The 144,179-nt window shown below is 40.4% G+C and overlaps 4 protein-coding genes across 4 annotated transcripts; all 4 read left to right on the top strand.

Moving 5' to 3' along the window:
- The first annotated feature begins 21,632 nt into the window (after window positions 1–21,632).
- On the top strand, window positions 21,633–76,790 carry foxd3 (forkhead box D3). Its single transcript, XM_080505635.1, has 2 exons — window positions 21,633–21,662; window positions 74,355–76,790. Exon 2 carries the CDS (start codon window positions 74,362–74,364, stop codon window positions 75,556–75,558), a length of 1,197 nt encoding a protein of 398 aa, XP_080361761.1. The 5' UTR covers window positions 21,633–21,662; window positions 74,355–74,361; the 3' UTR covers window positions 75,559–76,790.
- A 5,174-nt stretch (window positions 76,791–81,964) lies between these two features.
- Window positions 81,965–101,816, top strand: alg6 (ALG6 alpha-1,3-glucosyltransferase). The gene is made up of 14 exons (XM_080505852.1): window positions 81,965–82,068; window positions 82,249–82,333; window positions 83,178–83,267; window positions 83,552–83,640; window positions 83,853–83,935; window positions 84,622–84,686; window positions 85,308–85,493; window positions 88,059–88,194; window positions 91,196–91,281; window positions 92,831–92,915; window positions 93,179–93,249; window positions 95,052–95,120; window positions 96,737–96,929; window positions 100,815–101,816. The coding sequence occupies exons 1-14, from the start codon at window positions 81,987–81,989 to the stop codon at window positions 101,010–101,012; spliced, it is 1,518 nt and encodes a 505-aa protein (XP_080361978.1). The 5' UTR covers window positions 81,965–81,986; the 3' UTR covers window positions 101,013–101,816.
- Window positions 101,817–111,207: 9,391 nt separating this feature from the next.
- Window positions 111,208–121,275, top strand: efcab7 (EF-hand calcium binding domain 7; the record flags this gene model as incomplete). The annotated part of the gene is made up of 13 exons (XM_080505904.1): window positions 111,208–111,337; window positions 112,242–112,453; window positions 112,729–112,815; window positions 113,373–113,574; window positions 115,660–115,781; window positions 118,133–118,274; window positions 118,625–118,734; window positions 119,110–119,273; window positions 119,441–119,574; window positions 119,654–119,802; window positions 119,950–120,159; window positions 120,900–121,007; window positions 121,195–121,275. 13 exons carry the CDS (start codon window positions 111,208–111,210, stop codon window positions 121,273–121,275), a joined length of 1,851 nt encoding a protein of 616 aa, XP_080362030.1.
- A 3,893-nt stretch (window positions 121,276–125,168) lies between these two features.
- pgm1 (phosphoglucomutase 1) lies at window positions 125,169–132,926 on the top strand. Its single transcript, XM_080506239.1, has 11 exons — window positions 125,169–125,495; window positions 127,222–127,384; window positions 127,521–127,664; window positions 127,847–127,972; window positions 128,092–128,282; window positions 128,754–128,908; window positions 129,003–129,118; window positions 129,224–129,359; window positions 130,140–130,323; window positions 130,882–131,016; window positions 132,282–132,926. Exons 1-11 carry the CDS (start codon window positions 125,250–125,252, stop codon window positions 132,369–132,371), a joined length of 1,686 nt encoding a protein of 561 aa, XP_080362365.1. The 5' UTR covers window positions 125,169–125,249; the 3' UTR covers window positions 132,372–132,926.
- The last annotated feature ends 11,253 nt before the right edge of the window (window positions 132,927–144,179 follow it).

Raw genomic sequence — 144,179 nt, 5'->3', positions numbered from 1 at the left:
TCCATTTATTAATGCATGTGTTGGAGCAAACTCATGCACAAAAGTATGCACATTCTGAAGCTGTACCACACGAGCCATGTGTCCATGGCAACAGAGCAAGCCGGGCTCATTGAGCCTATTTACGTTGCCAAAATATTATTGGATGGCGGATGGCACATGATTACAGAGTCATCTTCTCGGCCCACTTTATGAAAGCAATGAAGATTTCAAATCATAAACAAAGATATCATCGAACTACTAATCTCAGTTAAATCATTGACACAGAAATCTGTGAACCTCATCTCAGGCTCACTGGCCCGTCTACATCTCTTCCTGGCTCATATGTAGAGGGAGAGACATTGATTAGAAGGAGTTTGAAGGAGAATTCGATTGTCAACAGTGTCCTGGCATCAACTCCCCCAGCCCATTCATCTGTAGCAGCAGAAAAAACAGTTACATGAACTGTCACACCCAACTCTACTGTTAATTTAAGGTAATTAGTGAGCGAGTGATTCCCAATACATCATGGTGCAACTGGCAGACTCCACAATATTTCACAGCCAAGCTGTTACCTTCGCCGCCCCGCCTCTTTCCCCCCCGTCTCCTGCTCTGTTTCTCTCATGAGAGACACGGTAGCTACACACACACACACACACAGACACGCACACACACACGACTATGTGAGAGAAAGCACATACACTTTGTACGGGGACTCAAAAATAATGACTGTTTAAGCTGTTTGATTGTCTTATGCAGTGTTTGAAGTGGTGGTGAGGTTCCCTGCTTCAGACTGCAGTTCGTACTCGGGGCTGCCGGGCCCCCTGCTCACAGGCCTACAGTATATGCAACATTGGACCAGAAGATGGAAAATGTATAATAGTACTGGTAGTACATCTTTATAGAACTCCTTATCTATTAATTTGTTATATAAGAGTCTTAACAGTGGATCTTCTTCCATTGCGCACATAAATATGACAAACAATGTTTTTGAATTCCAGCTCCTTGGTCTCTGGTGTCTTCTGGACTTCAACTAATCTCATCAGAATAAGTTTTCATGTACTTTTTGAACACACCCAGTTCCAATGATATCCACCAGGATGCAGATGGACTACATTAACATACTAATTATAGCAGAGTGAATGTTGTATTTTAAAAATACCCACAAGTTTTTTTTTCTGATTCACAATAATAAGGTAAGAAATAACTGGGATGTTAAGCATTTGTTCCAGGGGGGAACTTTAAATGTTATACAGAGCAGTTGTGAAGAGAGAACACTAAAAATTCAGTACTGAATAAGAAAACCCACAGTGGACTAGTGAATAAGTAAAATGGTGTCAGAATAACAGCTGAATACTCAAAAGGCGTCCAGCTCATTTCTAACAAAACAAACAGATGTAACATTTGTACTAAACATACCACTGCATGGCCACAAAGTATTTTAACTCTCTGAGATCAAAGCTCAGGCGCTGAGGCTGAGCTGCACTCGGTTTCGTTTTCATGTCTGGGAGTGTTTGTTTTGAGGGTCTGTGCAGTTGTTAATTTGTGTTTGAGTGAGTCTGAAAATGTACACCCAGTTGTGATTACTGTATTAAAAAAAAAAGTGTGCAGACAGCTCATGCCATCCGGACTGTGTTTAGTCATACAGTAACCCTCAGATGATACATAACTCACAAATTAAGTTTCCTCAGTAAATGTCCATAAATGTCATCACTCACATTTAGACAAAGAAAGTATGAATATATTTAAAATATATTATTAGTAGTTTTACCTCTACATCTTAAATCACGTGATTTATTTAATGCAATATTTTCTCCTTGACTGGATAGGGAAGACTTCACAATTTAAGCATTTCTGATTTCCAGACATTGTTCACATATTGTCAAAGAATACTAACTCATGCCTGACAACTTGTAAGTGATGTGGTTTTGAAAGTATGAGGAGGAAAATAGAATGGGTTCTTATTCCATCCACTGTTAATCTGCTTATTGCAGTTTGAAACAGTCGTTAGGCTAAATAAGATGTGTAAATGTCTAAGGAGCATGCAGTGCAGCAGTGGCACAGTTCCAGAGTCATCTCGCTAATAGTGATATTATGTCCAACACTGGTGTAAAATGGCAGCACAGTATTTTATTTCTATGCGCAACAGTTGATAAGAAAATCTACCCCAGAGCCAACAGTTCTATCGAATGAAAGCCACCGGCGACGCTTCGGGTTTTAATGTTTAGTAAAAGCCAAAGGTTGTCTGTGTTTCTGCACAGCTTCAGAAGCAGCAGGCCTCCGTCTCGAGCAGAGCAGCTGGGGAGGTGTGAGGCTACTTTAGCTCGTTGCACCACATCAATCTTTTCCTCAGGCTCAGAGACATTCACATAGTTATACGCCCACACATACATGTATCAACCTCGAACACACGCCGGCCATGTTACACAAAATGTATTACGTTACTGTAATGTAATGGATAATAGTTTACCATCACTGCGCTGGATAACACAACACCACAATGGCCAACAAACAAACAAATGCACAAGGTACTGAGACTTAATTAACAAAAATACATTTAAGATTTTCTATGCAGCTAAATTTCAATCTCTTAGATCACAAGGCTTGTTTATTAGTAATTAATGTGTTGTGAAAATTAACTGAAATTTAATAAATGCCTGTAAAATAAACACAAACAGTTCAGCCTAAATCATTCATTAGTATCAAAGCAAAAATAATGGCAAAAAAAATTGGTTGGAGGATGTGAGGTGGGTAAAGGCATGAACAATGCCCCTTGTACAGTAGAGACAACTAATCATTAGAAAGTATTTCATTACAATTCCTAAGTCTGAGAACATTTTGGTAATTACTATTGACTCAACAGCCTCCAATGATATCGTGGCGACGAACAACATAAATAAAAGATGCATGGCAACAAGTGATGAACAACTAAAGCGAAGGAAAACAGAGGTGAGAACACTGTTTTTAGCTATTTGGATCATATTCTCTTATTGTCTGTCTTGCTGTTTCCGTGAACAGTTTACATTTGGTTTGTCAGAGGCTCCGTCGTTGTGGCATGAGGCCTTTGAAAGACCCTCCTGATTGTGCTGGGTGTTGTAATCAACTCTCCCTCGTTGTGCGGCTAAAAAACACAAAGTGACAGGACACCATAAACACTCACCCTCTGTTACGTGGTTGTGGTTCATGTTTCCAGTGGGAATGGGTCTATCTTTCAAAGAAGTGGCACAAATTAACTGTGCAGTCGCCTGACTGGAATACAAGATCCCCGTCAGCCTGGTCCGTCAAGGAAAGAAAGGAGAGAAAAATTATGTTGTGTTTGTCTGTGTTTCAAATGCACACTTCATTGGTAAACATCTGTTGTCATTGTAATGGATCAGTTTATATCTTTTCAGGATGTTGTTGGCAGTTGCAAATTCAAAGTTAAGGCAAGACAAGGTCAGAATATTGATAACACAGGAAACAGGAGGAGCAGTTTTGTGCTTACGCAGCAGTGGAGGAGTCAATATGTCACAAGGCTGGTTTTCTGCTTGTCGTGTGTTGTCCAATTAAGACTGCTTAGAGCTTGCGGGGCGAGTTGCGATTGTGTGAATGAGAAAGGCTCTTTTAACTTTGTGACGACTCTGCTTTCCTTTGCCTCTAATCTCGTCACGTTATTTGCCGGAGTTTGCCTGGATGGGATGGTGGTCCGTCGGTCTGGGTTCAAATGAATACACTGCTGTAGGTGTGGATGTGTGTGGGTGATGGCATTTTCTCTGTTTTAGCCCTGTACTTTTCTAGTGACCTGTCCAGGATGTATCCCACCTTCCCCAAAATGTCAGGTGTGATTGGCTCAAGCCCTCTGTGACCCTCGTCTGGATAAAACTGTTCAAGAGGAAGGATTCCAACCACCTTTCTTTTTGACATACAATGTCAATTAAAAAGTATGTGAACACCTCAGATCTCCCTAGTTTTATGCAGGAGTCACCAAACCTGGAGTCGAATCAACAAAACAAGTATGGAGAAGAATCACGCTGACCTCATACTCCAATGTTTTCACTATGTGGTTCACAAGAAGCATCTGCTGATGTGAACCATGAGTCTCAAGATGTCTGAAGACCAAAAGACCAAAAACTGTTGAGCTGAATTGAACTGGAAGAGGTTGCAAAGTCATCTCAATTACTTTAGCTATTCACCGGGCTATAGTTAGAAATTGTTTCTGAGATTAGAAACATTTAAAAATCTCATTTACAAGCATCCTGCTTAAAGTGTGCTAAATTGGAGGCTCACGTGAAGTGAGAACCTTTATCAAAATGTTATTACCGGTGCCTGCTGCACTGTATTCTTATTCTAAATCAACTGCTGTTACCAAACTGGCAGCAAGAGAGTTGAGATGAAGCCATGCTGAGAACACAACAGAACGGCTATAAAGATCAGCAGAGCGAATCTGCCTCGTGTCCTGCGCTGTCAAACGAGCATCTTAGAGTGTTCAGGGTATTAGGTGAATGCAAGATGATTACATTCAGAGGTTTTTATCAACAACGTCTCAGCGGGAGTGAGGCAGAGGGAGCAGAGATCAGGGGTGTCGCCAGGGTCTCAAACAATCTTCACGTGATTTGTTTTTCCTCCACTACCCTCCCCATCTCCTTTATCTTCCTCAGTATAACTTTTCTGTCTGAGAGAAAATGTAAGCAGAAACAGATCATCTGGTTGCTAGGCGACATTGGCCTTGTGTCTGTACGTGACATCACGATCTGTGTCCTGTTTTGGTTGGAGTAGTGTCTTCTTGCTGTTGTTCTTTCGTCTCTTTGATCCTGTGCCTTCGCCGCTCTCCTTCACCACAATTTCTCCGAGTTGTTTTCCCTCCTCTCCCACTGTTGGACTGCACAGTGGAGATTTCTGCGCCTGGCAGATGAGCAAAGCTTCTAGCCAGCAGGAGCAGCAGCAGCCGTGAGCATTTATCAAAGCCGTGCTCCGTAATGACCACTCAGCAGTGGGGAAATTGAGCTGACCCCGAGGCCAAAGCTGTTAGAGGGGACTGGTGGGAAGGCCAGTGGGGTCAGGCCATCCTTGTCCCACCCACTTAGTGGGCTGTTAGCGCTGAACCATTAGTTTACTGTTTGGAGGCCTCACAGCTATCCCTTGCACAGTACACACACACACACACACACACACACACACACACACACACACACACACACACACACACACACACACACACACACACACACACACACACACACACACACACACACACAAAGGGGGGGGCAAACGCACAATGTGGAGAACAGCAGCTCTGCCTAATCTTCAGCACTTCAATGTTTACCTGACACAAGTTGTAAAAGGAAAAGAGTCAAAGAAACCGAAGGGGTAAACTTTGTTGCCTGCCAGTAAATGCTTAGACTTGGCACTATCAGGAAGTATTTCTCTGTTGTTGTACTGAAAGCAGGTCAAGACAATATGGGCAAAGTAAAAGTAGCTTCACTTTACATTTTATCTTAAGGATTCTGAATCAAGTTGGAGGGAAATGGGTATATTGTGAGCTGGGGCAACAACATTTGAGATGAAATCTATTAATACAGTCATTTTGCAGCTACGCATTGTGTTCATTTCGTGTTTGGCTGAAAAACTGCAATTTAACATGATCTGCGTCTATGTATAAGAAGACTACACAGAAGTCATGCCTGTTTATTCCATGGTTTTTTTTGCATCTTGCTTGGATCTCTATGAAGCACACAGATATCGAGCTCTGTTTTTCATAGATACACACCTTTTTTCACCCGAAGGTAAAGTCTCCCCAAGGAGCATGATGCAAGTTTGTGATGCGATTTTTAACCTTCTCACTGGCAGATTGAAATCTGACTCTTTACACACACCATTACCACGCCATTTACCGTCTCACATAAACACTGATTTTTTTCACGCACACTTAAACACAACAATGAAAAGGAGTGGAGTATCCAATCATTTACTCTTTGGAGAACAATCCAAAAATCTGTGGCATCAATTTCATGCCTGAACATCATTTGAAGAGAAATTGTAGTGTTCGGAAAATAAAAACACAAATCATCAAGCATTAAGTACAACGTGGTTTGCCAATACAACCACATTTGACCTTAGTTGTTTTCTTCACAGACAATGAGGAGACACAACAATTGCCAGAGCTTGTTAATCCTGTGAAGTCACACTTGGACAGATTACTAGCTTTAGTTATAATTATTTAACTCAGCTCTGTCTTCAGGCGGTTGCTGACAACAGTGCAGAGGCCGCCATGGGGCAAAAAAACCGCAGGAGAGCCGCACATACAGACAATCAATATGGACGCAGATGGGGAGAGAGGTGGGGGCAGGAGGAAAAAAAATAGCTGGAACAGTCATTTTCGCTTGAGAGGCGCTCCCTTGAAAGCCATGAAATAAAAATCTGAACTTTAAAATTGATAAGGATTGATTTCGCTGACACGGGATCATAACATACACCCCTTTGGAGACTGGCAGCATGAGGGCTTACAGATGCCTGGTGCATAAAGGAGAATGAGGAGGACGTAAATCTGACTACAGCAAAGCAATTAGCCTTTTACTGTGGAAAAGATATGGAGAATCTTTACTGTTTCATCAAATGACATTAGGTATGCTCAGGGCCTGGAGGTTTCTCCAGGAAGACAAATGCTAGAATAAACTTGTTTGGACAGATGGATTGGATGGAATTCTTCACAAAGTTCACTATTTTCCCTCACAGATCCATATAGATCACCAGTAAATGGTTAGTTCATTATGTGGCTTCTATTAAATGTCACATAGTGTTTGAGCAATAAGCACAAAGACAAGCTCAATGAAGCACTCACCCCACAAGACATTTCCAACAATGTTTTTAAAGACAAAACGTGGTGTCAGATACATTTTGAGTAACTTTATCTCAGTGTTTACTGAAACTGCTGAAAAGAAAGTGAATTCAAAAACAACCAAAAAAAAGGGATTGTTTTCATTCTTAAACAAAAGTGGATCTTCAGTTTTAGTGATTTCATCTAAAGGTGCTTTCACATCGGTTAGCGCAAACTAAAGTGCACATTTGGGGCTGACTAAAATGTAAATTAGTCGGATGCAGCTGCTTTCAAAATAACGTTTCTATCTCTGCTAAACACGGCACCACCAGGGTGGAGCCTCACTTTTCCATGTGACCACATGGTGTGTATCACGGTAATGTGGTTACTAACCAGAATTGTATTTTATCTTTTTTGCATTTATGCGACATTGCTATATATATTAAAGCCCCTTCCAATGAGGTGTTTACTGGACGACATACAAACATCCTTATTATTATGTAGTTTGTTTGTAAAGTTTCTAAGCCTTCTCAGTTCAAACTTGTGGGGGACATTTCCTCTGTAATTTACTGCAATTGCTTTCACACGGCATTCAGGCCGCACCGGAGTGAGACTGCAGTCACTCCATGACCACTCTTTGAGAGGCTGCTTTCGCTGGGCCGAGAATTTATTTTTGTTTTCACGCCGGTGCATCGGCATTGCACTCGAGCCTAAAACAATACACATCCAGTAATAAAAACACCCTTAAATCCTCCTCACCATGTGAAGAAATAACAAAAAAAAAAACAACAGTATTTACACTGCTATGCATGCTTCAAGAACAGTCAGCCCAGAGAAAGCAAATTAATTATTATTCAAATGAGGATTGCTGAGCGGAGAACATGATTAGGTTTAAGGAAAAAGAACTCAAATGAGTGATTAGGAGGAATGAACAGGGAGGTCCTGATCAAAGCTAACATTGTAAGCTAACATTGTACTGTATGCTGGTGAGCAGATGGTGAGCCATAAATCCTCACCCTGACTCTGACACATATTAGCATTTAGTTAGCAGCCCACAGCTTGCCAGCCATTTAGGTAATATCTCCATCAGATCACTTTGGAAATGGTGATGGAGTTGGTGGAGGGGTTTTAAATGCTTTCCTCAACTGTATTGTGCTTTGTTAGACGGAACTCTGGCTGTGCCACGAAGTGTTGCTGTAGGAGCCTGCATGTGTTGACAAATATGCTCATCACTGCCAGTGTAACTGCACAAAGCTTTTGTAGCTTAGCACCAGAAACTGGAGCACCAACGTCCATTTACCCCCAGTAAACACACAAAGCACCGATATAGTCAGTCCACAGTATCATGGATTGGCAATAGTATTCACATCTGTGCTTTTTGATTTTTTCGAGTTAAATTGCAAATTACACAAAAGCCATATTGAATTTGAAGAGATTCACTGAACAATTCCAAACATCTATACATTACAACTAAACAATAACATAATTAAATGAAGAGAAATAAAATGATGCAAGCATCTTTCGTTTTATTAGCCATAATTCAGTGGCAGAAAAGAAATTTGACAATTAGGTAAATATAATTATAATTCTGCAAGCTGTTTTGATCTGAGTATATACTATATTATAGACATCAACATGTACTGATGTACAGATTGATCATTTTGGGACTAAACATTTTATAATCAACAATAAATCACAAAATGTCTCTCATTTGCAATGCTATTGAGATTTTGTGCCTATTTATATAATCCAACATTTATATTTCATTTTCTAACAACTATAGGTTGATTCCTTACATAAGAAGATACATTTAAAAAAAAAAAAATCTTTCCACATCGAACAATCAAAATAGTTATGAAGTAGACATGCTGTCATGATGAGCAAAATTAACAAGAGTGAAATAATATGTAATTATTTTCTTAACCATATTTAAAGGGCGGTGGTCAAAAACATGTTTCAAGACTAGATTGTTTGGAGATAGATGTGTGATATATAAATCTATTTTTCAACAAGTCTATCAAAAACATGATTTTGTTTGCACACAAGCCTGAAACATTTTTAGTGTGTTTTTTATTTAGATGTCACATTACTTGGATGCCGCCGGTTCCCATGTCACTCCCCGTCTTTGAGTTTATGGCCAAAGACTTCAACCCGAGTTTATTCTTGGTTTATGAGTTTGCCATTTCATCACTCTCTCATTTCTCAGACGATATCAGTACTGTTAATCACAGTTTACAGCACAAGTAAAAACACTGAATCCTACACAAGAAGAAAATAGGATGCATTGCGGCAACCACAGTAGAAACGCTGTGAGCTCACTTACTGACACTTACACACTGATAGAGTGAACGAGCCTCCCGCTGCACAGATTGGGTTGCAGTCTGTGAGTGGATAGTGAAAGGGCAGCCGCAGTAAGAAAGAGCAAGAGAGAGTGCAAACTATGTGTAGATATCTGTGTGTGCATGTGTGTAAGGTTAATTGTGGTTCAACTGTGAGGAACAGCTGAGAGGGCTCATATATGGCACTGAGGAACAAGCATGGTGACAGGCAAGTTGACAACACAACCTGTTTTATGGTGACAAGTGTGTGTGTGTGTGTGTGTGTGTGTGTGTGTGTGTGTGTGTGTGTGTGTGTGTGTGTGTGTGTGTGTGTGTGTGTGTGTGTGTGTGTGTGTGTGTGTGTGTGTGTGTGTGTGTGTGTGTGGGGCTGAGAGTGTGACCGAGGCCAAAGAAAGTGTGAGAAAGAAAGAGTGAGGAGTGTGCTAAAGAAAGGCAGGTGAGCAGTGACGTGCCTGTTTGCCCACCCAACATGTTCACACGGCTACTTCAGGAATAGCCAAGAGTCTTGGTAAGCGATTTCTACAGTGGGGGCGCTGATGGAGAGGATTGTGTAACTATGTGCGATAGAGAGAGAGAGAGGGTGGGTTGGGAGAGAGAGAAAGAGAAGACAAGCTGAGGAAGACCGTTGACTATCCTTCACCTGTCACTCCAAGTACCAACAGGAAGGGATCTGAGAGAGATCACAAGCTGTTTCCTGTTACCCATGAGGCTTAGCAGGACCGACGGCTGTCAAGGTGCGGCATACGATTCAGCAGGTTGCAAAATAAGCATTTACGCGGCTTTGTGTGTGGCTCAGCTTGCGCGGCAGCTGTGTGTGTTTGTATGTGTTCCTGATGCAGAAGCACGGGGTTCAAATCATCAAAGCAGTTCTCCTCAGCTCAGTTTTCAGTAAGCAGCTAAAGGTTAGACTTATGTGTTGCTACTTACAGTAACAGACTGAGACTCCTTTACACCAGATCATTACCGCCACAGAACTCACTTGTCAATCCCACACTAACCACTTAAGTGGGTCATTTCAAAAACTCCCGCAGGAGAAACACATTGTTCGGGAAAGTTAATGGATTTAATAGAAAAAAAGTTCTGTCGAAATAAAGTCATTAAGTAGCAACAATTACCAACAAAGCTTGGACGAATAATACACAGATTTCTGTGTGTAACGATGGGACCCAGCATTTCACGATTTCATGATTTTCTAAAATGTAAAAATAATTTTAACTTCTGCTTGATCAAACGTCTGTGACGTCTGTGCATTGGGCTCTCTGAACTCTGCAAATTAAAAACTGTTGGACATTTCAAGAACAGTTTCCTTTTCTTTTTAAGTAACAATACTTTTGTCATAAATATTACTACTATTGATAGAATATGTGGTAATGCAATATCCTTCACCATTTTTGATGGTTGAAATTGTTACAATTTATTTCAGGATTCTAACTCTAAATGTATTGTGCATGGTTGAAAAAGAAACGCCTACTGCTGCTAACTGACTTTCACTGTGTTTAGTCTCATCTTTTGTCTTTGGCTCTGTCTTTTCATATGTATTCTGATTTGAAATTGAATAAACCGTTCACGTTAACACAAGAAAACACTAAGCAAAGAAAGCAACAACAATAATATCATCGGTAAAAAAAAGTTACTCAGCACCTCTCGCTCGTGAAAAAACAACTTGCAGTGTTGCTGTGTGTTCTGACCAGAAATAGGCCGGTGACCCTCTCAGAGGTCAGTAGCCATGGTTTGAGAAACGCTGACTCTCAGTGAGTTTAAGACCTTTAAACCTTTCATTCACGCAGCAGACGGCTCGGGTGTGAAAAGGACACAAGTTTAAGCTGCCTCTGAAGTACTGCTTGTTCTTAATGTAGTTGCGTCACTCTTATAAATGTATTCTTTCTAGTTTAAAATCTGGGAGCATGGAAGTTCTTTGTTGTACGTCGTAAATCAGAGAAATTTAAATCCAATACAATTTTATTGGTTTGCCGTTGATTAAAAGTGAAACGCCACACATCTAGGCATGCATTAGAGTTATACAAATCAATTTTTAAAATCACCACGTTAAATGCAACTTCAGACATTTATTACTATTTTCACAGTTTCAAAACTAAGCGGGAACGTATTATTCTTCAAATAGTTTACTCTCACTCGTCTCTGCAAAGATAAAGTTACAGTAAGACGTGCAGCAACTGCCGCGGGCCGAGTTCAAACCGACATCGTTGTGGTATGCATCTCAGCATGCTGAGCCACCAGGACGCCAGGTCCCGTCTTTGAAGCCGCTGCGGGTTCCCTGAGGCCACAGCAGCAGTAGCCGTGGGGTATCAAATGTGTAGGAGCTGCCCCACTAATAAGATAAGTGGGATAATGCTAGCACTAGAGGTTTGCCACTCATCTCAATCTGTCGTGTTTAACAGTCTCACAGGAATAGCTCTCAAATTTAAATGCTGGCCGGCTGTTGATGGAGTGGAGAGGTGCAGTGTGTGATCGGCACCGAGCAGTGTGTGTGCGTGTGTGTGTGTGTGTGTGTGTGTGTGTGTGTGTGTGTGTGTGTGTGTGTGTGTGTGTGTGTGTGTGTGTGTGTGTGTGTGTGTGTGTGTGTGTGTGTGTGTGTGTGTGTGTGTGTGTGTGTGTGTGTGTGTGTGTGTGTTATGGGGAGTGAGCGTGGGTGGAAGCAATGTAAGACGCTGGCTAAGTCTTATGGAACATCAGTTGACACTAGAAAAATACAGCTGCCGATAAATCTCCGACAACAGCCCTGGACTCAAGTTTCCCTGTATGATTTATCGGAGTTGTTCCTTTTAGACTTGCCATTTGGAAGCCCCAATCTCTGTAGGTCATTTGTACAACTTACTTTTAAACTTTGATACTAGGTGAGGCACAAATGCATGGAGAAGGTAATTTAGTCTTCCCAAACACGAAACCAGTGGGATATCATTTATCTCCCACTTTTTTTTTTTGTTGCATATGTAGCTCTTATTTATGTCGCCTCTTTAAAAGATGCCTTGAGTAATCAATGATTAATCTCGGAAGTTTATATTTAACCGCTGATTCAAGCAACAGTTGCTCTAAAAATGTCATCCGTCTACCAGAAATCTGGGCTTAATTGAAAAATGTGTGTTTTAAGGCTAGGCTATTATTCTCATTCAGTCTTTATTGATCTGCAGTTGTAGCACTGATGAGTTCCATCTAAGCTTTATTGGATTTGGGGGTGTCTGATGTTCTTTTCTTTTTTTTTCTTTGATAGACACAATCATAAGAACAAGAAGAATGTTTTTATTGTCCTAATGGGTGGGTGGCCTCACAAATACATGGCAGCTGGCACTCAAAATGCACCCAAGAAGACATTTGCAATATGCAAACTGAAAGGTCAAAAACAATCAATATGCAATATAACTGGTCAAATAAAATAAAATAAAATAAAATATATTATAATATAATATAATATAATATAATATAATATAATATAATATAATATAATATAATATAATATAATATAATATAATATAATATAATATAATATAATATAATATAATGTAATATAGCTTTATTTACATAAGAAAAAAAATTGCCTTAGAATTTGCAGTGAGGAAAAATTGTATTGTTGTTTGCAATTTTTGCACAGTCAAAAGTTTATGGCTGTGATGGCCCACGGTGTTAAAAACTGCTCTTAAGTAAGTCGGTCCTACAAGGATGTGAACCGATTTCCAGAGGGCAACAAGTTTACCCAATTAAACAAAGTCATTATGCAATTTATATCGTTAAAGCTTCCTAAAAATTTGAAAAGAAAAGGAAGCTTTGAAAGCTTAATGCATATAAATCAAAGACATGTTAACATCAATCAGTAAATCCGTGATGCAGGCATTCATCATGGCGTGCTGTTGCTTCTCACATTTTGGCATCAAACCACATGTCAATGTATCATTACTCTAATTATATTCATGCTGTTCCATGACATCACTCTCCACACAAGCATCTTCATAGGCAAACAACAGGTGTTTGCAATCAAATAGCAAGTATGACATGAACAACACACATTAAAGGCAGATCCTTCCCGTCAGACATTTGATCACAAATTTTTTAGATGATAAATTCTTTCGTTTCGTTATATTTTACAGCATGTTAACTCAAAATGATTCAGTGTAATCAATATAAATCAATACAAAGCTTGTTATTTAGTCTCAAGGAAAACCTGTAGCAGCGACATGGAGCTAAAGATATGTGAGCTCAGATAAAAAAAAAGATGTGGCAGTCATTTGAAAATGGGTCATGTTGATTAACGTGTCAACTTAAACATTAACACACTTCAACTTATATCAGGACACTGGCAGAGTTCAAATATAGAGGAATGCACACAACTGTCACAACATGTTTTTGTACAATTATTCATAAAATAGGTTTATTATTCCTTCTGCAGTTTATTCTCTCATGTATGAAAAAAAAAGTTCTTGTATAAATCTTTCAGGGGGCCTTTAAATGGCACTGAATTTGATCTTTGCTTTCCCCACCCGAGTTTGTTTGCCAATGGTAGTGTGGACACCACACACTCTTAACACATTCAAATTCCTCCCATCGCCTCTTTGACTCGTGTCTCTGCGCTGAGACAACCTGGAAACTACCGTCCAAGTCTGAGGAAGCTGGCAGTCCATAGTAAGCACCTCAATTACAAATGTTATCAATCCCAGGGAAAGAGAGAGCTTAGCACTTGTGTCTGTTTTTCTCATCAACGGCGGAGGGGTAGCAGCAAGACGATTGGAGAGAGAGAGAGAGAGAGAGAGAGAGAGAGAGAGAGAGAGAGAGAGAGAGAGAGAGAGAGAGAGAGACAGGGACAGCAGTTTGTGCTTGTGTGTGTGTGTGTGTGTGTGTGTGTGTGTGTGTGTGTGTGTGTGTGTGTGTGTGTGTGTGTGTGTGTGTGTGTGTGTGTGTGTGTGTGTGTGTGTGTGTGTGTGTGTGTGTGTCTACGTGTCTATCCTCTAAATCACGACCGGCCGCCACCCCTGAAATATCCCGTTGCCTTCGGTGTTTCTTTCTTGCTATTCCTTGGTATCTTGACTCCGTGCCCCCCGCAAAACCTTAAGAACCTAATCGTCTCAAATTCAGTGCACTGAAATAATTAAGGGGTTGCATGCCACCAAAAATAAGGGCGTGTGTATTTTTGAAGCGGGGCGGGGACATATGTTTGGAGTCTCGGGATGCCAGGGCGCCTCCAGCTTGGTTCAACTTGTTAGGAAAACTGGGTATTGCCTTACACTTCCGTTGACATGACTGCAGTATCTGTGGTGGGAGTGTGTTAGGTGTCAGCCACCCCTTGGCTGACCCCCCCCAAGGATGTGCATGTTTACAGAGGTGTTCTCACAAACATTTGCCCAGCGCAGCGCGACAGACAGGCCCCTTGGGCACGAAGAGGTGTTTACAGTTTTCTTGCTCTATGTACATCATCGTGAGCACAAATCCACATGATGTACTCTGAGGCAGTATATTAACTCTGACAGTGAGTGCTGTGCTTCTTATAATCAGTCTTGACATATTATAAGAATCGCCGAGGCCTGTTGCAAACGTGTGTGAGTAACGTAGAGACAACAGAAACCTGTCTGTTTTCCCTTACCAGCTGTCTGCACCAACGCCACAGAAGCAAGTTATTTCAACAATCGATTGTTGACTATGTTGTAGCAAAACAAAAACCATTTTCTGTCAATGTTGAATCTCTAAAACACAGCCAAAACTTGTATTCCATTAAGGTGGGAGAGAAAATTAAAGAATAAATGTTTTGAGTTTATTTAGCAATCATCAGCTTTACTTTTGTTGCTGTTAGAATAGGTTATCGCTCGCACTATAAATCCATGTTCTCTTTACTAAAGAACAGACAAAAATTACAAAAGAATAAAACAATTTATTTGTTATTCAGTAAATTACAAATAGCTGCAATGCACAGGTGAGACTAAAAAAAATGTAGGTTGCATTCATGGTTACCACCAAAATATTAAAAATATTTTTATATCATTCAAATTTATTTAGAAAAACAAAAGAATATAGTCAGACAAAAGTATATTATTACAGTTTAGAAAATTCTGTGTTGTCAGTCTTGAAATCAACTGACAAAACAATTACCTTTTCAAAGGTATTAATTAATTCTAATTATTTTTCTGAGAGGCACTCGTCCTACTTCAACGTGTCACACAACTCTGTCTATTACAAGCTGTCCTGCTGTGAGACCTTCAGTTGTCAGATTACATTACATTAGAACTAGCAAACACAAATATATAAGCCTGGTTTGAATTACAAGTTCATAACTTTCCAGACTGAAGAGTCAATTGTAATGTCATGAGATAGGATTTTAAAACAGGAGAAACCGTAGCTTGATAACTGTGAACAGCATTTTGCCTCCTCTTGTCATCATGATACAGTGTGCAGTACGATGCGGCATTAAAATTAATCCACACAGATTGTGAGCTGAAATGTAACTCGTTGGCCTATTTAATGCTCTGCAACTGTGGAAAGTGACACGGTGGCACACATAACATGACAATGCAGTCACTCATCAAAGTAAATAAAAATGCTTTACTTGCCCATTGTGTGCAGACGTCAAGTTTGAATCCCACCGCCAACAGGTTAGCAGTTTTGTACTTTTGCAGCGCAGCGGCTCCCTGAGCGCCGGACTGCAGCACACAACTGCTCCTTGTATGTGAAATAAAGTAACTATGAACAGGATGGGCTATATGCAAAGAAATTATGTCCCCAATATGATCATTAAGTATGTCATCTAAAAAAAGGACATTCAGAAATTGGATGAAGAATAGATTTCTTTTTTTTTTTTTAATTGCCATAAGATTAGACATTTTGGAAATGGCTGCTGAAGTACGGAAAAGCACAGACCGAAATAAAACTGCATTCATTTGGATTCTAAATACTATCTTTGGTGTCTGAAAACTAATTTGGTACTTATGAGCAATAACAGCACAAAATGAGACCACCTCTCTTTCACAATGTAGCAGAACAGCCCACTTAACACAGCTTTACAAACTGGCAGTCTATATGCAGAGTTAATAAAATATACTACGGAGAAAACTCATGTTCATTGCACAACCAATGATGGACAGTGAAGAGATACTAGGACATATTGTGCACGCACACACACACACACACACACACACACACACACACACACACACACACACACACACACACACACACACACACACACACACACACACACACACACACACACACACACACACACACACACACACACACACACACACACAAATTCATAAGCATGCAGACTGGGGAGCAGGCGTCCTTTTGTTGGAGGGAGAATGGGAAGTGTGAAGGACGTGACGAGGGAGATAAGTGTCCTCCAGGGCCCTGAGGTTACCCTAATGGTGTCATACATCACCACTCACAAAGCCATGCAGAGCAAAGTTGTCAATGCATGAATGCTGCACTATTACTATCAGCCATTTTAATCATGGCAGCTGTCACTGCGCTAATCAACACCATAACTTCACACTGGAAATCACTCAGAAAAACTCTCCCATGCTGCTGTGTACCAAGAACAGTACACAAAGCAGGCAGTAAGTTATGCAGTGGGGGCCGCTGGCTGGATGTCGGCCGCTATGCTGAGGGGCTGTGACTTTGTAGTGCATCATTGCCCTTGTTTAATGGAGGCTTGGCTTTTCCTAAGCAGTTGTTGTGACAATGCTAAATGCTGCTTTTATGAACGTGCTAAAAGGGTTTTTCCCTCCACTGTCAACAGCCCCCTCTGACAACACACACACACACACACACACACACACACACACACACACACACACACACACACACACACACACACACACACACACACACACACACACACACACACACACACACACACACACACACACACACACACACACACACACACACACACACACACACAGGTTAGATTGTTAGGTTTAAAGCCTGCACAGCTCCCAGTTGTCGACCTAACTACTGCAAGCACTACAGTTTCCTTCTCAAGTCTGTTGATCAGGGACCCAAAGATGGCTAACTTGGCCGAGTGCCATTCAGCATATTATCATGCGTCCTGAAAATTCCAAGAGGTGACACCACTTGCTTCTTTAAGGAGCAAGTGTGTTAAAGTGTCATGTTCAAGGACAGCCAAAGAAATCTGATGTCCAAAGCAGCACTTAAACCTGTGAATTACCCTACCCCCGGTCCAACAGACTGCTCAGTCAACCACAGAGCCCACAGGAGATTAATACTGAAGATGCATTATAGTGGGTTCACACCACTATCTGATACTGAAATATATTCACAATTGCATAATTGCATGTATGTACTGATTTTGTGGAATTAGGTTATTATCAAGCTGTCTTGTAGATTTAAGAATAAATTATTTCCCTACTCTATTGGATGATTGCCAGTAGTCATACGACCCTAATTGAGTAAACGTTGAGTAAATGGTTCAATTTAAATTACATAAAGGAAGAAATAACTAAATGCAATGTTTTGCAAGTCTCAAAAAGTTATATTATATTATTATTATATTCCTAAGAATAGCAACATATCAGATGTTAAAAATTGTACAATCTTATGGAATGTATTAGCTAATTTGAATTTGATTGTAACAACACATCATGGGAAATGTTGGCAGGCAAGAAAAGGATTTAAAAGTAATTGGCAGAAATCACCTGGAGGAGCATTTTGAGAACTTATTAGGTTGAAGGGAACAATTGCAGAAAAGAACTGTGAAGACTTTAAGGACCCCATCAAAAGATTCAGAAAATCAGGAGAACTCACCATTACAAGAGACATGGTTGAATATCAAAGACGGGATATGTTTGTGATCTTCAGCCCTTCAGGGGGCGTTGTGCTTGCAGAAACGGTTTAATCTGTTTGAAGAGTCTATCAAACATTTCAACTTGTGGTAATGACATTAAACCTGCAAAGCTCAATCTTACTATGATGGCCCACTGATAGATGTAAGCATAAAATATACAATTCAATGTAAGTCAACAGAAGTGCATGAAATCACACATCAGAAATCTTAAAAATGTCCACAAAAAAGTATAATTTCGGTGTAACTAATACCTGTTACAGACATTTAATATGGCTCATATAATGGAACAGCACTTATTACAGCTCCTCATGAACATGAAGCTTTTTCATAAGGGAAAATGTACAACCTGTGCAAGTTCATCACAATGTTAGAAAGGGACTAGATGAACATGAAAGTTTCCCATTTTTGTTTCTTCCACTATAAAGAGCAATGCAGTAAAATAACTTCCCTCTGGAATTAAGTGTTTCTATTCTATTCTTGACTTAAGTTATCTCCACATGTCTACCTTGTCACTTTCTGCGCACGATTTAACTACCTTAAAAAAAATCATTCCAATTTTTTGCAATGCTAAAGGTATAATGCTATTGCATTCCTACATTGTTCACATATAACTTCATGAGGATACAAAGCTGACTGAAGCTGGATGCACAGGATAAAATGAACATAGAATAACTTGACAGTTAATCTGTTGCTTGGAAACATAGATGTTACTCCTCAGATAACGAATAAGAAAAATAATATATAAAGTCATAACTTGGTTATTTTTGTTTACTACATGCAAACTTTTGGTGTATCTTTTATAAATGAACAGGAGGCTTGACTTCACCCATTTAAGCCAATTAAGCAAGCTGCCTGCTGACTTAATTGGTTAGGTAGCAATAAAACCATTCTAAAATAGTGACAGTCCACTCGTCCTGTTTTCTGAATATAAATATGTTGTATATACAGTAAACTTACCAATGTCGAGCTGTTCAATGTTGCTGGTCCTACTCACGGATGCAATCCATTGATGCTTGTGGTACTTCACTGAAATAAAAGTGAAAGTTATCAGAGCTTTGTCTGTCCATGGCGTTAGGACTAATTATGTAAAATCGACGTGTGAAAATCAGATGAACATATTTAAATTTTCTTTTTGTAGAACATTTTAAAGCAAGGAACTTAAAGCTATTTCAGAGAATCGAGATAAAATAAGTAAATGAGTTGCATTGACAAGCAGAGTACAATAAAAGCTTTAAATATAGACTAATAATTGAATTTAACAAATAGTATATAATGATTGATCAACTGGCCAATGTGTGGCCCCAAAATAAGTTGGATATTTTACTTGCAACCCAGAAATGCAGGAGTTATGAGGGCAGGTGTAGAACGAGCTGATAAATATGGGTGATTTCTAACTATAAAGACACTGATATCTCAATATGAGTTATGGAAACACTTGGTGTTGGTTTCAGGAACTGGCCTGTTTGGGTACCACTGAGCAGACACTGGGTCAGGTTGCAAACTGTTAGCATTCCTATCAATTCAGACTGTAAGTCGGGGCTGGCAAACAGCTGCAGGATTTTGGCCTTTTCTAAGCCTGTGCAAAGAAACCGAAGTTTAGAAGTTCATGGTGGAGAATGAACTACCAATTAGAAATTGATAGGGGAGGATGAAATAGTTTAACAAAGTAGGAGAAACACAATCTTATGATGTTTAAATCCAAGCTTGTTTTTCCCATTTGCTCCAACATATTTTGTGCAGAATTAATTCAAAACAATAAGTAAAATGTTCACTTTAACTGAATTTTATTTATATAGCACCAAAAACAACAGTCATCTCAAGGACATTTTACAGAGAAAAACCCAACGATTCCACATGAACAAGCACTGGCAACGGCAGTAAGAAAAATTCTCTTTTAACAGGAAACAACCTGTAGAACCAGACTCAGAGGTTGCGGCCTTCTGTTGTTCTGGTTGAGGTGAAGGAATAGAAAGAGAAAAAAGGCTAAATCCACTCACTTGTGACGGGACGGAGTCTCAGCCTCAGACTACAAACTTTAATTTCCACTGTCAGGGATACTGCCTGAAGGGAGATAGAGAGAGCGAGAGAGAGAGAGAGAGAGCACAGACAAAATGGAGAGACCCAATGTTAGTGACATGTAATAGTGAACCATTGCAAAGAAAAGAAAGTCCGTGCACGTCTCCCAGTATTCTACCCAATATGGCAGCTCAACTAGAAAGCGGTCTATGGTGGCCTGAACCAGCCCTAACTGTACGTTTTATTAAAGAGAAAGGTCTTCAGCCTGATCTTCAAACGAGACTGCGTTAGCCTCCCTTACAACTGACACCGATGCCCTGGTCAGCTGCCATAAGAGATTTATCTGATTTGAGAGTTTTACCCTTTGAGCCTCTTTCCAGTTCAAACCGCCATGCAATTACAACAGCTGCTCGTTTGGGGGCGCTATCGCCTGAAAGAAACACTGACCAGAGAGGAAGTAAAGAAAAAACTGGGCTCATTGACTGGTCCAGAACAAAAGCGGAAGTCCTGCCAGTGGTCGCTATGCTAATTACCTCGTGACTAATGGGTAGCTACAAACAATTGCAAGATATAGTCTTATAGTCAAATATCAATAAGCGCCTTTCTCACTACTTCTTCCTCACTAATCCACGTCTGGCCGCAAGATATTTTCCAACTTTGTCTTTCTACGTCTGCTTTTTCGGACCTGCGCGGTTATTTTTGTTTAATACCCAAAAAGCATTGCGCTCTACGTCACGTCCTCTCACCCCACCTGCTCGAAAGTCTGCTTGCATGAAAACCAAGGCTGAGGTTTTCAAGAGCACCGGAGACTGCTTGTTTGATCTGCATCAGAGCTCAGAGGAACATTCAAAGACGCTCAAATGAAACTGACTTTCCCAGAAAGTCCCTGAAGAGAACTCTGGTCTGGGTCAAACAGGGAAATGTGAATGTGCCCTAAGAAACCATTTTCAAACATGGCTGCAGAATAGAGTGAGCATCACTGTGTTAGGATGAAACCTGTGTTAACTGCTGACAAACATCATTCATCATCTTCACATTAAGAGTGACATGGTCAAGAGCGACACAGCATTGGCAGATATGCAGTGGCACTGGAGGACAATACTGTGCAGTGATGGACACAAGCATTTTTTTTCCTAATTTCAATACATTTTGTTGATTTTTTTAGTTAAAAGGTATCAAAAAATATGTTGACAAACCAAACATTTTCCACAGTTATGTAAATCTACTTTCACTTATACATTTGTATATGACTCACTGCTAAATAGCAGCTTTTGTGGTCTTTATCCTCACGTGAGAGTCACCCTACCCCAGGTTAAGGATTCAGAAACTCTGGTTAATGATGCCCAAGTATCCCCTTCTTCCCTGGGCGCCATTAGAACCTCATTTTAAAGGAGAGTGATGGGCCAGGCTCGCAGGGTTATCTGGCCTATCTTTTAATCCTAAATGAGAGCCCTCCCTCTTCCTCCTCCATGTCTTTACCTTTGTCTCCCTACCCTCCTCACTCTACCCCACTGCCCTCGCTCTCTTTTTGTGGGTTCGCGAAAGTGCTGTCTCAGCACTCTCCTCTTCCTCCACCTTCCACTTCTTCCTTCTCTGTCTTTATGCTTTTCCAGCCCATCGCTGATCGGGGGCATCAGTTCCACTGGGGTGGATCCTCCGCCGTCACTTAGAAGCTGAGTCGTCGTCTGTCTGAGAGATGGGGAGATAGAGCGAGTGGAGGCTTCAGGGTGGAGAGGTAAAAGTAGGGTCACACCAATGACGGGAGGTCTTAAAATGATTGTCAGTCCTCTCAAAATCCTCACTTTACCATGGAGGTTCTTATATTGCTGCTCGCCTTGTGAAAGTCTCCTCAAACATTATCTTTATCCAATGGCACAGCGCTATAAACACCCCAACCCAGCCCTGCTACCCTTATCTCAATAATCTATTACCTCTGCAGCATGTGCAATATTTCACAAAATCATTTTTTACACACTCTTTCTATAACCCGTGCTGTTTCTACTTTTTGTGGGCTGTTAAAGTTTATGCGTGAGAATTTGAAAAATATATTTCAGCGCTTGCAAAGTTTTTGAAAGAGTCGGTTGCGAGACACACACACACACACACACAAAAAAAAGGCCGGTGATGATGCATTCTCACCTGCAGGCCCGGGTGATGATTTCCAGCCCACATTACTATTCACACTCACCACCACCTCAGTGCCCCCTCGCCTTCAGTCATTGTCTCTCCCTGCAGTCCTGCAGGGGGTAAACGTCAAACTCTCCAAATTGGATGAAACATTATGGGAAATATTATGAGGCAGCCTGCTGGTATGATGGCTAGGGGCTTATGGTTAATTGAGTTGTTGCCCGCGCTGCATACTGAACAGCACCCATGGATGGTAGACCAGTCGGTTGAGATACAGCTTCTTTTTATTCTTTTTCTGGAAAGATTCCATCTTTACTGTTTAATATGCTCTCAAGACAGTTGTTATAGGAAAGGTAAAGGCATGTGAAGAACTTCAATATATTATCTGTACAAAATAACACAAAATTTTCCAGACACACAAATAGGGGCAAAGTAATTATGTATGTCATTTGGTCTTAAATATTTATATCAAAAGTGTCTGATTTATTGCAATTACAATTTGACGCTGTCGGTTCTGGCGTGCTTCGAAAACTTTCTCCACCAGAGTCTCTGAATAATTTTCTCTCTTTAAGCCTGACATGCAGAAATCTTTTATCCACAATATTAGTTGGAAAAGGAAGACAGAACTGAAATTTTAAAAAGGAGAGGGGGAAAAAAGCCAAGTGAAGTACTTTTGATCATCGTTGCGACAAGGCTGAGAAGTAACATTTAGTCATTAATGTCAAAGCGGATATATACCCCAGGATTTATATATTAGCATTAAGAGAAGCCTATAAGTAATGTGGCTCATCCTTAATCGGGGTCACTGCCAATGAGTAATAATCTTATGCAAATATATTCTGCAGGGGAATTTTCTGATGATTACTATATGCAGATTCAGCCTCGTCGCTTCCACTGGGCCAGAAATGAACAAAAACGGCGCTTTGCTCACATTGTTCATGATTAAACAAAGTCGAAGGGAGCTGAACTGCATATCAAGTTTTACATCATTAAGAAAACACAACCTCAGTTTTGCTCCTGGCCACTAACAGCCATTGTGTTGTGTGTGTACATAAGTTCAAACTTCCAGAGTCCCATATTTGATGTCATTGATTAAAATGTGAAGAATATAAATACAGACAAACAGGATGAAACTTATCAGTAAATAAAGTTAAAAACAAATGAAAAAAAAGTTATAATAATGACAATGAAAAAAACACTTTTTTTTACAAAAGCGAAATGTGAATTAATGTTCCACTCCTTTGGAATTACAGTTTTACAAAACATTGACAAACAAATAAAACCTATATCTCATCATGTTTTGTCATTTCCGAATCTAATTTAAAATGTAAATTAACTAACATAATCTATATTTCTTTTTATCAGACACTATTACACGAGCTTCATTGAACTACAGAAATTCACAACATTTACCTGTGAGAGGTAAAGTACTCTTGATAAGTTCCAAATGTTGACTGAAATGACCCCAGCAGTGATGATGGTGTGCGCCGGCTCCTCGCCGCCTGTGGGAAGTAGCATAAGTTTCCAGGCGGCTACTTCATCAACATTTCTCGGTGGGTCAGTGTCCTTCGCTGGCAGAGCACATCAATTCAGAGAGGACATCGATCACAGCCGCCTCTTGTCACATTGACCAGCTCATTAGCCGGACTTAATATACGCTGAGGGAGCTCTGGGGCCTGCATATCAGTCCTGCTCTCTGTATGAAGTTAGTGCAGAGACATTGCTACACATTTAGAACACAGCTCTATCGGGGATAAGCAGGAAATAGTGAAATTAATGCACTCACAAATACATGTCTTTGTTTGTTAATCAAGTTTAAGTGTTTAAAATGTGTACTATGCAAATGCTTAATCACTTGAAAGGCATGCAACATGAAGTATTTTTTAGGCATTTCCCCACTGTCACGATAACAAACAGCTTTTAAAAAGGATTTTCGGGCAAATGTTCAGTTTCCTTTTTATGAATACATATTCCCATTGATTCTATAACAAAGCCTCCAAATCTGCAGTACCTCAACCATACAGCATTTAAAAATGTTGGGTTTGATGCGTTGTTGGTCCAATCATAGCTAAATTTCACTTTGAAGTCAAGGAATAGTTAAAAATAGAGTTATTGCTTTTTATTTGGAAGCTTTAACAATCAACCACACGGTAGACAGTGAAATTCAAATCCGTGAAAATAATTGCAGCTGGAATTCATTCAACTTCTCTAAAGTATTAACATTTAGTCTAATTTGTTCAAGATGAAGGGGCTTTGAAGAAAAATGCAATGTTATTTATTAATATTAATACAGCATTCATTTGCCCTGAAAATTGTATGTACATCAGAGTCCTCTAGGTTAAATCAATGCTTCCTCCCACTGATGTAAATATCCTCTCCAGAGCAAACCAGAGCACCCAAGCTGAATGCTTGCTTTGTCTGTCCGTCCCACTCACACACGAGGACTACATTGTTCCTATTGTCTGGTGTCAGAGTGGAGAAAGGGGGGAAAGTTGTGTAAACAAGCTACAGCTTTAGCATCTCAATGTCACTGCATGGGTGTCTACTGCTAATCAATTCATTGTTCCGGCCGGCACCATGCATTCCTGCCTGGGCAAACTTTGGACACAGTTCTGCCTGGTGGACTCTCTCTGAAAGATTTATATACGGGTTGCAATGAGAATTGCCATTGGGGAATGGAACAAATTAAGAGTCATAAGAGCGGTGATGTCACATAGGACATCCTCAAGTGTTGATCATGAACAAATCTAAGCAGAAATAATCTGAAGCATATTGAACTTGGTTGACACAATAAACTACGGCAGCTTATTGTGTCAACCTCGTGAGTTGGAAGTGACCACATGGGAGGATATTGTGAATATCAGTGGGGTATTTTACTATCACCACCGTACCTCCTTTGTTTCCCATTTTTCCTATGAAGTGTGATTGTGTTTGTCAGTGTTGTCTATTGAGTTCAGCAGATACGCTGCACAGACAGCACATTGGCAGCAGTTTGATCAGATCGTTTCACTTTAGTGCCATTAGCTATTCTATTACATCTGATCACACTGAAGGGTTAAGTTGATAGACGCACAAACAGAGTGTGGTCACACTTGTGACCTTCACTTGTCCTCCGTATTTACAGTTTCACACAGTCAAATTTTAAGAGGGACGGGAGTCCTCTGTCTCTAATAATTACTAGCTAAAGACATTCCTTTATTAGTGTCTAGTTTTGTAATGCTGCCAAATAACACTTTATTGCCCTTTAATTAAATATTAATGGTAGTGTCATTACATCTCCATTCATAATTAAAGAGCCACTAACGACTGATATTGCATATTAATGTAATTAAGCACTTGTACGGTCTGTGTGTGTGTGTGTGTGTGTGTGTGTGTGTGTGTGTGTGTGTGTGTGTGTGTGTGTGTGTGTGTGTGTGTGAGTGTGTCCAAATGTTCAAATGCTCTCTGTTCTGTAGCAATGGCAGATTCACCTTTAAAAACTAAAATGGAGGGGGTTTTTTTTTTTGGCTTCAGTTGCTGAGTGGTGTTTCAAACATCTGTTTTTGTTTCTTGTTTTTTTTTTTTTTTGTTTGTTTTTTTTGGGGGGGGGGGGGGCTCCGGTTTAACTACAGTGACAGACTGAATGTGTCATCCCTATCCACACCCAAGGCAACATTATTCGGCCATAAAGAACTAACAGCATTGCCTTTCACCTCTCAACACAACACAACAACTGAATCAAAAGGGAAACTTATATGATAAAAAGCAAAAAGATGGTTCACTCCAGCTGATCTGATTTGTTTTTAATTTCCCATTGGTTTGGTTGACTGTTCACTCCACCTAACTGTGCTGTACTTTCCTGGGGAGTGGGTTATCTTTTTTATGCAAATTGGTTTGAAAGAAAAAGTCACAATTGGGCAAAGAGATGACCTGCAAAACACACAAAAACCTTCACAGCCAGCATGCTTCAGTGCTGCTTCCTCAGTTATGTAACCCCACATCGTCATGTAAACAAAGAGAGGAAAGCAGGAGAGATGCGTGAATGTTTACCACATAGTAATGACAATCAAAATCATCAGGGCTCTTGGAAGTGCAACACAGGCTGCGGCCATTAAAAGTCAATCGGAGGTTCTGCTGTCAAAACAAATATCTATGATTACTCCAACCTGCCATCCTCCGACAGCATTAAAACCTCTTCCAATTGGGCTGCCCTGCAACTTCCTCGAGCCCAAACAAAGCTTGCACCTCCCTGACGTGTACCGTTGCTCCTCCTGTGTTGCTCCTGCTCCCTCACCCTCTGCACACCTTTCACTCATCATGATGTGTCAACTGTTTGCTGGAGAGGGAGCAAAGATGGCGAGCACTTTGACCCACTCCAAGATGACACTTTTGTACGAGGCACACAGTCTCCATTGTTGGTTGGCTGGATCAATCACAAAGACACCTAAGGGTCTTTTTCTGAACTTTGGCCACACAGCTGGATGGGTAGGGATTGTTGCAGAGGGTCAAGAGTCAAGAATGTCATGAGAGAATATGAGCAACTTTGTGAGAAAACCGGACTGCGTTGCTTGTCTTTCTCACTCAAACCAGGCCAGTGGACTGCTTCTGTTGTGCCTTAATACCATAGTTCAGTGTTAGTCCAAGAAATGATATCACATGTGTTTATTCATTGAGTTGACCAAAACCAAAATAGGAGTTGAGGCCATGGTGATTAATTGTTGCTTGAGAAATATAAGGATGACTAAAACCACAGTCTTTAACTTGTTTTTTGAGACTAATATGGGAGAAATGATCAAATATTTCTGGTTATGTTGTGTGAAGGCCACACAGGTGATGGGGTGATGGTTAACACCTTTGTCTCTCAGCCACAAGCCAAGTTTCAAATTAATTTCTGAGTTTGAAGGTCGTCCTTGTCTGTGTTCCTGCACAGATTTTTTTGTCGCTGCTCAAACATCCGGGGTGTGACCGTGTGTGTAGATGTTTGTCTTTCTATTTTTTTCTTTTTCTTTAGCCCCGTGATGTGCTTTTGGTCCAAAGTGCCTTTGATTTGCCTCTCAACTACTGTCAGCTGGGATCAGCTCCGATTCAATGCAGCAGTTTGCAGTACCTCAGGTAAAGCAGGTACAATATAGATATAGGATGGAAGGATGTTGTAGTTTTTTGATGACTTCAAATGAGGACAGCATAGTGCCAAGGTGGTGAAAACTGTTACCTCATAGCAAGAGGGTCGTTGCAGTTTTGCTATCGAGTTTACATGTTCTTCTTCTGGCTTCTTCTGGTTTCCTCCAAGTTCCTCTTTCCTTATTATACAGACTTATCAAATTAGTGAGTGAATATAAATTGGCAGTAAATGATCATACAATGGTGATCATACAGTATGTCTCCTTATGATATCTCTAAGAAGAGACGGCAATTTATTCTGTGTGTATCTTGCTTTAAATCCACTGCTTCTTTAAAAAAGTAAACTTGGTAAAGCAGATTTATGATTAAAATTGTATTTCTGAAATGTGCTTGTTTATCATCTGAGTAGCTGAAGTTGTCATTGCTAAGTTTGAAGTACATATCGTCTTTTCAGGGAAGAAAGTTTTTAAGTTGTAATTAGCAGCTCCAAACCCTGAAGATAAACACGGAAAAGGCTCCAGTCATTTGATTTGTCTATAGTGCCTCCTTTCGCACTCAAAGCATACCAGCTCAGAGGTTTAAGTGTCACAACTGAGTGTTCTCTGTTTCACTTCTCAACACTAATTCAATATTGAAGTTATTTAATTATCAAAGTGGCTTCATATCATACTCAAAGGAACATGTGATGAGCTCACGAAGGATACCACTTTGAAATAAGGTCAATGTTTCTGTTTTCTCACCAGCGAACAGTAATCCAATTGGTGACAATTACGGAACCGTTCAGCCAGTGTGGTTGAATTTGATAGTTCAAAACAAATAAAATGTGATATTTTCATTAAAAAAATGTCACATTTGTTCAAAGTGAAATCATGCCTTTGAGAGGCAACGATTCAAGGAGCATTGGCAAGCTGCATCGGCTTGTACTGATATGAAGGCCAATTTTAACGTCATAGCAGCTCGTGAGCTACTTGCAGGCGCGCTGCACGATCAACATGACCAACATGACCAACAACATGACCATTTTTTTTAAACACAAGCACGCACACACAAGCTATCTCATGAAGACTGATGTGACCAGGCTTTGTTTTTAAGATCTTTGGTATAAAAGATAGATTTTTTTTTTTTTTTAACTCTTCTTAGCTCAGGGATTGAGCCCTCCTTGAATGAGCAATGCGTTTTCATACGTTCCCCCAAAAAGGAACATGAAATTCAACAAATAACTTGTTCTTCCTTTTGACGGTTGTGATAGCAACCACCGCTACAGTTTGATGATTCCAATAATAATGGAAGACACTGACATGTGTCTTGTTGTTATATTATGGGGCTTTAAAAATATTAATTCTTAACTGTTTCACATTAAGTGTCCTCATGCAACTGCATTTATGTTTTCATTATGAGATATGGTATTTTTCTTAAAACAATGGAGCGACAGGAACAGCAACATGCGTCAATACTCGAGATGTGGCCGGGATTGGACATTTCTGATCCAACCTGCGGAGATTTCCGATCCACGAGCCTTGTCTGTCCTTTACTGTTGCTGAAATGACTCGACAAGTGTTTCCCTGCCGCTGCTCTGCTCGCTGGCTGCAAAATGTAGAACGTATTTCATGAAGGGAGGCGGGTCTCAATGAGACATGAAATAATGAGTCAGGAAATCTATTCCACAGCGAGCCTGCTAATGTAGCAGCATTGCGGCTATTCAACTTTTCATGACAACGTGTCCGCTGTTTGGACGTATTTTACGCTCAAAACACCGCAACGCATCGACATGGATGTTTGCAAAGTCGTTGTACAGCGAGGCGCCACTCTGCCACCAGACGTCGCGGTTTTAAAATGCCAGCTCGCCGAGGAGAATGGCTCTGACCGCAGCATCAAAACAATGAAAAGCGTTGCCAAAGAATTTCTCCAGGAATTAATAAAGCGATTCTGAGGTTATAAAGATAGAACTAGTTTATCACGAGATGATGACATCACGCAGACGCCCACATTGTCCAAAGTGAACAAAAATAGTTTGTACTGTTTCCTTTTCTGACCTTATACTAACCTCAAGTTGCCTTTTGAGAGAATACACATCTGGTATTGGAATAGTATCGGTATTGGCAGATATACAAATTCAGGTATCGGGATCGGATCGGAAGTGGAAAAAATGTGGATCGGTGCGTCCCTAATTAGAGGAAGATTGTCCATGATGCCATTTTTTTTATCATGGTAACACTCACCAGATTTTCATCAGGCTGCCATTCTTTTTGTAACAACATTATAGACTCGTTCAGTCAAAATACGTTATTCAGTAAACTGAATCTTGAACATTAGCATCATCTAGTCACACAAATACAAGTCACAAGTGCAGTTATGTCCGTCACTCCATTAAAAATATTGTGCTGAAGGTCAGCTGAAATAGAGAGGAAAGTATTTACATACATGAAATAAAACGCCATGTGCCTCTCATCTGAAGACAATCAGAGTACAGAAATAATCATAGAATGATGTCGGTGTATATATTTTGTGAAGATTTTGCACACATCACAGTGAAAACAGAAATGAGTATAAACCTATCTATCTATCAAGACATACAGCATGTACAATGGTTCTGTACCAGACCCCACACATACACTCCTTTCACACTTGTTGCAGAACGCAATTCTATCCAGAGCGTGTTAGTCCAAATTTAAGCTCTCATTAGCTCTCATGTCTTCACAATCATCATGTTTCAAAAAGTAAAGAAGCCCAACGCAGGGTGTGTTTTTTCCAAGGGTGTGAGAGATGTGGTGGGAGGAGGACACCAATGCTGGTCAGCTGTGCTTGCACAGATAGACTTCATGTTGAGATCTTGACAGTCATTGTATCCATGGAAGACAGCTGAGCCCTTGGTTGGTAGATTAACACCACTGACTTAATGCCTTATTTAAACAGTCCTTTGGATAACAAATCACTGAGGTGCATAGGAACTATACATTAATTTGCAACTTGGGCTCTGTGCCAAAGAGGTCTGACAGAGTAACTAAACATTGCCTTGAGGATGAGAGATTCTAAATGCATTGTGACAGACGGAGCACACAAGAAAACTGAGACTCAAAATCCGGCTCCACATACTGTACACAGTGACCTGAGCTACACCTACATAGCCACACACACATGCATTCACAGGTTGGCAGTCTGACCTTTGTGAGGCCTTCTCAATGACAGAATGCATTTCCTATCGTTTTCCTCTAACCCTGACCTTCAAAACTGTCTCTGATTCAAATTCTGCTATTAAATGCAATGCAAGCCATATGTACAAATGTCTCCACAGTTGTAAAACCAAAACTTTGATATCAATATCATTTAATTGCTGTCGTGCCCTTCATTTCGAACACCCCAATGTAACGAGGGACACACAAGTGTAGTGTCTCCAGGTTTCAAGTGCCACAATAAGAGAAATACAAGACGACACACACACACACAGGCATGCATGCACAAACGCACGTAAGCAGGCATCTGCAAGTTTTTTGTGTGTGGAGAAATTATGAAGAAGACAATGAAAGATGTTAGGTGTTCAGAAGAATACAAGATTAGGCTCATCAAAGATGAGGGCAGATTGTTGCAGAACATCATGGGAAAACATCCATTATGATCACATAACAGCCGTTAATTTTGTCTGAGATGTTACTCATTGCTCTGCTTTCATTTTTCTTTGTATCTTATTTTCTTCTCATCTCTGACTTCTCTAAGCAACCCATCTCAAACTACTAAAACTGTTTTTCCCTCCACTACAATGAAAAGATTCAATCTGCATTTATTGAAAAAAACATTTCAGAGATGAAAGGCAAGAGACCATTTTACATATCTCCGTGTTTTTCGATCTTTCATTTTTTTTTATTTACATATAACTCAATGAACTTGTTTTGCGGTAAGAGGAATTTCAGGTAATTGAATAGCTAAACAGGATGCTTCAGTGCTACTGCAACAATCTCCACCCAGTCGAGGGCAAGAGGCTCATTTTGATTGGCAGTAAGGATACTCCCTGTCTATTAGTGCATTCACTATGAGCGGGAAATGAAAAGTTTGTGACCCAAATGCAATGAGTAACAACACAGACAACAGTGTTGTAAAGAAGAGCAGGAAGCTGAAAATTTGCACTGAGCTGCTCTTATGGCTCCCGTGACCTTGACCTCTTCTGAGGTCAGAAACTTCTCACATCCCAGCTGGGGAGCAAAAACTCAACATTCTGTTCAATAAAAGCATTTAGAGACGTGTTTTATGTTCCACAGGCTTGTCTATAGGACATTGAAGACCTTGTGTCCGGATGCATCGGTTTGTTTGACAGTATATGTAATTCATTTTAGAGTTTTTATCCATCGTTTGTGAAGCAATCTGAGTTATATATTACCATCGGATGGTTGTGAAATCATGAGGCAAAAACCTTTTGCTTTATTGTGAAGGTACTAAATGAATGATGTTACTTTTCACTGATCCCTCTGGAGACATTATTCATCTGTATTTGACCTCACTTATTCATAATGAAATGTAACTTTACTAACCCTAACAGTATTCAGGGAATACAACCTTGTTTAAGGGCCCACAGGGATGAAAAGGCACCAAGCTGTGACTTTCCCAACCTTACTTTCTTGCCAATCCAGGTTTCTGATCAAGTGAGCATCTCATCACGAGCTTGTTCCTTCAAGCACTCTGTGTTTGAAGACTTTGCACTGAGTCGCTTTGTGGAAAAGAGACTCACAAGTTATGCAGAGCCTCAAACTCAACTCCACTTGCAATTAACTTAAATACCGGTTTATTTCTTATATTGGGAGAAAATCTGTGGAGCTCCTGTATTTGCTTGAGTGTTGAAATTGTTCCTGGTGATATCAATGATGATCATGAGTATCTGAATTGTCAGCAGATTTCACTTTAGCGTGTCTTGAAAAAGCCATTCTTATATTGCTGGGGAGAAATTCATGGTAGAGGAAAAATCCTAATCATATATAAATGTATTTGCTCCATGTTCTGTGACGTTGAGTGAACACATGGCTTATATAAGAAAAACTGCACCGTTTGGCCTCAAAGGCAAACTGGTCATCCTGATTTATTGTCACTGTATTGCAAAGAGGAATCATTCTCACACCGCTTGCCTGTGTGTTGTATGAACAGCGCAGCGTGTCAGAAGACCGTTAAAAGGAGTCAAGGCCAGCATGTTTAAAAGGCCTTGATTAACATGTAAGTGGGCTCAACATTTACAATAACACTGCTAATCTATGCAAACCTTCCTCAGCCTTATTGCAACGTTGAACGTCTGACCGACCATGCAAAGGCGTATGATAAAATACACTCTGTAAAAATGTGACAAAGACGACTTCTCTTCCGGCCTACAAAGGATTCCAAGTTTCGCCATCCTGCCCAGCTGCCTAGAATAGACAACACAGCCTCTTTTGTCAGGGTGAGTCAATCTGTGTGGGTGTGAATGCATTAGCCCCTCACAACAGAATTATGCCCCTGGACTCCCCCGCTTTGCTTTCAAATATTCTGTGATAGGTTCCCGCGGTCATGTTTAGATCACTTCCGGCCAATGGTTTGCCATACGAGAAGATGAATGGTGACCATTGAGATGCTGAATAATTATACTTGGACCTGCAAGTTGGGGAACACATAACCCTCAGAGGGCAACATGACAAACATGTTTTTCGGGGGCCTGGTGACAAAGAGCGTGTTTTGATGTGACTGGGCATATTCCGTGAATTGAGTCATGCAGCAGGGTTATCGCTGCGGTGCGTGGGCCTTCGCGCACTCTGTTTGTCCATCTCTGCACTTTGCTTTTCACTGTCTGACAAATAGATTTATGTGTGTCCCTGGGTGTGAGCGTGTATATGTATGCGTGGGCGAGCATATGCTGGCATGCATATGCTCATTTAGTGACAATATAGAGCCTGTGTGTGCGTTTGTGCGTTTGTGCGTGCGTGTGTGTGTGTTTGAGTCACTGCAGCCCAGGGAAAGGAATGGACCACAGCGGCAGACTTCTGTGAAGCCATCCTTTCCAACAGCAAACAGGCCACTGGTCATTATCACGAACATGCAGCATCTGTGGAAATTTGAGTTCCCATGAAGCTCCATTGAGTCGCCTCTTTAACACAAGTGATTTGTTCAAAACAGAATGGTGGGTCAAATGATGTGTTCCTTCTTTCAAGGGAATCCAGAACCAAGGGAAGCATAATCATATTAAGTCAGTCTGCAGTGCACAATTACTGTTTATTTCTACAATTGCATGCAAAATTGTGGCTTTGGTCAATCTGGGAATTATCATGCCATTCTAGTGTATTAATGCACTAATAAGCACAAACATAGAGATCAGATGAAAATCCTCGACTGTGCAGAGCACTTGATTACACCAGGAACATCCTCAGCTTATATTTCTCACCACGTAGCATAAAGCCCAAAGCTAAATAGAACCCTCGTTAGGGTGTGAGTTCTTCAAGCAAAGAGTTTTTCTGTTTAAGAAAATTCAAAAGCTTTGTCCGGTTTCTCAAAGTATCATGATTACCCCCATGCTGGGATCCCTGCCTGTAAGCATTGTTTGTTGTATGTCCTGGTGGACATGGGACCAACAGCATCCCATCCAACCTCAGTAAAACAAGTTGTGGGATCCTCATGGTATTGTGGGACTCCACAGCAGCATTATACATTTTGATGATTTTAAATATGTTAAAAGAAAACACCTAGTTTTTCCATCATCTCAGCATTGTTCACAGCATGAAGGACAGTAAAATAAAATGTCTAATGTAAACGTTAAGGAAGATTGTGAGCGCAAAGGGAGCTTCAAATGTAATTTGAAAATCAGACAGATTCTGAAAAAAGAAGTGGGTTAAACCCTTGATTCATTTAAAAAAAAGATCCTTTTTTAAAAATGAATTTGCTGTGAAGTAACAGCAACTAATGATAATTATTGAATAAGCATCATGGCAGAACTGCATGTGTAACAGTTGCAAGAGTTGTAAACTAAAACCTCTCCCCAGATATTTCACATTAAAAACGTAATTAGCAAACGAGTTAAGCCTTTTAGTGCCTCTGGATTCCAAATGTTGCTCATAAAAGAAAATATAATTTCTAAAACATTAGGCTGTCCAGAATTAAAGCAAAGCTCATTATGTGGTGTGAGACAAAGCAATGGCTGAGTGAGAGTTGCAGCTTACAATGAGGTTTGTGCTCTGTGAGACAACAAAAGTCTTCCTACAGACTGGAAATGCCTGCTACAAGCTAATCCATCTTTACTTTACTAAGCTGTGTTTGTACATTGTAAGAATAACTGATAAAGAACTGTATTAGCTTCATGATTTTCTGTGATCGCATTAGAAATTGATAGGGAGTAACACATTATTGATAAATTCATTCTTTTTTTGATTCTTGATATTTATCATTAAGTTAATTTTAACTCAAACTAGCTAACTAACATTTTTAAAGAAATAGTCATATTGTCAACATATAAAAACATTTCAAGTGGCCTTTTAAATCAGTTTTCAACTATAGGTCCAGTATATAAAGCTTAGATGATGGTGTTCACATGCTCCCTTTATCTTTCGTCGTGTATTCCCTCTTATTATTTGTTGTTGGGAAAACTTAAATTCTTGACGATAAATTGCAAAAACCTGGTAACAACCTTCTCACCAGCACACACACATTCAGGCACGTAATCCCTGGCCTGTTGTATTTATGCACAAACATGCACACACACACTCCACACACATACGTTTCACACGCACAGCTTGGCCCATTAGCTGTGACATGTGACGTTTCGACGGGGCAAATGAAGCTCAACAATTGATGTCAGAGCCTTACAAATTAAACAAATGGGGGACCGCCATGGTGTATTAGGCACCCCAAATCCCCTGATGAACACAGCCGAGGCACACGCCAGCAGGACAACATTGTCTGGCTCTCCTCTCCTCCACTAAACAAGCCTCTGCGAGGGCGAACACTAACACACACACACACACACACACACACACACACACACACACACACACACACACACACACACACACACACACACACACACACACACACACTGTACAGTGTGTCAATGAGCAAGATAAAAGTGTGCATTGATTGCCAATTAACTTCTCTGACAAGGAAATAAACTGCACCAATTTCAGGGATCAATGTGATTGATATGTCATCTGGTCATTGAAGCAGCCATGGTGTATGTAGGTTGTGAAAGCGCCAAAGGTCAGAGAATAGTTGTTAACAAATGAGTATTATGATTGCAGAATGTGTTACAACATCCCATTTTGCAACTAAATCTTATTGTGAAACTTGTTAGGATTCTTACACTAACACAAACTGATGCAAAGACCTTTTGAGGGACAAAAGAATTTCAGCTTCAATTATCAACTGATTAAATAATGTAATGATTTTATTTTCATTTGTTTGTTACTGGGTGTTGCTGAAATTAAAAAAGTTGGTAGAAACCATAAAAAGCTGCTTGAGATTATTCATTTTAGCCCACAAATACCTAATAGGATATAGATTCTTAAAATCACCATGAAATAGTGCTATTGCAGTACACACCTTTTTGTTTTTATTCTAAACCTACTCTTGCACACTGAGTATAAAATTTTTTATATTTCCTGACATCCTGGCAAGTCCTGTATGACCAACATACAGTAGGTTTGGCTGCAGTGGTTTGCACTAAAAAAGATCCTGTTTTCAATCGAGGCTCAAGCTCGTTTTGTTAAAATTAGCATGTTTTACCTGTGCATTAGTAGGTTTTTTTCAAGGTACTCAGACATGCATGTGAGGGTTATTGAATGAGTCTAAATGACCTGCAGCAGAGAGTGTTTGAATGAATGTGTGTCTCTCTGTGTTAGCAATGTGATGGACGAGCAACCTGTCTGGGATCTACGCTGCTGTGTGTCTACTGTTGGATGTGATGGACTCCCTTCCAATCATAGAGGTGTTTCTGATCATTTTGGGTGTACTGTTGTAAAAATGTCTTTGCTTTTATGAAAGGAACAAAAATAAATTTAATTTAATGAACCTTCAGCTCCCAATATCTCTGATTTAAATAAGACAAGTATATATGATGGATGTGTATCTGAGTGGCGGGACGGAAAATCATTAAGTAGTCAAACACAATCATACATAAGGAATACACCTGAATTTATAAATCGCACAGTATAAATTGTGTACCAGCTTCCCTAACAGCTAAATTAAAAAAGAAAAGTGGTACTTCAAGATAAATAATGTGTCATCTTTTGTTGATGGCAAGGGTCAATAATAAACGTTAAATTCAACAAACATGAGGGTCTGAAAGTCCCCAAAAGTCATTAAGGCTTTGTATTATTATTATTTGATTATTTTACCTCCTGATCTATTTCATGGTAAAAGTCTATTAATGATGCAGATAAAGTCTTATCATCCCACAGGTTACATGGGACAGATATGACCCTCGAATTAATCTACATACATCCTATTTCTGCTTGTGTATCTTTATAGCAGAGGGATAGAAAACAATATCCCCCCTTCTAAGTTGTGATGGAAAATGACTAGTGTCCACAGAATTATTGTTCTCCATTCCTCTAGGAGAACTGAAGCCAGACAATCAGTTCCTCACCAATAGGGTGACTGAGCGGCTCAAAAACAGAAAACCCCTCTGGAACACCACACAGGAGTGGCACACGCAAAAACTGTCGATAATTTTAACATGTACAATAGACACATTCACAACTAACTGACATAAATGTCAAGCTTGATTCTTGCAGATACCTGGCTTTAAAAACAGACCTTGATAAAACCATCCATCTTCAATACCACTTTATGCTGTGCAGGGTTGCAGGGTGCAGAAGCCGATCCCAGCAACCTATGAGCAAGGGCAGGGCACACGCTAGACAGGGGGCCAGTCCATCACAGTTGATAAAACCAATGCCTCGGAAAGTATTTGTCATATCAGGTTGTGTATGCAATATTGGTATTGAACTTTTTCAATGAAATTCATATAATTTGCAGACTCTGTTCATTAAATAGAAGGGTGTTCCTCTATTTGTCCTTTAGTTAATTGATAGATAGATTGATAAATACAGACTCTTCAGCTTTTTGTTTGTGCCATAGATGAATGTGATTGCGTACTTGTGTCTGAGCATGTTAATCCATATGCAAACACATTGTCCATCGATGGACCTTCTGAGGGGTGAAACATCCTGGGAGCAGAGGAAAGGAGCTGGAATGACTCACGATTAGGAACTCCACGATTCACAGCACCTGCACACACTACATGCCACACGCAATCACATCTAATCAAAGTCCATCGGGCACATACACAGACTTACAGGCCAAAAACAAAATGCAAAGCAGCAGTATGTGTTAAAAAGAAGTGCAATAAGACCCTATGGATACACCTCTTGCAGGTACAACAGTTCAGTTGTAAACAACACAAAGCGGCTACTGAAGCACGCGCGCACACAATCCCTGCTTGCAAACACAATCACACATGTATACAGGTGTGGCAGGTCCATTTTGTTTTCACTAACCCCCATACCCTCTGCACAATCCCCAGCAAATAGGGCTGATGCTACAAGGCGGATATAGGTGTTCACTTTCTCGTTTGGCTTTGTAAAAACATGGTGTAATGGCAGTGAGAAATTGTGTTGGGAATAAATGCATCACCTCGGTTTGGGAGGGATGCCACATCATAAGCCATCAGTTTGTATCTGTTTGCGTGTGTGTGTGTGTGTGTGTGTGTGTGTGTGTGTGTGTGTGTGTGTGTGTGTGTGTGTGTGTGTGTGTGTGTGTGTGTGTGTGTGTGTGTGTGTGTGTGTGTGTGTGTGTGTGTGTGTGTGTGTGTGTGTGTGTGCGGAGAGGAGAGGAGAGGAGAGAGATGGAATATCTAAAAGGGGTTAAGTGCCAGGGTTACCCATCCAAGGAGCATTAAATGAAGGCTCTCACTTTGATGGACACCGGCACCGGGATCCCTGATGTCCCAAAATATTAGGTTTCTCTTCTAATAATGTTGGAAATATTGCCTACTGTCATGATTAATCTGGCTGGCTGCTGGGCCTGATTGCAGGTGACGCGGTCACAGCACAGTGCCTGTGTTAGTTTCCACACACCGTCAGCTTCGCTCCACACAGAGCTGCAGCCAGGAGCAGGGCTGATAGCAGCCATCGCAGCTGCCGCTAATCTAATGTGACAGCAGAGAAGGAAACCTTTATTTTAATTCAAACAACAAAAGCCAAACAGCCAAACTTATCTGCGTGCCCAACATTTTCCCTTCAACACAATGAGTGCCGTTCTCTTTCTGTCTGCCAAAGTGCTTCTGGTTTTTTCCGTTTTTATGTTTTGCTACCGCTTTTTTTAATTTTAATTGGTTGAGGTAAATCTTTCGTAAGCCAGTTGTTCCTGGAATTGCTTTTGGCAAAAGAAAAGAGACACGAGCTCAAGGGAATAAATACAAGGCGCATTAGGAGAAAAGTGGAGGTATTTGCAGATGTGGGAGAAGGCACAAAAACATTTGTCAAATCAAAGGCTTGAATTATTGCACATAGTCGGGTCAGTTTCACATGCCACTTAGAGGTCCCATTGTCCTGATGTTGAACAAGACCGCCTTTATGTGTCGGGCTTGAAAAACAACGTTAGCCCTCCTCATAATCAAATCTGTAGATCCCAACAGGCCAGCAGGCTCTGCCACTTGGAATTCTTTGCATTGGCCATGGTCAGGATGTGCCGTTTGGCCCCAACAATGGCAACATTGATTTTAGTGCCATGAGAATTTTGGTTGAGCTGTAAAAACTGGGACCAGGGGGAAACACCGATCTTTGCCTTTCCCAGGAGTGTGTGCGTGTGTGTGTGTGTGTGTGTGTGTGTGTGTGTGTGTGTGTGTGTGTGTGTGTGTGTGTGTGTGTGTGTGTGTGTGTGTGTGTGTGTGTGTGTGTGTGTGTGTGTGTGTAGCTGCAGGGGGAAGGTGAGTCACTCCTAGGCTCCAGGGCTCTGACCCACTGGACCTTTGGCTTAATTCAATCAGGCCAGCATCATTAGTCCACCATTATCAGACATAATCTCCAAGCCTGAGTGGAACAGTTATCTTGTGCGAGCATTAGAAGAAAAAAAAAAAAAAAAACACAGAGCAAGACACACACTTCCTGTCCTCACTTTGCTTCTTTTTGCACGCCTATGCACCCCAATTGGAGGCTGATTGTTTTGCCACAATCGGGTCTTGTTTACACGTATCATTTCAGCGTGCACACTGGTGTTTTGTGGAACTGATGTTACATTGATGTCTTGTTGCTATGGGGCCGGGGCTAAGGCCACAGCGCGAAGGCACGACCTTCCTGTTTGGCCGCGTCGGAACTTACTGAGTTGATACAAATTACCCCACTTTTCGATCTACCAATTTAGCTGCTATTTACTGGGCAGGGGTCAAACCGAGCCCTTTCATGTAGGGCATCTTTTGAAGTGGCTACAGACTACTGTGAGACTTTAGCACCGAGGGGAGGGAATGTGAAGAGAGGAAAGCCTTGAACAATGGGCCCTCCTTAGAAAAGCCACCAAATCTTGGTGGCTAACTTCAAAAGAGCCCCCGGTGTCAACGCCTGTGTTGTGGCTGGAGCTGAACATGCTGTTTCCCTGGATATAAATGTTTTATTAGAGGGCACACCTCCTCAGGCTCACCCCATCACTGTCAGAGGTAGGAGGAACAAGGGGACACTGTGTGCCCCTGAGAGCGACATCAAACATAATGGTCTTTGCATCTATGCACACAGCCAACAAAACGTTATTCATCATGTTGACTTTTATTTTTTACTGCTTCTCATCTGGACTGTCATTTTTTTGCCTATGAAGAGGAATTTTCATTTTAACAAATGTGATCTAAAATATACACTTTGGCTCCTATTTCAATGTTATTTGCTGAAACAAGGCTGGAACAAAATGTGTAAACAATGTGCAATTGATCATGATGGCATGGCCATGCTGATGATTTGGAGATGTCATAATGCAGCATCACAAATACCACAATTTGCTAAAAGTATACATAATTCATCACCAATCAGTCTTGCCTCCCCGTGCTGACTCCTGTGATATCCTAGTGAAGATAGATGTGGGAGCAGAGCCCTTTGAGATCCAGATGGTACATTCTCAACAATAAGGTTTGGGCTTCCACTGGAAAATAATCCTTTTCCTGTGTGTGACACTAATGTATCATCGTCAGCCGGTAATGAGAGGACGCCTTCAAATGAAAATCTCAAAAATAAATTTTATGTCTGCCTCCGGTGTTTCCTTCTTTTCCTTGATTCAAATTAAATGCAGCTCTTTGCCTTTACTGGCCTGTGATTCATGAGACAAAATGAGCATTCATCAGTGAAACGAAAGAAAATCACACAGGGATGTAAAATTGAGAGAGAAGCAAAATCTTTGTTTGCGTGTTTTTGTCACAACTATATGGATTGATTTGTGAGGAAAGTATCAGTAAATTCAACACCTCTCCAAAAATAATTTCACAGCATAAAGTAAGACAAGAGTGTGAGGATTTCTGATTGTTTTTATTGGCTTTTATTGACTCAAATGTTGTTTTGTCTGTTGACTAAATGATTGGTTAGCTGACCTTACTGTCCTTGATAATGCTAATCAGGACCTCACTTGGCCTGCTGCATGTTCCTTTTTATTAAATTATATCACATGAGGATGTTGCCTTTTTGAAAAACACTCCTAAAAATGCAACTGTAGAGAGTTACAGTGACATGAAGGAGCTCTTCTCTTCGGCTTGAGCTGTTTGCAAATTTGCTCTCTATTCCGAGGGCCTTCTTTGACCCCTATTATGTATTCTAGAGTTAACGTCAAAGAGCGAGGAAGAGATTTAATTTGTTGACTATTGCCTCCGATCTCTTTTAAACGGCTTTTAATTGATAACGGCAAGGGAGAGCGGTGAACTTTAAATAGACATTCTAATTATCGGCTTTAAGAAGCAGGGGCTTTTTGGGAAATGTTATGGCATTTGGAATGGGATTAATGGGCGAGCGAGGCGCTGGCCACCCCGCAGCTAAATGACATTAAAGAGGGAGATGAGTGGTGCCGCTGAAGGGAGCAAACCCACTAGTCACAGGAGCCAGGGCGCCCACTGCCTTGGGCACACACACCGTGGGGTAACGGGCAGGGGAGGAGGAGAAAGAAAAGGGGTATTACATTATCCAGCACTTCACGCCATACGGATACCGGCAGTCTGATACCTTTAGACCTATTCTTCACTGATGCACTGCTTGTTCCTATGTGGAGGCAGACCAGATATGATTGCAGTCTAACTTCAAGATTGTCTGAACAGTAACAGGAATTGTTTTGAGACAGAAAATAATTTTTTCTAACACAATTTTCTTTTAAATTGACCAATAATTAAATCAAATTATCCATTAGTCTTTGCTTGCAAAGGACTTTATTTCTAGTTTAACAGTGAGCCTAGTTCTGGTGTTGACAATGTTGCACACGAACAGGAGCTCCAAGTGGGTTTAAAACACACTTCCTTATGATTTATCTTGTTATGAAACAACAGAAACAAGCCTTCTCTGGAGAGCAAAGCAACCAGGTTTCAACCTTTCCCCCCAATTAAATAACACTGAATTCAAATCCTGAACACATGTGCGACACTTGGCAGACTCACACAGCTCACATTAAACTTGACTACTACCAATTAACAACTAAATACACAAGATTTCAACTGTGGTTCTCTGCCAGTCATGCACACATGGAATGCCTCATTCATATGCATATCTCATACTTTATCAAGCTCTGACACACATGATAATTAGGTACTGCTACTCAGTTATATACATTTAACTTTTCCTTGCTGAAAATTGAGCATTGCTCTCTCGCAGCAGTGCCAAAGTCATTTGAGGTCAAGGACCACATGCAGAAGACTTCAGCCTCTCATCGGCCAGAACACGGGAGTAATAATAGAATAACCTATAAATAACAGCAGCTCGGAATATGTTCCTTTGTTTTAATACAGAAGTACGAGTACATTATGAAATAAGTCTACACTTAAATAGGCTCTTTATTTCTTTTCATAAAACCGGAACAAGTTTAAAATGTTACCGAAAAATAAATGCAATTTCAACATTACACCGTTTTTTAATGATGCCTCCCAGTGCAAAATGGTGTAATGGATTTAACTTATGGGCGCTTTTCTACTGATTCAAGAGTACTCAAAGAGCTTTAAAATGTGATTCACATTTACACGCCTACACACTAATGGTGATGGCTACCATGCAAGGCTCAATCCATCCATGGGGAGCAGTTTGGGGTTCAGTGTCTTGCTCAAGGACACTTTGACATATGGAGAGGGCCTCGCAGGTTTGATCCCCCTGTCACATGGGGATCAAGCCTGTGATCCTGTGATTGAAAAGTGATCCGCTGTACCTACTGAGACACAGCCACGCAGTGACATGTCCAAAAACCCATGTCCTCCATTAGGAGCTCATAATTTGCCTTTGAAAGATGTTCGATTCATATCCAGATCCCATCTGCCTCTTTGCTTCTCCTCAGATTATTCTAGCCTTCAACATGCATGTTTGCCTTTTTTTGTTTGTTTTTTTACAAAGTCTTTAGTCATAGTATTTATTTTACCCTAGATCGACTTTGCTAGTATTGCCAATGTAGATCACTTTTTCTCCATCTGCACTGATATTACACCTCAGGTCTCAGTATTGTTACTCGCACCACTGCTTTTTGTATTGATAGATAAGTTGATTCGGAGGTTAATGTTAATCATTCTACACGTCCCGGAGCTCCTGAAAACAGCTGTGGAAGGACTATTCAAATTTTGTATTCAAGCACAAATGTTACATTGTTTCAGTTGTTCTCAATTACAATCTTAAATATGTCAAATAAAATAATCCTTTGTGGGAAAACTGCCTGAAGTAACATTGTGTCTATATATGTATTGTCAATGGCAGGTAATCTATTTAACTGACCCACATTGAATACCTACGTTCAAAACAATGCTTTTTCTTTCATACAAACGATGCTAATGTAACACATATATAACATTTATACCTGAGCAAAAGTGCTTTGGTTACCAAACACAAAAATAATGCGTTTCCCTGGCATGAACCTACAAAACTAACAATATTTCTATTGATATCATTCATAGATGTGCAGCAATCGGCAGTTGGAGCCATTTGCTGCCTCCTTGATTCCTCCTAAACTGTCCAACTCCATTCTTTTTTGAATGAATGGATAGAAGAGCTTGAGCACTTATTTAAATTGTGTCGCTATATTAAGTAGAAAGTTATGCTTTTCAAAGTGAAGTATAAAGTGATGTGAGGCAGAAAACCACACAGAGGAAGTTTCTGTGAAGAACAGGACTGTGTTATACCGAAGGATGGAATTTTTAATTGAGAAAGTTTCCTGCTTATTCCCCGCTAGGTTCCAGTCTTTAAAAAGTTTAATACTTAATCAATGTATTAAAACTAAGTCTTCCTATTTCAAGTGATGGCAAGTTTCAGAAATCTCCTGAAAGTATAAAAATGAAAGTTATTTACACATTCAAGTTGCTTTTCATTGTGAACAAACACCAAAACAAAACATACAGATTATGTGTTTGTGGGGTTTATCAATTAATCTTTTATATGGTATATGGTAAGGTATTTTCATGTCAAATGAAAGCAAACAACATTCATACTTTGTAGTATTTCATGATTGAAACTGTTAAAAAGGAAACAACACAAAACAGTCACTGACTGTCATGCAAACCTCAAAAACAAAATAGTTCCTGGTCTACTAGACACAAACAAGGTCTACCGCTTCACAAAACTTAAATAACTGTAATTGCAATTGTTTGAACAATCTCTAACTAATTCCATTTCTAATTCATTCCTTCTTGGAGGCTGCAAAACATCAGCGTTACACCTGGCAACCCCCGCCTTCTGGAGCAAATTACATTGCAGTACATCGAAAGTGACTAATCACAGGCTTTTTTTCATTCCCTGATACAGAAGCAGCAGGGCTGATTTCAAGTGGGCCTGTGTGAAGGGCCAGACTTGGCCTGTGGACCTCACTTCGGCTGGCCCCGGGCAAGAGGATGAGACCTGGGGAGAGTTGAGATGAGGCTGTCACACTTCCTATAGATCAGTCATTATCACTAATCCAGTCACAGCACTGGGATCAGCATCAGGCCCATTCATCTAGAACCGTCATTAAAGAGCTAAATGAGAGCTGCCTCTGCTAATGAGGTAATGAGAATTTCTTTCTGTGTGTGCGTGTGCGTGTGTGTGTGCGCGCGCGCGTGTGTGTGTGTGTGTGTCCGTCCGAGAAAAAGAAACTGCAAGTTTAAAATCAGCTTTTCTTTTTTCTTTTTTTTTTTAAAAGGACAAGCTGATGTAAAATAGCAGACCCATCTGAGCCGTCTTGGCATGTGTGTAAATCAATTTGCAGCTCTCCCATCAGAGGGACCTGGGTGCTCACCCAGTTCTGTTTACCGCTCTCCCTCTCGTCGCGTAAACAAAAGCCAGAGTTGTCCTTGTTCGCGATCGCTCTTTAATTCGACACAGCCTCACATGCATGTATGCAGCTGTTTTCTTCTGTTAATTGCAATACCACCAGGGTAAACATTATTGTCCTCTCAGTTATATTCTAACCCAAAACAAAGCCTCATTGAAGCTGTGTGAAGTGGGGATGCCGTGCTATGCTATCCGACATAAATCAATTATTTATGCCTATGAAGCTTCAAAATATTTATCTTGCCTCATGGTATACGATCCAGAGTCCTCCGAAAACAAATAGACGTTTGTTTCAAAGGCAAATGGGTGTAAACAGCAGAGTGGGAAGACAATGCACGACCACCCGAGGTAGGTGGTGACGTTTGGCGAGAGAAGTTTGGGAAAAGCCTGTCATAGAATGGGAAACGCACATCAAACAGAGTGCACATTAACCAATGTCTCACGGGCTCATTCAAAGTTTCTGGCAAAGTGGTACGAGAGAGCAATCAAGATGATGGCTGGATGTCCACATTACATCTGAAATGCTATTATTATGAACAGGTTATAATTAGAAAACACTATAACACAAGAGTCAAAAAGTAAACAAGGTGTGATCACACAAGGCTGGACCAGGGTGGTCTGGCACACACATGGGCACATTAATGCTAAAGATAAATGAGATCTGTCTTCAGCCCATATGGATCAACTATGTAAACAGTCATAATAATCCAGTTACATACACACTCACACCAACAACAATGTGTTTCCAAGATGTTCAAACAGAAACACTCAGGTCAAAGTGGATTCAAAAGGAATTCAGTAACTTGTGCTGTTCTTCTTCTTATGTTCCTACCTAACTTTGAGTCACTGATGACAGTAAATCGTATTCGTAAAATTATTTATTTGACTTTACACTCCTCAAAATGCCACTAATGCTGTTGTTTTGGACCTAAGTTTACTTACTCCAAGTCAGCGCCCCTAACATTCAACATAATTATGAAGCCATGCTTAATTATATAAACTGTATACACAAATGAGGTGAATGTGACAGTACACCTGCTTTTATTATGTCCATTATCTTGTCAGTGCAGTGTTGGTCAGTACCTGGTGAGGTAGGTTGGGTACTGATTCCATTAGAATCAGATATATAAGTACTGTATATCTAGATTATTCACTGTTTGATTCTCAGCAGTTAAAGGTTTATATTTCAGATCTCATATCAGCATACTTTCCAAATGGAGAGAAAAATACTTAATCCATCCCTCTTCTATACTGATTCATCATTTGGAGGGTCGCAGGGGCTGAAGCCAATCCCAGCTCACTGTGGACAAAGGCAGGCTCCACCCTGAACAAGTTGCTGAGTCCATCACAGCACAAACACACAAAGATAGACAACCACACACCCTCACAAACACACCTGGGTTTAATTTAGGGCAGGGGTGCCCAAAACTCGGTCCTGGAGGGCCAGTGTCCTGCATGTTTTAAGTTCTCTCCCTGCTTCAGCAGAACCTGAATCTAATGATGACGTCATCAACAAGGTTGTGGAAAAAGCCCAATCAGGACTTAACGAGCCTTTCATTGCAATCAGCTGTGCTGCAACTGGGAGAGAGCTCAACCCTGCAGGACTCCGGCCCTCCAGGACCCAGCTTGGACGCTCCCGATTTAGCGTCACCATTGAACCTCATATGCATGTTTTCGGACCGTGGGAGGAAACCTATGTACTTGACGTAAACACTTGCACACACTGGAAGAGCATGCAAACTCCACACAGAAAGGCCCCAGCCTGTATTTGGACACATTAACCTGTCATTGTGAGGTGAGAGCGCAAACCACTGCTGCACCATGGAGGCAGAGCAGTTCTTCAGTTTCTCCACACAGAATAGGATATTCATAGAATAGAATATCAAAATATCAATTAATAATATACCATATAATTAAACACTAATATGCACAAAGTAATACTAAGTTACGAGGCAAATGGTTAATAAATATATAGACAGTGAAGGGCTTGACAGTAAAAACTATTTACAAAGAAGCTATCGGTCAGTTCTCCATTTACTCTCAAGTCTGAGAGAAATGTTGGACAAAACAGTGAAACTCACCAGAAAGGGAAAAAAAAATTAAAATGGGAAAAAAAAGTCTAAAGGTAATTAAAAAGAGCGAATGAAAACAGAGTAAACAGGAAGCGTCTACAAATTGTAGACCACGTGATGCACGTGACAGTCTTACCTAGAAATGAAGCTCATCTGCAGATCCTTCCAGGCAAAAATCATTTGAATTATTACCTCCTGCTTCGTTTCTAGGTCCGGTTTAGAAAATAGTTTGATATTGGGTATAAAATGCTCCATTGTGTAAAACGTGAAGACTACAGTAACAGATTCAGCGTGTGGTTTCTTCCTCTGCGCCTGTAGATTAAGGGTCACTGGACTCACGACTGCCTCCTACCACGAGGCAGAGGAACTGCCTGCCCCGGCTGCTTCCTCTTCCCTGGAAGATCTTCAAGCATTCAATAAATACAAGATACACATTGCCGAAACTCTAGCAAGTCAAGGGGCAGATATCAACATGTTTTAAAACATTTTATTGAAGACATACCAAGTTAGTAGCTCACTCTCAGTGAGTTTCCTGCAGGACTCCTGTATGCTGGCAGTCGGAGGGATTGTTGCTCAGTCAGTGCACGCCTCGGGCCTCCGCCCCATAGCTGAACAGTGCAAGTTTAGCGATTTATCATTAAAAATTATCAAAACTGTTGAGGTTAAATGGAAAATGAATTGATGGCTCAAATCGTTGCATAAACACAACTAACTTATTTATTTATTACATATTTAATTTTTTCCATGATGACAGGTGAGTCTCTGCCTCACCTGCTTCACCTGCCTCACATGACTGCACGTCACTGAGTCAGTCACGTTAAGTGGTAAAGTAATTCTCAAGCTGTAAATTCTGATATGTATGTATATGAAAGCGTGTTCATTGATATATCTGATAGTAGACTATCTCAGGGCCACAGAGGGACAATCACTCATCCTCACATTCACATCTAGCAGCAGATTAGTGACACCAATCAACCTGAAACATGTTTTAGAACTATGGTAAGAAACAGGAGTACTCAGAGAAGAAGGGTACAGGTAAGCAGGTAAGCCATACACACAAACACAGGTACGCCACACGCAAACAGGAAGAACACGCAAGTACACAGGAAGGCCCTGCCTGGACTTCAACCCATGATCATGTCATTATGAAGCGAGAGCGTTAGATACTACACCCTTTAAGAATATTATTTATACTGCGTTTTAAAAGTCCCCAAAGTTAAATCACAAAGTCGTAGAATAGCTAATAATAACATCATCGGTTGAAAATCTAAGTTTCCAATTATTCCAAATAGTGCGGTATAAAGTATTGCTGGGGAACATAGGAGAGATGTCTGCAGTGTACAACAGTTAGTAAGAGGAAAGCTGCATTATAAATAAATGTCAATATATTTATGAGAGAATAGTCTCTACTGGACCAAAGAGTTTTATGATTCTGAGTCACCAGTGGATTGGTCGACAAGCCCAGCTTGACACTACTTTTTTTTTCTTCTAAAATGTATTTATAATAGAACTATATTAGCAACAAAATTATAGATAATCATTTGCATATGGTGATATTTGGTGTAACATCAATCACAGGATTTAGACTTGTACTTCCTTTCCTCATGAGCATTAATCATAATGAGCTGGAGCCTTCATACTATTCCACTTTTATGAAATGATAAGTCCAGAAAGAGCAAATGGGATACACTTTCACTGCAATATTTGAAGACAGAAAGAAAATGCATTGTGCACCTTGGAAGTGTAATATGTGTATTCACTCCAAATTTGTAAAGTTACATTTTTCAAATACAATTATATACACTGAGTCAAAATTATTATTAATCTTACATTACAATACATTTTGTGTAACTTGAATGTGGTTTGACTGTTTCATACACTTAATATACAAAAATGTTTCCACGTTACTCCAATCTCTTTGACATTGCTCTTTTAATCTGGAACTACATATTGTTTGGCCAGGTTGTCCATGTACATCTTACATGGTTAGATATTTCCTTCTCATTTCATCCACCGCTTTATTCATTTTTTAAATTTTGAATAATATCTTTCAAAATCCCTATGGTTTCAATATATGATGTAAGAAATTGTGACTCAGTCGGACCGTTGCAGAGCAGGTCACATCTTTTCACACCCTTCCATGTCAGCAGGAATATACATTATAGACTTATTGTTTACATATTCATGAGCCAGCAGCTTCACCATCTTATCATTTTGCAAGGAGCACTCATAAACAAAGTTGTATCTTTCCCTTTCGTGAAAGCCACTAATTATGTGTAACCATACTTTAACCTTAACCTTATTATCACCTAAACTATATAATCATCTGTTCCTTAAGGTCCTACCAATATAGTGTTTTCTCAGAGAGTGAATAAGGAAACAAGGATGCGTGCACAGACACACACACATATGCACGCACGCAGACACACACACACTGCAACACTGCAGCTGCTTCAAGTCTGAAGGACTTAGTATGTCGCACATGATGCTCTTGAGAACACAAATGTGGATTGAACAAAAGGAGAGTAAACACAACAGAAGAGGCCTGTTGAGAGTGTAATGACAATGAGCCTGCTCCTCTTACAGGACAATGAAACTCAGAATAATGACCTTGTCTCTCTCCAAGGCACCGATAAAACAGACATGTACACATTAAACATTTAGGTGTGCCAACAGAAACACAGATAATGAGAGAAAGAGAGTACTTCCTATTTTTTTGTGAGGCAACCTGTGAATTTCACTGTGAAATAATATATGGAAAAGATTTGATGATGGGTAGTGAACTATTTTTTAACGACAAGAGATAAATAACCCAGTAAGTATATATTTTTGTGAATAAAAAAAAACAACCGACTCCAAAAATGAGAACTGTCATTGTTATTGTCATCTTCAATTTTCGTCCAGCTAACCTAATTGGTGGGCTATCCCAGCCTTATTTTCAATTTTCACTTCATGAGAAAAAAATCTCTCATGATTTGTACACAGTTGTGGAGTGATTCTGGCTGACTGTGAATGAAGGTTTTTGTCATTAACAATTATGACTTTTTGTTCAAATATCAGGGATCTATATTCATGAAAAACAAGGCATTGTTTTGATTTTAATTAAATAAAATTCAAATTACTTAATTTACCATATATCCCTAACTGGCCATGCAAAAGATACAAAAAATGAATAATAATAATAATAATAATAATAATAATAATAATAATAATAATAATAATAATAATAATAATAATAATAATAATAATGATAATAAAAATACACAGAATTAAGATAAATATTGCTCTAGACAACTTAAATAAAAAGCCTTCTGTAGACCCTGAAGTACCCTTGTGCCTTTCCATGTAGTAGGTGCACTTGTTTGTGATTCCGTCATTATGATTTGCAGGAACGTTGCAGAAGGAGAAGTTCCATCACATCTACTTCCAATGGAAGAGGCACATAAAGAATGCAAGCAGTCATACCGCATTGCAAATAAATTTTGCCTCAGGTTTAATGAGTGAAATTATTTAGAATTCATTTGTGCTGATGAACGGTTGGAAACTTGGTTATGCATCTAAATTGCCCGGAAATTATATTTCTCAAGCAGAAAACCCCGTTTGGAGGTGTTGCAATATTTTTCAAAAGGAAAATGATTTTAACTATGGTCTTATCATCATAAAGGAATCCATTCAATTAGAAATAATCTTGCATTGTAAAGACTGTGAGAATGAGATACAAGCCCTGGCAACTTTCTGAAATTCTAATAATAATTTTTTTTTTTTTTTCAAAAGCAAACAATTAAAGGCTGCCCACAAGTTCAAGGCATCATTATGGGAATACAGTCCAGGCTGGTTATTAGGCAGCAGATTTTCTTTCTTTTTCTTTTTCTGTTTTTTAAGTAACAATTGAACAATTCCCTCCCATAATTCAGATATCTGTATTAAGATTTTAATAAGTTGGTGTCCACAGACCTTTTAACCGTCCCGAGCATCAGTGACCATGTGCCTCCCTCGGCTCACCTGCCCCCTGTCATCTCACAGGACGGAAAGGGGACGTGACCCAGCGCCTCATCACCATGCTAAGTGTTTACAAATTGTTTTGGTCCTTCTTGTGGGGATTGATGTGGGATGCAGCCAGCGGTCAGGATGGGCTGCCTTACAAAGGCTGTTGATCTCGACATGACACGCCACCCTTATGGTGTTGCACATGGCCCCCCATTAATAAACAAATGAAGGGCTCACCCTGGAGGTCAGGAGAGCTCAGCTGGCCCATTTGCCATGACGAGCGCTCGGCTCACAGGGATCCAAAATGGCCACCCGCCGCGTCTGCCTGTCAGACGGCTGCTAACCTTGTCTTTGGTGATGGGCAGAAGGGCAGGAGAGGGAAATGGGTGGAGAGGGAGGCTTTAGGTTGGGGACACACAAAGGGGGGCATGAGTTGCCCCCACACCCTCCCCTCCACTGATTAGTGTGAATGACAAAGTGGTGCAGAGAGTCCACTCAGGCCTTCATAATAAATCTATCAGGGAGTAATAGAATTCCATCAATCCTTGCTCCTCAGTCCTTCTGCCCTCCCTCCTGCTCCCCACCCCTGGGGGGGTCACCGTGTCTGTGTGGTGGTGGTGAGAATGTGTGAAGGGAGGGTGGGGGTACAATCCTCTGGGATTGTACAACTGTTATTATTCAATTACGCTCCCTTTTCTTCTCAGTTAAAAGACCATGATATCATTATCACTTAATGAATATATATAATTGGATCTTGGCTGCCGCTTCCCCCTGGTCTGATGAATACCACTCACTATTCATTCGGCCCTTGCTCATACTCCTTTCGCCGGCCTCCATTACAGCAGACTGTGGAGATGGAGATGATGGTGATGATCACCATCACCATCATCACCATCATCATCATGCTGTCAACAGCGGGAAATTGAAATTATGTCTGTGTTCCTAAAGTGTTTAAATGTTTCAATGAGAAGTATATTTAAAATTAAACTCCGGAGTTTCTGAACTGCTATTGCAGTCAGTTTTTAATTATTTTGGTCTATCAGTGGTCTGAATGCAAGAAAAAAGAAATATGAATATGAATGGTTCAGATGTGAATCAGTATATATGAGAGACGCCGGATTCAGGCTTCTTTGCACACAGAAGATGACCAAATTAATTTATATGTAATGAACATTGCTCAAAATATACCTGAATTGCACATGCAATTATTTCAAGTTTCATTTGAATTTCCATGTTTTGTTTAATAACCCTGTGACAATTTACACTGCAATCATTTGCAGAAACTCATTAGGTCCACAGACAGTATCTGGATTTTATCTCGACAATGACTGCGCATGAAGAAATTGTTTATGAAAATTGTGCAACATTAGCACAGAGGAGACGGAGGATGGAAAAAGCCACACAATAGCTGCACAATCATAGATTTTACCTATTGAAGTGTCCTGGTTGGTGTGAGTGTGGACAAACCCCCGGAGGACATTAAGAGGAGAGGAAAAAACCTTGATCGCTCCGGTTGTGACAGTCATGGCCATCAATATCCTTTCAATCTGGCAGGATACAATGAGAAAGGGGGATGAAGATGGTGATGAGCAACACTAAAAACATTGATTTAGCATTTATCCACTTCATTTGAAGCGAGACAAGGGGGCGACAGGGGCTCTGAGGGTTGGGGGGTCTTTGAAGAGCAAAGTCAGGGAGTGTTCAGCCTCCTCCCATTCAGATGTCGGCCTCTTGTTGGAAAGGAAAAGCAACTGTCCCTCCCCTCCACATTGTTGAGCGTAAATGTGGCATGGCGGGGGTTGAGCGTGTCTGTGTAAATCAGACACGAGGAGTGTGTGAGGTCATGGGAGCGTGTGCATGTGTGCGCCGCCATGCTCCCGTGTAAAAAGGAGGCCCGTGCGGTGGTGGATGGATGTGGGGCGTTTGCCATCATTAATCCTGCTTAAAGAAGACAGTGCTGGCAGAGTGGCAGCGCCCCAATCCAGCTGCTCCCCCCCCCCCCCCCCCCCCACTGAGACACTTCAGACACCCCACTCCCACCCTCCCATCTTCCCACCCGTCACCCTCTCATTCAGCCCACCTCCTCACCCCCTCAATCCTCATCCACTCAGCCTTTTTCTCCACCTTTGCTCACAAGCCCCAATATTCCACCAAGTCCCCCCCCCCCCCCCCCCCCCCCCACTGCTCCAAACCCAAAAACCCACTCTCACTCACTCACCCATCCCTGCCATACATCACTCCAAATTAAATTTACATTAGGCCCTCCTCTATCAAAGAAGCCAAAAGAGAGGCAGAGAGGGAATGAGATCGAGGGGCTGACATCATTACCCGGCAGCAGAGCACATGACCGTCATCTATTAAGCCCTTTTATACACATGTCTCAGGATTTTACCAAAGTTCATGCATACCTAAGTGCAAGTTTGTGTTAAAAATTAAACGCTCTTTTAGGAGGACAAAGGAGTTTCTGAACTGTTGACTTTGAGAGGGGCTTTATTACCCCTAACCATGAATGTCTGGCATTGCTATAGACAGACCCCCCATTCCTTCCTCCCTCTCTCTCTCTCTCTCTCTCTCTCTCCACTCACTTTTTTTTTTAATCTTCTTACCTCTGGCTCATACTGCCACTTCTCATATCATTATATAGTGGTGGGTTGAGTGTCTGTATATATCAGTGAGATTTTTTTTTTTCTTCCTGAAAAATACCAGCATTGTAAAACAACATTAAAGCTACAACCCATGCCCAGCATGACGCCAACATTATCGTTCTCAAATGCAATTAGGAGTGTGAACATATTGTTGTAACAAGGATGGACAATGGTACTTTTAGGTTCAGCATGTTTCGGGTCACTCATTGACTTACCAACTGAAAACAAATTCGGGCACAGGCAGAACATGTAAACTTTTACGACAATAGTTCTGTGAGACAGTCAATATCAGGAACACTGTTAATGTGAGCGGACTGTTCTGACCACTGCAGGAGTGAACCGCAATTATTCAAACTTGCCTAGCAAAAAAAAAAACCCTTAGAGAATCAGTGTCATTTATACATTAAAATGATAGCGATGGTGTGAGTATCCCTGTAAAAATTCTAACTACATGTCGTTAAACATGTGGCACTGAGGAGGATACATGTTGTGGTGCAAGAGTTTCATTATGTTGATGTTAGTGCAAACAGCATCACAATGTCTGCTAATGTGAAATATTACCTTGCTGTGCTTTTGTGTGTTGGATCGTGTGCAGTCATTTCATGTTGTTTGTCTTGTCACATCCTATCGTGTCAGATTGTGTTATACCGTGTCACGTTGCATTATGCTGCAGCACGTTGTGTTGTGCTCTCCAGTCTCGGTCTATATCAGTGATGTATTAGGACAGAGTGTTACCTCCCCTCACCGTTGGGGATATATTTGCATTGGAGCGTCTGAAAGCAGCTGGAGTGAACCAGCTCAGTAAAGGCACCTGAGTGCTGAGCGCTTACTCTTTAATTGCTTCATTATCGTCTGTACTAATCCCTCTCCAATTTCGACACTCTCATTTTCCACACTAATTTGTCCCGGTCCCTCTCCAGCTCTCTTCCCTCACAGTCCACAGCGCTATGGCACCTATTTGCTTTCCAAGGCAATGATAACAATTAATGCAGCAGTTGGCGGCGCTTGTTTCATATAAACCTGTTTTAGCCGACTAAACAAGAGGCTGCTGATAAACAGACTCTAGAGCCAAGGCGCAGAGCTTCACAGCACCATTTGTCTCTCTAATTATGCTTTAATTACAGCTGTGTATGCTAATACACTAAACATTTGCATAGAACATTCACACAACTTTCTGTTTTCTCTTCAGGAGTGCTGCAGACGGAGGAGTGAACAATAGCACCAGTGCTTATTGAAAGAGGCCTGCACTGTGTTAAATTACATAGGGGAATTGTTTAGAATTAAAAACAATGCCATAGTTCTCTCTGACAAACTGTTTATTTTATACTGTTAGGTAACGGCAAACAGAGTCTGAGTGATTATAAAATTAGGTGGCAATTCATTTCATAACTGCAAAACATTTAATTACATTTTATAACAATAAAAATGATTTTAAAATGCTCTTGACAATAGTACACAAGTGGGGTTTTTTTCCAAGTGGCTTTCCCTGCATTAAAATCCTTCTCTTGCTTACACTCCATCTTTAGAAATATATTATAATAATTTGGCTAAATAGCGGTGCAGTTGAAATGGAGTGTGTGTACTTAAAGCAAAAACTAACGTTTAATGTCCCCATTTGACGAAACCGAGGGTGTATTATATATTGTATGAGCTAGCTTTTGTATTTTTCATTCCTTACATACATTCCTATAGTAACTATTTAAAATATTTTCCTTCACTTGTGGTCATCACATTTTTGCTTATTTCACAAAACTGAGCAATGTTTGGAATGATGTCTTGCAAGGCACTGTTGAAAACCAGATTTGTTACGATGTCACTAAACTTTTGTTTACTGGAGAAGTAGCCCCCAAACCCTAACCCTTGTAGAACTCAGTCCTCTTGCAGTTAGGTTTAACTAGTCCAGCTAAACCTAAGAAGTGAATCTCTCAGTGGGTTTACTACACAAACAGTGCTGACAGTTACATTACATTAATACAAAGCAGTGCTGGTTGTACAGCTTCACAGCTGCAGGGAGGAAGTACCTGAGGTATCACAAACTTAGAATAAAGGAGTCGGTCACTGCTGGAGCTCTCTCGTGCACTCAGGGTGTCTTTCATGAGGTGGCAGCTTCGACCTTGTTCTCTCCCATAACCTCCATCAGCTCAAGGAGGCATCCCAGGACCAAGCTAAGTGGTCCTAAGTGTGACGACTCTTTGCCTTACAAGCTGTCTTTCTACCAAAAACCACAAGACACTCTTTAATTCAACTTCACTTATAACATATGAATGTTTTAAGTTGAGTACCTTCCCCACATATCGGTACACGGCCGTCATCCTGCGTTGAAGGAAATAAACCCAATCGGGTGAACCTTGAGGACACTTTTCTGGCAAGTCCTTGAACAGTATTTTTATACTGTTCAAGAAGACTGCATCTATTCTATTCTATTCTATTCTATTCTATTCTATTCTATTCTATTCTATTCTATTCTATTCTATTCTATTCTAGTCTAGTCTAGTCTAGTCTAGTCTATTCTATTCTATTCTCCTCTTGCTACAGACTTTGCTCTCACTAAGCATTTCAGCTAAACACCTCACTTAACTACATGTCATTAAGTCATTAACATACAAATGATCTGAGGTCATCCAGTGATCGGGACCCCCAAATGCCACCAAATGCTAAGGAACCACCATTCACATATAAGTAACCCATTCATTCCTGGTAAGTAATTCCTCATCACGTCATTTTCCCTCAAATCGAAAACTTTAATTGTCCATTAGGAGACGGGCTTTTCACAGTTAAGGTGAATGGTAGAGGTGAGGATAATGATGGTGTAAAATGAGGCTTCACAGTGGCAGAAAACATACATATTCAATTGCGGTAGTCGTAAATACAACACACGGCTTGTTCTTTTATAATTGCAGCTGTGGTTCCCCTTCCCTAAAGGATGATCTCACAGCCACAACTGACTCAGTCCACCATCAACAGGCACATGACTTATTCTGTTACTGTTTCTGGGAAAAAGTCCATTATGCATAAACACCAGCTGTGAAGTTTTCAACTTACAGGATATTCTTGATTTCAATGGCAAAGAGTTTTCTTCTGTCTATTCTATATATCTATTCACTGATTAATCTTTAACTTCAGTCTTGATTGAGTATTAAAATAACAACTTAAACTGTTCAAATACAATAAACGAAACCCTTACAGTAAAGAGAAAAGTCTACCTCCATGTTGCTCATATTGCCTAAAAGGTTTGTATGCCTTTTCTTACAGTAACAATCTGAAGGATATTCATTCAAACATAAATCAGTTCACTATCTCTGGATAAACTATATTTGTTAGCGGTCGCAGTTATATGAAATAGCTATTGTGTGGTGCTTTTGGTGCATTCTGTTATGGTTATTAGCCAAACACTTAACTCAACATGCTTCTTCAACACACAAAGGTGACTTTTCAAAAAATAAATAAATAAATAAAATAAAGGTTAGAGACAGACAGACTGCTCCAAACTTTTAAAAGAGGACTTGAAAGCATTGTATTTATTTCACAATAACTCCCCGATTGTTACTTGCTATTTAGTTTCTTATATATATATATCATCATGTTATTGATTATCAAATCAATAGAGACCTAGTAGAGCATCGAGTCAAATGAAAGTCAGGAGAAATCGTATCAAAACCTTGATGTGATTTTGTAAATTATTAATTTAGAGCATGCGGAAGCAATAGTACAGCAAACAATTGAAGAGCCTGTCTTTTTTGGCTTCAACTCTTGGTTCTGTGATCAAAATTGAGATAGCAACACCAAGGAGGAAAAGAGAATCAACAGTGAAAACAGAACAAATAATATTTCCCTCTCACATCATCTATCTGACAGCAGGCAGTGAAAAGGAAAGGAGGAAACAGGAAAAATCTGGGGCTGCCTGCCGATCTTTCATTCGCTCTGTGCTCATACATCGTGGATGTACCTCTTAATTTGGTCCTGCCACAGACTGGGCAACGGAGACCTTCAGCCATTGGAAACAAATGATCTGGCCTGGGAGGGGCAACAACTCACAGCTGGCGGCACAACTACACTCAGATGTTATAGTTTACTTTGTATTACAGCAGAGGTTTTAAAATCTTTGGGCTTCTCTGGTTTTTAGTCTGATGATCCATGATGGGTTTTCTTGTTTTCTTGTTCAGTCCAATAAAAGGCCAGCCAACATTTTACATTTAAAATAAATCAATCAACGTTACCCTTGAGCTTTGTGTTGTCATAGTGTTAGGTTACAATGTTAAGGCGGACTGTTACTGTTCAAATTAGTACCGAAGGGTGAGTAACACCATTTACTTTACTAAAATACTTTTTATTCTTTTAAACTGACACATTGTGCAAGAGCTTAAACAGCATATGATTAATTGTGCTTTTATGAAAGCCTGGGACTATTGCTTTTTTGACAACTGTGATCTGCAGAGATTTCTTCTCCCACATAATCAGGACGATTCCCAACACCTAACATGCTCTCTACTTTTTGTCATGTTTGTTTGCACTATGGGGGTATTACTGTAACTGTAGCATCTTCTACATAACAACTTTTATGATGGCTATAGGAAAATATTGTGTCTATCTGAGATAGAGCGTCCCTGCTTGGAGTTTGCATGTTCTGTCTGTATCTGCATGAGCGGAAGAACGAACAGCATTGACACAGTTACAGTTTTAATTTAGTATGCATGCGTTTGACGAAATTATATTTTTTAACATGTCTGGTTTGGAAGCTTTTATCAACATCAATTTCCTTGTTCTGATCATAATGTATCAAACAATATATCAAACAACAATTTATTATATCCCAAACCTCAGTTTTGTAATTAAAGGTAATCCAGTTGTCATGATAACTGTTATGCATCGGTATATTGAGGTCCCAAATTAAAGATGACAGCTAAAAAAATGTGCAATTATTTGAAAACAAGTAGTGAGCATCATGTCATTTCTACATAAAAGTTGGTAACTGGGGGTGATACAATATGTTTTTCATTTGGAGCCAGGTCCTTTCTTTGTAGAGTTTGCATGTTCTTGCTAGCTTTGTGTGCATCTTCTGCAGGTACTTCTGGGTTTCAAATTCACTTGTGAAATTAAATTCTATTCAAAACACTTTGTTTTACAACTGATATAACCCCATTATTACCCAGGCTGAGGATTGGAGGTATGTTTTGTGAAACTTTAATAACAAAATGCTCAGCTGACTTAAACCAGTGAATAGATACTGAGTGTTTCTGGTTGTTTGTGAGGGAACAACTTAAATTCAGGTGAGATTTCATGACACCAATGAAAGAAATCTATGAACGTCAGCCGAAAATCCATCAGAAATACATTTCTATGATGATGAATGATTTGATTGTGGGAAGCCACACATGTTTGGGTGAATGACACAGTCCAATGGACACACACAGGGAAGAAAAGAGAAAGGCTGCAGTCTTGTCTCTTTCCAGTGACTTCTGTGTATTGTCGTGAAGAGGAGAGCAACCACATGGTGACATTTGTGACTCTATCGATGTCAACCTAATTTTACTGTGAAACCAGAAGCCCCGTGTCATCCTCATGTGAGAGTTGAGTAAGAGGCCTAGAATACACTGGGGAGATGATACCACACACAGAGAGATACACATATGCACACATAATGAACAAAAAGGGATTTTTTTTTTTTAATTAAAAAAAAAAGGGCGATGTGAAGATGACAGGGGTCTGACAGCTCACACAAAGTACACAACAATGCTCTATGTAACATTTAAGAAACACACATTCTTTTGTTGTTTTCCTCTGGGCATTACTGTAGCGCAGATCATTACAGACACAAGCGTGGTGAACTTTGTGACTCTGAAGGAGCATGGGACAGATGCCAACTGAATGGAGCGTGTCAGTGTGATCAGGGTGAGGACATATGAATCCCTCGAGAACCCTGTAACAGGAGATTAGCGTTGACACAAGGTGGCAGAGAGCGACTGTGGGTGCTCCTCCTCTCAATCTATTCTGTTGGGGGTACCACTTGCAAACAAACACAGCAGCTCAGTGAGTCTGTTCAGGTTTTGTCCTGCTGAGGATTATCTCCTGAAAGTAGGAGTGTCAAACTTGTGTCTGTGTCGGAGCCACATATGAGAAACGATGAGTATATGATTTGTTTTTATTTACAAAACCTAAAAAAAAAATGTATTAAGGAAAAATATACCAAATATAATAAAGTTAAATTGCTAAATTGTGTGATTCAAAACAAAAACAAAGATTCCTCCTGATGCACGATCCAGTGTGTTATCCCCAAAAAATATCCCCAAAAATGCAGCAGAAAAATCAACCTTGTCCAAAATGTTGATCTTCTCTTCAACAGTATTTCATTAACAGGTTAATGGTGGCAAAAGTGATGATGATTTTTGTAGCTTTCAGCAAGCACGTTTTTCTGAATTCATGAGCACCCTTACCTCACAGTGTGCTGATGCTACTTTGTGAGCAATAAGAGAGCTTGCTTATTGTGTTAATGACACCGACTCTTTATAAAACAGCGCCACTGCCAGTAAATATAACATAAACAGCAGTCCATTCTATTGAAGTGCAACTTAAGTTGTATTAGGAATTTTTGCTCATTGCTAAGTTATCATCTTGGGGGCTTGTTTTGGCCTGCGGGCTGTTTGACACCCTTTCTTTAAAGTTTGTTGACTCTTCTTTCCACTCGTTTTTTTGATTCCAGTATTTCCAGGGCTACTGACATCAATTTTCTACCAACATGTTGAGGGACAAGAGGCCCAAATCTATCAAATTGACCATCACAGTATAGGAGTGTTTTCTTATCTCTAATAAACAATTTCTTATCATCTTTTTTAATGATACATGTACGATTTTGGCATGACAGGAAATTGAAATCATATTTAATTTCTTTAAACTGACATTGAAATGACAAAGTGCATAAACCACTCAGGTTAAAAAAGGCTGGGGACACGGCACAAGGCATAAAAACCGGCCTCTGAGGCCAAAGTGTTTTCGTAGCCATTAACAGCTCCGACGTGGTGCCTCTACATTTACCCTGATCCAGGGTAATAAGATTTACTTTACTGCTTGGTCAGTGCTAAATAAGTTGGGTCTTGTATTTAATGCATTATTGCAAAATGCCACTGATCAGCAAACACTACAGGCAGCCCATCATGTGAGATGGCTGTTCTCAGCCACAGTGGTTCACCTCTGTGATGTTATGCTGCTGGAGCTAACGTAATTAGATTGTACTGGAGTTGTGCTTGGACAGCAGCTGCATATAGAGGAGTTCCTGTCAGATGACTTTGGTTTCAGTCAAATACAATTTAAGGTAACTGGGAGCATCTTTGAAATAAATCAAATGTTTACAGAGCAATTTATGTGCTGAATTGAGGGAAACCTCAGGACAATGGCCAAGGGTCAACGTGAGCACACTGAGATCACTGTGTGATGTTTCATGTCACTGATGAATGAATGAACAATGATGGTTCATGTCTCACTTTGAAACATCTGTTGTGCTCTAATTTAAACTGTTTCTGGATATGTAGGGTGCCACTGTACAAATGCATTCGCATATCTCACACCCGGTCAATCCAGTTCCAGCATCAGTCCAGATGTGTGCACATGTGCCCTTGTGGAGTCATGGTTGAAAAACTGTATGTCATATTGTTTTAATTTATCCCCAGACAGAGCGAGCACAAGAGCTTGTTCCACAAAGACATGCACACTGTTTTTCGACTCCAAACTTGATGGTAAAATTGATGAAGTTATGTCATATTAAGCTAGTTCATGTTTAGGGCCATAATCAGAAACACTGAGGAGATTTGTTTTCAGTCATTCCAACCAACAACCATTGGGTTTGAATCTAGACTTGAATCCTTATCCTCTAGGCCACCACTTCCTTGACCATAATACAGATGGTCAGCGCAGAGGATGGATTTATGTGCTGTTGTGGTGGTGAAAGTATTCCCTTTAGAAACCTGGTTTTATGTACATTGTACTGCAGGCGACCTGCAATCACAACATTGAAATTGAAATACAATAGGGGAATTTTTGCTTCCTGTGCTCATGTTTTCTTTTAGTGGATATCAATTTTGATTTCACAATCTTCAAGGTTTAATGGATTGTAAAATTATTTTTAGTTTGACATTTAATATGTAAAGAGACTGAGCTGATACCTCAAATATCCATGTATGAATAAAGAGCATGTAGGCAAAACAAACTCCCAAAAAACCTGCATGTTCATAGTGTGGCTGGAGTCTCTGCAGGAGATTGAAGGAGTCTACACATTTAAAAACTATTCTTTACAATATATGCTCGCATTTGAGTTGTATGTTTGTCACACACTATTTCAATGCATTCAATAAGGACTGCCATGCAATCTCTGCTCTCCTGTCAAAACATTTTTATAAATATATGCACAATATACATACAATCCCCAAAAAGTCCACAAAAGTCAACATCGGAGTCAATGATTACAGTCTCCCTAGTTTAGTAGTGGCAGTTTTCTTTTCTATTCCTTTTACAAATCTGCTTTGAGAAATGTACTTTGAATGTAATGAAGATGAACAGCAGATCACAAGTGATTTGTGTACATATAAAAATCACAAATTAAACCATGCTGCACTGCAGAGATGAAGTCAACTGTGTACTTATGTGCACAGCAAAAATGGCAGAATTGATAAAAAGCAGATCATGCACTCTTCGAAATCGACACTGGTATATGATCCACAGGAGTGCTTTTTGTGTTGAGTCGGATGGATTTTTTTTTTTCTTCTTCTGTTTATTATTCATTGTTAATTGTTGGCCGTGGATAGAGAGCTCTCTTAGCTGCTGTCTGTTTCTGTGCAGTTGACATTCCTGATGGGGAAAATCCAGAATTCCAAATGAAGTGCAAAACATTACATATGCAAGGAGAAATTTTGGGTTGCTGGAAGCTACAGTTTCACAATGTTCCCGCTGCATGAATCTAAACTGACAACTCCAGTGCCAAAAGAGTACAAAAAGAGATGACATACTCTGCACAACTTGAAATGTATGTAACTTCCTCAATATTATCCTTGACTGGCTTGCTTTGTCTCAAATGTGTGTCCAAACCATGTACACAGATGAATGACCCAGCAAAGGAATTCCTGCTGCAGCTCAATGAAATGGCTTATGCAGGGCAAATTTAATATGTGGTTTTGCCCAGACAATACTGGGTTTTGAGCTGATCTGCTATGCCCTGGAGCTGGGTGATGAAGAAGAGCAACACAGAAGAGAATAGAGCTTTTGTGAGTTTCCAAAAGTTCGAAGCCCCCCCCCTTTGCAGGATGCAGAAAGACAAAAAAAAAAAACCTCACCCAAGATGGCAAGTCCCTGTAGGGAAAGAAAAATGGGTAATCATTACGTGCGTGCAACAAATTCTTGATTTCTAAAGGAGAGAGGCGCAAACTAAAATGGAAGCATTCTGCTGCATGTTATTTCAGGGGATGTTTAATTTATTTATTTAAAGATCATTGTTTTACACAAGAAATAAAGCATGAAGCATAAAGGAAACCTTCAAGATAGTAATGGTGATTTCTTGTAAAAAAAATCTTTTTGACCACCACATTTTTAAGTTGACAGTTGCTGCTGCAGCTGTATTAACAATCAAAATATCTTAATCACTACCAAGCATACTTGAGTTTTCTATTTATCTATTATGATGTAGTACAAACACTGCAGAGAGAAATTGAATCCACTTTTCAAGTCTGCTTCATTTCAGCTTTGTAAAACCTTATCGCTGGTCCTATAGGTGTATCATATCCTCCATCTGGATGACGAAATCGAAATCATTTGTGACTTTTGTTGTTGCTCCAGAATCAGTGATGCTCCACAGACTCAATGTTTGCATGTACTTCAACAAAAATCCTTCTAAAATGTGTTTTATGAATCTTGTCTCGAACATATTCTTACTTATCTTATGCAGTGATTTTATGCAGTGCCTCAGTACACCCTCCTCCCTGTTGTTTTTGCTTCTGTCTCATACGGCCAATTCATTCTGTGATCACCTCTTACTGTAAACATATCCCTGCCTTCTTATATCCATCACTGAGCACTTGGGTTGACAGCAACATCGACACTTTTTGTGCTGCCACCACGTCCAGACTGAAGGGCCGAATGAACACATTTGTGACAAGAGGGAAATCAGCAAAACATGAAGATCCTCCTTTAAGAAAAAAGTCACCGAAACAGGCCTTTCTTTTAGAATTTACAATAAAGTGGTATAGAAGATGGATGGAGTACAGATTAATCTCATCACACTCATATTAATTTAGATAGTTTGTAAAACAGCAAGCAAACATGCACAAAGGCGATTTCTGAGCTGAATGCTTTTCTGTAGAACTGTCCACTGTAGAGTCACTTCTCATTCAGACACCATTAGGTCACGACCAAGGCTCAGTTTGCAAACATCCTGCATTTCATTGATCGTGTACATCCATTTCTTTATTGGCTGCTTTGTGAAATTCCAAAATAATCTAAAATAAACAAACAAACAAGGTAAAGAGCATTTTCTTTCCTGCTCAGCATGTAAAAACTGTCCAAGAACTCTCAAGTCAACGTCAAAGCTGGTGCGAAGAAATCAGCCAATACGCTTATTACATTTTAGCATATTAAGGTCTTTAGTAAACATTTGGTGATATTCAAAGAAGGCGCAAGGCTTGTTCTAATGGTGTTAGCCCCTCTAACCCGAGTCATCTGACAGGAATACATCTAATTTCTAGTGTAGATTGTTTTCATGCAGAATTCCAACATGATAATTGGATTTGCTGTTCTGAGCTGCCTTCTAAAACACAGTCACATGGCTTCATTAGCTGTTTAGCCTCTTCATTGGTTGCTGAGTTGTGATAATACAGGCCAAGAAGAAGCCAGCCAAATAAAGATTAACCACAGAACTTTGATGATCTTCTAACAAGTTTACATGATACAATTGACTTGATTCTCCACAATTTGCTTCAGTGAAGCAGAAGCTGCTGCTGTCTGAAAAACAGCCTCAGACCAGATGGTTTCTGGTTTCAGTCAGAAGTTAAACTAGTAAAAAGAAAGGTTTGTGATGCAGTTAGATTTTTTTTTTCATTTTCATTCCAGCGTCGTGCACATTGTACAGCAAATGCCAACGTACATGGTTATTGATGGGTCACAAGAATTTAAAATAGTTTGATGATAGAATTCATCTGTAGAAGAAACGTATATAGAATATATCAGATCCTACAACAGGAATAAAAAAAATATAAAAAAGGAAATTGATATTCTAAGCTACTACATGTATATGCATAGGAACAGGTGGCAGCACCTTTTTTTTTTTTTTTTAACTATAAGACCTAGAACGTATTTTAAATTAGCCCATGGCATCAGAATACAAAACGTGTCTTGGAACAAATATAAATGCATTGTTTGATTCCGGCACAAATATTACACAGGGTGTGTATGGATTTGAAAAGACTTACAATTATTGTATTTCTTTGACGGTAAAGTTCAGCATCCAGTATGCATACAAGGTCTGTAGGTTATAAATGAATTCACTCCTTCTCAAAAGGCGACTGTGGCTCAATTGGTAGAGTGGATTGTCTTCTTGTCGCACAGCGATTCGATCCTCCATTTCACCATATCAATACGCTGAGGTGTCCTCAAGCAAGACACTGAATCCCATTTGTTTGTGACAATGCAGGACGATGCTGTAGTGAAGTGTACAAAAACCAAAACCTTTAAAGCAAACATCCTGTCTGGTGTCTTGCCACCAGCGTCAGGTCTCTCGGTCAGTTAGCGCAGTGGGCCAATGTTGAGTTGACCAAGTGACTAGAATAAAATGGCATTCATCGAGATCCTGCTGCCAGGAGTCATTACACTTCCCCGTTCCGGCAGAGAAAAGCAGTCAGACATTCGGCCATCTGCTTCCAGGACACCCTCACCAGCAGTGGCAGCTTTTTGCTTTATGTTTGTCATCACAATGGAGAACCTGCATGTGCCTGTGAAATTTGAAAGTCTTTTGCCTTCACTGGCACAGCACCATGTGCTCTGAGCATTTAGCAGGACAATCTGAGAGAAAAAAGATGAGTTTATTGGTACAGAAACCTGTCAACCCCCCCCCCCCCCCCCCAAAAAAAAAAAAAAAGAAAGTGAGAAGATGCACAGAAAAACACTTAAAAATGCACATTCCATTTTCAGTCTAATACATTCAGGGGTATAAAAAGGCTTCAGTTGAGTTTATGAGGGCACAATAGCCCACAGTTGTGCATGCAGAGGTCTGATGGTACATTTTGACACCGATTCATATGCAAAGAACGGACAGATTTTATTTTAACATCCCATAACACTCCGAGCATTGTGGTCACAGTGAAACATATTCCAAACAACCGCCCCCATCACTTTTTCATGCCAGCTCTGAGTCATCCTGACATCCAAGAAACCCCCCCCCCCCCTCCGTCACCCCCACGCCACCCCCCAAACCCCACCACCACCACCACTATTCGTTTCCTCTGGCAACAGTATCTGCTTATGATCTGCGTGGTGGACAAGCACACAGACCCCATCAAACAGTCACAGAGCTGCTATGTGGCTTCAGTGTGTGGTAGAGGGTGAAACCCCCCTATTGTGCAGCGGTGTGTTGGACCGGGCCGGGTGTCCTCTCAGTCAAATCAAAGGCACTTCCTCCGGCACTGTCGTAGAACCCACTGCCTTTGGAGCTACTCATTATTACATGCGAGGGGGGACTTGTGATCTTTTTAATTATTCTGCACTTCATTTCTATCCCACCATTCAAAACGCAACACGAGAATTGATTGCCTCAAAGATCCATCTTTATAATCTCCCCCAGGCCCATAAATTACCGAACTTTGGGGCCGGGCGGGTGAGCCGTGCCGGCACAAGCGGGTCCCTTTCACAGCAGAGCCGCGCACAGCCACATCACTGCAGTGTGTCTGCGGGAGCGAAGCTGAATGGGGTTGCTCTTTTGCTGCCTGAAAACTGGAGGGGAAAAAAAAGTACACTTGTTATCTTGTGAACCCTCAAACATGTAAGATAGGAATCTCTTGAATGTCAGCGACAGAAATGGAATTAACAAGAGATCTTTTTATTGTCACAGAAGGTCATTAGGCTGCCAATCGGGGTAATTATGGAAATGATCTCCCCAGCTCTTTGGAATGTTTTCCTGCTTCCATAAGGACTTGAAAGTGTTCAATCAGCCTCTCTCGTGGGAAAGTTCAGCCATAACTGCAAGTGTACCAGCAAAATCAAATTAAGCAAAGAGATTTCATTAGTATTTATAGCCCCGAGGCATTTGTAAAAGTATGGAGCAGCGAAGTAATGTGGGACTGTGGAGGGGAGAATTATTGCTTAATGACAAAGGCCATACCTAGAAGACATACACATGGATAATGAATAGGAGGCATTGATTGCATCTTTAAAAAGGATTCTTGAGGGATTGTAAAATATTGATGCTTGTGTGTCGGACTTCCAACTCCCGGCATGGCTGCGAGGGTGGCAACTTTGTTTGGGTGTTAACACAGTTCAGCTGTTAACTTTGAAATGTTGAGATATTTAATCCTGTTAAAATAGAAGCAAATATGTATGAAGTGATAAAAGGCTGACGGAGTTCGAGACAGTGATGAAGAGTTATGATTATCCAAATGGTTGTTTTGACCTTATGTTACTTTTCATAAATCTAAAATGTAACTCTGGGAGGCCAGTAACTAAATACATTTACTCAAATACTCACGAGGTCTTCTCATACTTCTTTTGACTCCACTTCATCTTAAAACAATGTGCAGTAGCTGCAATCATGATGACTTGAATGACTTTAACGACATTTTACCTTGACATACAGCATTCTATATAAAATTCTACTAAAAATCATGGTGTGAATAATTTTTTGAATAATATATTTACACATTTATAAATATATACAAATTCTAATGGAGTTCAGCTTCTCATTTGTAAAGATTTGAAGGAGATTCAAAGATTTGGAGTGAAATATGCGGCTCACAGGAGCAATAAAACAGTCACTGCATCGACTGTCCTGTAACAAAAGCTGTTTATTTATCATTGCTCTGCAGTTTTTTTCTTCTCAACATTGTAACACACAACACGAGGATCCAGTTTGAGTCAGCATTCAAGATTTATCTTAAGAAGGTCATACATATTGTACTAGTTGTATTAAAACAAAGTTGTTATGCTCAGCACTTATGCTGTCAAGTTAGAATTTGATCAAATTGCTAATATCATTATGATTAATTAATGTTGAAACAAACATAAAGCACACTTGAGAAAGAAACCGAGCACAATGTGTTTAATAATAACTCAAAATAACTCAACTTATTAACCGAAATGTAATATTAGAAAATAACATTAACTTGAGGTCAGAACAAGTCAAGTCTGCAGTGGGACTTTGTTGTAAGATGAGATCACTCGTTTATGTTTTGTCATTTTCATAATTAAATTCTTAGTTGTGTCACACCAACTCATAAAACAGTACATAACATAGAAAAATGACAAATTCTTAGAAACAAAGTGAGCATGAGCAGAGAGGAACTGATCAACCAGTAGTTTATCATCTTTACAAACGACTGGTATGAAATATGTGTGATTTAAGAGACAGCACCTCCACCATGGCAGAGGATAAACCGGTTTACATTTTCTTTGTGTAAAAGCACTTCATTGCCAGGGCACTGGGGCCACAATGAAATGAAGTCTCGATAGTGATGTGAAGTAAATTGCAACACCTGATTTGAATCATTGGGTCTATTCAGTCCACTTAACCTCCCAGTAATTGACAATTTAAAGGTGGAGTCCTTAATTTCAAGAGACAGCACCATGACTTTGATTAGGATGTGTGATATGCACTTCCCCTCTGGAATAACAGACAAGGACACATTTTATGTAAAGTAAATAATAGATGGGGGGAATAAGCCATGGTTTGGAGAAGTGCCATGGTTTAGGATGAATTTGAGGTGGCAGCATTAAGGAAAAGCACATCATTGCTATTCAGTATTTTTTATAGACTCTTACGCTTATGGATTTAACCTCCTTAAAGCCACATGCACACACTTTTTTTTTTTTTTTTTTTTTTATAAAACTGATTCCTATCAGTCATGCTATCAAAACATTACTCCTGTCCATACTCAAAGCTTGGGTCTCATCATTATCATCATCATCCTCGTCGCTTTCTCATACAATAATTGGGTTCGAGAAAAGGTAAAATGTCTCAGTGAAGAACTTGACGGATTATGTGAAGGAATATTATTATGGGCAGGGCAGACTGGATGTGGGAGGTAATTTGCTGTGATGTTACATATATGTATGCATCAATAGGCAAGAGAATATTGAGTTCAGAGGTCGCGCTGAATGAGATTTCCCTTTCATTTGAATTAGGAGAAAATCTGCTTCACGTTCAAACATTAATATTGGCGCTCAGGGACTTTCGGAGGGCGTTTCTTTGAGGAAGCGTGTCATTTTGCGAGTGTCTGTCTTGTTTCGTGTTTTTTATTTGCATTTTGTGATTAATTATCCTGCTTGGCTGAGCGTCATCACGTTTTTCGTTTTCCAGATTATCCAGAATTACCTACAGCTATAAGGAAAAGGGGTAGGAAACTATATATTTTCTGCGTTTCAAATTGCATGTGGGTTTTTTTTGTTGTTGTTTTTTTGTTTAGAGGGAAGTAATCGATTTGGTGCAGCTTTAGTCTTACATAATTTACTCTTTTCAATTCATTATAGTCCTACTCCAAATACGGACACAGGCAGCTGTGTTAACATGTCGTTTCCCATCCTTTCAGACAGAAACTGATTTGACACGGAACCAGCTTGCATGTGTTTTGACACCGTGCTAAATACCTGCCAGAGAGGGCCAATTTGTGCAGTTTTACAGCCTGCTGCCGCCGCGCTCGTGCAAAGCGTGATATTCTGTTGTGCGCCTTTCGGCCTTAATCTGAATGACAAAACGCCTACAAACTGGGTGTCATTGCACCTCTTTAACAAGTACACATTGGCATGGTAATCCGGCCGTATTTAGCTGGAGGTGTCACTTTCCCACCAGTGCCCGCGTGAGTCCCTCCATGCACGGCTTCCCATGGGGCTGCTCCTGCCGGGCGACCGGGGCCGAGCGCAGGGCTGAACCGGCGGACGAGCCGCGCTCACAGCAGCGCTGCGTCTCCGGCACGAGACACTGGACAGTTTCACACATAAACAAAAGCCAATGAGTCAAAATTCGCTGAAATAACCTAATTTATGGGTCACTTTAATTAAGGGAAATAACTCCCTAAAGTGATATAAAATTATACGAAATAAAAAAAAGGCTCAACCTATATGATAAAATCAAAGTCGACAATTTGGATTTTTTTCCCCCATTAAATTGGCTTTTTCATATTAATTGACATACCAGGTACAAGATTTCAGTATAAGATTGTTGTCCACCAGTAAAATTAGTAAACGTATTGGAAAACTATTGATATTATAGAATTACTGTGAGCTGAATGCCATATGCTTTAGACATTTTCTTTATTTTTGACTCATTTTATTCTTGGTCAATTAACACCAAGCCACTAATTTCCGGGTCAAATAGTCCATTGGGGGGAAAAAAAAACAATTTCTTCGGTCGGGAGTATATTGGTTGTATCCAAAACAACCGTTATGGGCAAAAATACGCCTGGTCATTGTAAACCTGCAAATGCATGAAGACGAGTGCTGCTGCACCAGCACACCCCCCACCAGTCCAATAATTCAACATAAAAATCGAAAAATATTTAAAATTCATGAAAATGTACATTATCTTCTCGCAGCGCCACAGCCCAATGTTTACTTGAAGGGAAAACTATAAATATGCAGATTGATTGTAATGAAAACGTAAATTGGGGAATGGAAAATCTATCACATCGGGCTAAACTATTACTCTTTAAACATACTAATATCCTGACAATAATAATGGTGCACCATAATGAGAACTGTATTTCTTTTTTTTTCTTCTTTTTTTTTTAAACACGTTAACGGAAAGTAGGTGAAAACAATGTGAGGTGTGAGATGTGAAGTCTGGGTCAAGTCAAATAGATCCGACACACATATGTATGGACGTATGCGCACGCGCACGCAGAGTAAACAAGTGGAACAGATTCTTCGATGTTGGGCCCTTTGTGGTTTGATGTGGGGGGGCCCGGGGGGAAGGGGGTTAAAAAATGAGCTCCATCATATTGTTTGACAGAAACTTGCCGCTTGATAGAGTGGGATCTATGGGAAAGGCTCAAAATGGTGATTTCCTAAAAAAGAAGAAGAGGGAAACAAAAACAGCTGAGAGCCCGCACGCCTGCCTCTTTCCTCTCTTCTGCAGATTTCACACTACTTTCCACAAATCCAATTTAGTGGGATAATGTCTCTCTCTACTTTTTTTTTTTTAGGGGGGGGGGGCACGGTTGTGTTGTACACAGCGCACAGCTTTGCTGATACGTCGAGATTCGTCTTGTTTTTATTAAATCTGACAAGCTGAAGATTTGGCTACTGGTGTAAAATAATTAACATAATGGTTGTAATTACAGGCGCGCTAACAACGCATTAATTTATCAAATCGTTGTAATAGCTGCTGCCCCCGACTGATCTCTCACCTAATTAATTAAATGAGTTACCTCTCAAAAATCTGTCTTTGAAAAAAAGCTAATTTCAAAGCACAAATAAACTATCAAAGTTTAATATGTTTCATTTTGATTTTTGATTTTTTTTTGTCCATTTGTCAATTTCTTTATAAAGCTGCATACCTACACGTGTTTTTACTAATGTGTTTTCAAGAGCCACTATTGATTATTTGGGGTGATAAAAAAAAGAAAACAAGAAAAATCAAGAACCAAACAATACAAGGTGTTTTGCTAATTATCTTCCTCAAAATGCTCTTTATCGTGGACCAAGGTATTAATTGTTTTTGAGTGTGAATTCGGCATATTTTAAATAATGTCAAGTTTATTGAATTATTATCTGGCAGGAAGATTTATGAGAAAACACATAAATGTCAAAAAACAACAACACACAAAGCAAAGAAAAACATCTCTTTTTATCATATTGAGATGAAGGGCAAATAATTGTTATTATTAGTGGTGAGTAGTTGTGGTAGTAGCAGACTTTTCAGAGTTTTCCGTTTTCACTATCACTACCGTGACTTCCTCCGGTCTTCTCCAGGTGGCCCTAACCTCTGACCCCATCCAGATAGAGAGGAGCATCCTGCACATGGGATACGACGGGAAACAAAATTCGGCCCCTTAGAAACCACCGGGGCATCACTTTATTGCGATCACAATTATTTGTTAGGTGACCTTGCTGGCATAGTTTTCAAGGATCACACGTAGTGGCTGTTTCCTCTCCATCACCTGTACCGCTGCTGCTGCTGCTGCTGCTGCTGCTGCTGCTGCTGCTGCTGCTGCTGCTCCGCCGTCTGTCCCCCCCTAACGGTGTCACGCAGAAGCGAGATGGCTTATTATACTAAAAGGTTTTGTCGCGCTAAGCCGTGCATGTGTGCTTAAAACGTACATTTCATTAACAAACTGTGAAGGTGTAAAAGCGGATTTATGAGGCTTCAAAAGATCACAGGAAGGACGGGTTTCAAACCCCCTCTCGGTGCTGTTGCAAGTCAGGTTATATCAGCAGTTACACTGTCTTTCACACAACACTGCAACTATGTGTATGTTTTCTGTTTTTTTTTTAAATAGTGGCCGGCTGCATATTCTCACACGAGGAGAGATGGACAGGTAAAGAGAGGTTGGTTAAGATATAGGTGGTCTGTGCACATGTGATTTTTTTTTTTTTTTGAAGAATCCCTTGGAGTCAGAAAATGTGTCTGAAATAAAACCTTCCTTGCTTTACAGGAGGCAAAAAGGAGGATTGACATGTATAAGCATCTGCAAAATAAAATGTGGCCACTGGGTTTAAATGTATAAAGTCACTTTAAAAAAATTAAATAGAAAGTGATCAAATAATTCTTTCAATCAATGTAAGCATACTTAAAAGTCAATTTTGGATTTATGGCTTTTAAAAGCCAAAAACCAGAGACAATTTCAGATTTCCTAAACAGACATGGTCACCGCATGAGCGGGATAAAAGTTGACGCAGACTCTGGTTTCATCTGCTAAGTAGTGTTGTATTGACGGACCTTCAGATCACGGGTCAGCGAGAGATTAACACCGAGCGAGTTTAATCGGAAGCCATGTCTCCGTCCTTTGACCCACACGCGCATTATTAATGATAGCGTTTGATTCATCCCACTTTTATCCCGAGGAGCAGAGGTGTCTGAGACGCAGCACCTCTGTGCCCTGAAAGGGCAATTAAAGGATCAAACTCACTCTCAGACTACAAGATGCTAAAAAAAAAAAAAAAAGAGGAAAAGGTAAGAAAAAAGAAAAACACACCCTTGTAAAAGTCGTTTACAAAATAAAGTTCACCCCATTTGTAATAATAATAATAATAATAATAATAATAATAATAATACCGTAACTTGCTTTACTGTAGAATTTCGTTTTTTAAATAATTAAATTTATGAAAACAATGCATGTCAAGTAACCGGCGGGTATTGGTGATTGATATTTTTATTAACCTCTTCAGAGACTTGCGATAAAATCAATCGCGCGCCCTGGCACGCTGTAAAAATATCTACATTTAAATTCCCGTTGTCATTTAACCCGTTCACTCCGTTGCAAGCGCTTCAACAGCAGTCGCCTTTGAACATTTGCTTAAACACAAAAGCAGGCGCTTTCGCTCCTCGTCCCAAATTTTCTCACACGGCTCAGGGAACCTCCTGCATCGGATTCGACATCCTCCCTGTGAGCCCTGCCTCCACCGCTCACCTTCATGCCTGTGAATAAATGCTCTCTTTGCATTCACCCGCTGTCCGCATTTCCTACTTTTTTCAAATGCAAAGAAATGATCGAGCTCGTTAGCACTTCTTCCAAAGTAATTCTTTATTCCCATCCATTCACGGCTGATGCGGCTGCGTCTTCCCACCTTCGGCTAATCCTGCGGGAATAAATACACTTGAATTAATGCTTTGCATGGGAGGTCCGGGATTCATACGATGGGGTGTGAAACGGGGAATAGCAGGACATGCATTTATTTCAGCACCAAATAAACAAAAAAGTTTAGTCCAGGAGAAAGCGCGAGGAGAGTTGCATGCACTGTTAACAGTTTTAACAATTAGAATTCCCACACATGCAGCAATCTAACAGTTTAAAAACACGGAGTGACATCAAACAAAGAGTTCGTTAACTTAACTGTCGTCGCTTTTCATTCTGCAGCTGTCAGCACAGTTCGCATTAGAAAAGTTAGAGGTTTGGATTGTTTTAACACAGCCACATTATTGCGCATCAGATCTTTCAATCGCGCGCCGGCCAATTTTCTCTCCCCCTCCTTCTCCTCCTCCTCCTCCTCCTCATCCTCCTCCTCCTCCCTCCGCCGTCGTTAAATGGTCTATGACGGACGAACACAAAAAATCAGCGGAAAGCAGCACTGCTGATGTCCCATTGTTGACAAATCCATGAAACAACTCCAGTTTGCATGGTTTAACAGAGAGAAGAGGAGGCTGGAGGGAGGGAGGAGAGGGGGCGTGTGTCGTCACCGAACCACGTGTCCACACTGATAGTATATCTTATACTGAGGAAAGTAATCCATCAGACAGTCCCGTTCAAAGCCCCAGCCTTTAAAAGCAGCATGTGTCATCTCGACTTGGCTCTCCAAATATCACTCGTCTAGGAAATATACGCGCCGAGAAGCGACCGTCGGAGCGCCAGAAGTCGCGCTTTCTCCAGAAAACTTCGAGGCAGAAGACGCACCGATTCACAGGCCCGTTCACTGTCTGAGTGGGGGAATATTTACAGAGGCTGAAGTTTCACGCTGGTCGAACCGGCTGGCTGTCGACTGAGTCGCGCTCAGATTGACAAGCGCGAGCAGACGTCTCTCACAGACACCGCGGTGTGCGCGCGCGCTCTTGTCCGCCGGGCTTCACCTTCACAGCTCCACCGGCCACACAGGTATTTTGGCTTGACTTTTTTTTTCCTTTTTCTTTTTCTTTTTCTTTTTTTAATCCGTGCGTAAGCCGTGAGATGACCCTGTCTGGAGGCAGCGAACGAGCCAGCGACATGTCCGGCCAAACTGTTCTCATAGCGGAGGACGTGGATATCGACGTGGTGGGCGAGGGAGACGAGGAGGGCATGGAGAGGGTGGACAGCGACTGCGACAGCCCGGGCGTGGGTATCCTGCACGACCTGCGCGGGGAGACGGGCGACGACGACGTGGAAGACGAGATCGAGGTGGAGAAGGAGGAGATGAGGTCCGGCGGAGGGAGTCCTTGCTGCGAGAGCTCCGGGGAGGGGGAGACGGGCGCCGGGAAGGGAGAGGGTCACGACGGGAGCGCGGCGTCGGGAGGTGCCATCCAGAAGCCCAAAAGCAGCCTGGTAAAGCCGCCCTACTCCTACATCGCCCTCATCACCATGGCCATCCTCCAGAGCCCGCAGAAAAAGCTGACCCTCAGCGGGATATGCGAGTTCATCAGCAACCGGTTTCCATATTACAGGGAAAAGTTCCCGGCGTGGCAAAACTCCATCCGCCACAACTTGTCCCTCAACGACTGCTTCGTGAAAATCCCCAGAGAGCCCGGCAACCCCGGGAAGGGCAACTACTGGACCCTCGACCCCGCGTCAGAAGACATGTTCGACAACGGCAGTTTCCTTAGGAGGAGGAAACGGTTCAAGCGCGTTCAGCCAGATGTGCTCAGGGACCAGACTGCGCTCATGATGCAGAGTTTCGGGGCGTACAGCCTCGGGGGCCCCTACGGGAGACACTACGGGATTCACCCGGCTGCCTACTCCCATCCCGCTGCTTTGCAATACCCGTACATCCCCCCCGTGGGTCACATGCTTCCCCCGGGCGTCCCCCTCCTGCCCTCGGCGGAGCTGAACAGAAAGGCCTTCAACTCCCAGCTCAGCCCGAGTCTTCAACTTCAGCTCAACAGCCTGAGCACGGCGTCGCTGATCAAATCAGAGCCGTCAAACAGGCCGTCTTTCAGTATAGAAAACATTATCGGGGTCTCCAGTGCGTCCTCGTCCTCACCGGTGGCCGCTCAGGCTTTTCTGCGTCCTCCAGTGACGGTTCAGTCCGCCCTGCTGAGCGCCCAGTCCCTGTCTCTGACCCGGACCTCAGCCGCCATCGCTCCCATCCTCAGTGTACCCTCAAATATTATTTCTGGACACGTTTTACCTTCGGCGACGGTGGCGGGAGTGTCCAAGTGGCCTTCACAGTGACTTAAATCAAGGGGGGAAAACAAAAACTCTTATTTTTATACATAGACTTTATTATTGAGAAGTGTGAAGACCACCAATCAATAGACAGCACTGGACTGTAAAGCCACATAAAGACTGTTGAAATACAAAAAAAAAAGAAAGAAAGAGAAAAAGAAGATGTTTCTGTACAGGTAACATTTGTAAATATTTGTAAAAATAGAATGATTTTACCTGTTTGAATTTGACCTCTTTCTCCCCTTTGTTCCTGTTTGAAACCTGTGATACTTATTTTACATTTTCTTTTTGTATTGGAAGTTCAACTGGACACACACTTTGGCTTCCTTTTCATACAAGACATGTAAAGCTCTGAAAAACAGACTGTTTATAATAATAATTATTAAAAAAAACAAATATATGTCATTCTATGTAGCTATATTGTGTTGTAAACTGAATTTATTTGTAAATAAACTCAAGAAATATTCAAAATTAATTTTCTTTCTTAACCAATTCAAATTGTTTGAATCAGATATTTAATGGGCCTTATAAAAACATTCATCCAATTCAAACGGTATTACAGAAAATTAAAAAAACAGGGTATGCAATTGTGATAAACACAAAGTCAAATAAATATTGATTTGATACAAAAATACATATTTTCAGAGTTGATAATTATGATCCTTTCCCATTAAATGAATCTAATTTGTCAATATCATTTAATCTTAAATATTGCGAATCGTCCAGATAATTGTTGTATTCTAACTACAATTTTCAAGGATTCACTTCGGGTATCTGAAAAATATTTCCATTAAACGAGCTCAAATTTATAATTGTATATATCAAAAATATATTTTAAATTGAGAAGGTGAAAGAAATATATCGTTTTAAAAAATTCTCATGGACTTAAAATAAACAGTGGGTATTAAATTATTGAAAATATGAACATTGTATTCAAAGAAAATTGCTTGAAAATATGTGATATATTTAGCGGAGGACGTGTTGAATTATGGGATGACATACCAGTTGTTCGACCACTGTTTTTTAAGATTTAAAAAATAAAATAAAAAGTACACCTTAGCATTGCATTTTACTTACCAAAAATATCGAAAGCAGGTGATATGGCTCGGGTGAATATGGCGCAGTTGTGTTTTTAAAGCTATATTTATGTGAGTTTTCCTGATAACGATCCTTGATTGACTGGATGTCACAGTTCGGACGCCTTTTAATTTACCATTACATCATCGCTGTATCGTTTTACAGGATGTTCTGCGGCTTGGCTACCATAAAGGTAACAGTTTCGCAGTTGTGTCTGGCTAATCACTTTTACACAAACAGCAAATGGAGCGCGCGCGCCCGCGTGTGTGTGAGCGTGTGTACGAGTGTGTGTGACGGGCTGTCGGCGCTATATTTATCCAATCCCCATGGGAAGGAGAAAGGAGCCTCGCTCTCCGCTTCAATTCACTTCCAGACACCGAAGAAGGTGCTGATGATGCAAACGGCTTCTCCAATGTCACCGCGGCATTTCTACTGACTAAATTCATTATTAATATTATTATTATTGAGCTATTATTATCAGAGGATAACAACCACGGTGGTAACACTATACATTACATTATTATTTCAACGTAACATCTTTTTTCCCCCTCTATTCTAAATTTATAAGCTTATAATATTACACAATCGTACAAATTAATTAATATTTTGAATAAAAATCAAAACAATATATTCCGTCTTAGGTTTGGAATATTGCCCAATCACTACACCTATTATAGAATTTGACTCTCACATAAATTAAGCACGAGCGCTGAAGGGATCGTTTTGGAACTGGCTGTAAAACAGACAAACAGTATGAGCAGGAGTGTGTCAGTCAGACACCATTTTGGTGTGCCTTCGAACGCGTGAATAAGCAACATTGATTTTTTTTGTTAATTGCAGTTCTGCCCACATTAAAAAAATAAAATAAAATAGCGACTCTATATAACAATAGCATAGAATTATAGATCGTCACGAGAAATTAACACTTGGACTTGCACGTGCACTCCAGACCCTGTAACACTTTTTTTTAATGTCAGATTTATAGATTTGTGTGTGTGTGTGAGGGGTGTGTGTGTGCACAAATTCAGGAAAGGGCGGCCTCCTCATGCTTAAAGCCAAACTGTGTCGCTCACACGCACGTCCTACAGGAAAACGGAGCCTGCGGTGCAAACGCACATGGGAGTGTGACGTCTCGGTTTGTGATGTGGAGCCGGCGGTCTTGCTTGTATGACGGCACCACGCGCGGAAATGGACACCACATTCTTACCGCTAGGGGGCGGGAACCGACACCTCTGGTTTATATGAAGAAGATCGACTAACGACATGAATATCTTTTTAAAACTCCACGTGTTTGAGGAATAAGCTTTTGAGACAAAAAAAAAATGGAACTATATTTGAAAAACAAGTCAGATGCACAATACTTTAGGGAGAAGGATGAAAAGTGAAACCTTGAAACAATGACAATGTATTCTATACATAAGCCACACAGTTTGACGCATCTTATTATTATTTTTTTTTTCCGTAAATAGGAGTTTGTGGTCATAATTGTTTCATCATTATGCTGAGTTGTGCAAGATGAGAAAATATCATAGGGAAATATAAGAACTGGAGGGGTCCATCTCAACTTTATTCTTTAATGGATTTCCCAAACGAAAAGCATCCTTGAAAATATCAGAATATTTTAACGAATGACAATGGTTGTTATTGTGAGATATTATCGATTTGTATAATTGCAATAAATAACTCAAAGGTGCATTTACATTATTATTATTATTATTAATGATAATAATGATATAACAATGGACCCAAAATTGTTGTTTTTCTTTTGTTTTGTTTTTTAATTCTCATTTCTCATTATGAAAAATAGATTTGCTGACAAGACGAAGACGTTCATTTTCAAAGAGCAAACACGACACTGGCGCGCGCCCACACAGACGCTCTCGGTAATGATCCGCGCAGCTGCACTTGCTCAGGCACAGGTGGAGGAAAGCCTGGTTTTGCGGTTCCCACAGCTCCGCCAGACAGCCTATATTCGTCCCCAACGACAGTCTGGCAAATTGTAAAGTTCACACCGTGTGCTTGATGCCAGTGTAATTTTACAATTAAATCAAGTGGTCAGGTGACAGGACTTTAAACTGGAGACGCGAAACTTTACTGAAATGTATGATCTGATTGATCAGTTCAAAATTATTTAAAGACAATGTACAATTCATATAAGCTTTGTACTCATAAAGTCATATGTTTAGTTATTTAGAATCAAGTCTGCAGGGTGGTATAGCTCAAAATATAGAGAATTAAAGGTGAGAGGATCTGTAAGAATGCAAAAAGGCACTTGAGTGATGAAAAAACCTCCAGCTGAACACCTGATAACATCTAAAGAGCTTCAGTGCTCATGCATGTAGGATTGTTGTAAATAATCAATGTGCCATTGTTGTTGTAATTTTATACATTGTGTAAAGCTTAAAAACAGATAGAATGAAGTAAAAATGCCAATGTAAAACCTTTTAGAATTTTACAAGTGTAGTTGTGTCTCATACTTGAACCAACAAGCCTACAATCTGTATGCAGCAAAATCTGATGCAATGGACTGGTAACTTGTTCTCACATAAACACGTGTGACCCATCAGGGCTTTTTACAGAGGCAATATTGAAATAGGAGGGTTAAGCTATAATGTACAAATTATAACATCAAGTAGCTATAGAAGGCTTGAGCTTTTACGGTGATAGTTTTATGCATAAGATTTTACCTTTAAATCAGTCCACCTATCTTCGAAACCACTTTATCCAATTCAAGGATGGGGAGTATTGGAGCTGATCCCGACTGAGTATGGGCAAAGGCAGGGTACACTATGGAAAGTTCAGCAGTTTATCACTGGACAAATGCATGGAGTGAGACAATCACACATTCACATTATGTGTAAGTCTAGGAGGCTTCATTTAGATTCCAAAAAATTAATAACTTTTTTATGGAAAAGTGACAAATGTGTATGACATAATGGAAGGACCGATGGAGAGACAATAAAGTCGAATTGAAGACAATATATATGTACACCAGACATGATAAACAAATGCAGATAAACACGACGGCAGATCTGCAGACATGCATCTGTGAATCCACAAACCATCATGAGATGATGGGGGGGGGGGGGGGGCTACAGCAGAAACCCAGGATATTAGCTTCCTGACATGTAGAGAAGAATGACCCATCAACCCCTGGTAGGATCAATCGGTTCCTAGAACCCCCACAAGAAGCAGCCCAGCCCGTGCAGCCACGCCATCAATGAACCCACTGGACAGGAGGAAAACCTCATCGCATATCCAAATACTACAACAGCACACCAAAAAAAATTAACATTTCAAAAACAAACAGCATTCAGTGGCTTCTTCAGTGTGAGACGAGTTCTGTCATCATGGATGTAGCCTTTAACTTCCATCCACTCCTCCATCCTTCTCTCCATACTATCTCAAGGTTCATTTCACTATACATTTCTATGTTGTGTCTTAATTTTAATTGCACTTTTCTGTGTTTGGATGAATGGCTGGATGGATCGATGGCTCGATGGATGGGTGGATGTATGTTGGACTTTTGTTAAAGTGTAAAATGTATGGAGTTTCTTCATTGTGGCCCACAAGTCCTCCTTCATTTATCCTTTACAGGACTGCACATCTGGTTAGTGATCGTATGAAAAAGTAGAAAACTGCGTGAACTCTGATGTTCACTTAAGAGCGCAATAAAGACGATCACAGACAGAGACAAATATCAGTGTCATGTTCTACTTTGTCACCAACTTCCTCTGAATGAGGGAGCAGTTTGGGCTTGTAACTCCTCACACAAAGCTTGAATATCGTTTAAAGAGTTCATGAATGCTGAAGGATTTTTTAAAAGACACGATCCAGAAAATATATGCAGTGAGAAAGACATAACAGGACATTAATTGATGGAACGACCTGCAGACTTTTAAGGTTAAGTTATTAGGGAAGAAAATGTTTTTTCCAGAATAGTTTTGAATTATGGTCCTTGTGCTTTTCTTATGTCAAGTGTCGAACAAGTGACAGAATTGAGGAAAAGATCAAGTTTGACTTGTTGTAGCAAACTTGACTCCTGGCATGATAGACTGCAGTGACATTGGAAAGCAAGGCCTAGACCCTCATAATAACTAGGTCATTCTCCACCACAAGCTATGGCCTTCTCCTGGGTGGAGATTACAGACAGTAAATGTAGGTACAGCAGTTACTGAATATTTAAAAAGGCATAGAGATGAAGCAATAAATGACAAAATAAAGCTGGCGTGGAAAGGCATTAATAACTAATGGGTACCAGTGAGTTATAGGCTGCTGCCATTGTAATGAAAGTGTCATTGCAAATCAGCAGTTGTCCGAGGTTATTATTATTTATGCATAATTGATGTCGGAACCACAAGGAACATGTCTCCACCAACAAATCCCGACACCTTGGGAACAAAGATGATGGTGTCAACAGAAGAAAAGGTCACAGAGGAGAAAATGCCCCTGAGCTGAGATTTACATTGTGAGGAGAAGCCAAGGCTGAGCTGGTATAATCAGACTCACATCTGTGTACAGAGTGCTTCAATATACTAGTCAATAAGTGAACTGCTCGCTCTTCACTGCTGATTGCATTTCACTGTGAGTACACATCAAATATAAACTCAGCAAGCAGTAATTTTGTACAAATGCAGACACTGTCGCTCATCAGTTTGTGAAAACTTGTCATAAGACTGCACACATCTGAAACACATCTATCTATCTATCTATCTATCTATCTATCTATCTATCTTTTGACAATTAAGTAAAGGAATTAGATAAAATCACATGATATTTTACTATTATGCTATCACAATGGGATTTATGAAACCATGATTTGTATGTCAATTTCTTTTTAACGATAAACACGTTTTAATGTCTGACCTCTAAAGTCAACAACAAGTGCCAGAAAATGTGCCAATAGAAAAAAAAAAAAACCTTTAATAATTGATCAGAGCATTAGTTTGTCATGAATCTTCAACTTCTATGACGCATTTGTTGTGAATAGGAAAAAAGCCTTATTGTAGTGCGAGATTCCGCTGTGAGTAAGACTTAGTGATTGTTATATTCAACAAAAATGTAGAACGAACCTGTATCTATTGCACATTTCTCTTCAGATATAAAGGCCAGAGCTTATATGACTCGTGATTTACCTCATATGTAAACGTAATATAAAGTTATAATTTTCCGAACGGTCTTTGAACGCCCCAGAGGAACTGGCCTACACGTCACAAGCCAGCGACCAATGAACACGAGCAACGCAGGCCTGGTGGATGACGTATACCGGAAAAACACACTGATTTCAAACGTGTACCAACGAGCAGCTCTTTACCGGACATTTCTACTCTAAAACCTCATTTTACAGGACCAAAGGGATGCAAACCTGGTGCCTCGTATCGATTAGCGTCCTACTTGGCGTCGTTGTGAGATGGGGAGTGTCGCTAAATTCATATTCAGGTAAGAAACACGCGGAGCTGAACGTAAACATGCTCCTCGTTCAGTCTGGAATGTTGTCCAGACTGATACTTCCCTCCATTAATATCCACTTGCTGGTGTCACACGTTGTCCTTGTGGTTCTATTGTGTGTTTGGTCACTTCAACTTCTTCAGGCTGACAGGTAAACGCTTTCTTCCGTAGGGGCCGGGAAAACCCCCATGTTTGGGGACTATGAAGCCCAGCGGCACTGGCAAGAGGTGACCTACAACCTCCCTCTGCAGGAATGGTCAGTGTGGTTGATCCAAGCAAAGCAGGTTTCACTAAATGACCTGCAATGTTGGAACAGGAGAAATATGTATCAGGGCACACACAGCTGCATGCATGTGCACGAACATTAAGCGCCACTAAAAACTAAATCGTTCAATCACAACAACCTGCAACACACAGATACTGTCATAATCGATCATTGCAGAAACTAGTGATTAGTTTACATACTTACTAACTCGTTGAACATAGTGTTAGATATGTATTTTACTTGCTTACAGGGTTTCAGAATACACTATTCCAGAATGTGTGGTTATTTGATTTAATTTAATTTTGGACGCCATTAAGCAGGGGTGTCCAACCTCGCTCCTCGGGGACCCCTGTCCTGCAGGGTTTAGCTCCCTCCCAGTTGCAGCACACCTGATTGCAATGAGGGGCTGGTTATTGGGCTTTTTGACAACCTTGGTGATGACATCATCATTAGATTCAGGTATGCTGAAGCAGGGAGAGAATTAAAATATGTAGGACAGATATCAGAAATTTGTGAATGGTGTTTGTTAGAGCTAGTGAGGCAGCTATAGACGTCTCATTTTGTCCAAATTAACTGTCTATAATGAGCATATAGAAAGTTTATTACGATAGACAACTATCATAAACTAATTAATTGAGTCTCAAAGTTGTTAATTTATTGTTCATAAATTGTTTGAGAGAGTAGATCATTGTTGCCTCTGTATTTTGGGACTCTGCAGTCCATTTAAATCTACTTCTGACCTATAGGATAAAAGACAATTAGTTTGACTGTCTACTCTTTATTTTCATTATTTAACAGTGTATTAACCAATATTTCATCATCTGTTTCCTCCTAGGTACTTCAACACCACTGACAATGACTTAAACTACTGGGGTCTTGATTACCCCCCGCTTACTGCCTATCACAGTTGGATCTGTGCTTACATGTAAGCTTTTTTGATAATTGAGAAAGAAATCGTGAATTATTTCAAAGTGATGTTTGGCTATTGATTTAGAAAAGAGAGTCTTAACAAAGAAGTTTAGCTTGAGTCCACTTCTAAAGATTAAACATTAATAACTTTATCAATAACGTCTGTATTCCTTGATGTATAAATATGAATGAAAGTGTTGCATACAGTGATGTCATCCACTCTGTCTGGTGTGTTGGACAAACAACAACACCGGTAGTTCAAAACGGAAATCATTTATTATTATGCATGGTTGTCCGCAGAGCCAAAATAATAAACCCTGAATGGGTGGAGCTCCACAAATCCAGAGGGTATGAGAGTCCAGCGCACAAGTTATTCATGAGAACTACAGGTACAGTTACTGAAAAAGCACAACTTAAAAAATAAAAAAAGTATTTTGAATAAATATTTAATGATTTGACTTATGCATACTCCTGTAAGATGTTGAAGTTACAAATTGCATCATTTCTGTTTTAAAATGCTTAAGTCAATAATAGTCTTTCTTTGTAAGGATAAAACAATATATGTCAATAGTCAATTTCTTTATTTTTTTTCTTGTTTCAGTCTTGGTAGCAGATTTGTTGATATACATCCCTGCAGCGATTGTGTACTGTTTTTACCTGACCGAAGGATCTTCAAGGAAAAAGGTTAGAGATACGATGGATATGAAGTTTGAACAGTTTTCACTCAAAGATTCAGTTGGGCTTTCCCCCGTCAGTCTGGTATCTCACACTTATTAATACAGATTACAACACTGGTGCTCCACATTTGGGAATTATGGAGTCATCATTGCAATATATTAAGATAACATGACATTCTGTTTCCAAGATGGTAAAACCCTTCATTTGGCCTTTATTCTTTACCAGGTCCAGCAGTACAATCAATTTAAGTGGAAGATGTTTTAATTCTTGTGATGTTGAACATTATTAAACAGATCAGTAGCTAAAAGAGACTTGATATGTATTTAAAAATGTGATCTAGAACAGCTTTACAGAACATACATTCCCTTCTGTACAAACCACAGCAAGCCTTTATATAGGTTCCCTTTTCCCTCACGAGGTCGGTTATTAAGATCAAGCTTATACTTTCCATGTAGCTAGATGTCACTGCATATCAATTTTTTTATGAGATGCCTTCCAAATGTGGGCTTTTACCAATCTTGTTTTTAGCAGAATAAAGCCATGTTCAATTATAACTGCAAATAATGTCTTTTAACCCATTTAAATAATCCAGTCCTCAAGTTTGAACTGGAGTTGATTTTTGAGAAACCGCCTGACAGAGTCTTCATTGATAACTGGATGAAAATTAACATTTCTTCTTCTTTTCCCTACAGGTTTCCACTCTGTTGTGCTTTTTACTTTACCCAGGATTGATCCTCATTGACTACGGCCACTTCCAGTATCCTTTATATAAAAGTTCACTTCATACTATTAATTTAGTGCCATATCACTTGCATCTTGGATCAAATTGTAATTGATCGAATTGCACTTTAATATTTCGAATATAATGTTTAAGGCCTAATGTGTCTATATTATCATAGTGTTTAAAGTGACTTGTTATATGATGTATAATATGAAGCAGCTTTTGTAAAAACTGCATTTGAAGCCATGAGCTTGAAAACAGACAGAGTTGTATAACAGTATAACATGTGCCTTCTATTTCTCATTGAAAGGAAAACTTCTTGAAAAGCTCATATTTGCACATTGGGCCCGCAGCAATATTATGTAAGACCGATTATGGCCTCAAGCTATTTTATGTGGTATTTATTCATATCATGTGGCTCGTCGTTATTCCCCATAAATGCTTGTGTGTTTAAGACTGTGGAACAAAACATGAGTTGAAGTTGGACACAGTTGTGCTGGCATTTGATCATATCCTGATTGAATTATTAATTTATAACTTCCATACTTGTTGTTCCATGTTATCAAACAGTCGTTTGTTAAACACAAGAGAGCTGAAGATGTGTCTGCAATGACAAATATGATCTTTTTAGTCCGCTATTAACCTTCACCATGTCAGGTACAATGGTGCAAGCCTGGGTTTTGCCCTGTGGGGGGTTGTGGCTCTGGGTCTGGGCTGGGATGTTTCTGGCTCCATGGCCTTCACTCTGGCTCTCAACTACAAACAGATGGAGCTCTATCATGCCCTGCCCTTCTTCTGTTACCTGCTTGGAAAGTGCCTCAAAATGGGCTCGCTGGGACGAGGGTGAGATTCATCATTTGTTGTTTTTCTGTCTCATTCATGTCCACATTTCTTCACTTTTCACAAATAAGAAGAAAAAAAAATCTTTAAAGGATGAATATTCACATTCACTCAGTTATCAAAAATAAAAAGCACATTTTTGAATACCAGACTTGAGGGTCCCATTAAGTGCAAAATACATTTCTCAAGTTACATTTTTTATGCATGTCAGCCAATTGTTGATTCATCTTCTGATCTGTGCAACATAATCGTCAAAAAAGAATTTGCTATTTTCACATCAAATCCCTCTACTTTTTGAATATTGTCAGTGTCTGATGACTTAACGTACCCTGACTTCCGTTTCCTTACTCTGCATCCCAAAACATAATGTTTATCTGAATTCAAATGTCCCATGTCCTCCAAATGTGAATTACATTATGCAACTGTGCTTGTGTCTCTTATGCACCACCAACAACAACACCTTTACGTATCAGCCTGAACCGATACTACTCTAACACACTACTACGACTGGCTACTGAAAAGAATGACAATATTTGTAACAGGCCATTTTATTGTGTAGGCTTAAAGGTGTACAGGAGGATGTTCTTTTTCCGGGTGGATCATCAAGACTATTGGTCCTCCCAAATGTCAATCATTCTGGTGATATATTATTATATATTATTATATTATATATATATATATATTAGGTAAGGCCGTCATATGTGCTCGTCCCGAGGTAGCGTGGATCTATTAGCTTTACACGTATTCTTTTAAAAATGTTTGCTTGTCGTAAATAGACTTTCACTTACCGGTCGCGAGTCTGACATAGTGGAAAAAGTGCAAATCTTCTTGTAAAGTGAGCTTTTGTGAGCGATGCCGACTTGTGACTTGTAAACAGAGCGTGCACGAGGAGAACTGGGCTCATGCACGTCTCTCACACACGTTTTAGTAAGTGTTCCGTCTCGGGAGCAGGTACAGCGTTGCGCATGTGCATTTTTTCAAAAGGTGGAGAGGGCAGTTCTTTCCTAAAATTCGGGAAAATCCTCCTGTATACCTTTAAGTTTCTGTTGAAAATACTTAAACATGTTGAACAAAATGTCAGTCCGCTCTGCCACTGCTGCAAACTCTTGTGTCCACACTTTACAACGCAAGAAAAGTGCATTTAAGAATGCCGTGGTGGCATTTTCCCAGCTGAGAACTCACAAACAGCTTGACAATGTGAAAAGGAGGGAAAGCGTAATTAAGGAATTATTTGGACACACAAACAGCTCCACAGAAAACCTGCTGCAAAGAGACTGTGCTGTTGACTTCAGCAACTTTCCCTGTTGGGTCCGTGACATCTTAGGACCATCCTGCATTCATGATCTCATTGAATTGCACCACATTTTGCTTGAATGCGGACAAAAGTGCATCTGTACACATTCCAACACCAAACCACTGGAAACTGAAGTGAAACATTTGATCATGCTTTCCATGTGATGTTACTTTGACACGTACCACCAACTTTAGCGTTGTTGTAGACTGTCTTTTAGGGGGTTGGGACAGTCCATGAAGTGATAGGTGAGAGCTGTTTTGAATAGATGTGGAAGCAATACAAACATTAGACAAGTGGTCGGGAAAGTGGACAAATATTACATTCTAAAAAAAAGTCACTCATGAAGTTCTCAAAATGTGAAATGGAGGAGAATTGCTGATTTATCATTCAAGAGCATTCTTTACACTTCAGCTATGTTGGACTTAGAGCGGTGAGCGTTCAGTGGCGTCTCAAACATGTGAGGTGAATGACAGAACTCTGTCTTTAATGCTGCAATATAGAAAAAAATAGAGGGCTTGGGAATGGGACAATGGGAAAACCGTGCTTGAAATAACAAGACAACAGTTGAACAAATGCCTTTTTACAAGCACATAAAGTGTGACCCTCTCCAGATTCTCGCCGGAAAACTTAAAACTAGATATCTTTTTCACTGATATCTTTTAAAAGCGGGACGATTCGACAGGATATAACTTGGTTCTAAAACCTGCCAGTGTGTATAGAGGTGTTAAGTGCAATCCTCACGCTAGATATATAATATGAGAGTATGAGAGAGAGCTGTGTCCTCAGAAGAGTCACAGAATGACTGAGGTAATCAGATTGGATGTTGTTACCAGTGTGTCCAGTGTCTGTTTATCTAGTAACAATGTACCAAGGGCATTTAGTAGCAAATGGAGTGCTGGATTAGAAGGCCTGGGGGAAGATATGTCCAGATGACACTCTCGCCATGCCCAAACTCCTCAGCTATGCCCGTGTGTGCAGCTTCACCAGCAACTTCACAGTTACAGCTGACAAGATACCCCGACCAATGCAGGAGACTTTCAGCTGATGCATAGCTTTCACTGCATTCTTCACGGAGGGGTCAAATTCCAAATTTAGGACTTGCAGACTGTTTGAACTCGCTTTGCAAGACGCGGACAACCCCATACTGACTGACGCTTTCTAGTGTTTTTAATTAATCGAAATATACAGTACAAAACCATGAATTCCTATCATTATTCATCATGTATTTTTAGCTCCCGTGCTCACATACAGCGCTTGTGTCTCCCCACATGTAGGCTTTTCTTGCTGATGAGAATCTCTGCCACAGTGTTGGTGACTTTTGCCCTCTGCTGGTTGCCCTTCCTGTCCGACCCCAGTCAGGCCTTGCAGGTGGTCAGGAGGATCTTTCCCGTGGCTCGTGGTCTCTTTGAGGTACAGTAGAGTTGTTTCTCTTTTTTTTTTCTTTTTTTAAAAAGCCACAAAACCACATCACAGAAGTTTAATCTTCCCATGAGACACTCTCTCATCCGAAAGATATTTGTGCTTTTGTCATGTTGAATCCTCCAAGAATATCAGTATTGTCTTACAATTACAATGTGTTGTTGAGAACAAATCCTGAACATGTGACATGGCATTGGTCACATGCTCCTGTGTTTACAATAAAAGTGTTTCTTTACCTTGACGGGATGTAGATGGTTAATGCTCTCGCGGAAGGCAATTCATCCGACTCAATTTCAGAAAACATTTATACACATATGTGACTACATTTATAGCAAATGAATGCAAAAAAATCTACCCATTGTTAATGACATACAATAAATATAATTAATCATTTTAACTCTTGAAAATCTGTGGTCTAGTAGTTAACCCTAACCTCATTCAGGCACAATCTTGCTGTGTGGAGTTTGCATGTTCTCCCTGCGCAGGTCTGGAGTTTCTACGGGTCATTTAGTTTCCTCCCAAATTACAAAAGCACGCATTTGAGGTTGTCCCTCAGTTGTGTGAACGTTAGACGAGCAGATTTTGGAGTGAAGGTTTACAGGCTTGAACCCCACAGCATTATAGAACAACTTATCAATAATTAAATAAACAATTTAAATCAGTTTCAATATCTGATGTATAAGTTGGGGTTACAAGGGCTGGAGCCGATGCTGCTTAAAGCCGTTTGATATTAGAGGTTTTGCTCTTGTTGCTGTTGTTGTTGCCCGGTGTTCTTTGGATGTGCAGGGATTTTCGATGAAGGTGCAAGTTCCAAACACTTGTAGCAAGTAGCGGTGGCGAATGCTTTCACCAACCTCACCGCCTGTGCAGGAGTTGTCTCACTTCACACGGGTGCATACCCTCAGCGTGGTACCACCCTGCAGTGCTTAGCCGGCTGGAAATGGATACCCCGCAGGATCAAAGAAAACAGTGGAATAAAACGGTGAAAGGTCAGGAGATCGGTTTCACTCTATCTCTGGGAGTCGTCGGGGTTCAGGATGTACAGTCGAAGGATATAGATAAATCTCACTAATTTATGGTTGGCTTGTTTTCAGCACTTCATAGCGCAGCCATGTCCGGGCCATACGGACTGATGAGTGGGGCAAACGCTACACCTAAAGGCATATCAGTGCATGTCTGACCACTACGGCCGGCCCTAATGTGTGTTTGACTTTGTTTTGCACGCACGCACACACGCACACACACTGTGGTCAGTCAGCTGCAGCATGGTAATTGGAATATGATATTAATTTAAAAAGGAAAGTGATGATAGTGAACATGAGGATGGTGAAAGGTGTTAAGGCAGACATAGAGGTGAAATAACTGTGTGTTTGCGTGCTCTCATGTGACTGACAGCTTGGAGACCGAGCCTTTGAGCCCCCACACCTCCTCTTGCCCCGGTCTCCGAGGTTGCACCAACCACAAGGTGTCACAGACGTGGGAAGTAATTGAAAATTCTGCCAGGGGAGCGGGCGGGAGCAGGGTGCACCGTGGCAGTATTTGTTCAAGGAAATGATGCAAACATAATACACAGGGTGTGAGAGACACTAATACCCCGGCGTGACGTCAGCGCGGGAGGCTGCCGGGGGCAAGTTGTCCTGAACTAATTGTGAAATTGTGCATGTAAGCAGACGCTTTGGACAGCATTGGGGGTGTGAGAGGGGGTTGTGGGGAAGAAGAGCGCTGGTGACTGGTGGTCCTGGCGGCTTTTTGGGAGGGAGCAGTTGTAAGTTTACCCACTGAGCTGCATTCTGGCGTCTCACATTGCTGCCTGCACACAAAAATGGCACCAAATGCTTCTCCCTGTGAAATTCCATGCTAGCTTATAGGTGACGGAGCCCCAAACCCCACCCCCACCCCCCACCCCCTACTCGCGATCTTACATTTGCCAATGAGTCCCACCCCTTCCTTTATGTGTTGCCATCAGATGGTGTTCAGAAACATTCCCGTAGTGGTTATTTGGAGCGGGGAAGCAGAGAGGAAAGCGAGAGGGATGGCGGCTGAGATAACACTACGCTGGACAGCCACCGTGCTGCTGACGAGGCTACCATTAAGATCCACACAGCTGTGCAGTGAGCAGCTGTAACACAGAGAGGAGAGAGAGAGAGAAAGCCAGGAATAGATTTTCTAGACAGGGTCACACTCCGAAACCATCCACGGTGGATCCATAAAGCTCGTCTTGACATGCCGTCTCTTCCTTCCGCGTGATATCACGGTGCACACTTGCAGCTTTGGCTGCGATATCGGCAATCCCCGCCGCTCAAGCACTCGAATGAACTGAATCACGCCATCCGATCACAGCATGTTAACCACAAGTGCTTTTGAGGTTTATCGGCTTTTGTAACGTTGTCTCTTTTAGTCACATGCAAGCTAAAATTAAAAATGTTTTCAAGTGTATACATAAACAAAATAGCGCTATCAATAAATCATATGAGTAAAGGTGCTAAAGGCTTTATAATTTGTGAATTTGTATTTATTTCCCTAATTGAATTTTGAAAATGTGTAAATTGCTTGCAATAATATTAAAAACACTCTTTTATTTTTGTTTCATCAATCGATAATATTTATTATTCAATAATATAAATAATACTATTTATCTTCAAAACATCAACATATATTCAAACAGAGAATTGTCCCTCATATTGTACTTTTGTTTTCTGTCAGTTGCCCAGTGTGTTGTCTTGGTCTTTATCTGCTGTTTATGAAGAAACATCGCTGGTTTGACACTTGATCTCTCGTTGCCAAATTTTCGTCCCAAAGAACCTTTGTATCCTCTGTCAGAGGAGTGAATTTATGAGGAAGGTTTAAAAGCAAAAGCCTCTGTGGAATCTCCCCAAGTTATTTTTTTTATTGCACTTTCTGTGGTTAGTATAAATGCATGAAGTATTTGGCTCGAGGAAAATATTGAAAATGTTTTTGTCACATCTTTTGACGTGTGCGTGTCTGTACACAGGATAAAGTGGCCAATGCATGGTGCAGCCTAAACATCCTGATAAAGATCAGATCCATTCTGTCCTCGGACTCTCAGCTCTACCTCAGGTAAGTCTTCTGTCTGTTTCAGTCAAATTTCACTTCATACTCATTTATATACTGTGGATTTCTTTTCTTGTGGCCGAGTCATTATAGCTTTTTTTGTCCACTGCTTCCTGACCCCATTAAAAGAAAATAAAAATTTACCCAGGGGAATAAACACTTTGGGTGGAACTAAGATAATTTTAAGGAAACATCTTGTGAGGGGCATTTTAACATGAAGTCATTGTTGTTTTACAGTTTAATTGCCCAAGGAATACTGAAGAAAATGGATCGTTTCCAGACATAGAAGCAAAATAAATCAATGTGACGGCAACATTTTCTTTTCCAAAATATTAGGCCTACGCATCATGTGCTTCCCTTGTTGATGTGATATTATAATGCGTGTGAAAGAGAGGCACATTTCAGATTGTCCACAGAGAATCTCATGTGTTGAAAGTTAATTCAACCAAAAGCCGAGGTCCCGTACCGTCACAGTTTAAATAACTTGATGCAGCACTCGTGTCATGGTGGAGCCCGCTTAAATAACTCACCGAGCTAAATTTAGGAGTCCTGTGTTCGCGGCGCGGACACGTTTCTGCCAGACTGCTAAGTCCAAGGATCAACCAGGACTTCTTTTACTCTCGTGCATTTCAAACAAATGAAAAACACTCTTGTCTTTCTGGCACAGAGAGCGGATTGCTAAATGATCTGCTGTGTGTGTGTACTGTGTACATAAAATGAATCAGCTGTGAAAAGTGATCCTCGTCCTTCCGGACCGCAAACCCCTGCCCGACACATGACACATGCTCACCACACTGGTGTTCATAGCACCTGAATGTCTCATTTTTATTTAGTCTTTTTTCTAACACTGGCTGTCTTGTTGTCCTTTGATTGAGCTTAATCTATTTATCCAGGCTCACTTTTCTCAAATTGTTTTTATTCCATCTCTTTATTTTTGATTGTTTTTTGTTTTTTTTTAACTGCAGCTCCATAGTTGCCCTCCAGCTGACACGCTGCACCACCTCTCACCACACTTGTAGACAGCCACTCTGCCACCTAGTCAATCTTTTCCGGTGCCTCTACCCCCCAGCAGGTGACAATTGAGAGGTTAAACTAATGCCTGGTAACCAATAGCAGGGGCCATTATTTGGTCAGTTCCCACAGAGCACAAGTCTTTAGAGCAGGATCCGTTTTAAACAAGAGTCTGCTGTATACTTTTTTGGATTATATGGCTGTTTACATTTCAGATCAGGGCTGACTGAAAAAAAAACAACAATATACATTTTCAAAATCTAATATTTGACTTTGTGTCTTTGTATCATTTTTGACACACCTGTCTTTGCTGAATACATCAAGCATCTGGATATAGTATTCGTATCGATAACAGCTATGACTTTACTTGTTATGAGCTCAAATGAAAAAAAATTTATAAATCAAATTTGTATCCCTAAATAGCAAATGTGGTTTAAATACAGTCCTTTGCGGCAAAACAGTTTTTTTTTTTTTTTTTTTAAATCTTTGACTATTGAAGTTATTCCTGAATTAACTTTTTCTTTAATTTCCATCACTTTTTCAGTTTTGCCTGCACTCTCCTGACAACGCTACCTTCCTCAGTCAAACTGCTGATGAAGCCGACTTTCTGGCACTTTAAATTGGCTTTGGTGAGTGTTTTTTTTTTTTTTTGTTTCCTTCCATATGATGACATAATATGGACATATATGCACTTGCACTTAGTTTTGGAAATATAAGGTGAAAATGATGTCAGTGACACGTGGGTCAAATATATCAATTTTACCTGATACATTAAAAGAAATTCTGCATTTTGTTGAACGATAACAGTGCATACTTTTATAATGATATATTGGTTGTTGTCATGCATTTTCTTTTCTTTATCTAAAAGTGTGCATCTCAATGTCAACTTTAGGCCATTTCATCTCTGGCATTTTTCCTGTTCTCCTATCAAGTCCACGAGAAGTCCATCCTGTTGGCAGCCTTGTAAGTACAGAGAAGATAACTCTTAACTTCTCAAGGCTTGTCTCTGTCGGTGACGAAAGTAAAATGTGATTTCTCTCTCTTCTAGTAATATGTGAAATATTAATGAGAATAGATTTACTTTCTACTCACAAAGAAGCCATTTTTTCTGGTCCCTACTGTCTAAGGTTAGGTCGTGAGGATGGGAAATGATTTGAATGCAAGTGCACATTTGTAAAAAAAAAAAAATAATAAGACAGTGATGTCATTGTCTTGTTACACTCTCAGAGCTACAAATCAGCACCTCTATTTAAGTACAGACTTGCTAACAGAAAGGTTATTGACCTCTGTCATCGCAGTCAGTGTCACACAGGTGCAAACCAGCCTCCATTGTCACGATGCAGTGTGTCCGGGTTGGACGATATCTAACAGGGTAAATCCTGCACTTGCAAATGCCTGCATACGTGTGCGTTTCATCATCGTCCATCTTCGTATGTATAAACTGGTTGGTTGGGAGAGAAGCCCGGGGCGGATTTCATAGCGAGGGATATGGTTCCTACACGCAGGCTCATCTATTAATCTAGATTAGGGTAGATTGTTGCTTTATTAACTATTGAGTTATATCTCCCACCTGTCCCTCTGAATCAATCAGTAATACATGTCCAGGGCTTAGGAAAGAATGGCAGGCGGCAGCTCAGGGTGTTGTTTGCGCAGGATCAATTATTGGGGCTGTAACAGGATCGCCGCAGAGCACTGACTGTAATTATGGGCTCAGGGACCGATGGAAAGTGCCCCCCCTGGAGCAGAGTGAAGTGCAGGCAAACACGTTCAATTAACAACAAGTTTTTACGCAGACATACATGTGGAGTCTTCACTCAAACAGGTATCAAAGTAACATTCACAGGTATTGAAATATGCTGCTTCGCAACTGTTGTCTTCACCTCGCGACAAGTGTTACCGTGTCGTCAACACTCCTCGTCAAGGATTGATAAGGTTTTCCAATGAAATGGTCGTATTGTGCAATTTACTGTAATTTGTAATTGATTTTGGCCACAAGTTACTTTACTGGCTCCACTAAATATACAGTAGCCTTTGACCATAGTCAACTGGGATTGACTCCATTCACTTAGTGAAGTTGTTTATGATAGATAAATGGGGAGGGAGTTTAGACAGTAACTCTTTCGCCACTTTAAAGCATCTCCCTTGGTTCTGTTAACACTGTGTTAGTCACAGTAATGACTGATTAGACACTAGATTACACTCATCGATCATTTGGTAGAAGATGGTCTATGATCTTGATGAAACAGTTTTATAAAGTTGTGACAATAAGAATAAGCAGGTACAAAGCTGCTGAGATGAACCGCCATCATGCAAACAGCAGCAGTCAGGTTTTATTAAGGTACGCTAACGGTTGGTCTTCTTAAGTCTGCTACTGCATGACCCGTACTGTGGATACAGGCTAGTGTTATTGTTTCCTCCACTCCGACATCTCTCATGTTAGGAGATCTTTTCATGGATGATCACAATGCTAATTATCAGCTAATAGAGCCAACAAGTAGGACAGGAGGAGACGGCAGCTCTGCAATCGTTTTTATGTACAACTGAACTCTCCCGTCATTACTTGTAACTGTGTAAAAATGTAAGCACCAAATCAAGTTCTCGATTTAAAACGCATTATTCACAGCACCGTACCCCAGTGACGTTAATATTTTACACATAATATCAGTTTTCTGTTTAGCGCAGATCTTAAATGTTTGTAATTTCTCCTCAATAATGTAAAGTAACACTTTTTCTTCTGCATGATGATAACCTGTGTTGTTTCCTAGGCCTGTCTGCTTCCAGCTAAATGAAATACCCTTGGTGTCCATTTGGTTCCTGCAGGCCACCACGTTCAGGTAAAAAGAGACATTTCCAGAGTCGAACCAACTCATCACAGAAGTGGATGAATAAAATCTTCATGTCTGGCTGACTGATGTTGTCCACGGTTGATCTCAACAGCGTCATAGTGCAGAATCAGATTGTTTTAGTGTGTGTGGAGTCCATTCTCGTAAAAAAAACAGCAAACAAAATCACATTCATAGCCTTGACCTTTAATTAAAAGGCATAAGAGGTAGTGATTTTAGGCGTAACCACTGCATTTCTATCTTTGCCATGAATGATCGGAGCGGATCCTGTCAAGAAAATTATTTTGCCTTTGCTTCGATGAGGTCAAAGCAAGCGGAACATGTTTGAAACTTCAAACGTTTAAGCAAAAACATTTCAACTGTGTAGACAAGAAATTCCATGTTTGTTAGACAAATTTAAAACGAAATTATTCTCAAACTCAATCTGTCATTTCAATACTCTCAATGGATTTAATACTGCTGCCTCACCCAGTGTTTCATGACCATTCATTATTGGTTATCAGTGTTTAATTAAGTCCGATATGCTTGTATAGCTGAAGATATCAAAATCCTTTTATGCTCCCATTGGTTTGGTCATGTCATCGCTAAAGTTACGAGGTCTTGCTTTAAGAAAATCTGTGTGTTGTCCCGGCGGCCAAGCTGGCACAGAGATGGCATCCCCTCGTCACATGTCGTCTCTATTTATTTCTCCCATTGTTTTCTGTCAGTCGCTACTGTCAACAATCAAACCAGAAACACCAACCGAATAATCCCGCAAAGCTAAACTGTGTGCATTGAGCTGAGCGCCATGAATGGAAAAGACAAGTAGTGCTGCAAATGCCCCATCTAACTTTCACCAGCTGTTGTTAAATTCTTCCGGCAGCACTAATTGTTGTGCGTGTGGTTTAGTATAAGGATATCTGGGGATTACGCTGCATAGTCTGCATGCCTGCTGTCTAAGTGTGTGTTGTGTAGGGACAGGAGGTCATTCTGGAGCTGCTTCCCAGTACAGTCTGACTTGGACTTTCACATTATGTGCATCCTCTACAGACTCACTCATTTATTTAAAAAAAAAAAAAAAATACATCTTTTGTTTGCATAATTGGCTAAATGACTGCTGACGCTTGTCCATTTTAACAGGACTGAATGCAGCCAGTGTGTTTAAACTGAGGAAGTATGTATTTCTAAAATGTTAGACATTCATCTCCTGAATGGATCTTTTTTGTTTGAGTAGAAAAAGCTGAATAACCAGTTTGTTGTGGGTGGATAGGTTTATATAAGCTGGGGAGATGTGCGATTTACTATGAGTCAACTGTTGTTCTTCCCCGTGCTCCTCTGCTAAACTCTGATAAGCTCTGCATGGATGTCACAAACATTGCTGTACGGGAGAACAGACTGCTCTTACAGGACAGATGCTTTGTGGTTTGCTATCAATCTTTTCTCAACAAACATGACATAAACCTGAAAGATCTACTTTCTTAGCTATTATCAGTCGTGTGCTTTTCAAAGGTGTGCAAATTCTGCAACATGTTAATGTGATTGTTTTGGGGGTTTTGAGGTGTTGTATATAAGTTCTGCAGTAAGTTATCAGAAACATTCTTGTTCTTGTCACTTTCTCCCCTGTGCAGCATGCTGCCTTTGCTTCTGAAGGATGGGTTGCTCCTACCCTATGTTGTGACCTCCTTGGCCTTCCTTTACTTCAGCATCTATCTGCTGTCTGCGCTGGATCGCTGCTCGGAGGATGAGCTTCGATTGGGAGCCTACCACAAGCTGCTTTTCTTTCTGCCCAAAATGAACCTGGCTTGTATAACCAAGTGGAAGGTCAGTGTGCCCCGAGCACTTTTTAAAATCTAAAAATGGACTTTCCAGCAGACGGTAATTTGGTGGTTTAGTGAATCTCTTTCAAAAATGTTTTCATGGCACATTCTCATCCATCTTCTATACCGGTTATCCTGTTCAGGGTCACCAGGTGCTGACTATGGGCGAGGGCAGGGTACACCCTGGACAGGTCACCAGTCTGTCACAGAGACATACAATCACACACACACACACACACACACACATTTACACCTAGGTGCAGTTGTGTTTCACCAATTAGTCTCAAATGCATGTTTTTGGAATGTGGGAGGAAACTGGAGTACCTGGAGGAAACCCGGGCGCACACAGGGAGAACATGCAAACTCCACAGAGAAAGAGCCCAGCTGGTGTTTGAACCCACGACCTTCTCTCTGTGAGGCCCGAGTGCTTCAGCAGTCATGTTGACGGGTTTAGGATGTTGACAGAAAAACAAAATGCACTTCTATAATCTTGTAAAGCTGAGGTCTCATCCATCACTTCATGTTCCTGCTCTTGCTGCTTCAGCCCAGTTCGGGTTGTGGGAAGCTCAAAATACTGGACACGTCATCAGTTCATCACAAGACAAATGCAGAGCGAGATCTGTAGTACAACTCTCACTCACACACACTATAAGCAAACCCAGTCACTTACAATGTCAACATGCAAACCCAAACGCCAATAAAAGGCTCCAAGCCAAGAATCAAGCTAAATGGTGTTTTCAATGTCAATCAACAGATCCAGGCTAGGCCCCGCTGTACAGAACCAAGGAAAAACCTCAATCTTATATAAGGTTGTGTTAGTCTAAAAATACATTTTCCCACAGTCGTATGACTTCGACGTCTCTGCAACCAAGTTTTCAGCCTCTAATTTTATATAGCATGCTCACCCTCACCCCACAAATGTCTTTTGCTTGATGAGATATCAAAATGCTGTAATCTGCTAATCCATTAAAAAAACTGGGAAGCACATACAGATCTTTTCAGAATAAAACATAATATATTGAAAGTAAACACCAACAATTTTAGCTATATACGAAAAAAAAAAAAACATCTACAAAGCCCTTTGACTTCAGGATAAATCAAAAATAACATTTGAGTTCTCAGGAGTCATTCCTGCAGCACTTTAGATTTAATGTAGATGTTTAAAAGATCCAGGTATGATGTAGCCAAATGGTAGAGAGAACTAACAAGGTACAGAACTCTTTCCAAACAAGGTGAAGGTTCACCTTTACTAACTTTTACTCGGGTATTTCCATGGCTTGATACTTTCTACTTGTCTGCATTATACGACTCGGTGGCAGGAGTCACTGCGGTCTCAGTGGCACTTTGGTGCTGAGTTACTTTAAAGCAGAGGTGGGCCAGTCTGGTCCTGCATGTTTTCAACACGTCTCCGGTGAAACACACCCGAAAGTGCCAATTCACTTGTTTCAATCATGTTTAAACATCTGACCTAATGAAACCACCAGGACTCTAGTTTATACACAAATAAACTATATGAAACAGACTGCTCAGTATTTGTGATCGACACTTTAAAGAAAGCAGAGACTTTGCTGCTGGGTAAACTTCAGCTCACGTCTGCTTCTGTAAATGGTGTCGGGGAGTGAACGGCTGATGCACCCGTACTAAGAAGGGCGCTGGCTTCAGGATCCCAGGTGGCCTGTATTTTGAAAGTGGCACTAGACCTAAATTGCGAGCGTGTGAGAAGATACACCCAACTGTATAAATAAATATCATGTGCTGCTGTAAGCTGTGTAAGCTGGTCAGGGATGAACGCCGCTGCCAGCCAAAGAATTATTTATCACTTATTTAAGTTTCCACAGTGTCTGAAGAGGCTTCACTGCCAGCCCTTTAGCGACAGGGGCACCGGTAGGGTGTCAGAGATTAAGAGAAGGCATCTTTTTATAGCGCGTGTCATTAACACAGGTTTGCGTAGATATATTTATTTACACAAGCAGCATAAATAGCGAGCCCCGATGATGGCGATAAGGTTTCATGGGTTTGGGTGGTGGGGCGGGTGTGTGCCTGAGGTGTTTCCTCCGTCTTACTCACCGACTTATCTCCGGGTCTTAAAGCTCAAACAGACACGAGTGATTTCCCCCCACAACAACATCTGTTTGGACTGTGTAACAAGATTAGAAAGTGGTTATACACAGGCCAAAATAAAATGGTTGTGGATGTTTTCCAGGCCTCAAACAATTCTTTATAACACCTTTCACATGACTGATTTGCTTCATGATTCAGTGAAAGTCAATGTGATCTGGGAATTACCCTAAATGCAATCATCGATTAGTCCCATCTTCAGGAGCAATTAAAATGAAGGAGGAAGCCACAGTTTTGTCATAGCTTTAAATTGTCATCAGATATAACGTGTAAATGTAAATGACACATATAATGTCAGGTAATATGAAGACATCCAGCTGTATAGGATTTTTCACACCAAAGCAAGAGAAAGTGGCATAAGTGGGCATCTCGTGATTCTCTGGCAGGACAGTTTCTAAAAATAGTGGTCAGTTCAGAGATTTCAAATTGTAATGATTCATTCGCTTTGAAACAAGTAGCCCTTTATTTTACTTTATTTTTATTGCACTCAGTTTTAAACTGATTCCCCCTCCACTACACTGTTTTCAGCACTATATATATATATATATGTATATAATCTGTATATTATTTGGAAATCTCTATTTTAACTTAAGTTTGGCAAAAATCCTTAATATTCATGTTGGGATGATTATTCTCCCGTATACATTTAGTTCTGCTCAGAATCACAGAAATTCCAGTGCACTTCACGAATAAATGCTAAAAGAACCCTTTTTGGTGGAATTACATGTTATGTTATTGAATAACGATAACGAGTTGTCATTTGTGACAAAAAGTTGTTGTTATTTAAGCATGTTTTAGTACATTCCCATTAGCTTTCAAACAAGCTAACTATTGTATTTCTTTTTGACAAACTAAACTTATTAACCTAAATTTTCTAATCCCATTCCAACTAAACCTCATACTGGTTGAGCCATTACTGGTATTGCGTGTGTGTGAAATATTGATGGATTTGTCATACAGAAAAACCAAGCTTTTTCACTAATTAATATTGCATATGTGAGATAAATTGTGTTTTTACAACCTTAAAAAAGCTCCACACATTATGACACCCCATCATACAGGTAATACCGCAATTTATTTTACCCAGAAAGCAACTTGAGACAATAGTGGAGGTTAATTTGTAAATATTCCTGAGTGAAAATGTATGTTTTGTACATTAAATCCTGATGTTTTTACCAACCATGGTAATAGCCGAGCTACTGCACATTAGCTTAATCAGTGTTGTAAGGTAACATTGTTCTACATACATTTTTGCTTTAAGGGCAACAATGCCAGAGGGCAACAGTCTTCTCAAGCTCCTCCCAAATTCCCCCGCTTGCTGTAGTTTATTTTATGACGACAGCTTGTAGAAGTAATTCCTGCCAGTTTGTGAAGTACCAGTCCTATTAAAACTTTAGGAAATGTCTCCTGGGATAGAAAACAAGATATGTTTACAAAAAAAAGTAATGTAGAGAGGTTAAATATAGACCTTTAAGCATTTGATGTCTGGTGAATCAATATTTTTGTATCGCTCTGAAAATCCGAGTCATACATCTTTGCTACTACTACTATATTTATTATAAAGAAAGAATATCAAATTATTATTGAGTAAAGTACACACGTCTTTCATTACCTTGAAATAGCAGATTATTTGGTAATCGGGGATCCAAACACTGCACACATTCCGAATCAACACAGCAGATGGACACTTAATTCACCCTGAGCATTCATGCAAGAGACAATCTCCACCATGTTATGTGTCTAATGGCCAAACTGTCTTTCTCTGTTGCAGTTTTACGTCAGCATGGCAGCAATGGCAGGACTGAGCATCGCAAGTGTTGCTCTGCTTCCTCCACCGCATCTCCCTGACCTGTTCCCTGTGCTGGTGTCCACAACTTCTTTCCTGCACTTTTTGGGAACATTTCTTTATTTCAACGTTGTTTTGTTCAGCGGTCCGCCCCACAGAAAAAGCCAGAAAAAGACTAACTAAGTCGCATCAAAAATTAAAAAAAATTGTGGTAAGAAGTGCTACTGTGTACTACTAACCACAAAATGGTACAAAGGATTTTTCAAGGCAAGTAGAAAGTGACAACACAACAGATTACCAGCTCAGGGAAGTTGTGACATCAAATGGAAATGGATAATTGCAGTTCGTTTAGAGTTTGGACCAACGAATTTGGAACTCCGTGTTAAATGTTTGTTGTAAATACTGACATCTCTCAGAACTCTCAATCTGGCTTTTCACACATTCCCACATCTCATTCCTACATTTTTATTGGCCAGAGGTGTTTTTAAAGCAGGGGTCGCCATCTTTTTCCCCCATCGGAGCAGACAAAGCCTTTGCCCCTCTGTGATGTCTGAGGCCCACTGAAAGTGATCCCGAAATTATAGTTGGGAACTACTATTTTCAAGAATAGCGTCACATTCAGGTTGTATTTCGCACTGTAGAAAGCTGCATCCATGGCTAAACTACCCAATTCCTGGCTAATCCAATAAATCCATCAGGGGAACTGTGGTTCAACTTCTACAAACTGACTGCACATTGCTTTGTTTCTATACACAAGATAAAGGAGTTGGGTCCGTGATATGATGACTCGTGCTGTATGGACCACGGAGGTGCTGCTTTAACTCTGTTTGTGACTTTGATACAACATATGTTTATATTTCTACCCTCATTGGACGTGAAACTTCATAGACAGGACTCAGGTGTGTTGATCATCATCGCCCCCCACCCCCCCCTTTTTTTTGCAGTTTTCTACTGTACATTTTTTCGTCGTCGTTAAAGTTCTTTTGTACAAACTTAGTTTTTGTGAAAATAAATCAAATTTCTCAATGACCTAATGTGACCATCGGTTTTATTGCCACATTGTTAAATGATCTGATTCAAAGCAGCTTCACATAAACTGTCTGCATTAACTAAGTAGTCTGCTAAATCACCCCTAAAGGTCTGGCAGAGACAGAGCCAATAATTGGACAGAAATTATATCTTTCCAAGCTTTTACTCAACATCATTAAATATTCATTACAAGTCTTTGATACTACAAGGGTCCCGCACTAAGGATCTGCACGTTTAAAACAAAGCCAGTGACGGGAGAGGCTTTAAAAAGAGCGATGATGGAAGGTGACATATCAGAACATAATGCTATAAACTTGAAATACCACAGAAAAAGGTACAAGCAATTTCTTTCTCCAATCTTTCTGCCAGTTAATGACGGGCATAAAAAAAAATCCATTACAACTATAAATGTTATCAGGTCATTGAGGGTTGCCTGTGCATCTGAGGCTCTGAGCCGGCGGCCAACAATGGACTGCAGGGACAAATAGGAGCCCAGAGTCTGAGTTAACTGTTACCACAATGAGGTCTGAACACTGGGGTGTAATTAAAGGTAGTGTGGAGAGGTTTAGCTTGTCCTGTTCCAGGTATTTCAGGGCAGTTGGTAAGATGTAAGGTAAAATTAGAATGTGCCACAAGATCAAGTAGCAAACGACGGTAATCAGATGAGCTCTCTTAAAGCGATGGTTCTGTGTGTAATTTATTCAAATGATATTGTGCTCCAGATTAAGCGAGAAATCTAGAATTACAGCTATCAAATAGTGTATGATGTGATCAACCAATGAAGTGAGCTTGTCAGGACATGGTGTGGTAAACACAAAAATAATCAAACATATTGATTAAAAATCAAATTCATTGAAATCTAGAGTTTTTGAAATGAAAATTATTATAATTTTTTTGCAATTTGTGTCCGTCACACTCACACTTTCATTTTATGTTTTCTTTTTCAATTGGTCGTAGTCGTGTTTGAAATAGCATCGCTCTGACCCTAAAATTGTTCCCGCTTTCAGTGAAGCCACGTGGTGACGTCTGAGAAGAGATCTGCCTTTTACTCTGGAAAAACACTCGTCACAAACAACAACAAATTAAAACTTCAAGCAAATCGAGGTTTTCCTGCTGTGAGAAAAACATTTTTTTTTTCCATTCTTGCATTTTATTATTCATTCCTTTTATTTCTACTGTTCCTTTTCTCAGGTTTTATTTCTTTCTTTCTTTTATTATTATAGTTTTATTTAAAGCTGTGAAAATCTACCCTTGACAGCCTTCGGGCAGGTAAAGCTGTGACCATCCAGGTAACCTCCAGTACCGGCCCGGGGGGGGGGGGGGGACCGCGGACCCCAGGTGGGGAGCCGCTGCCCTATATCATGTTGCTTGTTGCTCCGACTGCACTTGGAAAGCAGATGAAATGCGATAAGTGAATATTGCATGCTTTAAAGAAAAAATGTTATGCTGTTGGGGGGACAAATCTCCTTCAGGCGAGGCAGCGCATAATTTTTCTTGTCAGGAGAAGAGCTCACATTTTCTGGTCGTAGTAAAGACCGGTGGAGGTTGTTGGTGACATGTCTGCGGTGCTGGGCCGGGCGTTCAAGGCACCACGGATCCTTCGATCCAACTCCGAAGGGGACCTGAATCAAAACATTAGTTTTGTTTTATGGGCATGCTGGCTTTGTCCTTCACGTGGCCTCTAAGGGTGATAAAGTGAGAGTTACACGATCCACCTTAGGCAGAAATAGGAAATGTTGCTGTGAACACCAGCTGTTGCTTAGGTCGACTCGGGCAGCGAGAGGCCTCGGCCTTCCCAGGCGCTGCCAAATAAAGAGACTACTGTTATGTGGACGACAGTTTCACCCCCCCACCTCCCTTCCCCCTTACATTTACTTTTCAAAGGTGTTAAACTATGCAGGTGGGGAGAATTGCATACTTTTGGCCATAAAGGGGATGAGGTTTGCCATGTAAAAGAACAGTATTTGCACAGCGTCGCAACTTTGTGGTTAATGTAAAATCAACATTTGTCAGCTGCCAGACAGGAGCTCTGCTAGAGGGATGGGGTGGGGGGTGGGGGGGTGCTGTTAACATTTTAGACACTTCTCCCACAAATGAGTGACGGCTTTTGAGACGTCTCAGCTGCACATCTGACAGCACAGATTCCACATTCATCTCCCGCCTTATCTCGGCGGGATCACACGCACAAGAGGTGAAGAGCAATTCCATTACCTGTCAACAGCCAAGATGCCTCGCTAACAAAAACCTGGGGAATATGGGAGAGGAAAACATGATTGTAACCCCTCTGGCACTGGGTGATATTACACACACTGCAGTCACTGTCAAGACTGAATGTAGTGCTGGAGTAACAGGAGATGGGCTATTTTGTTGTTGTTGTTGTTGTTGTTATTTTGCATGAACTAATGCTGTTGATAAACCAGTATGTAGGTGTGGTGCGGTTCTGTCACTTTTTACATTTCAACTTGCAATGTTTTGAGTTCTGAAATAATGTTTCTTTTGTCTTTTTACAAAAACAGAATCGAAATCAGAATCTTTAGTGGTACTAAAGAAACCCATTGTGTTGGTGGAAAACTGTACACTTGTTGTATATCAAATGAATAGACATCTTTAAATATAATGACAGCATGAAGTGGCAGAAAATCGGGTGAAGGAAAATTGAGGTCAGGTAATCAGAATCTCCATCACGCCGCAAAACTGTTAGATGCTGATCGACACAGCCAGCAGTGGAGTTTGCATGTTCTCCCTGTGAGTGCTAGAATAATTGGGCAAATTGCAAGTAGATGTGAATGCATATGCGAGTAACTGTCTCTATTAGTGGACTCTGTTATGGCGGAGCAACTTGTCCAACGAGCCTCCATTTTAATGATACCCATTGTTTTAATCCAACGTAAGACACTCGTGATGAAAAACATTCTGGATTTTCATTGAACGTTGAAGCATAATTTTGCACACTAAGATAAAACGCCATGACATTTACTAAATCAGAAATCGGAGAGGATAGCACACTCTGCAGTCTGACGTGTCGATCGAAAGGCACCGACTTCACTTGGACCAAAAAACAGTCTAATATACAACTCCCCCCTTTAATTGCAACCATGTGTTCAATCAGAAAGCATAAAACTCCCAGTGGGTGGGTGGCATCTGTCCACGAGCCCTCCTACGATTGATGTGCAACAGTGTGGGAGCGGCTTGGGCCGGCAGCCCACGCGACCCGCGACACAGCCCCATCACTTTTATGACATCTTAAGGAATCTTCTCTTTAATACAGCCCATTACTGCTGACATACAAATCTTCCCCAACGTGGCCCCATCTATGGGCTGATCAATTTTTACACTGCTGAGCCCTCCGCTTTCCCCTCATTTTGTCATCTCAAAATTCACATTATATAGGATTTTCATATGGGAAAAACTGCAATAAAAATATTTTACCTCCCCCGGAGATGTGCACAAGTCAGGACTTGTCTGTTGCTAAAAATCTACGGAGAAAGTAAAATTTGTTTCTGTCGTAAGCAGAACTGTTTAAATGTTATTTATTTTTATGTTCCTAAGAAAATATATTGTGAAGTGCAGCATTGATTTAGAACATAACCATGTCTGGATACGGGTTGGAGCCGCTGAATTTATGAATCCTTTGCACAACTCCTTTAATTGAATTTTCCAAATCTCTCACCACACACAAATAATCAATACCTTCTGCAGAGGGAAACTTGCCTCAGAATTATTAGGGCCTTTCTTTTTCAATTTTGTAGTCATCAGCACATACAGGCGCTGCGGGTATTTGTAATGCAGTGACTATACCCGGAGGATTTATGCTCGCCCCAAGCTTGATTGCTCACTGAAAGTGACTGCTTTAGAATGCTTACTGAAACTTTTGTTAACCTTAAAGGACAGTCGTAAGCGCTGTACTCTCACTTTGAGAAAAGAAGGAGTTTTAACTATCGCAGCATACGGTGGAAAAGGGGACGACAAGGCAAGGAAAGAGAGAGGAAGAATGCTTTATGGTAACATAGACATGAGAGAAAGACATAGGAATGGATAAACCACCTTACTGTAAAAATATACACTGATACTAAAGTTTCTGGAGAAATTGACTCCAGGCACACAGAACAGGACTGAGCTTGAACTTTGACTTAGTTGTTGTGAAGATACCCTCTGTACACCCTAATGAAAGCAAATCAAGCTTTAACAGAAACAATATAGGAGTGTGACATTTTACATATAGACTGGCTCGCTTTATAGTTGCTTTATATACATTGCTAAATTACAATTATCTTCTAAGCATTGAGTTAGGGAGAACATGCAAATTCACACAACAAGACTCAAGCAGGAAAATGAATCTGCTGCTGGCTCAGAGTCTTCAGCACAATACAACCTACATCCAGCCACTAAACCCAAACTTTAAACAAACTCAAAAGAAAAAGCACCAATACCCTCACTTGATTTGCTGTGTTCAACGCCTTATGGCACATTGCTTTGAATAGTGCGAGAAAACATTGGATATTTCTGAATAACAGAGCTACTGTTGTCCTCTCTGCTCATGTCGCTGCTCCCGTGAACTCAAAGAAATGATATAGTCAGTGGCTGTTCCTATTCCCAAACAAAGATTTAGATTTAACTTTCGATGTAACTCTTCAATATCAGTCGCACATGCACCACTGCGTGGCACGTTTGAATGAATTTTCAATGTAAAACTCTTTGTGGGCTGTGTCATAAATTAATAAATGATGACGAACCAAATCCCTTAAAGTCCTTTATGGGGTTTTCCATAAAGCACTCAATGTTCCCCAAAGAGCTTTAAACACATGGATCCAAAGCCAAAAGGCTGTATCACCAAATCTGAACAAACACGCTTCCAGATCGCGTCAACATCATCCATCTGGGTTTCATGCTGCCCGCAGATATAGGCCAGAGCTCCTCAGTATCTTTGATTAACAGTTTTTTGTTTTTGTTTTTGTTTTTTTTACTTACAAAGTGTGTCTTGATGCATAAAGAGGTCCAATTCTCTCCCACAGCTATCTGCCTTGACATTGTGAAGTCTGTTGTTATAAGGAGGTTTATGCAAAGCTGATAAATTTCACGGATCCAGCATGTGACAAAAATGTGACATTCCTGGGGTATGGATCCACAATGTATCATGTATGTTTGGCTTCCTTACTGGAACTAATTAAAATAATTTCTAACAACCTTATCGGAAAACAAGCTCGCTGGCTGACAATACCCCCTATTCATTTTCCACAAGCCCCCATTGTATGATTGAATCACAAGAATTGCTCTGCTGCAGGCACAATATGTGCCTAAAATAATCAAATTAATTCTTTCCCTAGGAAATCCACTCATTGGCTTGTTTGTGTAACCATAACAAAATGTTGTTTTTCTCCAAAGGTCGCTGAGCACACAATTGTCTGAACAACTAAGAGAAGCATTCATTGATGCTGTTGGTCTTAAATAGCAGAGAAGATGCAGGAAAAGAGCAAATCAAACAGTGAAGTTGTGGCAGACGGGGATGTCCATGGGAATCCAAGTGCCTTGTGACTACATCTGTCTTCTCTCTTATCTCAAAGACAGTCAAACAAATGGAGCAAAATGTTTTCATAAAAATCCCATCAAAACAGTATAAATCCACTTATTGGAGGAAAACACTGTGACACCCAAATCCCATTTATTTATGCAAAGAATGAGAAAGTCAGTGTTTTGTAATAAGCCCAATATGTGAGTATCCATCCATCTTCTATATCTGATTCATTGAATTTAGGTTGCCAGATAGCTTGGGCAGATTCCAGCTGACTGGGCAAAAGACAGAATCCACCCTGGAGAGGTTGATAGGGCAAGCACAGAGAAATGCTTCTGAAATTCAATTCAATTCAACTTTATTTATATAGCACCACATGCAACACCGTCATTTCTAGGTGCTTTTAACAGAGAGACACCTAACAAATTCGATCAAGGCATTTCATAATCAGCATGTTATTTGGGTGTATGAGAAAACCAAAGCCTGCACAGGAAGAATGTGCAAACCCAAATTCAAACTGTGATATTCTCACTATGAGGTAAGAATACAAATCACTGAGTAGTTAATAGCAAAGGCATTGAAGGTTCTTGTCAGGTTTCCAAACCCGCAAACTCCCAAATCAGCCATTCAAACAAAAACAGGTGGTGAGTCTGTGTTTATCTTTTTAGGTTTTTTTTCTTTTCACACGATCTTGTAATTTTCAAATGAGCTCCAGTAAACACAAGACATTTTGTGAGATCATAGTCATAAAAGTCCAATAATAATAATAATAATCAGAACAACAACAATAATAATAATAATAATAAAAAAAGTTCAGTCATTGTATTACCTGATGAAATTACCGTGTTTTATGTCTTTTTAAAATGTCTAAGATTTCTAGGTTAAACCAATGTACAGTCCTGACCAAAAGCGTTTCCTAAATGGCCTCCAGGCGGTGAATCTTGACCCAGTTGTCATGAATGCCACTGCCATGTCACTAAAACATGCCAGTAATAGCTCTCACCCAACCCCAGGTTTGATCTGGTACCGTGATGCAAACATACCCAGCAGTGGAAAGTGCCTCAGTTCTCTGCTTCTCTTCAACTCAACTTCCAGAAGGGGGTTCAGATCCAGAGGAGAAACGTCCTTGTTCACTGCTGCCCTCTGCTGACTAATTAAAATACATTTAAACAGCACAAATAGAAAATGTATGAGGGAGGTCACACTGGAAATGAATGAACAAAGGCAAAACCACAAAATCCTGCAAGCAGCTATTTCTGAAAGGAAAAGAAGTGAGTATTCAGTATGTAATAAAACCTTCATCTCTCAATCTTAAGATCTGGTGGAGACGGAGACGTTTCCGCCTATTCTAAAGATTTAAGACCAAAGAAAAAGACTTTCTCACGATTATTTCCTCCAGCCCTTTCCTGGCTCTGATGAATGCATCCACTGATCACTCCGGTTTAGATCTTACATAGTCCTGTGTGGAGAAAAGTAACAAGAGTGACCAAAGAGTTGATAATCAGGATGAAGAAATGTCACACTAACTCCTCATTGTACAGTGTATTGATCAGTGACTGATGGGTGAGGAATAGGTAACTGATTAAATGAGAATAAGCCGAAAGAAAATGCTGTAAACCAAAATAAATGTATGCAATTCACCAGAGAAGGTAAAATCCAATGCTAGAGACATAAAAAAAACAAACTTTGAGAAATAAACAGAACAATTTAAAATGTGTGCTTGTTTAGTGAGACTATTAAACATAGAGCTCAAAGATTCATTATCTGAAAGTACAAATACCTTAATTTTATCCATTTTCATTTTGCTTGTGGTTTATTTACCTTTTATACTTTATTAGTTTAAAAATGAACTTTTCATTCATAAATGTTACATCTAAGTGTGACCCATAATTTAAGGAATCCGACTGCCCCAAACTACCCTGGTATGACATGATCAAGTGAGCATTATGAATGTACTGTAAACGGAGCTCATGGAACACACTACTTACAGCACTATAAAATTAAAAACTAATGCTTGTCTTGATGGATGGGTGAGATACCAAATGTCTGCCTTGGCAAAGGAAATGGTTCTTGTGTTAAGTGACTCTTATACAACTATTTTTAGTGCTATGTAAATCACTGATAATTTGGCCAGTGATGGATCTCCGTCATTCCGTGTCTCCTGTCATTAAATTCTGATATGTCATTATGACCATCAGGAAAGTGTGGCAATTGAAATATAGCAACTCATAAAAGACAGTTCTCTGTAACTCTGTGCTTTATATGGATTACAGCTCTTTATGTGTTGATAGTTAGGAGTGGGCAATGTAAAGTGTGACCTACAATATAACAGATTGGTAATAATAATTCCATAAAATATGGGAAATGCAAAAAATTTAATTTAGGTGCTCAAATTTCCAAGTAAGAGAATCCAAATGCAGTGTCTTCACTTTTGCCTGTCAAGTGTCATTTCAGTAAAAATATGCAGGTTTTTCAATAAAGTTATTTTGGGAAGGCAACTGCAAGTTTTCACCTCATTAAAATATGTTTGTTTGTTTTTTGTCCTCACAGTCACCAAGTATTTGCTCAAGGGGAAAATGTTGGGTTTCTCTCTTTGCTGTCACAAGGACTACACAGGAAATGTATCATGCCAACAGCATTAACTGCAACACTCCAGCCTTGTCTAAATCCCTGGACTCCCAACAGTGTCGTCTGTATCTTTACTAAACCACTATTTAGCTTTGTCCATGGCATTTCTCAATTAAATTTGCACAATCTATCTATCTATCTATCTATCTATCTATCTATCTATCTATCTATCTATCTATCTATCTATCTATCTGTCTATCTGTCTATCTATCTATCTATCTATCTATCTATCTATCTATCTGTCTGTCTATTGGATGAAAAGCAGAACATAATTACATCTTTCATAACAAATCTTTATTTATCATATTAGACATTTGGCATTAAATAAATGCCAAAATGAAATTTATTAATATAATTAAAACTATCTCCCTGTGGCCTTGGACGAAAATATGAGCTGCACAAATGTATTCTTCTCATCACTGAAACACATGAAGAAACGAACTTCTCGGAAACTCAACATGGTAGAAGAATTAAAATTCATGGAGAACCCCTGGCTTCTTTGACATTCATCCAAGGACAGAAGTCTTTTATTTATTTCTCTATTTTATTTTATGTTATCTTTTGCCCCCTCTCATCTTTATTATTATTTCCCTTCACACCTATTCCTGTTTTATTTCACTACGAGTTTCTCTTGCGCAACTGTAGACCTCTACATCTTCCTAGTGTACAAAAGTAATTTAATCAAATTAATAAAAAAAAAAAAAAAAAAAAAAAAACGACGGTGAAACTTAACTTGCTATATAAAAATTCTGGCACCGGAAATAAAATTAAAAAAACACTTGTAAATTCAAAGACCTGTGACTTTTTTTTTTAAATGTATGTTATTAGCTTTAATTATTTAGTCGCCTGTTGTTGCTTACAGTAAGAACGTGATTGACTAGGAACCATTCACATTTGTTTCCACCGGTCTCTATTTTGTGTGCACCCGAGAGTTTTATTAAATTTTTTTTGTTTACCTAGCAACAGGGTCCAAGCGCTTGCAACGGTGTGTAACAAATGTCAGCGGACGTCACTTCTAACGCGTATCGAACCCACGAAAATGCATTTAGCACGTTTTTAAACGGGTGTTCCGACATTCGAGTGAAACTAATCGATTATTTCCGCCCAGTTTCATAGCTGTCAATTTGGCACGACCACGTTTGTTTCTCCCGTTGTTGCCTTGAAGCTCGTGGTGATCAGCTCTTTTGTTTCCCCGCTGCTTGCAGGGGATCGATGTCTTTCCAGGAGTCACCCCGCTCTTCTGACGAGGAGGAGGCTTTCTACACGCTGTGCAGAGCCGCATACGTCTCTGTGTTCAGGTCCAGTTTGACCAACATCTCCTCCAAACAGCAGCTGTGTCGTGGTAAGCTTGTACACCCACCTTCTAACACACTGTGGGGGAACTGGGAGGACGCTGTGGTTTCAATAGGAACTTGTTATTTAAGTGTATAACTCACACGTGGGGTGGAGGGATTTATCCCTCAACGTCGTGCTTTTAATTTGCAGTTAATATAAGTAGTTGAACTCATCTGCTCAAAATGATTTATTCTATAATTTGCATGTAATACAATTATTTATCACAATTTCAATCAAAACGGAGGATGGAGGATTAAAAACTTGCATCGAAAGAAAACTCAAATAGAAGCAGAAGAGGGCTTTGGCCTAATTTTAGTGGGGGTTTATTTTGTTTTCAACTTGTTTAAAAAGAAAGGAATTATAAAAAAAGAGATGGAGAAAAACAAATCTCCCTCCATCCATTCAGCTTCAGTACTGCTTCATCGAGTTCAGACGGATCCCCAGGTGACTATGAGTGAAAGCAGGGTGTCCTGTGGACGAATCACGAGGCTATTGCAGGATAAACACAGAGAAACAGACAAAACCACACATACACTTTGCTGTTTATTCTTGATCATATGTGCATCGACGAAACTGGAAATTATGGTAAATTAAATAAGAAAGAAGAGCCCAAGTCAGAACCCCTTTTCACAATTTATTGAAACCATCTTGTCCTTTGAGGAATCCGGCATGATGCAACAGCTGCCTAGTACTATGTTGCCTTGGTTTTAGGTGTATTTAAAACATTTTATGAAGTGCTTTTTTTTTTTTTTAAGTTCATGGGCCTACTGTTTAGCAAAGCGAGATACACACATTACGATTGGCTTCAACCAGGCCCAGTTTTCACTTTTATTACTTTTGTTGATGTTGCTACATTATCTATATACTTAATAGAATTCCCTTTTTATTTTATTTTTTTAAATCTCGCCCAGTTCTCCAACAGGCTGGTAGAAACCCTTCCCATGCTACCCTCAATAAGTACTGGACAACTCGGACATCGAAGCTGAACTTTGATGATTTCTGTGAGATTCTCAAATGTGAGAAGAAAACGGAGGAACCCGAGTTGATGAGAGCTTTTAAAAAGATGGATATCAATGGTGACGGCTACATCTCACACAATGAACTGGAACTGGCCCTGACCACTGTGAGTTGACCAGCTGCATTTTGTATCCAATTGACTTATGAACTTTGTGGGCAATGTTTGTTTGTTTGTTTGTTTGTTTTTAGCTGTGTTAAATTTCATTATTCAATGCCATTTTTGCAGTGCTCTATGAAAAAGAAAAAAAAAAGATTCTCACTAATTTATAGTTTTACTAATGTAGATTGCTTAAAGATCCAGTCATTAAAAATGTGAAATGGCTCATGCTCAAACAAAGAAGAACATTTTTTTTTAACTGGAGAAAATGTTCAATATTTTAGAGAGGAGAGAAAATGACCAACGAGGAGGTGAACGCCATTTTCTCATTAGCTGACATTAACAAAGATGGCAAGCTGGACTATGCAGAGGTAAGTTTGATTCATTGAAATTAATTTGGACAAATTCTCTCACCGGTTTGGTGCATATTCATTTGATCTCATATGTTGAATTTAATTCCTTCATCCTTTGTTGTGTATAAGTTACTTATTACATATCAGCTGATCAGCAAAGAGGGTCAGTGTTGCACTGCAGTCTACTTTCCCAAGCATTAAAAAGGCCCCACTTTGAGAATCACGTTATAATAAAAAACCATAGCCAGCTTATAGCAGCCATGAAAACAAAACACAACTTGTTGCAATTCAGGTCTTGCGACTGAGTTTGACTTTGATCTGAACTATTTCAAATGCAGCACAGTTTAATCTAAAATGTTTTTTCTGTAGAAATTGTTCGGAACATAAATGAACAGCACAGGATATCAAAAAAATAATTTTCCTGGTTTCTTCCAATACTGTTTTCATCTTCTGTGTATGCATATGCAATCAGAATTTGAACATTTACGATAGGGTTGTTTTTTTTTTTTTATGTTTGTTTGTTTTCTTTGTGCGTGAATCGTTGTCTTACATTCCTGCCTTCCTGTTGCTGTCAGTTCTGCAGATTGTTTGTGTCGACGGCGGAGCAGTGTCAAATGGCTGCCCTGGAGAAGCTTGAGGCTGATGCCAAGCAAAAGAGACAGAACTTTGGCAGTCAGTCGTACAGCCCTCCAAAGAGCTCCGTGTCGTCGGCATCTGCACCAGCAGTACAAGTGACGGCAACTCAGCATCCGGAGTCGGACGCAACGTTCAGGAAAGGTGCAACATGGAGCTTCGTAGAGTTGTCTTTAACTGTCCAGTTCAGATATTTTCTTCATATTTCTTTATATATATAATATATATATATATTTCTTTTTCTTTGCATTTCTTTTAATGGTACTCAGTCTCTCAGTATGATGGTTGCATGGTCCATCCCAGTGGGTGAACTGAGCATCCTGTGTGTGTGTGTGTGTGTGTGTGTGTGTGTGTGTGTGTGTGTGTGTGTGTGTGTGTGTGTGTGTGTGTGTGTGTGTGTGTGTGTGTGTGTGTGTGTGTGTGTGTGTGTGTGTGTGTGTGTGTGTGTGTGTGTGAATGTGATTAAACAGTGTAAAACACTTTGGGGGCTGCTGGAGCAGGAGACAAGTGCTATATAAGTGAAATCCATTTCCCATTTAAAAAAAAAAAGAAAAAAAAAAAAGAAATGAATGAATGAGGTTCCAGAGTTTCAGCCTCTGATGGCGACACAACATGTATACTTCATACTCCCAGATTTGGATGCATACCCATACACGGGGTTTGCGGCTCCAATGCGCCTCACAGAGTAGTTTTGATGAATAAATAATAGCTGTGTTATTGATCGATTTTTTTTTTTTTCACTCCCCCTATGACAAATCACCTCATTAAGACAGTCCATACATCATAATAGCCGCACAATTAAGGCACCTTGATTGTAGGGAGGAGCCTTTAAAGTGTGTTGATCTGAGTAATCATGTCTGCCATTAGGAGATTGACAAAACCTGTGTCTAGTATGAAAACAAAATGGCGTTTCCTCGGATTTCTGTTGAAGCTGCGACATGCATAGACCATGTTTTGTGGACCGGGCATGGAGCATATTTACCTCTCTGGCCATTTGTCTTTTTTGTAGTGGATGCAGAACTTTTTCCACTTAAAAAAAACCCAAAAACCTTAATGTTGTAGAAAGGCCAAGAAGAATGGAGATCCTGAATGAGCGCGGTTGGGATGGGCCCACAGCGAGAAGATAGATGGGGTTGATTTAAGTGGTCAGTCCATGTTCATGTTATTGATTTGGAGAACTCCACCACTTTTCACAGGGGAGATGATGAGGGATTAGAGAGGAGGACCAGTCGACCACCGCTGCAAAAACAAATGAGCTCCCAGATAGTAGTCGGGATTATCACATTATTGTGCCTCTCCCACGTATTGATTTATACCTGTTACATTTTAACAAGGCTCCGACACGAGACGCTACGTGGCCGCACATGTTGAATGGGTTATTCTTGGAGCTCAAAAACAGTTTTGACTGCTCATTTGCTCTTACATTTGTCAGTATGAAGCAGTACTTGCGGGATATAAATTCGAGCCGCATCACACTTGGATACTTGCGTCAAACTTTCGCCAACAATTGATGTGTGTAATTATATATATCCGATGTTTGTGTTGCTTTGTTTTTTTTCCCTGATAATTTCCAACACCAAGAAACCACTAGTGCCGCAACAATATCATTAAATACAAACTCATATTACAGCTCTTTCAAGCCACACATCAATACATCTTTGTCCACATTCACATTCAAGCTACAATTTGCCTCCCCGAGATTAAAATACTGCCATCAATACAAAACAGAGCCATGACAAATACCATGACAGTGGGCCTATTTATATCTATGCTGTGGTAAATTGCTTATAAGCCTATCACATTGCTCTGCATCTTGATTTCCCAGGCTTCGAAACAATCAGAGCCCTCATTAGTGAATTGATATTTTCCAGCTTCAATTAGTGTTTGAGGGAAAAGTTGTGCAAGATAATGGATTTGAAAGGGTGCTGTTTTGCCATTTGTGATTTAAAAAGCTTCCATAATTAATGGAAGAAAGCTTGAACTCGAGATCACGCGTCCAGAGTCCACATGCAAAGTGTGCCGTCTCAACTTCAACTCGCACGAAGACGGATTACAAGTGTCAATTATGTTGTGCACCTCATTTCTCTTTTTACAGCGTGTTTACAGTTTATTGGGAGGGAGGGGCTGTTCTTCACCGGTCAGTCAGTAAATCAAGCTTCTTTAAAAAAAAAACTGTCAGAGCATAAACTCTTTGTTGTTATGTTTCTGACTGGTGTGTTTGTCTCTTAGAGAGCCGATCGTCTTCCCGTCCCTCATCTGCTCGCAGCAGACGGTCGTCTCTCTCAAACTCCGTCACGTTGACGTCCAGCAGCACGAAGGCCGCTCAAATCCCAGAGCCTCTCCGTTTGCAGGTAACTCTTCCTTGAGCTTGACTACCAAGTATTTTATTGTCTTTTTTTCTCTCACAAATGTATATGTTGAAATCAATAGATCTCCTGGTCTTTGTCAGTGGTTTTCTTGTAACGCCAGGTCACAGCAATTTAATTCATGGCAATTTAAGTGCTACCAACTGACTGAATCATTGAATGTCTACAGTCAAAAATGATAAGAACTCACAATTGCATTTGTGGATATGGAAATTCTATAGTGATGAATAAAGATACTGTTTTGAAAACCACCCTACCAATAGTCATCAGAACAAAAACGTCAGTTTGTGTATGTTTTGCCTCATTTTTGATCAAAGGAAATTTGAATATAATGAAGACATTTATGTCACTTGAGTTACAGTACATGCTTTTTTTAAAATCTAAGTTGCAGGGTGAGTGATTAAATGAATCCTAAAGATGAACTCTCACAACACTAAGTCACTCACCCACCTGGAAATGAGAGTATGTGGACTCCAGTGAGGATCCCGTTATCTAAAGGCCAAAGCAGCCACAGAGTTCACCTGGTGTCGCCGTCACACACTTGTTTTGAAAGGAGAATTCAAGCCAGGGTGGTCAGATGGTCACTGTATTGAATTCACTTTATTGATCCCACACTCTTTGTTTTCACTCTTTCTGGCTTAACCTCAGCTGGTTTACTTTACAGCAGGACAAAAAAAAAATGAAAAAAGTTCATAAATAAATAAATAAAAATAACAGTCCCCCTTGCAATCTCAAAGGTCCAGGCACTGAGTTTGAGATTGGAAATGGCCTGATATCGTTGGGGTGAAAGGAAGTGTGCGCGGAGATTACCTCCGAGGGAACTTCTGCTCGCTTTAATGGCTCCTATATCGCCACAGGCTGGTAATTACGAGGTGGTGTGTGTGTGTGTGTGTGTGTGTGTGTGTGTGTGTGTGTGTGTGTGTGTGTGTGTGTGTGTGTGTGTGTGTGTGTGTGTGTGTGTGTGTGTGTGTGTGTGTGTGTGTGTGTGTGTGTGTGTGTGTGTGTGTGTGTGTGTGTGTGTGTGAGACATGTGAACAATTGGTCTGCATGGTTAGAATATACCTGTGTGAAGATTGTTTCTAATTCTCATCCAGATTAGTCTGAATGTACAAGTTACAAACGTAACAAAGTGAAGGGTTACATTATGTGTGTGTGTGTGTGTGTGCGTGTGTGTGTGTGTGTGTGTGTGTTGGCGTGCCTGCGTGTGTGCTCTTTGTCCTACAAGCCTCGGTGTACCAGTAAATCAGACCTGTGGCCGGAGCAGGTGACAGCACCTCTATTAGTCTGCAGGCTGACCCTCTCTCCATGGAGGCATTAATTCTGATGTCTTTAAGCAGTGGATGAATGCCCGTGGCATTTTTCCTCATTTAATATTGTCTGGACAAACCAGTGAAGTGTTATGGTTTGATTTTTTATGTCTCTCACAGCCAGAGATAAATACTTTGAGAAAATGGCTTTTCGCTAAAGGAGTGACACGCTTCGCCTTTTCTTTGTTTTACCCAGTGAGTTATTTGTCCGCCGAAATGATACATAGCCTATTTCAGACTTGTTTGGCCCTCAGTGTTCTCTTACTGTGTGTCCACAGCAACTGTGTTTTCATTTAATGTGTCTCCAATGAGTGGAATGAAAACCTCCTTATGTCGATATTCTTGTTTCAAGTTCAAAATATTACCTGATTTCAGTCGTGCTGCCATACAGCGAACAGCAAGATTTCAAAATGAGAGACATATCGGGGTTTATAGATAAGGCCAATGTAGTTTTTGAACGATCGCTCGCCCAAGAATGAAAGGGTTGTATTTATCAAAGCTAAATGGATTTGCCATATCTGAATCCAGGTGGGAGAGTTTCATTCAGCTTGAATTAGCAACACAGTGAGACACTCCTGCCCTCCTCTGGAGAAGAATGTGTATAACATGTGTTTTCACCCTGTTCCCACAGAGTGAGACTCGGCAATGAATATATCCTCTGGAGATTGGAGTAATTAATTTAATAGTGTTGTTTTTTTCTTCTTTTAATCAACCGTGCTCCCTCAATGTTATTCAAAATACCAACATCAATTTTTTCTGTCACATGATCAGTCCCACTTTGAATAGGAATTACAAAGTAGTTTTGGTTTCTGTTGAACGAATAAATGCATTTTGTTGTCAAACAGCAAAACTATTCATTCCCATGGTGTCGGGCCCTTGTTTGACTTCACACATATGAACAGTATTGTAAAGGTCTTAGAGGACACACCTGAGTTCTCCTTTATCAAGTTGATATTTTCATGGTTTATTGGCACCAGACTTCTGTTTGTCTGAATTTAACAGAGTTGGAATCTTTTCTGTTGTTTCCAGGAGTGGCATCACGGTTCTATGAAGGGATGCTTCTTCTTCGAGGATGACGGGAGCATCAGTTCTCTGCAGTATCAACTCCATCTCCCTCAGAAAAGCACCGTCTACTTAACTATCCAGCCACTCAGCCTCAGCTACAGACCCGGTTTGTACTGGACCATTTATTGTAATTGGAAATGCACAGATTGCAGAAATTACTTTGTTGTAGTATTTCGAGGAATATAGGGAACGAGTCACGCTCGAATTTCTTGCTGGACTATTTTAGATCCTTCTTGACATTTTTTTCCCCCTGAAAGGACGACGACAAAGATTTTCATGCCGATGTTATTAATCATTACAAACTTGTAACATTTCTGATTCTTCCCAAAACCAAGTTTGAATTATAATTGTTTACAATGTGAATTATGGTTGTGTGATTGGGTATGTGTTTTCAAAGAAGTAATTGAAGTGTAAATGGATGAATGTGTTCCTCTAACATTGCTTTTTTTCTTTTAGACAAACCCTCCCCGTGGATGTCGGTGGACACGGCTCTCTTCGTAATGACGGCTGGTGCAACCAAAGACGACTCCACTTTAGTGTGTTTCACCGAGTCAAATGACAAAGACGTATGTTTGCTTGTGTTAACCGGCGTACATCCCATATTGCAATGTTTCTTTTCAATATAATTACTAATGACACTTCAGTTGAGTATTACGTTTGTTGCACTCATGTATTGAGCCTTTGAACGTGATGTTATGTTGAGACTCTTAGCTTGGACTGAAATCCTTTGTTTTAGCTCTTTCTGACTATAAATATGAGAATATTGCTGTATTTCATTTACAAGAAAACCTTTAAGTTCATACTAATTGGCAACATTATGAATGAAGCTGTACATCAAAACTTTCACTCTTTAAATCCACAAAATAAATTTCAAGGACAACAGGAATACACTATCGAGCCATTCCAGGTTTTAACGCAGTGTTACATGTTTACACCGACAGAAGTACGTTTGGAAAGGAGAACTGCATGCTGGGACGTACAACCTGCTTCCCTTCACCAGCGGCTGCAGGTTGAAGAAAAAGAACAAAAAGAGCCCGTCCAATAAACCTGTGGATTTGGTCCATAGGAGTGATAGTGGAGAAATCGACCTCACCAGGGAGCTCAGGTGAGCTTGTTTTAACCTGCTGTCACTATAGTACCCACACTGTGTCAAAAAGTTTAGTCTTTACGTAACCAACATTTACCAAAGATCAACGATGGAACCTTGTTTTTAAAATGTACTGCCCTTCCAGTCTTTAATTGTTAATGACAGCAATGATATTTCTGCCACAGGGAGGTGCTCTCTGACATCTTTGAAGTGATAGACTTGGATTGTAATGGCTTACTCAGCTTGGAGGAGTACAATTTCTTTGAGCTTAGAAGCAGTGGAGAACGCTGTGACAAAGATGCCTGGGCCATCTGCAAAGGTAAGGACGGAGTTAACGTGGCGGCATAATGCATTGGAGAGGGGAAATCCACAGTTAGTCATTCTTTCCACGTGGACAGAAAACTTTGATATGCGGAAGAATCAGCTGACCAAACAGGGGTTCATGGAGCTGAACCTGATGGAGGCGACGGAGAAAGATGGAGACCCAGCAGACCTGTGGGTCACCCTGGAAGCCATGGGCTACAACCGTATGCTGGAGCTCGTGGAGGTGACATTCAGCACATTTTCCTAAAAAAAAAAACCCCACATGAAATAACTCAAATCTCAATCTTGTTGTGACTCGAATATACAGTTGCTATACACGAGAGTGAAATCCCACCAACTCGCTGAGTAAACACTGTTCCCATTCTACCAGGCTTGTCCATTCCAGATTGATGTGCACTGTGAGAGCGCTCAGTTGTCGATCCAGCCTCTCAGTCTTGACTCGGGGCAAAAGCTTTTGAACCAGGCCATCCAGAAGTCCATCACAAGCAGGACGGGTGCCAAAGCACTGAGAGGCAATGACAATGTTTTCATCTACACCTTCAAGGGGGAGCACAGGATCTCTTCACTCATAGCCAACAAGGTAGAAAAATATAAAAAAAAAACATTCTGTGTGAGTGATTATATGTGAGAAATGTGACACAAGGAAATACTTATTGAATTATTGTTCTGAGCTGCATTCGCTGAGCTGTACTGCCAATAAGCGGTGTTTCAGTAGAAACCTTTCTAAGAGCTGTTTCAATACTCTGGAGGCAGAACCCATTCAGTCCGTCTCTAATTGATATGCAGCAGCAGTATCCATTCTGCTCGCCACAAGGGCTGCACTTAAAGAATCACATGTGGAGGCAAAAGTACAATTGAACAAGAGCAGCAATGTACCTGCGTAATATGACAATGTGTTTGTTATTAATTCCTATTACACTATTGGGTTTGTGTATTTTGGGTTTAGATGTTTGTTTTTGAGGAGTAAATCAAAACCAGCAGCCACCTCTAAAATAAAATAAACTAAAGACATACTGTTCAAATTATTAGTCACACGTGATGTACAAAAACCCGGAACGTTCACAATAAACACAAACAAACAGTTGCCAGGGATTTCATTCTAAATAATGTCTTGATATGATTTGATTGAAATGAAATGCGACATAAATTTGCCCTCTGGCGACCCAGCCAATGGGGTGTTGTCCCCGACACAGGGAACCACTCTGTCAACCTCAAGGGCCTTATCTGCTCCTCTATCCACCAGTTTGTTTAGCTGTTGCAATGTCTGCATACACACTGATTGCAGGAGCCAAAAGTCAACCGGAGCTTGTTGTTTTACAGAGCAACCAGAAAGTTACCGTCCATGTAAACAATGAGCAGAGCAGGAACTGCTGCAGCAGCCGAGGCATGACTGTGTTTGCTGTCGAAGTGCCAGCGAGGACTAAGATGGTATGAAGTCTTCCTTGTAATAATTTCCTTATTGTGGGGAAAAAAACAAAAAAAAACACTTGAATGAATTCGGTGTTTCTTCGCTCGTAGAATTTTTTTACACACACACTGTGTGAACGTGTTTTAATTATGATAATTACATGATGTCTTGAATGCTAAAACAAATTTATGTGTCATTTCTCAACAGGTGTGTCAACATGTATTGCCTATTTGTGAAAAGCAGGACTGGACCTACAACTGTGTGGAGAGCATCCTGCCCAGCATATGAAGCTGTACTGTCTGGTGTGGTCTGTTTTTGTTTTTGTTTTTCAGAAACAAATGGATCTTTTTCTTTTTCAGAATGTTTTTCTTTTTATTAGGAAACGCACCATTTAGCTGATTTTGTAAATTCTGCCCTTCAAGGATTTTCTTTGAAGGACAAATTATACTGGTTACACTAAGAATACCCAATATTTATTTTTCAAGTTTAGTCTTTTTTTTAATTGCTGTAATGTGTTAACCCATCATGTTAAGTGCCCTGGGGTGAGCTTTGTCTCACCTGCCATGACCCTCACTGCACAGAGATTTGGTCTGGCTCTTGATAAATAAAACTGAAATGACCTCCGTCTGACATTTTTATGATGCATTTAAGTATGAAATTATGCCATACAGTTATGTGTAATTTTACCCCAATATAGAAAAGGACCATTATGTGGTCATTTCACTCTACTTAACTCATATCTGATCCGGAGTACCTAATTCATATTATGTGTTATAGTGGTCATGAGCTTCATCTACAGAACTGGATAAGCTGGTACAACCACATGAAATTAACAGCGAAGACAACCGTGTTTTCCTGTTGGTCAACATTTTTGTCTTCCCCTTTATTGATGCAGTTTGTTCAAGCTTACTTCTCTCTAATGTGGAAGTTGAATTCAAGAAGAGTAAAATCAGATTCCCATTGGCCTTGCATGTGAAATTTGTGTGTAACTATTAGCTCACATTACTCCTCATACAGTAAGGGTGTGGAGGGATTTTATTTTGGCAATGAAATGCATTCCTTTGTGTTGCGCTCTGGTCTAAACTTTATTTACCCTTGGCCTTTCTAGTCCAGTGCAGTCATGACCTCCTATTTATATCTCTCGGGCCATTATTTACCCTTTGACTTTCTCTGCTGAAACAGTAGAACAGGCTACCTAAATGTCACATGACATGTGAGCTGTATTTAATGCCCTGAGCCCCTGACTGCTCTTCTTTTCCCACCACAGTGGTCCAGTATCCCTCAGCTGCCTGCAGTTGCAGAAGTTTGAGTCTGTTTAAATATTTGCTTAGTAATTCTTAAATTGCACTTTAAGCTAGGAGAAAAAAACACAACTCTTTGCCCTCTATGTTTATTAATTTAGCTTTTAAAACCTTTGAGGGTTGTTAAAATACTACAGTTACAAAGAGTAAATAATTAATTATCATGTCTATATAAATTCTGGTTTACATAATGTTATGAACTGACAAAAAGTGTTACCCCTCCAAGATTATGCATATAAATAGACACTGCTGCTGGAAAAAAACTGCTTTCACAAAAATATATATCCCTCCCTCTCATGGCGGTAAACTTTGTCCAGCTGTGATCAAACACGCTGTGATGCAACGGGCAAACAGCGGTGGTATGAAGTGAACTGTTTCACAACCATCACACTGCAAGATTTGCCTCTTGTCTGAAATAAGATGGCCATAGTACATTGTGTTCCATGAGGGACATTATTGACATAAACTGTTTGTTGTTTTTTTTACCTGATTTTGTATTTTCCTGCTTTGTAGTTCTTAACTGTAAAGTCAGAGACAATATTTAATCCCTGTGCTACTGTATTTATATAGTATAGACTTTAGTCGATTATATATCAGTCAATCAATATATCAACTTTATTTATAAAGCGCTTTTCAGCAGCCACAGCTGAAACAAAGTGCTGTACATTGTAAAAAAAAAAAATTTTAAATCAGGAAATATACCTTTTTTTAACCTGTATTTTAACATGCATATAAAAGGTGTTGGGTATAAAAGTAAATGTCCAATTATCTTGCTTACCTATTTTTGTTTTTAGACTGTAAATTTCCAAATATGGAAAGATATGGAATATTTCAAGAGTATTATAGATTTTTATAGTAGTGGATTTTAAATTTTTTTACATTTTGGTTATTAATATAGAGTTTCAGCCTCAGTATGTTCCCCCGGTTCATGTCCAGGATGGATTTGGAGTCCATTGATGTGGAGTTAACATGTTCTCTGTGTCCATGCATAGGTTTTACTTTGAGCACTGCAATGACTTTCCACAGTCTAAAAACATGTTTTGAGGTTGATTAGTGAACACCATGATAATGAATGAGTGAGCCATCTCTCTATGATGACTTCAAAATGTCTGAATTACTTTATTGAAACACTTCAGTACACAATCACAAGTTCAACTGTTATGACATTTATAGACTATATATGAAGAATTCCCCTATCTAACCAGCACGGGAAGTGCTATCTACCTTTCTTCTCTATACTGCTGTGATCAACTGAGGGTCATAGGGCACTTGAGTAGATTCAAGCTGACCAGCTGACCATGGACGAAGGCAGGCAGTAATCAGGTTATCAGTTCCGTAAGTCACAGGACAAGCACAAAGGCAGAGACTCAAACACACTCAGATACTTACATAAAATTTGGAGTCATCCATTGCAATAATATGCAACTGTTTAGACTATTGGGGGGGCTGTACTGAGCCAAACTGCATTATCCATAGAGACAATATGGCACCAATCTATGGGCACAATGAAAGTTTGCTTTACATAATGTCAAACAAATACAGATTACAGCTTGCATGTGCAACAGTCCGCCAAAATAAGATATTGAAGGCAGACAAGACCCTCCTGCTGACTCTCTGAAACAGTTACAGTAACCTGACACAGTGGAGAAACACCTGAGCTGAAGAACAAGAAGAAAGTACAAAAAAAAAAAATTACATTTACAAAAGAAATTTAATTTATTGATCGTTTACAAAAAATACTTCATTTACACAGACCAGCATATAGACCTGGTTCAGAGCTGCTATGAGCATGCCAAACCTGTAGGGGACAGCAGTGTAACTGGAAGCCATGCTAGGGGACGAAAAAACCAAAACCATCATGTCACTAATGGTGGGGGTTATTTTCTATTCTCTCAGTGAAACAGTTTGTTTGTTTGGACCAATAAACAAGCAGAGCTCCTCTTAAATGTGACATTCGAATATAAAACAAATACAGCACGAGAACAAGCACTGCATCATCACAGCATTCAAAATGTAAACACGGGTCGTACACAGATGACGCCGATGCCCATTGTGGCATGAATCTCTGTCTTCCCCTCTTTTGATGCAAACATAGAAACAACGTTTTATTGTGGCCTAAAATTGTAAGACAAGGAACCCGGGGGCCAGGGTTGGAGACCATGCTGGAGAGGGCACCGGTCCACAACAGAGCAAACACAGAGTCAAAAATACTCCGATTCACTTCTTTGGGAAATTTAGAGTGACCATCCATCCATCTACTATAGTGCTTTATCCTGTGCAGGGCTGCAAGGTGCTGCAGCCAAACTCAGCTAACTATGGGAGGCAGGATTCACCCTGGACAGGTCGTCAGGCCATCACAGGACAAACATTTATTGACAGGGTTAACCACACACACTCACACTCACACCGAGGGGCAATTTAAGTTCACCTATTGTGCTTTCTCTCTGCAAAAAGCACCTCCGAATGACTACGTTATATTGGTGCTATAAATAAAGTCAAATTGAACTAACCCTACATGCACGTTTTTGGTCTGCGGGAATAATCTAAGTGCTGGGAGGAAACCCACACATGCATGGGGAAAACATGTGGAGTTTGCATTTGAAGCCAGACCTCCAAACACTGTTAAAAACAAAAAAGAAACAAATAAAAATAATTGTTGTTAGTTCTGGACTGGCTGAAGTAGACAAAAGTAAGTCGTTTAATTGCAACAAAATGTTTGTGAGGTGTATAATTCAAAGTTATTTGAACTCCTAGGATTGTATACACGTCCCCCGTGTTGCAGTTGAGAAGGAGGAAGTCCTCCGCGCGCCCTTTAAACCGGTGGGCGGGTCCGCGAGGGGGGGGGGAGTCGTCCGTCCGCCGTGTACGTGTGCTTCCCCGGCTGTCACTGCAGTCGCCTCCTCAGCCGACCACAGCGCGGATCACACGGGGTGACCATCGGGGCTCTTCTGTAGGTCAAACATGGTGAAGATCACGACGGTGAAGACCAAGCCGTACGCGGACCAGAAGCCTGGGACGAGCGGGCTGAGGAAGCGCGTGACGGTGTTCCAGCAGAACCAGCACTATGCGGAAAACTTCATCCAGAGCACCATCTCCGTCATCGAGCCAGCCGAGCGCCAGGCGGCCTCCCTGGTGGTGGGAGGAGACGGCAGGTTCTTCATGAAAGACGCCATTCAGCTGATCGTTCAGATCGCGGCTGCCAACGGGGTCAGTAGCAGAAAGGACATGCTGCCCCCCCCCCCCCCCTCCCCCCAGTCTAGAACCTCTCCAGACCCCCCTCCATGAAGTGCATGTCAGCTTCACGTAGAGATTGATTAGCTATATATATATATATATATTATATAATCTGTAATTAATCCTCTGCCGGGCTTTATTTTCTGCACGAGCTCCAGGGCGAAGCTGTCGGGACAGGTCGCTGAAGTCAGGCTCCATTTGGAGGTTTAAGGGGAAAAAATAAGGGAACACTTAAATCACAGGTGTGGGATCAGTCAAAGGCTTCTAGTTAAGTTTCCCCTTAAGCTTTCCCTTTCCCAGCAAACTCGCGGCACCAATGGGAAGCAAACTTTGCTCCATATTAGCCACAGTATACGGCAGGACGAGGTGAAGCACTAACTTCACTGGATGTTCCATATTAAACGTCTCTTCAACCAGATACACCCTCTCACTCGTCTCATGATGGGATGTTGGCTGTAAAGCCAGCTGACCATTGGCTCCGGGGTCCACGGCAGCCTTGTCCGGTGTCAATAACACCAGCCTGTGGCCTTCCTTCTGACCGCAGTGACCTGTTGGCTGAAGTGCACGAAGGAGGCTATTTGCATATCAAGTAACTTTTTTTCTTTTAACCTTTGACATTTACGCACAGACGCAAAAAAAAAAACTTGTCCTCTCGTGGGAATATACAGTAACGTGAAACTGCAGTATCCGAGGGATTATTTCGCGCTGGTGCAAATGGGTATAGATGTGGATTTTTTTTTTTTTTTTTTTTTGTTATCAAAGTGGGACTGAATGTGCAAAGATGCGTCGTTTCATAATGAGAGGCGGTGCGGTGCCACTGGTTGCCTTCGCTGTGATGTGACCTGACACGCTTTCTGGGCGGGGGGGGGCGTGGCCTGCAACGTGCAGCTGCTCACGTCGCCCCACATATGTCTGCAGGATGCACACATGCATGGACTCTGCAGTACATTTTCGAGATGCGATGTTTACTTGGTGACACTTGGTGGCATCTGCAAACATCATTAGGCCTCGCGACAGCATTTGCATGAAATGTGTAGGATTTAATGGGCGTCTTTTCTTTTCACATGGAATAAGTCTCCCAGTTGCAACATTTAGGGCTGCTCAGTGATGCTGACATGTATTTCACGGTACCCAGTTACCAGTTTTGTGCTGCTGGTTGTTGGGAAATTAAGTTGTGAGGAAATGGTAACATTGACTAACGTTATGCTGAGACAGAAGCACTGCGGCTCACGTTTACTCCGAGCAAGCCATTGCAAAGGATATGGCAAATGTAATATGAACATTATTTTGTTTTGGTATGATTTCAAATTAATCGAGAAACATAAAACCATCTGCAACAATGATCACATTCTAGTTATTCAAACTAGTTATTTCTACATTATAGAAAGAGTTTGATATGTAGAAATCATATCTAATTATGACTATTTTGGTCAAACCTTTTTAAGAAAGGTTTGAATGATTTATTACATTTTTATTACATATACCATGTTGATCATGAAGGCAATCAAGTTTGATTTAAGTGCTTTAAGTGATGTGAAAATATCCACAATATAATTTCCTTTGTTGTTCACCGGTGCATAACAACTTTGGAATGGATTAAAGAATTTACATCCCCCTTCCTCACTATCAAATAGTTCTTATTATTGGATTCCTCTTCTTAGGATCGACGTGTTTCACAGCTGTGCTCTTGTGTCTGCAGATTAATCACCTGGTGATCGGTCACAATGGCATCATGTCCACCCCGGCAGTCTCCTGTGTGATCCGCAAGATAAAAGCAGTGGGTGGTATAATCCTCACAGCCAGTCACAATCCTGGTGGTCCCAATGGAGATTTTGGCATCAAGTACAACATTTCCAGCGGAGGTGAGAGCCGTGCACAAACACAAGAGCTGCTCTGATACAAATCATTCAAAGAGATGTTTCAGCTCTACTGTGAGAGTTTCCATGTATCACAGTATGCTCTCTTTGCATAATTCTTCACCGTCCTCTCACTCCACAGGTCCTGCTCCAGAGGGCATCACAAATAAAATATTTGAGATTAGCAAAAACTTGCAGGAGTATCACATCTGCCCTGAGCTCAAAGTGGACCTGTCCAAGATCGGCAAGCAGACCTTTGAAGTGGACACATTCAAGCCCTTCACAGGTACGACTGTGGCGGAAGATTTCTCTCTTCATCGATGTGCTCAATTTATAACGGCAAGCAGAAACCTAATGGGAAAAAAAAAAGTCTTTCGTTTTATAAAATCTCTGTTGGAATTAAACACAATCTGACGTTTTGAAGTATAACTTGTAAAATGTCCCCCTCTTTGTCTTGATTTGTCTCAGTGGAGATCGTGGACTCGGTTGAGGCCTACGCTGAGATGCTTCGGGGGATATTTGACTTTGCTGCTTTGAAGGAGCTCCTCTCTGGAGCCAATCACATCAACGTACGACTGGACGCCATGCATGGAGGTATGAAGTGGAACGCGCAAAACTCAAAACTGCAAATGAAATGCATTGCAATAGTGGAGTACCACAGTATTCAGAGGGAATTCATCACTTTGGCTCCATGTGTCTCTCTCTCCCTCTAGTGGTTGGTCCATATGTGAAGAAGATTGTGTGTGAGGAGCTGGGATCTCCTGCCAACTCTGCAGTCAACTGTGTCCCCAAGGAGGACTTCGGCGGTCACCACCCTGATCCCAACTTGACCTACGCTGCCGACTTGGTCAACACCATGAAGGGCGGCGAGTACGACTTCGGAGCTGCCTTCGACGGCGATGGCGTAAGTGCTGCACTCTTTTCAAGAAGCTGTGAGCTTGGCAAGAGCAGGGATGTGAAGCTGGATGTGAATAGATTGATAAAGTCAGCTTGCATTAAATGAATCCAAACTGGTCTAATGGCTTTTTAATGTTAATTCTGCCTTATTAAATTAGACTTAATGATAAAACTGACAGGCCTGAATCTCCCAGACACACAGCACTGAGCTCATTTTATATCCGGTAAAAAGAATTGAGGACAGTGGATTTATATTATTGAATATGTTTCTTTCTGTTAATCTCCTCTGATAAATCACCTAATATGTCTTGACATGATCCAAGTGAAAATACACGGCATCGTCAGTAATGTGACAGAATAGAACACATTCTTTAACGCCAGAGATGCGAGTGTCATTTGCACGAGTGTGTGCCAAGTGTGATGTGCACTGGTTGTGATCTTTGACCCTGTGTGCTGCTTGTGTGTCTCCCCTCTTCAGGATCGTAACATGGTGCTGGGTAAACATGGCTTCTTTGTGAACCCCTCAGACTCGGTGGCTGTTATTGCTGCCAACATTACGGGCATCCCTTACTTTCAGAAGACTGGTGTTAAAGGACTGGCCCGCAGTATGCCCACAAGTGGAGCCCTGGACAAGTAAAAAAAACCACACACGCATACATCAGTCTTTTTTTTTCTTCCTCTGAACACGCACTTATCACCTATTATTCTGTGTGTTGACCCGTTCCAGTGTGGCGAAAGCTCTGAAAATGCAGCTGTACGAGACTCCAACCGGCTGGAAGTTCTTTGGGAACCTGATGGACGCCGGCAAACTGTCACTGTGTGGAGAGGAGAGCTTCGGCACGGGTGAGGTGCACCTCAACGGATTTATGCAGTGAGGACCGGAGAAAGAGATCTCCCTCCCTCTCGCTCAGTCGCTCACCTCGTCTCCCGTCTCTGCTCAACAAACAGGCTCAGATCATATCCGTGAGAAGGATGGCCTCTGGGCGGTGCTTGCCTGGCTTTCGATCTTGGCCACCAGGAAACAGAGCGTGGAGGAGATCATGAAGGATCACTGGCAGAAGTTTGGCAGGAACTTTTTCACCAGGTCAGAGCCAATTGCATATCGAGTGCTTTGTCAATGTGAGATTGACATCTAAAAGAGGATAATTTCATATTTTCAGAGGTTATGCTTTGGTTTTTAACTCTGTATTGAAGTGTCTCCACTGCTTAGTATGACTTCTAAACTAAACTGAATGGTAAAATTATTAACATATTCCCAGATTACATGATTAAATAGTTAACAACACTGAAGTAGTTGTGTTGTTTTTTTTTAGATGTCATGATGACGCAGCATTTAACTGCCCCTTAGTTTTGTCAAAGCAGCGTCTGTCTTCAGTTAAGCACCAGTGCAAATGATTTATACACCTAACTTGGAAATAATATCTGGAAAAATGGTTTTGGTTATGAAAATGAGTGACTTATGAAAGACTTATTATTATGGTCACACATTTAAAACTCTTTTCCTGGAAAGTGTTGTTCTGGCACCTACCAGTGGCAAATATGAGAACTGCAGCAAAGAAGAGCTGACGCATCCCCTGTAGAAAGACTCTCGTCTAATTTGATTCATGCTCAAGGTCCATAACTGAGTGAAAGTATCACACAAGAAGTGAATGTCTACCTTGGAAAGAGCTGCTCATATTTCCCTTGTGAGGTCTCACTTCATATATTACTTTGAGCTTATGACATTTTGGATGGAGATCAAGGATAACCGAAGAGGAAAATACTTAAATATACTGCTTTTTTTTTTTTTTTGTAACCACCACCTGCCGTTATTTATACATCAGATTATAATTGCGCATCAACAAGTGTCTAACTTCGCCGCCAGGTACGACTATGAGGAGGTTGACTCGGACGCTGCCAACAAGATGATCAAGGATCTGGAGACGACGATGTTTGACCCCTCTTTTGTTGGCAAGAAGCTCTCATCGGGTGATAAGACCTATGAGGTGGCCATCGCTGACAACTTTGCCTACACAGACCCTGTGGATGGAAGTGTGTCCAAAAACCAGGTAATGTGTCTGCAGAAGCATTTAAAATGTCATTCTGCCTCAGACAAGCCTGCCCACCGATGGACTGATGAACACACCTGGATCAGAGATGAAACCTTTTTTTTTTAAATTTATGACTTGGATCCATTTGACCTGATTCAATTGCTTTATGATTCTTTTTTTATGTTATCAGATGTAGATAATGTTTAGCATGATTGTGCTGCAGCACTCATATCAAAGGATTTGTATTTTATTTAGTTGTTTTTGTTGGTGGTCTGTTTTCACTTATGTCTCAATAAGGGTCTGGCTTCAGTTTGATGTTGGAAGCGTGCCTCGATTACAATCAAACCTCAGTATTTGAAGTTGTCCCACCTCGTTCTCCAAGATGTATATTTTTAGCAGTGACGCAATTCAGAAATAGACTCGATGGTTTATGGAGTCCTATCGTCCTCGTTCAGTATGCAACTCTGGGATTTATTAGCCCTCGTATATCATAGTTCCACATGTTTTCTACTCGCTGTACATGTTCATTTATCATCACATCCTTTGTCTTTCCACCACTCTTTCTCTTTCCTTCAGGGACTGCGGATCATCTTCTCTGATGGCTCGAGGATTATTTTCCGCCTCAGCGGTACAGGCAGTGCTGGAGCCACCATCAGGCTCTACATAGACAGCTATGAGAAGGACCCTCAAAAAATCTACCAGGATCCACAGGTCAGAGAAAGGAGGATTGCTCAATCAAATTATAAATATTGTTACACATTGAAATCTTCAATTTGGAAGAAAAATGAACATCAGGTCAAGATTTCTACAAAGTTCTTATTGTTGCATGAATAATCAGTTTGATAACAAATCGCTCGAGAGGGAGTTTTGTAAACCTATCAATGGCCAACGTTACAGCAGTCATAGGTTTGCTCCCACCGGCTCCAGATGCCTTCAGGCAGGCTGGAATGATCTGTTATGTGTTGGACGGCCAGATTGCACTGGGTGGAGCGCTGAAAAAACAAGTTCCAGAGATTTTATTCAGCATGGGAGATGAAGGAGACGTTCAGCCAAGTTCTGAGTTATGGCAGCTTATCAGAGCCGGTATGAAAAGAAAGGAAACGAGGGGGGGGGGGGATAAAGAGTGTGAGTTCCAAAGAGACACTTCATAAAGCTGTTTTTGACTGGTGTGGACAGGGAAGTGATGTAGTACAAGAATGAGAGAAGTGAATAAAAGTTCTGCTCTCGCCTTTTATCCTCGACTTTGCTTAGGCAGCATGAATGAACAGTTAAGTAGAAACATATTGTTTTCAGATTTCTAAATTTGACAGATAAATGGCCGGTAGGTTAATGGTTCAGTTGGCTGACTTTGGGTACATTTGATTTACACACTCAGAAGTTTGCCTCTTAATATGAGCAGCTTTCTGACGGGCGGATGTGATTCATAAAAAAAGAAAGAAAGAAAAAAAACCCACACACTTTTCTGAGTCTGTTGTCTTACCTTTTTTTTTTTTTAATCATATGGTTCTGTTTAAAATTCCTTTTTTTTCACAGACTTTGTTCATGCCTCTGGTTTTGTAGTCCTTTCAAACACACTGGCAACTTCCACACAGGATCAGACATGTGATGGAAAAATTATAAAAGGAGTTAAAACAGCTTAAAAACTTCTTGCCTCACACACTGTATATACCGGTAATTGCATATGTGTGAATTTGTTTACTATGGAGCAGAGCCAGAGATGGTTACTTTTTTCCTGTTGCCTTCATGTGAAACTACACGAGTTTAGACATGTAAAAAGATGAATTGATAGTTTAAGTTTCAAAGTGGAGTTTGCATCTTCCAGGTTCAACTGACACGTCGGTATACGTCGTGTTGAATGCGAGAAATGTGGTCGCTACCTCGACTGGCTTTATGTGACGGCGAACCTTAAGAAGGCACAATGTGAACAGCCCAACCTGCAGAGAAAATCTAATGTATTCTGTTATCCGATTGTCCAGGTGATGCTGGCTCCGCTGGTCGACATTGCCCTCAAGGTGTCTCAGCTCCAGGAGAAGACTGGGCGCACTGGACCCACTGTGATCACATGATTCTCCCGCCGCGCTGCCTCCATTCTTGTTCAGCAACAGGATACCTCCACTCTCTGGAGGTGAAGCTGCCCCAAAATGCTGTCAGCTCCTGACCTTCCTAAAACAGTAGTCGGATAATACATTTGGACACAACATGCAGTTTCATCTTTAAAAAAGAAAAAGGGAATCGTATTTTATTTTTGGTTTTGGACATCAAGATATTGTCAAACCTTAAGATAAATTTGTCAGTTTTGTCAAAACAAAATGCAAACAGAAAGTCAAAAGTAGTCTTAATGACATTGGTTGTGTGTGCCTCAAGGAATTTCTTGTTCTACTGTTGATGTCCAACTGTTTCTGCACTGCAACCTGAAATGTTAGAACCTGCTAAACGGACAATACATTAGCAATTTGGGGACAACCTCTCACGTTTCTTCCACTTTTCCCATTATTGACCTGGTGCCTTTCCTTTCCTCTGTTCTCCAAAAACTGCCCAAACAGCCTTTCAATGTGAACCACAGTTAGTCCTGACAAATAACACACGATATCCATTAATAGAAATAAAAAAATCTCACAAAAGGACTGTTTGCTTGTTGATTATTTCTTGTTAATTTCCAACTTTCTGTGCTTTTCATTATGTATGAAGATATCTGCCAAGAAATCTGTAACAAGAGTGTGGGTAAGTAATGATCAGTCAATCAATCAACTTTATTTATATAGCACTTTTTATACACAATGATGGCTTTTACTCAGTCAGTACGATAAATGCAGAGAATCCTGTCCTGAGAGCCTCCAGGAGAATGAACTGATGCACACGCATACAACAGTCCATGCTAAACCGCACACTCCGAGATGTGTAGTTTAATGAAATCCTGTTCAAAATGATGGGAAAGTGGATGTTTTTACTGTACTACTTGGAAGAAATGTTGATCCCTTGATTATCTATCGCAGGGGTGGCCAACCCTAGTCCTGCACGTTTTAGATGTCTCCTCACATCAATACAGCTGACAGCAATTAGTGGCTCCTTGTCAAGCTTTCTGCAGAGCCTCATCATGACAACAGGTGTGTTTGAGCAGGGAAACATCTAAAACATGCAGGACTGCGGCTCTCGAGGACCAGGGTTGGCCACCCCTGATCTATCGAGTCACATTCGGTGTGTTTCCTCCCATTGTCAGAATAGATCGTGTCGTTCAACCACAGCCACACTGGACGCGCCTAAAAACAAATCTTGTAACTCGACTGAAAATGGTTCAGTAGATCATCAGAATAACAGCTTTATTCTGTTTTGCAATATTTTAATGAGCAATTTCAAATTCAATTTCGAGAAAATGACTTCCTTCCAGTTCCACAGTCTAATCTCTGAATTTGTCCATATTGTCAAGTCTTTGGCACAGACTGACTGATGATCAAGTGTAACAGTTCAGTGGACGAGTCAGGCAGTGACGTACTGAATCAATATCAGATCCCTGAGTGAAGCTGGACTGATTGGGTCAGTGTTGATTGGATGTAGTTCTGGCGCCCTCTGCTGATGAATGCAGTTTCTGGACACAAACGATGAATTATCAAATCTGTTCAGTGAGGTGAGATGAGGTTCAAGTTATACTGACTCCCCTGAAGTCACATTTACAATGGTAAGAACTGAAAAGAGCATCTTACTTCACTCTTCGTCCAACAGCATCAACTGGTGATGCTTCATATCCCATCAGCATTCCTCTTTCAATTACCGTACACCAATACAAACATAAACACTGGAAAGTATTTGTCCTGCAAACTTTTATAGAAATGGATACAGTACCATTCTTGTTTTCAAGCAATTCCTATTTACTGTAAACAAATTAAAGTGTAGAGATGTGTGCAGCACAAATTCAATTTTGACCTTCAGTAAAAATTTCTGTTATTTTTCAAACCTTAAATTCTGGTGCTTTAATTAATTTTAATAAAGGTTTTCTGTCAATGTTAAAAAGAAAAATATTATTTTAGGCCAAAAGTTTAGTTATCACATACTTGAATTTTTTTTAATAATTAATCCTATCATATTTAACAAAACAAAAAAAAAACTCAATTGAGATAAGGCCAAAGTTCAGTTCACGTACGCCCCCTTGAGGTGAAGCAGGGGACCTGCCTGCCTCACTGGCTTGACTTTTCTCTGCGCTTTATTGTACGATCAGCGAGAACAATTCTCTCACACATACATTAAATACATGACACAGGCTGGAGAGAGTCACGCTGTATAACAAATATCTCTGCAAAGTTCATATTGGCGATATGCTGAGGAGCAGAAACATTTGACCCAGTTTGTATTGGATCACAGTCAGACATGAGGCACAACACAGACACTTGGGTGTCAATGGGAACAGTTTAGTGGGTTGGTATGAGGGTTGAGAATCAGGTGCACCCATGCGCCACGCAGGGGGAGTGCTCCCCATGTCCCCTCTGAATTTGAAATGGAAAATTGGCCCCAATCACAGATATCATATTTTACACTAATTGCCATCATGTGTGCCAGTGTCATTCAATCTCACCGACACAATCAGCCCAACCTGTTTTTGCTCTAATCCCACCAAAAGCACAAAGCTCACAGTCGGAGTTCCTGAGCTGCAACTAATTGGTCAATCCAGCTGAATTTTCAGGATAAATATCCAATGAGTTTGATGTCTGTATTAGGTTGTGCTGACGATTACTGCTAATTCATATTTCCTGTGATTATACTGAAGCAATCTTTGAGACACACAATTCACATGGCCTTGTTGACTACTAAGAGCTCTCGATGTGGATAAATGTTCCCAAGCTTTTTTCTTGTTTATGTAAAGATTACAGATATGGCTGTTCAGGCTGACTGCTGGCCTTCAAAGGTGCAATTTGTGGCATGTGGGATGTAAAACTGCCCTAAACAGTTCCTCTCTACTCCCTCAGGAGTCACAAGAACAGGGTGGAAACAGTTTCATGCTGCGTTGTTCAGACCCTGTCAGGCTGACATAGTGCAACGCATAATGTGTTCCTCTTGTTTGGCTCATAATAGCTTGCAGGCTGTATTTGGATTGGCTGTCATTACATCAGGTAATCACAAAAAAAAAAAAAAAAAAGGCTTACATTAAGCTGGCCTGGTCCACAGCTATTAGATGTCCAAATGGCTTTTTGTGGAGCTGGCACAGAGCCGCGTGTTTTTAGAGTGGTCTGTTCATTGCTCTCCCGCTACAAGAGGGCAGTGCAGTGGACAAAGACATCTTTCTGTACGTCCTCAAAGAAGGACTGAGAAAAGGAGTGAGGTTGTGCTCCTCAGGGTCTCAGGATTATATTTGGGTTAAACTTCCATTTGGCTTAGTCACAAGTCTATTTAAGTTTATTTCAAAGTCAAAATTGATTTTTAAAATCCCATCTAATTACTCTTTTTGTTATCATTGTCACCATATAAATAATGTTTTAAACTTATTTTGGTGTTGCCAATGAAGACTTTGAAGAAAGGCTATGTATATGTATATATTTGTATAAAAACTGACACAATGAAACTCCGAAAGCAACAAGCTGTCATCCAAGAACACACACTTTAAGATTAAACCATAAAAATGTAAAATGTAAAAACCCACACTCAACAACAAGATATTTCCCTATTAATTTAATTTAACTTTGTATATATGTTTTTGTAAGTGCAATTTAACTTGATCATTTTATTTGTGAATGTTCTATATGTTGTAATCTTCTTTTTTATATAAACACAAATTCATTAAATCCACTTAATCCAATTAGATAATGATGAAGCATGTTTCAATGCATTTAAATATGTGTTAAACGTGGTAGAATAATGGCTTTTGATATGCTTTATTCATTAAAATGATCTAATCTGGGAAAAGGGAGTTTGAGATTTACGTAATACCTGACGTGCAACAGACCTTCAAACTTAATTTATACATTCAAAGGGATTTCTACTTTTCCTAATCACCTTTCCAGTACAATGGGGAATTCCTGATTTATGTCAATCCAACCTTAAGTCAAAAGAGAAACCTGAGCTTGTGTGTTTTGTAAAAGCACCATATCGCCTCCCGTTTATCAACGAGATGTGTACCAGCGGCAACAGGCTGTGTGAGGCTGACGAAGTTTCAGACGACACCCCCCCAAACACAGCATTAATAGATCTAAAGGCATCGCATGAGTCATCGCCATCTTTACAATCTCAATTTTCTGGGTCTGGAGCCGACGTGTACGGGATGATGTGTGAGGCCATAAAAAGTAGTCGGCAATGAGATGAAATGAGTTGGAACACTTCTGACCACACAGTTCAACAAGGCTGTGTGAGAGAGGGGTGGATAGTTTCCAGTATGCTCTCTGATTCACTGCGTGGCTCTCGCTCAATAACAAATACTCCAGGAGACACAACGCTTCTGCAGTCCAGTGTCCTGCCAAGTCTCATTGAGAGATACGAAATGGCTGAAATCAATGATTCTTATCGAAGAAAATGTGACCATTAAGGCTTTGAATTTGCACAATAAATAGACCAGTGTTTTTCAACCTTTTTGAAACCAAGGCACAGTTTTTTCTTTGGAAAAATCTCGAGGCACACCACCACCTGAAAATGGCAACATTTTAAACTGTGTATAAATGTGTATAAATGTGAATAATGAAGCAGAGGGAAGCTGAAAATACCTCCCAAAGGCATCAAATTACAGATGAGACATTCCCATGATGTCAAACAGAATTGGGTTTTATTTACATGTTTAATTCACAGAAAACAAACAACAGGCTCCCAGAAAATGGCGTCTCTGGTTCACCATTGCGAAGCTCTTCTCTTCTTCTGTTGTTTTGCTTTCTTTGCTTGTCTTCTGCTCACAAACTTCTTTCCTTGTCCCAAATCTGAAAAACAAAATGTGTTTTGTGTTAAACAATGCTGGTTAAACAGCCTATCAACCAAGGTTAGTGCAGCTCTCTAATTCACTAGATATAAAATAAAGCCCATTCAACCGATCCAGTCATTTTTCAATGATGAATAACAGCTTGTCTTGTCATTGAGGTGCTTACTTGGATTATTGTTGGGCTGGTTCTTTTCCGTCGGGTTGGAGGAGCAGTCAGGAGTCTTGACCTTTGTCTCCTCTTTATTAGGTTGTGGTGAGCTTTAATAAGTAAGAAGGAAAATTGTTAGTTTCAGTTCAGTTAGTCTTTTTTCTTTAAATACTAAAACTCCTCAGAGCGGTAGAGTTTGGACAAATACCTGTTGACAGAGGCTGAAGGTTGTTGTGAGACTTGTTGTGCCGGGGCCTGGTCCTTCTTGTTCACGTCAGACGGACTGTATTTGGACCAATATTTGCATCCGGGCCAGGTGATGCTGGCAAATAGTGGCTCAATATAGTCATATTCATACGAACTGCAACTGTCGCACTCCTCCATGGGTTTGCTGTAAGATTTCACATTGGAATATTAACAATCATTACACTGAACAGCTTGCAAAACCACAATGATGTTGAATATTTGTAACACTTAGCAGCTATTGTATTGGTCTGTTTGTTTAAAAAGACTCAAAATCATCAGAGATAAAGTTTGGACAAAATACCTGTTGACAGTGTCTGCATGGTCCAACTCCTCCAGGTGGTTTTCATTGGTTGAAGTCTTTTCTTCACTGAAGGTGATGCTGGAGAAAAGAGGCTGAACATACTCATATTCGTAAGAGCTGCAATTGTCACACTCCACCACATGGTTGCTGTTGGACCTGGTGATGCTGGCAAGAAGTGGCTCAATAGATTCTTCTTCCTCAGAGCTGCAATCATCAGATAGACAAACATTACAGGTCATTACACTCAACAGCTTGCAAAAGCACAATGATGTTTAATATGTGTAACACTTAGCATCCAACTCATCATTGGGCCTGTTTTAAAAGACCAAATCATCAGAAAAAGGAAGTTGTGACAAATACCTGTTGACAGTCTCTGCAATGGCCAACTCCTCCAGGGGCTTTTTGTCATTTGAAGTTTTTTCCTCATTGAAGGTGATGCTGGCGAAAAGAGGCTGAATATATTCCTCTTCCTCAGAGCTGCAGTCATCACACTCCACCACATGGTTGCTGCAAGAGTTCACAGTGGAAGACAAACAATCATTACACAGCTTGCAAAAGCACAATTATGTTAAATACGTGTAACATTGAGCAGTTATTTCATTTGGTGGTGTGTTTAAAAAGACTCAAAATCATCAGAGATAAAGTTTGGACAAAATACCTGTTGACAGTGTCTGCATGGTCCAACTCCTCCAGGTGCTTTCCATTGGTTGAAGTGTTTTCTTCACTGATGGTGATGCTGGAGAAAAGAGGCTGCACATACTCATATTCGTAAGAGCTGCAATTGTCGCACTCCACCACATGGTTGCTGTTGGACCTGGTGATGCTGGCAAGAAGTGGCTCAATATATTCTTCTTCCTCAGGGCTGCAATCATCAGATAGATAAACATTACAGGTCATTACACTCAACAGTTTGCAAAAGCACAATGATGTTGAATATTTGTAACACTTAGCAGCTACTGTATTGGTCTGTTTGTTTTAAAAGACCAAATCATCAGAGAAAGGAAGTTTTGACAAATACCTGTTGACAGACTCTGCAAGGTCCAACTCCTCCAGGTGCTTTTTGTCATTTGAAGACTTTTCTTCAGTGAAGGTGATGCTGGAAAAAAGTGGTTGAATATATTCCTCTTCCTCAGAGCTGCAATCATCACACTCCACCACGTGTTGGCTGCAGGAGTTCACAATGGAAGATAAACAATCATTACACTCAACAGCTTGCAAAAGTACAATTATGTTAAATATGTTTAACATTGAGCAGCTATTTCATTGGTTTGTTTGTTTGTTTGTTTAAAAGACTCAAAATCATTAGAGAGAGAAAGTTTTGAAAAATACCTGTTGACAGTCTCTGAATGGTCCAACTCCTCCAAGTGGTTTTCATTGTTGAAACTCTTTTCGTCACTGAAGGTGATGCTGGCGAAAAGAGGCTGAATATATTCCTCTTCATCAGAGCTGCAGTCATCACACTCCACCACGTGTTGGCTGCAAGAGTTCACATTGGAACATAAACAATCATTACACAGCTTGCAAAACCACAATGATGTTGAATATTCATAACACTGAACATTTATGTCATTGGTTTGTTTGTTTGTTTAAAAGACACAAAATCATCAGAGAGAGAAATTTGTGACAAATACCTGCTGACAGTCTCTGAATGGTCCAACTCCTCCAGGTGGTTTTCTTCAGGTGAATCCTTCACTTCTGAAAATAAATCTTTTTGCACCGAGGGAAACCCATGGCTTGCTCTTTCCTTGCCATTTTCCACCTCTTCATGCAGGTCCTTCAGCTCTTTTTCCATAGCACGGATTTTCTCCTGGCGTTCATTCCAATTTTTGAAGAACATCGCTGTAACTCCCATCACCTCTTCCGCAAGGGACTGTCTGTTAATTGTGGGAGCGCCACAAATGTACTGTAAAACACAAGCAAAGACCATCATTAGACCTGCTCAATTTAATTTTTGCCTCAGTTACCTTAGAAAATGTTATTGTGGTCTTCAATCTTCCTCTCATTTCATTTACATCCAAAAATTACGTGGTTCTACTAGAAATACTTGTATTTAACAACAACTTACATTCAAAATCTGGACCACTCCGTGAAGCACATTCCCCTCTCCGGTCTCCATCTCTGGAAGCTGTGCTGGTACCGTCAAGTTGCTCATCGTGTTGTCACGACAATCTGCAGCAAGTATTTGGAATAATATATTGTAAACTTTCACAGAAAATTGACTATTGGTAAGGTCACCAAATGTACTTTTTTGCATTCAACTCACAGTTTTGACGGAAATAGAGAATGTTGTTGGCAATCAAATCCTTGAGAAGAATCTCGCAGTGGATGAAGTCTCGCAGTGGATGAAGTCTCTCAGAGAATCACTGTCGCGTGTGTCACAATCGCTGGAGGGTGAAGAACTGGAAATGGAACTGGAACCTGGAGAGAAACTAGTGACTGCCAACGCTGAACGAAGCTGATCCGGACTGAAAGGAAAAGGCCAAATGCTGTCTGTCTATATGCTGTCTGTCCTTTGATGTGTCATAAATGGATCTTTAAAACACTGGAGAAGATCAAAAGGATAAAAGGTCCTTTGATATCCTCCACGAGGCTCCTCCCCCTAGAGGCCCCGCCCCTCGAGGGCAATCAAAGGACACATCAAAGGACAGACAGCATATAGACAGACAGCATTTGGCCTTTTCCTTTCAGTCCGGATCAGCTTCGTTCAGCGTTGGCAGTCACTAGTTTCTCTCCAGGTTCCAGTTCCATTTCCAGTTCTTCACCCTCCAGCGATTGTGACACACGCGACAGCGATTCTCTGAGAGACTTCATCCACTGCGAGACTTCATCCACTGCGAGATTCTTCTCAAGGATTTGATTGCCAACAACATTCTCTATTTCCGTCAAAACTGTGAGTTGAATGCAAAAAAGTACATTTGGTGACCTTACCAATAGTCAATTTTCTGTGAAAGTTTACAATATATTATTCCAAATACTTGCTGCAGATTGTCGTGACAACACGATGAGCAACTTGACGGTACCAGCACAGCTTCCAGAGATGGAGACCGGAGAGGGGAATGTGCTTCACGGAGTGGTCCAGATTTTGAATGTAAGTTGTTGTTAAATACAAGTATTTCTAGTAGAACCACGTAATTTTTGGATGTAAATGAAATGAGAGGAAGATTGAAGACCACAATAACGTTTTCTAAGGTAACTGAGGCAAAAATTAAATTGAGCAGGTCTAATGATGGTCTTTGCTTGTGTTTTACAGTACATTTGTGGCGCTCCCACAATTAACAGACAGTCCCTCGCGGAAGAGGTGATGGGAGTTACAGCGATGTTCTTCAAAAATCGGAATGAACGCCAGGAGAAAATCCGTGCTATGGAAAAAGAGCTGAAGGACCTGCATGAAGAGGTGGAAAATGGCAAGGAAAGAGCAAGCCATGGGTTTCCCTCGGTGCAAAAAGATTTATTTTCAGAAGTGAAGGATTCACCTGAAGAAAACCACCTGGAGGAGTTGGACCATTCAGAGACTGTCAGCAGGTATTTGTCACAAATTTCTCTCTCTGATGATTTTGTGTCTTTTAAACAAACAAACAAACCAATGACATAAATGTTCAGTGTTATGAATATTCAACATCATTGTGGTTTTGCAAGCTGTGTAATGATTGTTTATGTTCCAATGTGAACTCTTGCAGCCAACACGTGGTGGAGTGTGATGACTGCAGCTCTGATGAAGAGGAATATATTCAGCCTCTTTTCGCCAGCATCACCTTCAGTGACGAAAAGAGTTTCAACAATGAAAACCACTTGGAGGAGTTGGACCATTCAGAGACTGTCAACAGGTATTTTTCAAAACTTTCTCTCTCTAATGATTTTGAGTCTTTTAAACAAACAAACAGACAAACCAATGAAATAGCTGCTCAATGTTAAACATATTTAACATAATTGTACTTTTGCAAGCTGTTGAGTGTAATGATTGTTTATCTTCCATTGTTAACTCCTGCAGCCAACACGTGGTGGAGTGTGATGATTGCAGCTCTGAGGAAGAGGAATATATTCAACCACTTTTTTCCAGCATCACATTAACTGAAGAAAAGTCTTCAAATGACGAAAAGCACCTGGAGGAGTTGGACCTTGCAGAGTCTGTCAACAGGTATTTGTCAAAACTTCCTTTCTCTGATGATTTGGTCTTTTAAAACAAACAGACCAATACAGTAGCTGCTAAGTGTTACAAATATTCAACATCATTGTGCTTTTGCAAACTGTTGAGTGTAATGACCTGTAATGTTTATCTATCTGATGATTGCAGCTCTGAGGAAGAAGAATATATTGAGCCACTTCTTGCCAGCATCACCAGGTCCAACAGCAACCATGTGGTGGAGTGCGACAATTGCAGCTCTTACGAATATGAGTATGTTCAGCCTCTTTTCTCCAGCATCACCATCAGTGAAGAAAACACTTCAACCAATGGAAAGCACCTGGAGGAGTTGGACCATGCAGACACTGTCAACAGGTATTTTGTCCAAACTTTATCTCTGATGATTTTGAGTCTTTTTAAACACACCACCAAATGAAATAACTGCTCAATGTTACACGTATTTAACATAATTGTGCTTTTGCAAGCTGTGTAACGATTGTTTGTCTTCCACTGTGAACACTTGCAGCAACCATGTGGTGGAGTGTGATGACTGCAGCTCTGAGGAAGAGGAATATATTCAGCCTCTTTTCGCCAGCATCACCTTCAATGAGGAAAACACTTCAAATGACGAAAAGCCCCTGGAGGAGTTGGCCATTGCAGAGACTGTCAACAGGTATTTGTCACAACTTCCTTTTTCTGATGATTTGGTCTTTTAAAACAGGCCCAATGATGAGTTGGATGCTAAGTGTTACACATATTTAACATCATTGTGCTTTTGCAAGCTGTTGAGTGTAATGACCTGTAATGTTTGTCTATCTGATGATTGCAGCTCTGAGGAAGAAGAATCTATTGAGCCACTTCTTGCCAGCATCACCAGGTCCAACAGCAACCATGTGGTGGAGTGTGACAATTGCAGCTCTTACGAATATGAGTATGTTCAGCCTCTTTTCTCCAGCATCACCTTCAGTGAAGAAAACACTTCAACCAATGGAAACCACCTGGAGGAGTTGGACCATGCAGAGACTGTCAACAGGTATTTTGTCCAAACTTTATCTCTGATGATTTTGAGTCTTTTTAAACAAACAGACCAATACAATAGCTGCTAAGTGTTACAAATATTCAACATCATTGTGGTTTTGCAAGCTGTTCAGTGTCATGATTGTTAATATTCCAATGTGAAATCTTACAGCAAACCCATGGAGGAGTGCGACAGTTGCAGTTCGTATGAATATGACTATATTGAGCCACTATTTGCCAGCATCACCTGGCCCGGATGCAAATATTGGTCCAAATACAGTCCGTCTGACGTGAACAAGAAGGACCAGGCCCCGGCACAACAAGTCTCACAACAACCTTCAGCCTCTGTCAACAGGTATTTGTCCAAACTCTACCGCTCTGAGGAGTTTTAGTATTTTAAGAAAAAAGACTAACTGAACTGAAACTAACAATTTTCCTTCTTACTTATTAAAGCTCACCACAACCTAATAAAGAGGAGACAAAGGTCAAGACTCCTGACTGCTCCTCCAACCCGACGGAAAAGAACCAGTCCAACAATAATCCAAGTAAGCACCTCAATGACAAGACAAGCTGTTATTTATCATTGAAAAATGACTGGATCGGTTGGATGGGCTTTATTTCATATCTAGTGAATTAGAGAGCTGCACTAACCTTGGTTGATAGGCTGTTTAATCAGCATTGTTTAACACAAAACACCTTTTGTTTTTCAGATTTGGGACAAGGAAAGAAGTTTGTGAGCAGAAGACAAGCAAAGAAAGCAAAACAACAGAAGAAGAGAAGAGCTTCGCAATGGTGAACCAGAGACGCCATTTTCTGGGAGCCTGTTGTTTGTTTTCTGTGAATTAAACATGTAAATAAAACCCAATTTTGTTTGACATCATGGGAATGTCTCATTTGTAATTTGATGCCTTTGGGAGATATTTTCAGCTTCCCTCTGCTTCATTATTCACATTTATACACATTTTGAACCGGGGGGGGGGGGGGTTGAACGTGTTTAACAGCCACACCACAGCAAGAGTCGCATCACACTTGAAACACACAACAGATATAATCCAGTGTAGCTGCTGATAAACAACCTCCAGTGTAAAAAAAACCAAAACTGTTTTCTTAGTTCATAAGTCAGTGTATTTTCAGAGTTCTTTAAATGTTACGGACA

The sequence above is a fragment of the Blennius ocellaris genome (assembly GCF_963422515.1).
Source record: "Blennius ocellaris genome assembly, chromosome: 12".
Taxonomy (NCBI): domain Eukaryota; kingdom Metazoa; phylum Chordata; class Actinopteri; order Blenniiformes; family Blenniidae; genus Blennius; species Blennius ocellaris.
Note: the sequence above shows the minus strand (reverse complement) of the source record. Positions and strands in the feature narration are given on the sequence as shown.

What these genes read in the sequence shown, in the direction of transcription:
- alg6 (XM_080505852.1), top strand. Translation starts at nt 81,987, where the DNA reads ATGCAAACCTGGTGCCTCGTATCGATTAGCGTCCTACTTGGCGTCGTT. An exon ending in ATTGACTACGGCCACTTCCA is followed by an intron (nt 84,687 to 85,307) that starts GTATCCTTTATA and finishes TCACCATGTCAG; the next exon opens with GTACAATGGTGCAAGCCTGG. An exon ending in TCCATCCTGTTGGCAGCCTT is followed by an intron (nt 93,250 to 95,051) that starts GTAAGTACAGAG and finishes GTTGTTTCCTAG; the next exon opens with GCCTGTCTGCTTCCAGCTAA.
- pgm1 (XM_080506239.1), top strand. Translation starts at nt 125,250, where the DNA reads ATGGTGAAGATCACGACGGTGAAGACCAAGCCGTACGCGGACCAGAAG. An exon ending in AGATCGCGGCTGCCAACGGG is followed by an intron (nt 125,496 to 127,221) that starts GTCAGTAGCAGA and finishes TTGTGTCTGCAG; the next exon opens with ATTAATCACCTGGTGATCGG. An exon ending in GGCAGGAACTTTTTCACCAG is followed by an intron (nt 129,360 to 130,139) that starts GTCAGAGCCAAT and finishes CTTCGCCGCCAG; the next exon opens with GTACGACTATGAGGAGGTTG.
- foxd3 (XM_080505635.1), top strand. Translation starts at nt 74,362, where the DNA reads ATGACCCTGTCTGGAGGCAGCGAACGAGCCAGCGACATGTCCGGCCAA.